Consider the following 129,297-nt stretch of genomic DNA (forward strand, 5'->3'; position numbering starts at 1 on the left):
AGAAGGAGCAGGAGGTACAGTTGGTTAAAGCTGGAGAGGTACAGAGAACAACAACTGAAGGTGAGAAGATTGCAGCAAGCCTAGAGCATGGAGTGCTCATATGGTTCCAGAGAAGAGAACCTGAAGGATGCCAAAAGACTAAGCTCAGGAGACCGCTTGGTGAGGTATCGTGTACTAGAGGAAGACTGTTACTATAGAGGTTTGATTGCAGCTCACAGAAGACCATAAAGGCAGTTCCACTGAAGAATGCAGTGGGTAGAATTGCGAAGAGTAAGGAGAAGCATATGACCAAGAGGTCATAAATTTTTGTGCCTCGGGAGTCTGATGCAGGAGCATCCAGCACCCCTAGACAAAGGGAGGAATCCAAAGCAAGCAAACATGGACGAGGGGAGAAAAACAGAGAAAATTTTATTTTAAAGCAGATAAAACAAATTTAAAGGATGAATTGGATAAGTCTCTCGGAGACTTGTTACTATTGTTATCCGCCATGTGTTGTATGCATGCGTGTAATGAGAGCTTTAAGGGCTTTTTGTTAGAGGGTTGATCGCATCCTTCACAGTGATCCAATCCAACACTTCTATTATATATATTTGATTGAACCTGTGTGTTCAAGGGGGATAGAGAGCATAGAATAGGAAACTGTGTAAGCGAGAGCGTTTACAATGTAGCCAGAGGAGAACCCGTTCTAAGGCTACGATGCCTTAGTTTTGTAATCTTATGCTTATAATAAATAGATGTGTTTTGTGAATTCCACACATCTGTATAGTTACCTTTTTTCGTGTTGTGGTGCGTGTTATGTGTTGAATGATTTAAAGCCCTTTGACTGCATGTTGATCGACCATCGACCATTGTAGGGTTGATGGCGATCCAGAAATATCAATGAATTTTATGCATGCTTGATAGATCTGGCAGAAACCTGCATTTAATGAAAAAAGCCTTCAAATGACGGAAGAATAGTTACAAGAGGTAGTGGTGAGAATACTCAAGAACCGTTGGATCTCTTAAGATCAACGGTCCTGATCCATATTGCATCAGTGGAACCCATCATAACTATATCGAAAGGCCTTTGTAATAGAGCGATGGTGAAAAGCGAATTAAATCTCAACCGTTAGATCTGAAGTCCATATCGATGGCTTACATTTGGTCGATGGTCGCATATCAAAAGAGTAGAGGGATCAGAACAATGTATACATCGACGGCCGATGCTGATATTGCCGATGAGGAATATCGGCAATCTGAGTTGGCAGCAGTCGGCGATCGGGTCGTCAGAAGGATGTCAGCATTGGAGTGTTGTTGTAGAGCAATAACCATGCAGACCCATTGATTATATAGACACGCCTATATATATTTTGATATCCAGTTATGGATCTGAAGCGGAGTTTTATGGATTTCCCGTGTATTATGTAATATTTGTTATGAGGGTCTTGATAGTGAAAAGGCCCAACTATTGAGTGGTTTAAGGGCTGAAGGCCTAAACCCCATATGTATGCCTCCATTGGTGGAAAGACACGATAGTGAGTAAAAGGCTCCGATAGTGTTGTAAGTCCATGGTTTAAAGGCTAAGGCCTAAAGAAAATAAAGAAATGCTTCCAATAAGGCTTAATGGGCCATAACCCACAGGCCTCAAGGTTTATTTTAAGGGAATTGGGCTTTCGGTTAACCCCCAAAATCTCAACCCCATCAACTTGTCACCTGTCACTGAGGAGACATGGGAACAAGTCAATGGAATTTACATTATACTCCTAAGCCCAACGCAAATTCCCACAAGCCTCGCTAGACATATAAACCATGTTTTGAACCTGTTGGGCCCCTATATTAGTTGGAAAATGCCTTCTAGTGCTGGATATACATCCACCATTTTCCATGTCCCGATGGGCCAACTACATAGATAAATGTGCAATATGCCAAGTAAATAGCACACTCCATGAGAAGATAAATGCTCAAAATACTAAAATATAAAGTGGTTCATCTCCCCAAAGCAAATCCAAGGAGATGAGGGTGAATTAGGGTTTTTACCATGCCAAAATTCCATTCGATTGTGTATATGTGTCCAAGAATAGTAAGAAATGTCTCCACGAGTGTGCCCTCCTAGAATATATAAAAATAGCAAGAAGAGACCCTTTGCAAGTTCACCCTACACGAATAATATCCCCAAAATAGGAAGAATACTAAGTACAAGAGCATGTTAAGTCACATGTGTGGCCCTCCTCATGTGCCACAAGTCTTCCAATAGAATCCTCCATAACCACCCCAAATTAAATAATAATAATAATAATATTCTAACTTTAAGGTCACATCCAAACCAAAAACCAAATCAGTGTATGAGACCCCCTTATTCATGGTATAAGGGACTCCCTTGTGCATAGTGATTTGATTGCAAATATCTATGAAATTGTAGTCTCAGGGTGGAGGCTAGAGTGGTTGAGAGAACAATTTTCTCTCTCATCCACCTGGGTTCAATTCCAAGGGACATGTTTGATCTATTGTGATAATGCTCAAAGAGTAGGTTCCTCCACCCACATGATGTCTCAATTGTTGCTAAGTAATAGGATATTGGCATATGGATTACACATTGTTGGATATACTCTTGGTGATATAGTGACAAGTGGAAGATTTGATCTTGGTCCTCGCCCATATTACTCCAACGTGTTATTGAATCACCATAGTTAAATTATAAAAATTAAAATATATGAAGGTGTACCTACTCTAGCAACTACAAATTACAACCAGGAGCATATTTTAAGACTCATGCCCAAATGTTATCTGGGCCCAATGAGTTATTTGGTTAACAAGTAAATATGGGTTCAAACATATGTGACCCTTGTCAAAGTTTACAATATGGTAACTAATAGAATCATCTATATCTCCATATCTAACACAAGAGAAAAAGGTATCTATGTCTCTAAGACTCTAGATTAAAGAGTGTTGAAGTAGACATTTAGATATGTATATTCTATATTTTATCATTTGGTTTCAGGATTTGTGTGAAGAGAAAAGGAGATTTCGGGCTTTTATATTTATTAAGAAAATTTGAAATTACAAAGGAAATTGACAATTAAGTCTGGAATGCTATTATGGATGTAAAAACACAAAGAAGTCATCCATGAAGAGGAGAGACTACAGATCTCTCTAAGGAGAAAGTATTCAAAGTATTGACTTAGGAATAAAATTACCTCAATAGGCATCAATTTAGGGAATTCCAAGGAAACACAAGGGAGAACTAGGTCAAAATAATGCGTGAAAATGAACGATTAAGAGTTTGTGATAGGAAATGTTAGTGAGTTCCAGATGTGCTAAGGAGGAAGTGACAATGTAAGCTAGGTAGTGATAGAGGCCAGGGAAACATGCCAAGATGTGTCACATGCTAAGGTGTGTTAATGCGTGGCAAGGAGTGTTATCAAGTGCAAGACAAAAACAAGGGATCACTAGTTTAAAATGCATGGAAATGAATGAATAAGAGTATGTGACAAGGAGTATCAGTGAGTTCTAGGTGTGATAAGGAGGGAGTGACAAGGTGTGCTAGGTAGTGACAAGGAATGCCAGAGTTTTAGGGAAACATGCTAAGATGTGCCAAGTACCAGGGAAACATGCCAAGATGTGCCAAGTACTAGGGTGTGCCAATGCATGCTAGGGAGTGTTAGGGAGTATCACGGAAATGCAAGGGAGAACTAGTTCAAAATGCATGGAAATGAATGGATAAGAGTGTGTGATAGGGACTATCAGTGAGTTTCAAGTGTGCTAAGGAGGGAGTGACAAGGTTATATGTCAGATAGTGGCAAGGCATGCTAGAGTTCCACAACATGTCAGGGAGCAGTAGGGTGTGCTATGGAGTGCTAAAGCATGCCAAGGAATGCAATGGATGCTAACACGTGCCACATAGTGCCAAGGGATTGTTAGACATGCTAATTGTTATGGTATGTCAAGATGTAAACTATGTTGCTTGGTTGTTTTATGGCCACGGTTGGATGTGAGCCTTGACTTGGTAACTTATTAAGTGGGATGAGTTGAGATTGGACATAAGTATCCTAAGATGAGTTATAGTAAGTTCTTAGGTGAACAAGGCATAGTCTAGTTGTAGTAACTGTAACTTGTTCAAGTTGTTGTAGTTGAGGCAAGACTTGGTTGGGTTCGAAAGTCACAAAAAAGTAAGGATATTTTTTAGGGCATGATAGATAATGAGTGTCAGGGTGTGCAAAGAAATGAAAAGGCATGTTGACGCATTCCAGACAGTTCCAATGCATGTTGAGGAGTGTTAGGGAGTGTGAGGACATAATAAGGGATAACTAGGTCAAAATGCGTGGAAATGAATGAATAAGAGTGTGTGGCAATGAGTGTCAGTGAATTCTACGTGTCACAACAACAGAGTATGTTAGGAGAAGTTTAGAATAGGACTTGCAGGAGGAAATACTATGGTTGCGATAAGGGGTTGGACAAAGAAATTTCAAACAAAGGGAGACTTTGGGTTGGGCACAACATTGTTTTTCCAATGACATGGTTAGGTTCCCAATCCACAACAAAAGTAAGGCTATCTATGAGGGCATCACAACAATGGAGTGGCAAGTTGGGCCATGGAATGCTAGGAAGTACTAACACATGCTAGGTAGTTCCAAGGAATTTTAGGCATGCCAAGATGTGCTAGGTTCTAGGGTGTGGAGCCAACACATGTTAGGGAGTGGTAGGGCTAAGTGTCAGGGAAACACAATGGAGCACTAGTTTCAAATGCATGGAAATGAATGAATATGAGTGTGCGATAGGGAGTGTCAATGAGTTCCAAGTGTGCTAAGGAGGGAGTGACAAGGTATGCTAGGAAGTGGCAAGGTATGCTAGGCAGTTCCAAGGCATGCTAGAGTGCTAGGGAAGTATGTCAAGATGTGCCAATGCGTGTTAAGGAGTGTTAGTGAGTGCTAGGGAAACACAAGGGAGAACTAGGTCAAAATGCATGGGAAATGAATGAATAAGAGTGTGTGTGAGGGAGTGTCAATGAGTTCCAAGTGTGCTAAGGATGGCGTGACATGGTATGCTAAGCAATGCTAAGGCATGGTAGAGTGCTAGGGTAGCATGCATCTAGGATGTGCCAGGTGCAAGGGTGTACCAATGCGTGCTAGGAAGTGTTAGGGAGTGCATTAACTTGGTAACTTTTTAAGTGGGATGAGTTGAGATTGGACATGAGTAACGTAAGATGAGTTACGGGTAGTTCTTAGTTAAACAAGGCATATATTGAATTTTCATGACACGTGAGAATATGGGTTTGGTCTTAGAATATTTGATGCAAACACTCTCAAGTGCCACAACAAATATACTTTGCACAAATAAATCTTCGCACATTAGCTAATCAACTAGCGCACATGAAAATTATTAACTTTTTCAAACCCTTCTTTGTTATATTAAAAACTTTAAGAGAAAAGGCCAGAGATCCCCTACGAGGAACAATTTCCCTTTACAATCACATTGATACGATGAATACAATTAGGGCTTGGTGTTACTTCTTTGACAACCAATCTACCTTGAACAAGACAACACTTGACCTACTTGTTGATGCTGGCCACACACAAACCTTTTAGTCCACGTGTCCCAAACACATCTAGCAAGTCGTATTGCCTCCCATTCTGTAACTCCTCAATCTACCTCTATCAATAAACATAACTCCTTTAGGTTATTGAACTCATCTTAACACAAGTTTCCCTTTAACTACCTCCTTTTTCCTTCAAGGTCTGCAAGACTTAGGGTATTCGATTAGTTGCTCACAACTCTACTTGTGAACAACTCTTTGGTCTTCTAACTTTTTCAATACTACTTCTCCCAGATGACAAGTCTAGCACTATCGTGGCTTCCCTTGTTCTCACTAAATCAATCCTCTACAATAGTGTGAACTAGGGATAGTTGGCTAGCCCACTTGACCACTACTTTAGTCCTTCAAATTTTGCATGTCCTTATGCCCAATACACCTACCCTTCTACCAGTCTTGTTGTCCTTCACAAGTATAGGACTTAGGGATCTTCTTTGATAGTCACCTAACAACCATCCAATTGTACTTGGACTACCATCAATTTTACCAACCACATTCAATTCTTTTGTTGATCCAAGGGCCACAACATTGCCCTCATCCACAGATGAGGTGATCCTTTAATTATAGTATCTCGTGTATATGGACAAGCTAGCATATTAATAACGGGAAGTTCATTATGATTAGTTTCAACTCGACGCGAATGTAAACCCACTTTGAGTGCACCAAGGGGAATCTGAAGGGTAGCATTTGGTGCTCTTGTGCATATGTGGTTAAACAAAAAGGCTCCCTTTCATTTCCATGAAGTGTTCTTGGTACAAATCCATGTTAGAGTTGAGGCCATAGAAAGATGAAGTCTAAGTACATTGAATGTATTGTCTATAAATAACCTCCCTAAAAACCTGACACAAACATACAATGATGTCATTTACATTGGAGGTGTAAATCACTAGAATTGTCTTACAACTTTAATCACTTCCCCACAAAAATGTGTCATGCTGCCTTGTGATGATGCGTCAACCCAGAATAACCTCACAATGTAAAACTAATTTAAACATGATGTAACTTTAATAGTTCCCCACATTCACCCCCTGGCTCACCACTCACGGCTAATTTAAGGCTATTTGAAGCATTGATGTGGATAACATCATTTTATTTTATCTTATATATATTATTCTACATTGACACAATTGAGTTTAGAGGTTAAGTACTTGAGAATTAGGGGATTTAGGTGTTAGTGGTTAAGGGGTTAGTAGTTAAGGTGTTTAGGTGGTGAAGGGTTAGGGTTAAGGGTCACGGGTTAAGAAGATAAGGAGTTATGTATTAGGAGTTGTTTTATGAATTATAGGTTAGGGGTTACTGTCTTAAGATTTAATGAGTCAAGAGGTTTATGGGTTATGATTTGTGAGTGTAGGGGTTAAGGGATTATTGATTTGGGGTTAAGGGGATAGGGAATTTAGTTGTTATGGGTTAAGGTCTTATGGTTTGTGATAATTGGACTCTTAATCCCCTTATCGCCATTATTCGGGGTTCCCCTATCAATTTCTCTTTCTACCTTCCCTCTAGGTCCCCTAGACCCTATGAAATTAAGTCCTAAGCCTCCTTATCATTCTCTAATGCTACGATTATAGATATTAGTAAACCATGATTTAACCTCCAATTTCTACCATCCATGCTACCCTTGTGCCCCCTTGGCCTGTTCAATACACGATAACATACCCCCACAACCTTTTTGCTCATGCCATTCTGCTTTTCCTAATGTTATAAACCCCCAAATTTGGTCCCAATGCCCATACAACTACACCCTTGGGCCCCCTTGGCTTTGGGATTAAACACATTAGGGGTTATGGGTTGTGATAAGGGAGCCCCTAATCCCATTATCACAACTAGAAATAGGATAATGAACACCATAAATATCTATTAGAGGTGTTGCGATGAAAGCAATAACGAATAAAAAGTTGTCATCAATAGGACAGGGATCATCAAGATGTTAAACCATCCAATGTAAAGATGGTTTTCAATCCTAGTGATCTAGTCACATAAAATACCACATAAATTTGTGCTTTGGGACACCCCTAGGATTCAATAATTAATCCAAATTGAAGAGGATTCGTTGTTAAGGTGACAATGGCAACAACCTTGCGTTGACAGAAAGTGACACTTTGTGAGCCTTGCACAAGTAGGGTGTTGGTTTCATCATCAACAAGAGGCATTATTGACAAGTGGCAAACATATCACATTTAGGGCACTTGATCACAAATCTTTATGCATGTTTTTCTACAGAGGGTACCTTTCACATTTCCCAAGGCACAAATTACATGTTTGGATGAATTTTAGATAACTTTTCACATGCCACTAGCTTCATGCATGAAGAGGAGCTCCGATCCTTTAAGAATATTTTGGAGGATTTCATGTCATATTCAAGGGTCACTTGTATGAAAGAAGAACACCATAGCCAAGAATAAGGAAATTGACATTTGTGTAAGATGTTAGTGAGCGTTAGGGAGTGCCATGGAAACACAAGGGGGAACTAGCTCAAAATGCATGGAAATGAATGAATAAGAGTGTGTGATATGGAGTGTCAGTGATTTTCATGTGTGTTAAGGAGGGATTGACAAGGTTATATGCTAGGCAATTCCAAGGAATACTAGATTTCCAAGGCATGTCAGAGAGTGCTGGGGAGTGCCAAATCATGCCAAGGAATGTAGGGGATTCTAACACGTTCCACATAGTGCCAATGGATTATTAGATGTGCCACGTGCTATGGCATGTCAAGATGTAACCTATGTTTCTCAGTTGTTTTGTGGCCACAGTTGGACATGAGCCTTGACATGGTAACTTGTAACTTGTTAAGTTGGATAAGTTGAAATTATACATGAGTAGCCTAAGATGAGTTATAGTTAGTTCTTAGGTGCACAAGGCATAGTCTAGTTGTAGTAACTGTAACTTGGTCAATTTGTTGTAGTCGAGGCAAGACTTGGTTTGGTTCACAAGTCCCAAAAAAAGTAAGGGTAGTTGTGAGGGAATTATAGCTAAGGAGTGTCAGGTCATGCCAAGGAATGAAAAGGCATGCTAACACATGTTGAGCATTGCCAATGCATGTTAAGGAATGTTTAGGGAGTGTTAGGGCATCACAAGGGAGAACTAGGTCAAAATACATGGAAATAAACAAATAAGTGTGTGTGTCAAGGAGTGTCAATGAATTCCAGGTGTCTCAAGGACAAAGTCTGTTAGAAGAAGGTTAGAAGAGGAATTGTAGGAGGCAAGCTTATGGTTACAATTATAAGGGGTTGGTCAAAGAATTTCCAGACAAAGGGAGACTTTGGGTTGGGCACAACACTGTTTTTCCAATGACTTGGTTGGGTTCCCAAGTCGCAAAATAGTAAAGCTATATATGAGGGCATGATAATTAGGGAGTACAAAGCTGTGCCAGGGAGTGCCAAGAAATACTAACACATGCTAGACAATTCCAAGGCATGTTAGGCATGTTAAGACAAGGAAATTTCTAAGGCATGCCAAGATGTGCTAGGTGCCAGGGTGTGGCACGAATGCATGGTAGGGAGTGTTAAGGCCAAGTGTTAAGGAAACACAAGGGAACACTAGTTTCAAATGCATGGAAATGAAGTGTCAGCAAGTTCTAGGTGTGCTAAGGAGGGAGTGACAACGTATGTTATGTAGTGTCAAGGTATGATAGAGTGCTAGGGAAGCATACTAAGATGTGCCAAGTGCTAAGGTGTGACAATGCGTGCTAAGGAGTGATAGGGAGTGCTAGGGAAACATAAGGGAACACTAAGTCAAAATGCATGGAAATGAATGAATAAAAGTGTGTGATAGGGAGTGTTAGTGAGTTCCAAGTGTGCTAAGGAGAGAGTGACATGGTATGCTAGTCTTAGTTAAGTCATGTTACATTTATAGGGCGAAATGTAGCCAAGATGTGCCAGGTTCTAGGGTGTGTCAACATGTGCTAGGAAGTGTTAGGGAGTAACAGGGAAACACAAGGGAGCACTAGGTCAAATTAATGCATAAAAATGAACAAATAAGAGTTTGTGACAGGAAGTCACAGTGATATACAAGTGTGCCGAGGGAGTAAAAAGGTATGGTAGGCAATGATAAAGAATGTTAGAGGCCAATGCAACATGCCAAGATATGTTAGGTTCTAGGGTGTGCCAATGCTTTCCAGGTAGTGTTATGGAGTGCGAAGGAAACAAATGGTATCGCTAGTTTCAAATACGTTGAAACGAATGCATAAGAGTGTGTGAAAGGGAGTGTTAGTGAGTTCTAGGTGTGGTAAGGAGGGAGTGACAAGATATATTAGGTAGTTCCAAGGAATGATAGAGTGCCAGGCAAACATGCCAAGATGTGCCAGGTGCTAGGGTGTGCCAATGCGTGTTAACGAATGTTAGGGAGTGCCACAGAAACACAAGGGAGAACTAGTTCAAAATGCATGGAAATGAAGAGATAAGAGTGTGTGATAGGGAGTGTCAACGAGTTCCAGTTGTTCTAAAGAGGCAGTGACAAGGTTATATGTTAGGCAGTTCCAAGGCATGCTAGAGTGCTAGGGTGTGCTAAGGAGTGCAAAGCATGCCAAGAAATGCAGGGGATGCTAACACACACCACATAGGGCAAAGGGATTGTTAGACATGTCAGGTGTTATGACATGTCAAGATGTAAATTGTGTTGCTTATTTTTTTTATGGCCATGGTTGGACATGAGCCTTGACTTGGTAAATTGTTAAGTGGGATGAGTTGAGATTGGACATGAGTAGCCTAAGATGTGTTATAGGAAGTTCTTAGGTGAAAAAGGCATAGTCTAGTTGTAGTAACTATAACTTGGTTAAATTGTTGTAGTCAAGGCAGGACTTAGTTGGGTTCCCAAGTCTAAAAAAAGTAAGGGTAGTTGTGAGGGCATGGTAATTAAGGAGTTCCAGGGCATGCCAAGGAATGAAAAGTTGTGCTAACACATGGTAGACAATGTCAATGGATGTTGAGTAGTGTTAGGGAGTGTCAGGAGAACACAGGGGAGAACTAGGTCAAAATGCTTGGAAATGAACGAATAAGAGCATGTGCCAAGGACTGTTAGTGAATTCCAGGTGTCCCAAGGATGAAGTGTTTTAGGAGAAGTTCAAAATAGAACTTACATGAAGCAAGCCTATGGTTGTGATAAGGTGCAGACAAATAATTTTTAGAGAAAGGGAAACTTTGGGTTGGGCACAATATTCTTTTTCTAATGAATTGGTTTGGTTCTCAAGTCACAAAAAAAGTAAGGCTATCTATGAGGGCATGACAATTAGGGAGTGCCAAGGTGTTCTATGGAATGTAAGGTTCCCAAGTCATGGAAAAATGTAATGCTAGTTGTGAGGGAATGACTTCCAAGCTATGTTAGGGAATGCTAGGGCATGCTAACATGTGCCAGATAGTACAAAGTCATGTCAAACAAGCTAAGATGTGCCAAGAGTTAAGGCATGCCAAGATGTGCAAGGGTGTGACAATGCATGCCAAGGATTGTCAAGGAAAAAAAAGGGAGGAACAAGTTAAACTACAAGGAAATGAAGACATAATAGGGTTAATAAGTCATCGATTTATCTTTTCCATGAGGGGAATTCTAGGCACACCAACAGCAGGTGACAATAGGTGCCAAGTGCCAAGTGTTAGTGCATTCAAAGTGCCAAATATTCCTCTATTGCTTCTCATCTACTTTGCAATAATTGATCTCAAATAAATTTAATATTAAACCATGCCAAATCATACCAAGTCATCTCAACGCTTGCCAAACATGGTAAGACTTGCAAAGTGCCAACAAGTGCCAAGTGCCAATGTGTGTTAGGGAGTGTGATGCATACTATGAAGTGGCACAATGTGTCAAAGAGTGCTAAGGTGTGCTAGAGAGTGCCAATGCATGTTGAGGAGTGTTAGGGAGTACTAGGACAATACAAGGGAGCACTAGGTCAAAATGCATGGAAGTGAATGAATATGAGGGTGTGTTAAGGAGTGTTAATGAGTGTTAGATGTCATGCCAAGGAGGGAGTCACAAGGTATGCTAATGATCTGAAAATGGGGCACTTAGGCTTCTTTTCTAACTTACAAGGACCTCTTCCACTTCCAAAGCTTAAATGTACCCAAGTCTTATTGATTAACCAATGCGAAATTGATAATATGCTTGAAAATATAGGTGTATTCTTATGTTTGTTTTAAACTATTTATGTGCTTTTAAAATTATGTTTTTTGTACTGATATGTAAATACATATGACAATAGACAAATGCAACAATAAGAAAACACATAAAACATCAATTTAATATGGAGTTCACCCAAAACTCTTGGGCTACGTCTCCTTGAGCTCTAGTCAACTCAACTAGGCTCTCTAGGATTGTGGCAAGTCCTTTTTACAAGGTCTTGGCTCAACTCCACTATTTTACACAAAAACAATGGGCTCAAAACACCATCTCTCCCTAGCTCTAAAGCTCTCGCCTTTCTGGCTCTATGCTCTCGCTCTCGGCCTCTTCATGCCTTTTTGATTCGCTTGACCTCCAAGTGATCCTCGACAACCTTCTAGTGACCTTTTGCTGCTCTACTTTCAACTTTCTCTAGCTTCTTCCCCTTTTGCTCTCAATCATGCTCTTTGGCTCTTTTGAGGAATCTTCCCAGCTTTTTCTCTTCCCTCGCCATTTCTCTATGGTTCATTGTCCCTTTGTGGCCCTGTCGCTTCACAATTCATCATTGCCTGTAAAAATGCCTACTGCAGCATGGCATGATGATCAGGAGTAGTTATAGAAGGAATTGGGGCCGTTTCATAAGCAAAAACCTGAAAATGGAGAAAATCCCATTACACAGGGAAGGCCTGTAAAATACATTATTGAGCGTGATTTCCGGATGTGAAATCCCATTCAATCACCCCTAAATCCCTATCAAGTCTGCCATTAGGTGTTATATTGCATCACATTAATGTGTTGGGCGAGATCCGTAATACATGGGAAAACCTTCAAAAACCCGACAAAATCTGTCGTATTGGACTTCAAAATATTATCGCAATCGCCCTAAAATAGCATCTGGTTCGCCTTGGGTTTCTTTCACAATCCCCACCATCGATCTGCTGGATCTCCGATCAATGGTCGATATCCAATTTCGGGCGGCTTAGGAGTAGGGAGTTTACTCGCCTGAAAACGAAGTTTTCCTCTCTCCTCTGCCAGCCATGTGTCGACCAGTGTGTGGGCTCGGGCGGAGCCAACCCAATACCGATTTCCACCTAAGGCCTGCCCGAAATCCCGCCTTATCGGAACTCAAATTTTATATATCGCACCTTTAATTCCCCTTCAGGTCTGGCTGTATCACTTTGGGGCTTTTTCCTTTGTATTTCAGTTTTTATGCAGAAGCGCTCTTATACAGGGAAAGTCCCTTTTTGTGGAACTCAAATATTATGATGTTGGGTTTATAAAACCCATCGGGTCCGGTGATCGCATGTGCATGTACTATCACCCCTTTTATCATCGCGATACAACGTTGTGATGTGATATATCAAAATCTCTCATAGAATAGCCCCGGGGGTCCGTCCCTTGTCTTATGCCATCGCCGATGCCAATCTGCCGATCAACGATTGCAATGTCGCATCGGCCTGGGTCCTTCCCTCACGTTATATGCACCAGCCTACCTCCGACCAGATATGTCGGGGGTTGGCAATCAGGGGTGGCTTCCCCTCTCCGCTTAAGTCCATTTTTGGCCCTCTCCAATGTGATTTCCCTTTATAAGGGTTTTTCGCCCATTTTAGGGGATTTTGCCTCTTTTTCTAAAGAACAAAGGGCATGTTCTTTCTGCGATAACTTCTGCATCCTGAGTCCATTTTTTCCCATTCAAGTTGCATTAGATTCAAAAGGAAAAGATATATGTAATGGGGCTATTTCCAGGAACTTCCTTGGACATTCATTTTCCTCTGTGAGGAACACTTAGACTCAGGAGTCTATCCAAAATCCATTTCTGATCACGCTTTCCCACTAAAAGAACTTTTGGTCTCCAAAATACTGATACATTGATCTGAATAGTAAATGAGAGTAACAACACCCTCTTCTTTCATCCTCCACACACTTGTCTTTGCATAGTGCCTCTGAACCAAGTCTCTAACTCACTTTCCTTCCTGAATGTGCTGGTCCTCCTAGGAAGAACTGTCTTCCTCCTTGCCTTCCTATAGAACACCTGCTGAAATGGTCACAGAAGGTAGTTTGAACTTCTCTGCCTTGATCATTGATCCAAGGTGGCTCAAATGTGAAGTACACCTGCTCCACAAGACTTTCATTTGTACCTGTTTGACAAGCTGTCAACAACTGTTAACAGCAACAGAAATACAGACGATAACTGGATGGCCTAACCTCCTACTTCAACAAAAGAAATAGATTTTCACATCTTGTGAACACCTCCATGTCTTACATCTGCATACAAATGATGGAGTAGACAACAAGCCCACAAAACATGCCTCTAAAACAAATGACCCTTCAAATCAAGCATGTAGAAAAAAAGACCATTAGAACTCTTTTTCAAAAGATGAAACACTTCATCATTATCTCCATCTTAGAGACCAAATCAACCTGTCCCAAGTCAATATTGTGTTACATGCATGTTTAAGAACAAAGAAATCAAACATTCAAGTCAATTACATATAAATTTTTAAATACAAGGAAAACATCAACATTCCTGTGTCCATGCTCATGCATGCATTTCATCCTTCAACTTTCACTTAAGTATATTGTACTTTCGAAGCTGAAATGAAATATAATGTTGCAGCAATAAAGTGAGTCTCCTACTCAACTTTTCCATTCACCTTCTTGGTAAGAACCTGCAACTTGCATCTCATTAACAAAGAAATGCAAATAGATGCATCAATATACATGCAACCTTAATTGGATAAGAACTCTAGCGATTTCTCACCAATCCAGTTCAAAGTTTTTTCCTTTGTCTGCACATCAGCATCAACATGTGAATCATTCTGAAGCACATCATCCATGGAAACTTGATTTCCATTTCTGCCATCTTCTCTTTCCACTTTCTTCAGCTTTTGTGGAAGCATTGTTGGATTCAGAGTCCAACACCTTTCAGCAAGATGCCCTTGCTTATGGCAGTAATTGCAACACATGTGCATCCTCTTGACAACATGATTTTCCTTTTCCAATGGACCTTTGGATTTTTGCTTCTTTTCCTTCAAAAGTATCCTGTATGTGGCCATTCTCTTCCAACATCTAGAAACATGATGGTTATCCAAACCACAAAAGGAACATGCAATTCTTTTCCCGTATCTATGTGGAAATTTATCATGCTTTGCAAAATCAAAAGGAAGATGATTAGAACCAGATTTATACCTGCCTCTTTCACCTATATTGCCTTCATGAGGAGGTGAAGCAAATGAAGAAGTGACTCCCTTTGGAACACCATCAATCTCTTCAAGGTTGTTGGAGTTTCCACAACTCTCTGGCTCAAGTGTGTGCTTTTGAACACCTGCATCCTGCAAGTGATGTTTCAAGTCATTGCATTCCTCCTGAATAGAATCTTCACACTTCTAAGGTAGAGGACATGAAATGAAATTCCTTCTTGGGACTATTTCAATGGCCTTCATGGTAGCTTTGGAACTCTCTCCATAAGACTGTCCATAGCCAAGACCCAAATACTTAGGCCTTTCCTCAACCATTATTGGTTCAACAATACCTTGTGCATGCTTGTCCAAGCCTTTTCCTTCATAGCCCATCTTGGACATTAGCTTGGAACCTATGCCTCTAGTATGTTTTTCAAAAGAACCAATATAAGCATTCTTAGAGGAATTTGAAGAAAAACTGGAATGGTTTACCTCCTCTTCAAGCTGATACTTGACCAAGGCTTCTTTGGAAAAAAAGAGATGTGACTCCAATTCATGCATCCTTTTCAGGTTCATATTTGCAATATGAAGTTGCCTCTCCATTTCCTACAGTATGTTGGAAAGCAACTGCTTCTCTTCCTTCCTGGAATTCAACTGATATCTAAGTATGTTGCTCTTCCTTCCATCCTCATACATTTCTCTCATCTTGTCCAACATGATGAACAAGTCTTGCTTCAAGTCTCCATCATAGAGTCTTGTGATGAAGGAGGAATTTGAGGATTCACTTGTAGAAGTTGTCATTATACCAATGAACAAAAGAACTTCAAACAAGATTAATAAAGGGCTTTATTAAGAAACCTTTTGCAACAAACCTCTTGTGCTTCGAGGATTGCTTTGAGGTCCTTTGGAATAGAAGAATGCCTTTAGCCCTTCTTCCTTCTTGTCCTTCCTGGACTGAGCTATCAACAACTTTCCCTTCACCTCTGCAAACTCAAACAATAGTCAGTCTGCAAACAAGCATACAATCAACCTCTGACTATTTAAACACCTTTTAGACAAGAAATCTTTGCTCTGTCAATCAATCATTCTGATATAACCTTCTTTGAAGGTGGTTTTAATCAATCTCAGGCTCTGATACCACTTGATCTGAAAATGGGGCGCTTAGGCTTCTTGTCTAACTTACAAGGACCTCTCCCACTTCCAAAGCTTAAATGTTCCCAAGTCTTATTGATTAATCAATCCGGAATTGATAATATGCTTGAAAATATAGGTGTATGCTTATGTTTGTTTTAAACTGTTTATGTGCTTTTAAAATTCTATTGTTTGTGCTGATATGTAAATACATATGACAGTAGAAAAATGCAGCAATAAGAAAACACATAAAACATCAATTTAATATGGAGTTCACCCAAAACTCTTGGGCTACGTCTCCTTGAGCTCTAGTCAACTCAAATAGGCTCTCTAGGATTGTGGCAAGTCCTTTTTACAAGCTCTTGGCTCAACTCCACTTTTTTACACACAAACAATGGGCTCAGAACACCATCTCTCCCTGGCTCTGAAGATCTCGGCCTCTGTGTGCCTCTGTGATTCACTTAATCTCCAAGAGATCCTCAGCAACCTTCCAGTGACCTTTTGCAGCTCTGCTTTCAACTTTCTCTGGCTACTTCTGCTAGCTTCTTCCTCTTGTGCTCTCAATCGTGCTATTTGGCTCTTTTGAGGCATCTTCCCAGCTTTTTGGCTTCCCTGACCATTTCTCTGCGATTCATTGTCCCCCTGTGGCCCTGTCGCTTCACAATGCATCATTGCCTATAAAAACGCCTACTGCAGCATGGCATGATGATCAGGAGCGGTTACAGAAGGAATTGGGGCCGTTTCATAGGCAAAAACCCGAAAATGGAGAAAATCCCATTACACAGGGAAGGCACGCAAAATACACTATCGGGCGTGATTTTCGGACGTTAAATCCCATTCAATCGCCCCTAAATCCCTATCAGGTCCGCCATTGGGCGTTATATCGCATTGCATTAATGTGTTGGGCGAGATCCCTAATACATGGGAAAACCTTCAAAAACCCGACAAAATGCATCCTATCGGACTTCAAAATATTATCGCAATCGCCCTAAAATCGCATCGGGTCTGCCTTTGGTTGCTTTCACAATCCCCACCGTCGATCTGATGGATCTCCGATCAACAATAGATATCCAATTTCGGGCGGTTGAGGAGTAGGGAGGTTACTCACCCGAAAAGGTGCTTTTCCTCTCTCCTCTACCAGCCAGATGTCGACCAGTGTGTGGGCTCAGGCAGAGCCAGCCCAATACCGCTTTCCACCTAAGGCCCGCCCGAAATCCCGCCTTATCAGAACTCAAGTTTTATATATCGCACCTTTAATTCCCCTTCGGGTCTGGCAGTATCGCTTTGGGGCTTTATCCTTTGTATTTCGGTTTTTACGCCGAAACGCTCTTATACACGAGAAAGTCCCTTTTTCAAGAACTCAAATATTATGATGTCGGGTTTATAAAAGTCATCGGGCCTGATGATCGCATGTGCATGTACTATCACCCCTTTTACCACCATGATATGACGTTGCGATGCGATATATCGCAATTGCTCATTGCATAGGCCGGGGGGTCCATCCCTTGTCTTATGCCATCGCCGATGCCAATCCGCCGATTGGTGATCGCAATGTTGCATCAGCTCGGGTCCTTCCCTCATGTTATATGCATCAGCCTGCCTCCGACCCAATATGTCGGGGATTGGCAATCGGGGGTGGCTTCCCCTCTTCGCTTAAGTCTGCTTTTGGCCCTCCCTGATGTGATTTCCCTTTATAAGGGTTTTTTGCCCATTTTAGGGTATTTTGCCTCTTTTTCTAAAGAACAAAGGGCATCTTCTTTCTGCGATAACTTCTGCATCCTGAGTCCATTTTTTCCCATTCAAGTTGCAGTAGATTCAAAAGGAAAAGATATCTGTAATGCCGCTATTTCCAGAAACTTCCTTGGACTTTCATTTTCCTCTGTGAGGAACACTTAGACTCAGGAGTCTATCCAAAATCCATTTTGGATCACAGATAAGGCATGCCAGGGAATATCAGGGCATGTCAAGAAGTGCTAGAGTGTGCTAGTTAGTTATGGGGTGTGATAACATGTGCCAAATAGTGCCAAGGCATGCCAAGTGATAAGACATGCTAGGATGTGCAAGGTGCCAGAGTATACGAATATGCGTCAAGGAGTTTCAAGGCAACAAAAGGAATAACCAAGATAAAATGCAAGGAAATGAACACATTAGAGGGTTAATAGTTCGAGACTTTATCTTTTTCAAAAGGGGAATGTTAGGCACACTAATAGTATGTTCCAATACATGCCAAGTGCCAATGTGTGCCAAGTGCTAATGTATGTCAATTCAATATTATCCCAAGGTGTTGCAGGGCATGCTAGGGACTACAGGGCATGCCAACACATGCTAGGGGAGTGTTATTCTATGCTAGGGAATGCCAACATGTGCTTGGGTGTCCTACTCATGGCAATATGTTCTAGGTACAAATATGTTCCATGTACAAAGATGTTCCAAGAAATGAGAGGTACCAAGGAATGTTAATGTGTTCCAAAGCATGTTAAGGTGTGCCATGAGTGTTGAGGAGTGCTAGGTCTCTCTCATTAATAGAATTGACAGAGCTTGATTATGGATTAAATAATATATTTCCTACACACACTACTGGAACTTTATCTAAAGGGAATTTGCAAGTTAATAAACCAAATAGAGATGAATCATGTGTTGACTAATAGGAAAACTATATTCTTATGACTTGAGGGATACACACTAATTACTTCTTAAAAAATTGACTGACTCTAACCACTATGGCCTTGGACACATAATGAAAAGGACTCTAGAACAATGGTCTTGAATTGTTATCTTTTGACAAAAAATATAGTAACAAGTACATAGCGTCATCAAAAACTCATTGGAATGATCAATGATGACGAACATTTTTTGACCATCACCAAAAGTAACAAAAAAGAGCACTGGTGAGGGTCAATAAAATATCGTCACTAGAAGTGTTACCAAATAGAAAATTAGTGATGGGCCTTTAATGACCCTCACCAAAAGTGTCACCAAAGAGAGAATTAGTGACGGCCCTTTAACGACCCTCACCAAAAGTGTCATTGAAAATGGCTTTGGTGACAAACCTTAAGGGACCATCACTATATACACTTACAACAACGCTTTTTAAGGACCATCACCATATGAAACATTGGTGATGGACCTTAAAGGTCCGTCACAAGCACGACCTCACCAATGACCTTTTTTCTTGTAGTGCAATCAACCTCAGTCGGAATCATGGAGGTCATGACAAGGCAGAGAGAGACCTTTTGGAATTACTGCTTTCGGATTTTCTTTTGAAAACCCCATGCCATTAAGCTCGGTGGAAACATGTGAGTTAAAGAAAACTACACCTTTTCAATTTGATCGACGGAGAGAATATCCTTGTCAACCATTGTTTACCTTTCAATGCCACTTTTCCACTTTCTTTATCCATGGATCTGGAATGCACAAATTGTGCAACTGTACAACATATGATCTTACCCTTTGCTACGAAATATTCTACTATACAAAAGAATTTGGTGAATAATGCCTATCCTCATGGTCATGGTTATCCCTAGTTTGTATAGTGTTTATCCTTCATTAAACGTAAACACATAACACTATGTTTATCTTCTCCTTACGATGGACACATACATTTATGGTTAAGAGCATGTTAAGACTAACATTAATACCACATCTTGGGCTCCTGTTGCTCTTGCCATAGAGGCATGTGGGTGGAACATCGTATGGAAACATATACCAGGATTGTGGAGAGGAGCCAAAAAAAAGGAAGTATGGAGCACAACCGCGCTGAGTTCCTTCTCTCGACGTCCAGTGGTGGTAGCAGGCGAGGGTCATATGCATGGATTATGACATCCCTCGCTTCACTGCAGTACTCTATGATCGAGCGTAGTTACAGTTGTTTGTTGATAAAAGGGCCAATATCCTATACGATGAAATTTTGAGCAGGAAGTGTTAGCATGCTATTATTTAAATAATGTGCCGACTAACAGAGCGACGAAGTTGAGTAGTTAAATTCTACGATGGTGATATGAATTGCATACAATAGTGGTTTGACTCTTGTTTAATTGGTGTTAATGTTGTGGTTAACTGCATTCTGTTGGTCAATGTTGTTATTAGGAATTGTGCGCCTTATGATCAGTCTTTTACCTAGAATCTATAGTTGGAGTAGCATTATAAAATGGACGACAAAAATTAGAGCTAAACATGTCTTATTTCAGATGTTTGAGTCTGACTTATAGATACCCTCTTTGGTTTAATTTTTTTGTAGAATCTTACAACCAAAAGATTGCAAATGTTACCTGTTGATTTCAGGAACATCTTGATTTTGCTCAAAGGTGCGGAGTATGCTCGCCTAGTGTTGACATTTTTTTAGTTGTTCAAAGATGTGTTCTTTGTCTTGCGATGGGAAATTTGATGGCAGCTGGGATTGCAGGCTGGCTTCATGATGAAGCACCTCCATGCAAGCCTTCACTTAATAATTGAAGGGAAATATTGTTGATGGCGTCACTACCAAACAACTGAATTAGTGCATTTAGCATCACAGTATTAATTTCCTTTCTTATTGCTGCACACAAAATTTTGAGAGATACGACTGTGCAATGATTTTTTTTGTATAAGCCACCTTTGCTCACAATTTGAGAAGTTTATTATTTATACGCACTTCATAGTAATCTTTTTACTTCATCTTGAATTTCTCAAGTCTATGTATTGTATTCACGCACCATTATGGATAGCTATAATAGCACTATGCGAGAAGAAACCTTATAAGGTTAGATTTGAACAAATAATTTTGCAATATTATTATATAACATAGATTTGTGCGGTATTGTGATGGAGTAGAGAGTAATTCAAAGAAGTGAAAATAATTACCATGTTGATTATGTTCAATAGGTAGAAGTGGTCAACCATAAAGTGGTTAAAGTTTTGTTGTGCCTACTTATTAAGTGCTGGGAATTATGTGTAGATTAATTTTTTATTTCTTTTCTTGTTGTGGAAATTTTTTCCAAACTTAGGTTCTTGTCAAATGCTCTTGTGATGGCACAAAGTCTATATACCATGATTTAAAATTGGTTTAAGATAGTTACACATGATATACCTAGCTTTAGATGCTCATATTCGAGCTTGATGAATGAACACATTTGAAATAATTGTAAGTTATGATTATGGAGAGTCTGGATGATGAAATTTAGTGGTGTCGTCATCATGGGTTATGAATATGAAAGCAAGTGTTGAAAGAAGTAATGGTGGATAAGGAAAGTTTGAATCCTATGGGTAACTGAATGCGGATAGGTCTCCTATTACATACTCTTGTCATATTACTTTTCTCATATTAAAATTAAAGTATGGGTTGCAATATTTCTATGCGTAGTATAATCAAAGATGTAGCTTAGTAGAATGAAGTTATACTTATAAGAGATCTTAAAGGAAGAAGCGTTGAACTCTTATGAGGTAACGGGAAAACAAAAATAGATAAAATAATAAGTTATCTTTCCATAGATCATGGTGAACACGAAAAAATATAGATGGAATCTATATACATGTCAGGAAATAAGTTCATGACATTCTATCAACATATCCAAATTGATGGGTAATTAATTGATTTCCATCACAGAACAGATCCAGAAGGTTTTCTTTAATTGTATCTATTCATGAAGTTCCCATGAAATATCATCAAGTTCATGAAATACAAGTCCCTGTGTCGTATGAGACTGTGGATTCTATTTTAAATTTTCTTTCAATTTAATATTTTATTTTAGTTGGTGCATCTACATGTAATGTTGCAGTTCATTTTTTGATGTGGTTTTGGCCACTGGTTGAACCATTAACTCACCCTTATGGGGAAAACGCTTCAAATATATGTCACTGAAAGGAACTAAACCTTACTAGATCATTACTCAGATATTCAATAGCAACATGCATATTTAATTGTACATGCATAGTTTGTAACCTACATGTTTCTTTGAGTAAAAAATATCTCAATAATTATAACTAAGAGATATAAGAGGCATCTAAACTGAACTAACGTCATAGTTGTGAAGTGTATGCACACATGTAATACAACTCACTGTATACATGTTGAAGAAGAAATTACACATTAATAGTTTTAAGACCTTCATAAGTAGGTCAATTGGAGTGGCACACAAAAGTACATATGGTGTAAATACATAATAGGAATGTAAAAGAAGCTCCTAGTGCTTCTTGATTAATAGCAGTAACACAATATTAAATACAATCTCAAGAGAAAATTCCCAAATTCACTAAAATTTCAATGTGTAAATATTTGCAACTCAATTATAAAACCTCAAACTTCAAAACCTTTGATGTGCATATCCATCCAGATAAAGATGAGGTTTTGTCAATATCTAAAAAATAGGAACCTTTTAAATCTCCAACAAACATAAGATGCTTTCAGTTGAATGATTATAGATATTACAAATGTAATTCTTGTGCGAAGTGATAAGATAAAAATGAACTGTGTTTCTACTATGTATAAACAAAGTATACATGCTTTATGAAATGAAAAACAAATCAGATATGGTTGTGATAGATGCACTTGAATTAGAAATAGAGCAATTAAAAGTAGCATAATTACTAACAAGAAGTATATACTAGATTTAGAGCATTACTGGTCTCAATTAATTATCAAAATTTCGGTAAACCTAAAGGTTTTTCATTAATACAATTTATGGTGACCTAATAATCTTATGCCTGTAGTAAATAATACATGCATCAAGTAAGGTGTTGCATATAAAAGGTTCTAGGTGATGAAGAGACAGGATAACAAAAAACATGCAACAACTCGTTGTTAAATCAATAAGATGCTTCAACCATTTTAATCGAAAAGTGGTACTCGTAATCAAGATTGTTGTGTACAAAGATAATTGGTTTCGATAAAATGATATGTTGCAATCTATTCAAATAAATTGATAATCGTACAATCTGAAATGGATATTTTGTACCACTATTTCCTCTTAAGCAATATGGGAGAAGTCTACCTATTAGATTGCGTTGATAATGTTTTCTGGTTTTGAATATGACAACATTACAATTATTGCTTAAACACTTTATTTTAAGGAATTTAACAATTGATGAATTATATTATACTAGGGCATCATCTAGTGTTAAAGTGGGGTATCAACATGTTATTGACCTAGGTTCACACCCTGGTACACATAGTGCCTAAAACATTAGTGGGAGTCGAGTTGAGAACCTTGTAACCTTAATTTATAATCATATATGGGAGGTGTATGTACTTGCATACTCATTGCTCAATTGGTTTTGGGCATACACTCAATTTATTCATGCCCAACAAGGTGTTGGAAGAAGTGTAAAAAGAGCAACACGAAATGATATGACATGACTAGTCTATGTGTGGAGTAGTTTTGAGTACCAAACAATGATTAATCTGAATAAATTTCCATTCATGAATGCTGATTAATTATCGTTGCAACATCTTCAATGTCATAAATTTAAGTATTATTACGTAGTAAAAATGTTTTACTGGACAAAAGATATATGAATTTCAGGAAATTAACAGAGAATAAAACCTTTGTTCTTCATTCCATCCAACACGTTCTTCGAATATAATTCTACACACTTTTACCTAGGTCTCTTTGAGTAAGTGTCTTTTTTTAAATATGTGGCAAAAAAATGGTTACAATGATATTTTGTTTAGATCCACAATAGTAGGATATATTCAACATAATAGGGAGAAAAATCGTGATGAAATAATACAATTCCAACACACATCAGGTAGTTCTGAAATTTCGGATAGTTGGAAGCTACATTTTTCCAATAGGATATTTATTAAAACATACCTCACCATCTATTCAACAAAAATAGATTTTCTATCAATTACATGGAAAATAATAAAAAAAATCATGATGCTTAGAATCAATTTTATTTCTACAAGAAAAGCACTACTACAAACATCAAACTTGTGTAGGCATGGTTAATAATAACTACGTAGAGTTACTTAGCCTCAAGCTTTCGGTCTTGTTTCCTAATTAAGAGGGATGAAGGTAGTTATAAATTTTCGAGGACTATTTGACTATTATAAATTAGTTCAATGAGATCATCAAATGTGACAATGTAACACCCATTTAATGTATGTAACACTTTGCTGACCAAAGCCATGAACTGATAAGTCTAAGGTATAACAATGAAAGTAAATACTTTATTATTAAATATATAATAAAGATAATTTAATCACTTGGAAAATGAGACAACAAGATATGAGATTCTTGCCAAATGAAATCCCATTGGTGAATGCGAATTGATAACTCTTTCATTATAAGACTTCTAGATCCAATTCTAGATAAGCTTAATGGATTGGGAGATAAACATCCATCAAGTTACTTAGCTGGAGAAGGATTATAAGTTTAAGAAAAACATAAAAGCCCTGTGGGTGAAAAATACAAATTTTTTTGAGGAAAATCCTCGCTGGAGAGAAAGGCGAGCTCTTTTGGGGAAATCCTAGGAAAATGGATAAAAATATCCATAATAGAAGGACACTGCTAAAGGAAACCATATCATGAAAGAGGTCATTAAATATCCATTGATGAGATCAATAAGAGGCAGTTGATTCATGGAAAGAACTCTTGGCTTGGGGGTGAACTGGAGGAAGTCAGTTCTAGGTTGGGTGGCGGTGCTTGACTTTCCAAGTGACATTCTTTTTGCTAGTCTAGTGTGATTCAATTTCATGAGATGTTTTGTATGTTGGCTCTTTAATCTTTATGTTGTCGAATATTTAATATTATGAAATATAATTGAATAATTATTCATGTGACAACTACTGAAAGTAAATTTAATCGAAGTTAAATTTAGAAATGGGAGCATAGTATGTGATTGTTAGGTTGGGTCAACGAAGTATGTGACAAATGGTATTAGAGTTCTATGTTCAAACATTGCGGCCTATGGACCAATCCATCTCCATAAGATATGACTGAGTTGTAGGTCCTAAACTAGGTCCTAAACAAATAAGAGGTTACTAAAGGGGCTGATTATAAAATTGCTATAAGAAAAATGTTCCAATGAATTCTAAAGTACTTCCTAAGGCCTTAGAAGCCATAAAGGTTGAAGCAAAATCTTAAAATGATTTATTTTGGAAGGACATTGAAATCGAAGGTAATTTTGAACTGAAGTTGCTTTAAAATGTGTGACTTGCTTTATATCTTTAAGGTTTGCAATGGTATAGCCTATGTGCTCAGGTTATATAAGCCCCATGTTATCTTTACTATGCAATTTGCATCATGATTTGAATTTCATCCACTGAGGGTCATTTTTGTTATGATACATATTATTCACTATGTTTTGTATTGCATAAAACATATGTCATTAATGCCATTGAATATGATAGTAGGACTATGATCATGATGTATAGCAATACTGGCTATTTTTGACAACGTAAGAATGGGAGTGACAACTTACCCATAGAATATGAAGTTGTGATTTGTATGGAATGCATTAATGCTTGCTTTTGGCATCAAAGGAATGAAATCAAAATGCCTAATTTTATCATGTTGAATGCCCATGTTGATTATTTCCTATGGGATATAATGTATGCGTAGTAAATGTGAAGTGTTGATTTGGAACGTAGTAAATGAATCTATTTATTTGGACCTAAAAGTCCACATTGGTTCATGTAGTGTAGCCACTATATATATGGAGTTAAAATACATATCTTAGTAACCATTGTAGCATTTGATGGAGTGAGTTTTATAAAAAGTAAATGATTATTGTGTGCATGGATCACTAAAGAATAGTGAGGGTCGAAGTGTTATGAGAATTATATTTTGGGTTAAGATTGAAGGTTAATTGATATTTTTTTTTAAAAGATCAACATAAATCATACATGTAATGGTAATGGATGATACTTGAATGCGGGTGCATAGAATAAAATATGAGGACAAATTTAACGACTTCTTTAGTCAGTGAAAGTTAATTTGAATCTTATATTTATCGGCTCATATCAATAAATGTAATGAACATTCAACTTTCGCCTGGTAGGTACCTTACCGAGCAAGGTTCAACTTATTTTCCATGAATGGTTGACCTTCTCTGTGACTTGAATATTATATTATGTTTTGAGTCGTTGACTATTTTCATATATACGGATGAGGGCTTGAAACATATCTCCACTTCTCACATTTTGAATGTTATAGTGGCATGTTGTCCACTCATTGTAGCTCGCGCTCTCCATGAAAAGTATTTTTTTCTATTCATTCTCATGGCTCGTAATACAATATGTTGTTTTCATTCTCCATGTGGCAACACTGTGCTCAAAGAAATTTCGATGTGGCTTGTCACACACACAACCACACTCAAACAAACAAATTTTATAATAACTCGTGCATGATGTATAAGTTGAAACCGATGCCTTCACAGTGTTCATTGACCATATACACAACGTACATTAAAAATGTGTATGTGTCAAGAATAAAAATAAATATGGCTAAACAACTAATTTACAATAACAATGTTATCTAAATTATGTAGGCCGAAAATTTAAGGAATATATTATATATAGATCTATATAAAATGTTAAGAGAGGAATCCCTAAGGTATTAAGCTGGTTGAAAATTATGTCTCTTGACTACAGGCACTATCTTCTCTAATACCCAAGCTTATATGGGTTGTGTCTAAAAACAAAGAAGTAATCCTAATTTCTCTAGTTTATCAAGACCTTACTATTCAAGTGACTGATCCCCGCCCTTTCCTGGGGATGACATCCAAGAACAGCCTCATTGATACCGCAAGAGAATTGATGCATTATAGTCTTGTATTACACCCTAATTTTTTCTAATGAAATTTTTGGTATTAATACAACTTGCCACAAGAGTGTGTAGGAATTGACCTGTTCCTTTGCAGTGCTTGAAATGGAAGCGGTGTCAACCAACCCCAACCCGAATCATGGAGGTCGCAACAAGCTAAAGAGAGATACATCCACGACACTGATTAATTAATAGATATTGATGCCTTTTGCAGTTACTGCTTCTATATTTATTTTTTCAAAACCTCGCACCATGAAGCTCAGTGGAAATGTGTGATTTAAAGCAAACAACACCTTTTCAATTTGATGGTCAGAAAAAATCTCCTTGTCAACCATTTTTTCCCTTTCAATACCAATTTTCCACATGCTTTATTAACGGGTTTGGAGATGTACGAATTGCGCAATTGTACAAGATATGAGCTTATCCTTTGCTACGCAACATTCTACTCTGAAAAGGAATTCAGTGGATAATGGCTATCCTCATTGTCATGGTTATCCTTATTTTGGATAGTGTTTGTCCTTCATCACCCATAGACAAATCACACTAAATTTATCTTCTCCTTGTGATCGAAACATACGTGTAAGGTTAAGAGTAGATCAAGACTAATATTAACACCACATCTTGGCCTCCTGTAGCTGTCACCATAGAGGCATGTGGGTGGAACATCATATGGAAACATCTACCAAGATTGCGGAGAGGAGCATAAAAAAAGATGGAGTTATGGAGGACAACCTTGATGACTTCCTTATCCTGACGCCCAGTGGTGGTAGCAAGCGACAGTCATATGCATGGATTACAACATCCCTCGCTTCACTGTAGTAATTTGGGATCGACCATGATTACAATTGTGTGTTGACAGAAGGGCCAATATCTTCTACAATGAAATTATGGGCTTCATCCCCAAGGAATATTTTATCGTTTTTCATCAAAGGATTAAGGGAATTCATGGTAAATTAATTGCTAACAAATAGTAGCTATCAGGCAGCGCTAGCGTGGCATTATTTAAAGAATGAGATGCCTAGAAGAGTGACAAATTTGAGTGGTTAAATGGTGCGATGGTGGTTTGAATTTACGACAATAGTGGTTTGACTGTCATCTAATTGGTGGCAATGTTATGGTTAATTGTGTTCTGTTTGTCAATGTTTTTATTAGTAATTGCGTACCTTATGATGGGTCTTTTAGCTTGAATCTATAGTTGGCGTAGCCTTAGAAAATGGAGGACAAAAATTTGAATCTAAACATGACTTATTTGAGATATTTGAGCATGACTTATGTATACCCTCTTTGGTTTAAAATTTTTGTAGAATTTTATCACTAGAATATTGGAAATGTTACCCGTTGATTGCAGGGACATGTTGATTTGGTTAAAAGTTGAAGAGTATGCTTGCCAAGTGTTGACATTTTTCTAGTTGTTCAAAGATGTTTTCATTGTCTCGCAATTAGAAATTTGATGGCAGTTGGGATTACAAGTCGGATTTGTGTTGAAGCACGTCCATGCAAACCTTCACTTAATGAGTGGAGGGAAATATTTTGGATGGCATCACTACCAAACAATTGACTCAGTGCTTTTAGCATCAGGGTAATAATTTCCACTTATGCTCATAATTTAAGAAGTTTATTCTTTATACACACTTCATAGTAATATTTTTACTTTATCTTGAATTTCTCAAGTCTATGTACTGTATTCATACACCATGATGGATAGCTATAATAGCACTATGGGAGAAGAAACCCTGTAAGGTTAGATTTGAACAAATAATTTTGCAATATTCTTATATAACATAGAACTGCACAGTATTGTGATGGAGTAGAGAGTAATGCAAAGAAGTTAAAACAATTACCATGTTGATTACATTCAATAGCTAGAAGTGGTCATCCATAAAGTGGTTATAGTTTTGTTGTGCCTACCTATTAAGTGTTGGTAATTATGTGCAAATTAATTTTTTATTTCATTTTATGTTGTGGAAATTTTTTCCAAACCTAAGTTCTTGTCAAATGCTCTTGAGATGGCTCAAATTCACTATACCATGATTTAAAATTGGTTTAAGAAACTTACACATGATATACCTAGCTTTAGATGCTCCTAGTCGAGCTTGATGAACAAACACATATGAAATAATTGTAAGTTATGATTGTTGAGAGTCTTGGTGTTGAAATTTAGTGGTGTCGTCATCATTGCTTATGAATATGAAAGCAAGTATTGAAAGAAGTATTGGGCGATAAGGAAAGTTTGAATCTCATGGTAACTGCATGCCGATAGGTCTCCTATTACATACTATCATTATATTACTTTTCTCATAGTAAAATTAAATTATGGGTTGCAAGATTTCTATGCATAATATAATCAAATACATAGCTTAATAGACGAAGTTATACTTATAAGAGATCTTTAGGGAAGAGGCGCTGAACCCTTATGAGGTAACAAGCAAACAAAAATAGATAACATAATAAGGGAGCTTTCCATAGATCATGGCGAACATGAAAAATGATAGATGGAATCTATATACATCTCAGGAAAGAAATTCATGAGATTCTATCGACATAGCTGAAATTGATGGGTAATTGATTGATTTCCATCCTAGAACAGATTCTTAAGGTTTTCTTTAATAGTATATATTCATCAAGTTCCCATGAAATATCGTTAAGTTCATGAAATACAAGTCCATGTGTGTGGTATGAGATTATGGCTTTTTTTTTTTTTTTTAATTGTCTTTCAATTTAATATTTTTTTAATTGGTGCATCTACTTCTAATGATGTAGTTCATTTTTTGATGTTATTTTGGCCACTAGTTGAACCGTTAACTCACCCTTATGGTGAGAACACTTCATATATACGCTACTGAAAGGAACTAAACCTTACCAGGTCATTACTGAGATATTCAGTAGCAACATGCATATTTAATTAGACATGCATATTTTGGAACCTACATGTTTCTTTGAGTAAATCAATATCTCAATAATTATAACTAATAGATGTAAGAGGCTTTTAAATTAAACTAAGGTCAGAGTTGTGAAGTGTATGCACATATGTAATACAACTCATTGTATACATGTTGAAGAAGACATTACACATTAATAATTTTATGACATTGATAAGTAGTTCAATGGGAGTGGAACCCAAAACTACATCTGCTATAAATACATAATAGGAATGTAAAATAAACTCCTAGTGTTTCTTGATTAATAGCAATAATACAATATTAAATACAAGCTCAAGAGCACATTCCCAAGTTCACTCAAATTTCAATGTGTAAATTTTTGTAACTCAAGTATGTAACCTCAAAATTCGCGACCTTGATGTGCATATCCATCGAGATAAATATGGGTGTTTGTCAATATCTCACAAATAGGAACCTTTTAAATATGTAGCAAAAAGAAGATGCTTCAAATAGAATTATTGTAGATCTTAGAAATGTACTTATTGTGGGAAGTTGAATACTTGACATAACATTATTCAGTTAGGCTCTGGGTGAAAAAGTTGAATAGGTCCATGAGTTCCTCATTCTCCAATTGACAAATGAAGGATGATTTGATTAGACTTGACTAAAGATAGTGTGAAAAAATAAAGGAAATTTTGTCATTGAGTTGATGTTATGATAATAATTCTAACATGGGTTAAAAACAAATGGAACATGTATAGGTCGTGCATAGGATGCTATGGACATTAAGTATCGTGTAGACATTGTAATGGTATTACCGTGTACACGTGGTACATATTGTACTAATATGGATGCATGTATTGCATGACGTTGGATGATGTGTATAGTTGTATGTGTGTGTTGTATACATAATTGAGGAGAAGGAATTGGGTGATTTCCTAGTGTGGCATGCATTCCATAGTGTGTACAAAAGAAAGAAAAAGGTGGAAGCTAAGGATTGATTAATGGATAAGTACCCGTATTCTGTTTCAATTTAGTATGCATGGTATTTATGATTTTGGCCTATGATGATTACATGTGATCTATGACTGATTGTTACATATGATTTATTGTTTTCATGGTTATGTTTTGAGATATGATGATGTCATATTAGTATACATGTTGATTGGTCAAATGTGCTAGTTTGACTTCTTGCGACTAATATAAGGAGACTGCAAGAAGAAAGTGTTCAGAAATAACACAAATGCATTGGAAGAACATGCATTTATTTCTATTAAAATACAATGAAAATTTGGAATCATAGTTAAATTGTGGGCAACATTAACCCATATTCACTAAAATTGTAGTGTGGTTATATCAAGTTATGACATTAATTGTGGTAAACAAAATAGAGTTTTTTTTAATGGCATCTAAAGCCTCTCACATAATTGATTGAAAAAATGTTACAGGTAGCAATTGAAGCAGAATTGTGGTAGATCTCCTTTGTAACCTATATATTAGAAGATCTGCTTCAGATGGCAAGGCCACAGAAACCTGAAAATTCAGAAGCAATGGGAGAGTATGTAGCACCCTACATTTTATGCAACAGTTTGTTGACCAGAGCTAAGAAAATTTAGGTCTCATGTATAACAATTAAAGTAAATACTTTATTATTAAATAAATAATAAAAATAATTTAATCACATTGAAAATGAGACACCAAGAGATGAGATTGTTGCCAAATGAAATCTCATTGTTGAATGGGAATGGATAACTCTTTCATGATAATGCTTCTAGATCCAATTCTAGATAAGTTTAATGGATTGGGACATAAACACCCATTAAGTTACTTAGCTCGAGAAAGATGTTAAGCTTAAGAAAAACATAAAACTCTTGTGGGAAAGAAAGGAAATCTTTTATGAGGAAAATCCTCACGGGAGAGAAAGGCAAACTTTTCTAGGAAAAGCCTAGGAAAATAGATAAAAATATCCATAAAATTGGGACGTAGCTAAAGGAAACCATATCATGAAAGAGGGAATTAAATATCCATTGATGAGATCAACAAGAGGCAGTTGATCCATGGCAAGAACTCTCAGCTCGGGGGTGAAATGGAGGAATTTAGTTCTAGGTTAGGTGGTGGAGCTCGATTTTCCCAGTGAGATTCGTTGCGCTACTCTGATCTTATTCATTTTCATGATATGTTATGTATGTTGTCTCCTTACTCTTTATGTTGTAGAATCTTTAATATTATGGGTATAATTGCATGTGTTATATATATATATATATATTTTTCTCTTGGAAAAAGTCATAATTTCTACTAATATATAAGAAATTACATTTTGTAGATGCTAGAGCATATGCATATGGAGGCAAGTTACCTATCAAGTTCAAAAAAGAACAAAAATAAAGTTCAGAATATGTAATCTCCACACAGGGAGTCATGATAACAAATCATCTGTTTCCTATGCCTGTTCTCTGTGTAGAGAAACTGTAATAAAATTTGATTCTGTCTCTTCTCAGAGAAAGAATGTAAATATCAAAATTGGTACCACATGTCCTATATAGTTGATCAAGTGCAGTATATATAAATAGCATAATATTTACAAGAGTTATGCCAAAAATAAAGGGCTTATAGCCCATTGTCTCGGAGCTCCATAAAAGGTTTGTGATAATGCTAGTCGAAAATCCCATCAATCTCTTCCTGTATCAACCAGTCATCGCTCTGTCTAAGCACTGCCTCTTTGGAAAGGAAATCTGCCCCCGAGTTTCGCTCCCTGAAAATGTGATGACAGGTAAATGAGTCAAAAGTAGAAATCAATCTGTGAGCCTCTTCCAATATATGCCTCAATGAATATGCATTGTAGTGAGATGCTCTATTTAACCAATTGAAAACAATTTTGGAATCCCCAAAGAGTTGTAGGTGTCTGCAATGCTTTTCTAATGCAAAATGAATGAGGTGTTTTGCAGTGCATAATTCAGCATAATTGTTAGTTCCCCTCCCTAATCTCATTTGTATTTTGATACAATGAGTTTCATGTAGCTATAGTATGGCTCCTCCACCACAACTCGCCTCCTGAGCGGAACCATCAAAGTTTGCCCACGGTATAGACTTGTCAATGATTTCAGGCTTGATAATTCAGGGAGGGGTATTGGATACCTCCTCAGATTGGAGATCAAAGTCTGCAATAGTTCTGATCATGATAGCAGGCTAGTGAGGTATCTTGAAGTTAAAAATATATTGATTTCTTGCAATCCACAGTGACCAGCATATAAGAAGAGGCATATTTTTGGCTTTGCCATTGTGGTTTTCACACCAAATACTCTAGGCTTCCTTGAGGTTCCTGCCTTGCTAGTTTTTTAAGCATGGATAGTGAGCTATGATGGAGTTCCATCGTTCTTTGATGATGGGGCAGTTTAGGAAGAGATGTTCTGTACCTCCTCATCATTACGGCAGAGTTGACACCAGAAAGGACCATGGAAATATCTTTTCATCAAATTGAGACCTGTAGGAATCTTGTCAAACAATATATTCCACATAAGTAGTCGGGCTCATGGTGCTTCTTTGAGCTTCTAGAGTGTTTTCCATGTAGGGTTGATATCTGGGGGGTTGTAAGGTTCCATCAACCTTAGATATCCATCCTTGGGAGAGTAGGTGCCGTGCTTTGCAAACACCCAGACAATCTCATCTGGCCCTTCAGTTAACCAAATATGAGCTTGGGTATGGGCTTCCGTGTAGTCAAACCAATCTTGATGCCATTGTATAGGAATGTCCAATTCCTGTGCAGTTTTCCAGGCCTGCTAAAATATGGTAGAGTTGTTAGTGTCTCCAATATGTCTGATATGAGTGATCCCCCTATTATGTAAGTACTGTAACAACTCTACTGGCAATCTGTCCGCATTGCCACAGCTAATCCATGGGTCCGTGCCTATACGGACTGCATTGCCTTCCTTGATCCTCCATGTTATACCTTCCCGGATGAGAGAAATAGTGTTGATGACTGCCTTCCAGATGTTGGATATGCTGTTGTTTACCCTGTGTTGTTGTCTGAACCAGTCCATCAAATCCACAGGCCAGATGTATTTTGCATGTAGCAATAAGTTGCTAGCTGAGCTTTGTCGCCAGAGCTTTGGAGAATAAATCCAGTCTTTTAATTCCCCAGCGCCCCATTTCTTGGGCTTGGCAATCATGTCCCATTTAACCCATGCAAATAATCTGCCCGATTGGTTACCTTTCCATAGAAATCTGCAGTATAAGTTTTGAAGTTTGTTCAATATACCTCTTGGGATCCAGGTAAGAGTCATCCAAAATACAGGTGTAGCTTCTATCACAGCCTTTATGATAATTAGTCTTCCCACACGAGAGAGATATTTGTGATACCAAACATGTAGGCACTTCTCCACTTTAGCAATGAGCTAGGTCCAGTCAGCGATCTTATATCCATATGGTTTGAGCATGAAACCCAGATATTTCAGTCCATCCTCCAGCTTCTATAATGTAAAGGGGAAGTGCTGTGTAGTAAACATATATTAGGTGATTGTTAGGTTGGGTCAAGGAGCTATATCACAGAGAGACACACAATGATACCTATTATTGAAGATATCTTACAACGAAAACATGGTTCTCTTCATATTTCTTATTGTCACATCTAGAATGAAAGGAACACTATTATAGACACTCTCTCTAAAGTGGTGCTCAGCAAAATCTAGGCCCTTAGAAGATCATGGAGCATTTATATAATACTTTATATGAGTGGTATCATAGGCCTTTCATATAAGTCATGCAACAAGAGATCATACATGAATGAAGATAACATATTCAAATTTGTTTATGTTTTTTTCTCCAAGATATAATTGTTGGATGATTGGTAGCTTATGGTATTTTGTGCTATGTATTTAGGCTTAGGATATGTATTGATTGACTTGATAGGACATGATGGGGATTTTAAAAGGCTTGATATTTTTCTCCTTTTCGTGGATGGTTGTACTGCAAAACAACCCATTTTTTAATGCACAATTGTGCATATCCAAAATGTAATCTTCACAATTCTTTAATAAAAACTGATATTTTTCTTGAAAAAAATCTTATAGTTTTTATCCATTTATCTCATTAACTTACATATAAAATATCTATACATATTTTCAAGGTATAAAATATACAACAAAACTTTTCATAATATACCCCATTAGGTACCATTAAAATAATATATTATGTTTTCCATACACATTAAAACAAGTGCAATATGCATGATTGCTACTTGGTTCCTACATCTTATGCAAAAATTAGTTTATAGAAATAATCCCCTTACGAATAATTATAGGGTAGTATTATATAGAATTGAAATAAAGTAATTATTTAAGAAAATCAAAACTTATTTATGAAAATTTTATGATAAAAATAATAGCAAATACAAGTGGTTATGATGTTTTGATTATACCTATGTCTGCCAACTATTAATAGAAAGAAAATAAGTTACTAAATATATAATTAATTCAAATCTTTAAATCCAACATTAAAATAGAATTTATATAGATTGAGATTTTTTTTTTTTTGTAAGCTTAGGTAGATCATCATTTTCTATTTATATATAAACGAATAGAAACCACATACAGTTAATAGGTGGCCTCAACTTGCCCAGTGGGAAACCAAGTATGTTGGCCATTGATGCATATTGTAAGCCATCCAAAAACGATAAGTTATCTATCTTTCTACCCAAGCAATGTATACATAACTATTTAAGAGCCAGTCTATAGTCTTAGATACCATAAGCATGCATGTAAAAGAAAGCTAGCCACTAAAAAACAAAAAAAACTGAGCTATACTTGTGCTCAACTATTCTCTGAGGTCTCCCGGTTTTGACTCACCTATCGCTGGATCTTCACCTGAATCTCCAGATGCTGGTGTCATTTCGATAATGCATGGTATGTGTCGTTGGATACGATCGAGTCTAATGTCCTGTTTACAGAGCTGGAACTAGATATTTTGTAGGTCCTTTTTGTAGTTTGGCATGTCTCTAATGATCAGAGCCATCCCCATGGACACCTGTTCCATTGCTTGTCCTACTAGTCTTTTCATGATCCAACACAGATGCAAGGTCAGCTTGAATTGGGATAGTCTCCCTCTGGTGTTCCCAGGATCTGGAATGTGTTCTTTCCATTCCTCCATTTCATCCTTGGAGTCCTCTTCCATAATTCGGTCCTCCATCTCTTCTATAGTTTTGCAGATCCCTGCATCTATTCCTTCCTTATATGCTTTCATTGCCTCCTTGACAATCTCGTCTATGGATCTTCTCCCTTTCCTCTATTCCGAGGTTCCCGGGCCCTTTGAATGAAGACCAGATTTTCCTTGTCCTCTGCGGCCTCTTCCTCTAGCTGGACGCGCCATGTCGCTGTTGTCTACTACCTGTTCATAGTGATCACAGTTCAATGTCAGGATAATAAAACCATTACCAGTCCAAATTCCATTTGCCTCGTGGAGTTTCTGTTCTCTGTCACTGACTCCCCTCTGCCCGCACTTCGTTGCTCCTAGGCATTCAGATGAAACAAGGGTGGGCTTCACCTTCTACCTGCTCAACACATCCTACCCCTCGGTCAGACCTGTTGAGTCTTGAAAATGTCATTCATTTCCATTACACTTTCACTATTATGTCCATTATATCACCTCCATTTCACCTCCATTTCACTACTATGTCACCACATTCATCCCACTTTCATTATCATTGGGCCACCTTTATGTTTTTCCAATCTTTATTATTTCTAAGCCTTTTAAGTGAATTTGTGGTTAAACATTAGAAAATAATGTGCATATGCTTATACCTAACAAATGGGTTGAGATTGTTGACATGTGTAGGTTGAAAGGAGGCTTCTAGAAGACCCTTATGTGGCACCCCAAGGCCAAATTCGTATTTGAGTGGAAAGAATCATGGGATCATGAGGATATGTGTCACATCTCCTAATTGTATTGTAACTCTAAAAAGACATGTGTCCTATCAGTTCCTATTTTGATTAGGACTCTAGAGGTAGAGGGAGAGATTCATGGATTCTCATTAATGAGATGGCTCTCATCTTTTTGTATAAATAGGAGATCTCTCTCCTTCATTTGTTGGTCTTTTAGTCCCTAGTTCTTAAGTTTGTAGTTCTTCCTTGATGGCTTTTGAAAGCTTTGGAGAACTTTGTTGTACTTTGTACTTTTGAAGAATTTGAATAAAGCTTTGATGTTCTCAACATGGAAGGAGATATGAAGTAGATGTCATGGAGCATATTAGGATGTAAGGTAGAGTAGATTTCATTTTGTAAATATTGCTTTGATTTGATTTGATTGCTTTCAAGTTTGATAGATTAGATTTTTCATTCATGCAATTTTAATTCATGCAAGTGTGTTCAATTTTGCTTTGATTTCATAGGTGGCAGAGGGCCCCTGCCTTGTATAGTTGTCATTTAATTTTACATTTAATTTTGTTGTGCTTATGTATATTAGCTGTACATAAATTGCTTTCAAGTTGATTGTAGATTAGTGATGCACATAGCCTTTTAATGACTAATGACATGATAGAATCATCTTGTCCTTTTGCTGAAGCAGCAAGGATACTGGGTCTCATAGTCACTAGCTCATTGTTTGGTTATTGCATTTTATTTTAATTGAACTAATGACATGATAGAATCATCTTGTCCTTTTGCTGAAGCAGCAAGGATACTGGGTCTCATAGTCATTAGCTCATTGTTTGGTTATTGCATTTTATTTTGATTGAACTAGTTGTATATTTACACTTTTGTTTAAATACTAACTCCATCAATAACATGTTTTAAGTTATTTTGAAGTGCTAAGTTTTGGAAGTTACCATTAGGGACATAGGCCTTGTCTTGAAATATTTATCCATACTTGTCCTTTAAAAGTATTCTTAAGACCTTAGAATAGGATTTCCATTTGCATTAAACACTTTAGAAAACCAACAAGAACAAAACCCCAAAAACAACATAAACTATAAAACAACGAAGTAAGAGAAAGGTTAACTAAGCACATATAGTGCACCACACTTCATCAGTTTACGATACCCGGATTGATAATTTATGTAGAGAAATTTAAGACCTTAAATTGACTAGACATTTTGGCGCCGTTGCCGGGGAAGTGTAATTAGGAGACCTTATTTCTTACATCTAAAAAAAAAATTAATAACTCTTGAGTATGCTCTCCTCCTGCACTTTGTGTGATCTAGAGGATCAGAAAAAGGATTGTTAAGTAAAAAAGAAAAAAAATAATAATTCTTGAGTATGCTCTCCTCCTGCACTTTGTGTGATCTGGAGGATCAGAAAAATAATTGTTAAGAAAAAAATAGGAGACAAAATAAACTTCATCACTTCAATTGATTCAAAAAAAAAGAAAAAAAGAAGAGAAAAAATAAACTTCATTTCATTTCCATTTTCACTCCATGCCATCCATTTCATCAATAAAAGATTTTTTCCCCCCATGATCATTTCCATTAAGATTGCCTAACTATCTCTATTTAGCTAAGTGGTTGCTGTGCCAAGTTTCCGCAGCTGAAATCAGTTTCCGCAGCTGTAATCAGTTTCCGCAGCCACCACTCTGTTTTTCAAATTTACAGTCAAGATGTTAGTGCAATAAAATGAAAATGAAGGTATGACTAAGCATATGCTATAAAGACATGTACATGGAGCATCTACAGACATCAATAGGGAGAAATTGAGTAAGGGCTAATAGACAAACAAAGACAAGGGGCCTCGGCATTTCTCTTTAGAGGCTGAAATTTATTATTGTTAAGGTGGATTGAGCTCCTTGTTTGAGGACGGAATCATGCATTTTTGGAGATAACGCTCCAAGTGTGTCACTTCCTCTAAAGCTAAGTTCCATGCCCTGTCTCTCTTCAGTGTGCACCTCAAAGTGCCCTTTCTAATCCATAATCAAATCTGTAGGTGAGGTACATCAACATCCAAAGTAATCCATCAAAAAAAAAAAAAAAACATCTCTTCGAGGGAGGGGTAGCTTGTTAGATGGGAGACTATTGTTTCTATTTCCACTAGCCCTGTAATCCTATCAATTAAGCCAATCAATCCTGTTTGTCCTTCCTGCCCATGCCATGCCATTTATCAATACGCAACAAGATGTGTGTACTGTTCTGTGCATTCATTTTTTTTGGATTGTCAGCATGATTAATTTGTGGACTGTTCACTCCCGCTTCAATAATGGGGTAAAGAAAACTGAAAGGGTCATGGTCCGAATGCATATCTAGAAAAAGCTCACTTGCTATGGCGAACTGAATGGGGCCTGCTCACTGACTACGAACTGAATACGGACTTATTCGTGCTTAATGCGGATTGAAGTAAGTAAAGGGTAGTAAGGGTTTGTTCAGAGGTTGCTGCATGGCATGTAAGGTTCCAAGAGGTTCAACAAATAAAACCACCAGAAGGCCGAATGCAACAAGTCGTAATAATTCAGAACAGTAAAAAATGTTAACTCAGAAAAACGCAAAACCTGAAAAACGTCAAATTTAAAACGTTCGATTTGACCAAACAGAGACGAATTTAGAAAAACTAAAACATGGGTTTTTTTGCCAGGTGGGTCAATTAGATAACCCAGAAACCGTTTGAAGGAATTTGTGGCGGTCTGGGAGAAATCTTCGGTTCTTTGGAGCCTCTTTTTTGCCGCCGCGTGAAGAAAAACGGAATTTGAGTTAATTAACTGACAGTTTGATGTATTCCGCGTGCCTGAAGAAGGAGAATTCCAATTTGGTTATGTGCTGGCACCTACTCCACCTCTACCACGTCTTCCACCCTTTGCCACCACGTCCTCTGCCCATATGCCACCCGTTGCAATTCATTAAAACCCGTTAAACAACAGTTTCAATCCAAGACGGCTCTCCATTACATGAACTGGTTGGATATGGCTCTTCACAGCCGATTGATAGACGTGGCATGAACCTTTCTAGCATTCAACCTTGTTTAACTCATATTTGACTGCACTTTTACACTCCACCTGTAATCATGATAAGTGGCCAGTTTCATTACGGCTCCTCTCCACCGCATAATTTCTGCAACCATTTTATAAACGTGTCTACACCTCCTCCGCAGCAGTTTAGTTTAAAGTTCTGTTGGGTTCATTCCATATCTCCATTGTTCTATTGAAGCACGGTTGCATCTCCACTTTGTCCATATTAGTCTCCTTCCCATTTCGTGAATCCACCACGGCTGCCTGTCTTCTGTTTTCCGCTGACAGTCTCTGAATCTTGTTCACCCCCGCTACCTATTGTCCAGTTTACATTTTCAGTCACTATTGTCTTTTTCGTAAACCCCGTAACCCAGCTGTCTTACCTCTGTTAAACCCTCACAGGCAGACAAATTTTAAACAGAGTAAAGGATGGGTCGGTTGTTAAGGGCAGAACCGGAAGGGCCTAAGTCTATGAAAGGGCCAAATAGTTATGATCATGGTTATAGGCTGTTCATCAACTATAAATTCATCAATAAAACTGTTTTGCTCCATTCACAGTGTTCCTACATACAGACAATGAATTTTTTTTTTCAAAATTGATGATCGACTGTTTTAGCCACTTTCCGCAGCTAGCCCAACTTTCCGCAGCTAGCCCAACTTTCCGCAGCTGTTTTGTTAAACTCTAGGTTGCAGGTGTCATCAAGCAAAACAAGTCACATGGGTAGCTGGGGGAATGTTGGTACATGGATGGTGTCCTATTCATTTGGTCAAATTTGATGAAAAAGACCCCGGTCAAAAGGAAGTCAAATTGTGTGTTATCACTAAGTCGCCACACTGAGTCGCCACACTGAGTCACTGCATGTCAAGAAAAAAATAATAATTTTGAATCAATGAAATGAATAAGTTATTTGCTCACTTTTCTGAAGGTATTGATTAATTTTGGATTGATGATGAAAGATGAATGGCTAACTTTGTATTCAAGATTTTTAGCTACAGAACTGTGCACATTCCGCAGCTAAAGTCCAATTCCGCAGCTGTTCTCCAATTCCGCAGCCAGAAAAACCTCATTGTTCAAATCAGCCTAACTTTTTCATACAAAATCAGATTTTGATGATTTAAGTACCATTGGAAAGATCTCAACAAGATCTACACAATGAGAAATCCATCATTTGAGTTTGAAATGGAAAATAATGAAATAAATTGCTGAAAAGAAGCAACATCAACTTGAGGCACTAATTCCAAATCAGGTATAAATTCTTTTGATACTAATTCCAAATCAGGTATAAATTCTTTTGATTTTCCTTTGAGAACTTGTTTTATTAATACAAATTCTTAGTTTTGTGTGTAAATATCATAACTAGAGAGATTGGCCATCTCTCTCCTTTGATAATCTTACATTCCATTGCAGAAGAAGTATTAGTTTTTTGCAGGTTCCAGGAGGAAGGACAAATGACTACAAGAGAATGGTGTCTCTTAAGAGACCAATTTGTTTCATAAGAGGATGATCAACAACAAAAGGAAATATGCTGATGCAAAATCAGATCCAAACACTTGAAAAACTTTCAGATACTATTGTCTCCATCACATTCATCCATCACATCCATACTTCATAATAAACCATTCACCTCATTCCACTCCATACTTTCTATTTACATTCACATACACTTTCCATCTCTTTTTGTCCATTCATAACCCACAAATAAAAGCAAGAGGCTCATTCGTATGCTTATTGCCCATTGCCATTTCTACTCTCCATTGCCATCTTCCATTTTCATCTTCCATTTCTTGTCATTTTCATTCCGCAAATAAGCCCTGCTTCAATGCAAATTATTGAGTCCATAGTCCTTTGAGTCTAAGTTCTTTGTAAAAACACCTTGAGGCTTGCATGCTTTAATGGCAAGTCCTCATGCTGACAACCAGTGGGAATACATTAATGTCCCTTGTTCGTCAGATCTTCTAGGTGACTCGACTTCAGCAAATTCATTCGTACCTAGCAAGATGTGTTTGGGCATCTTGACTCTCATTGTCATCAATGGTGAGAGTTCTCGTGTTGACTAGTGGCATCCATTAATGGCCACTAAGCCAACAATTTCCTACTATGTTCGACATCAGAACATCTTTTCACATAGTAATGAATTGTGCCAATGAGTTTTGAAGACGTGAAGACTATTATTTTCAGCATTTTGGAGCAGATTCAGTAAGTTTTAGTAGAAGCAATAAAAAATCATCTTATCTCTCTATCCATGACTCCTCTTGTTCAGCCACTTGAAGAAGAATATGATCAGAATTTTTCAGCCACCACACATACAACTCATCCATTCCAAAGGGTAAGTGAAGGTACAACATTTTCTAACTTTTGACCATAGAATTCCATAAAAAGCTAGAATGATAATTGTTGGAAAAACATTTCTCTTCCTCATTTCATAAAATTGCCAATACCATCAGTTGGGGGGGGGAGAATACATTCATATTCATATTTTGCCATGTCCATATCATATTCAGGAGCTCACATACTTCCAACATATATTAATTATTGCATTGCTATTATGAGCATACAATGGCTTTTGAAAAAGTGCTTAAAGGATAAATTGGATACAAACAAAATCATGGTTGTCACACAAGAACCAACCATCATGCAATCCAATAAAGATATACTTTGCAACAATAATCAAAATATCATTATGCAAAGTTCAAAGATCAAAATAGAAGGCAACAATAAAAAAAAAATGGTTGTAACACAAGAACCAACCATGTTGCAATTTAAGTGAAACACTTTGCAGAAATATGAAGTTATCAAATGATATCATGCAAAGTAAAGCCAAAGCTCAAGGATCAAAAAAGTTAATGTAATATATATTGCATGGGGACATGCAATAGCTTCAGTTGGGGGGTATGTTGAGTCTTGAAAATGTCATTCATTTCCATTACACTTTCACTATTATGTCCATTATATCACCTCCATTTCACCTCCATTTCACTACTATGTCACCACATTCATCCCACTTTCATTATCATTGGGCCACCTTTATGTTTTTCCAATCTTTATTATTTCTAAGCCTTTTAAGTGAATTTATGGTTAAACATTAGAAAATAATGTGCATATGTTTATACCTAACAAATGGGTTGAGATTGTTGACATGTGTAGGTTGAAAGGAGGCTTCTAGAAAACCCTTATGTGGCACCCCAAGGCCAAATTCGAATTTGAGTGGAAAGAATCATGGGATCATGAGGATATGTGTCACATCTCCTAATTGTATTGTAACTCTAAAAAGACATGTGTCTTATCAGTTCCTATTTTGATTAGGACTCTAGAGGTAGAGGGAGAGATTCATGGATTCTCATTAATGAGATGGCTCTCATCTTTTTGTATAAATAGGAGATCTCTCTCCTTCATTTGTTGGTCTTTTAGTCCCTAGTTCTTAAGTTTGTAGTTCTTCCTTGATGGCTTTTGAAAGCTTTGGAGAACTTTGTTGTACTTTGTACTTTTGAAGAATTTGAATAAAGCTTTGATGTTCTCAACATGGAAGGAGATGTGAAGTAGATGTCATGGAGCATATTAGGATGTAAGGTAGAGTAGATTTCATTTTGTAAATATTGCTTTGATTTGATTTGATTGCTTTCAAGTTTGATATATTAGATTTTTCATTCATGCAATTTTAATTCATGCAAGTGTGTTCAATTTTGCTTTGATTTCATAGGTGGCAGAGGGCCCTTGCCTTGTATAGTTGTCATTTAATTTTGCATTTAATTTTGTTGTGCTTATGTATATTAGCTGTACATAAATTGCTTTCAAGTTGATTGTAGATTAGTGATGCACATAGCCTTTTAATGACTAATGACATGATAGAATCATCTTGTCCTTTTGCTGAAGCAGCAAGGATACTGGGTCTCATAGTCACTAGCTCATTGTTTGGTTATTGCATTTTATTTTAATTGAACTAATGACATGATAGAATCATCTTGTCCTTTTGCTGAAGCAGCAAGGATACTGGGTCTCATAGTCATTAGCTCATTGTTTGGTTATTGCATTTTATTTTGATTGAACTAGTTGTATATTTACACTTTTGTTTAAATACTAACTACATCAATAACATGTTTTAAGTTCTTTTGAAGTGCTAAGTTTTGGAAGTTACCATTAGGGACATAGGCCTTGTCTTGAAATATTTATCCATACTTGTCCTTTAAAAGTATTCTTAAGACCTTAGAATAGGATTTCCATTTGCATTAAACACTTTAGAAAACCAACAAGAACAAAACCCCAAAAACAACATAAACTATAAAACAACAAAGTAAGAGAAAGGTTAACTAAGCACATATAGTGCACCACACTTCATCAGTTTACGATACCCGGATTGATAATTTATGTAGAGCAATTTAAGACATTAAATTGACTAGACAAGACCCAACATGGTCTCGGTCACTCCTCCACTGTCCCTTCCTCCCACATTGAGGTCCCTCAGGCTAACCCATTCCCTGTTCGACCCCGGTAAAGCTTGCAAAGGGAGCTTCGCGTTGAGACTCTCCTCCCTCCCCCTGCCTTGCATGCCATCACCACTCCCTACCCTCGCAGCGCTACCGCCTCTGCATGCCACCCATTCCTTACTTAGCTTCCTGCCTAGTTGCCCCTCCCAGGCTTGCTCTTCTTTGCTACCATATCTCCCCCTATCTACCCATTAATTTGGCCTAAAGAACTTTGCCGAACTCTCAATCCTCCATTCCACCCAGATAAAATCCTTTCTAGCCTTGCTAGCCTTTTCCCTGAGTAAAATGCGCCACTCCCTATTAGCTTCTATGCCCTCAAGCTTGACCAGAAGCAACGTAGAGCTAAAGGGCCCCTCTTCCTCACTGTTTCTGCTCAACATAATCTCTCCCCGTGGTATTTCCTTCCCGACAGGGCACAATTCTCTTCCCCCACCCGGTATGCTGGACTTTCCTTTACTAATTACAAAAAGAAAATAGTTAACATACCTGTGGTTGTTATGCCTGCTTGTTGAATGCGAGTATGGCCGGTCCTCCGCTCTCGTTCTCCCGCTGCCTTGCAATCTATCCATCCTCCCTTCTCTACGCTCCCTCTCATACTTTGCCTTACCTACCTACCGTCCCATCCACCTTACATAGCCGTCCTTACCACCTCTTCTCTTACTTGCGTACCAAATGCCACTTCTCCCTTCTGACGTCTTTGCAGACATGCGAGATGCCACCACGCCCCACAATATAAGCGTGTGGGCAGTGGTAGGCAGTCCTCTCACCTCCTAGCCCCCGACATCCATTATTCCATTGATTACCCACTTCGTCACCTCGATTGGGGGATATAGATTGAGATTATTAATATCAAAAATAATTTTAATATAATTGATAATTTAAATATTTAATATAAATTATTTTATTTTACTAAAAGAAAAATAATAAACCCACTTTAAACATAAAAAAAAAGAAAAGAAAATGCAGTTTAAGTTTACAATTCTCCAATAAAAATAGTATTTATATTTTGATAGATTCATAATTAAATAGTTTAGTTATTCTAGACATATATTTGATAAATTTAATGTATATAATTATTTTTAAGCTAGATGATTTCTAATAATTAAATTATAAAAATCGAAGTTTTAAAAAATAATAATAAGAAGTTATATTTGGAAAATTAATATTGTGATGTAATTATTAAAAAAAAAAAAATCCGTATATACTTAGCTCATGTTTTTTTCAATATTAAAGTGTAGAAAAAATAATAATTTTACTTTTACAATATTAATAAAATATTAGTATTTTAATGACATTAATAGTAGTTATATTTTTGCTTTTCATGCTTTTTATGGATTGATGATTATTGATAGTTATATCATTCCACCAATTTGTTTATTTATTTTCAATCATAAATTAAGAAATAATGAATTAAAATATGAATCACTGCTAAATTGTGAAGTGTGAGAAACACAGTCTTTTGAATTATAAAATGGTCACATATGGGAAATACATAGTTTTTTTCAACATTTTGAAATGGGTGTGAGAAACGCATAATTTTTTGAATTATAAAATGGTGATGATATATATATATATATATATATATGGGTGTGAGAAACACAGTTTTTTGAATTATAAAATGGTCCAGCATGAGAAATAAATACATACATACATACATACATACATACATACATACATATATATATATATATATATATATATATATATATATATATATATATATATATGGGTGTGAGAAACACATAGTTTTTTGAATTATAAAATGGTCCAACATGAGAAATACATAAATATTTTAAATATTTTAAAATGGGTATGAGAAACTCATAGTGTTTTGAAATGGGTCCGGTAAGGATATGGATGAGATTAAATGAGAGAAAGTAAGGGTAATTTTGAAAACCCGATGCGTGTGAAGGAATTGAATGAATCCAAAATAAATAAAGAAATCACCATCATTCATCTTTGACATTACGGATGTTATCTTACCAACACAAAACAACATAAGGCTATAAAAGGGGGACGTCCTCCCCGGATTGATAAGTATCGCAATAATAACATTCGACATCTGAAGGAATTGTTATTATTATTATTATTTCATTTGAGGTAGCCATGAGGATCAGGTCATTTAGCTTTGGTTTACCTCTCATATTACTACTCGCAGTGGTGGGCGCGCAGGATGAAGACTACATGACGAGTATCTCTCATAGCTGTAACGCCGCGACATTCACAGCCAACAGCCCTCTAGAACGAAAGGAACACTATTATAGACACTCCCTCTAAAGTGGTGCTCAGTAGAATCTAGGCCCTTAGAAGATCATGGAGCATTTATATGATACTTTATATGAGTGATATCATAGGTCTTTCATATAAGTCATGCAACTAGAGATCATACATGAATGAAGATAACATATTCAAATTTGTTTATGTTTTTTTCTCTGAGATATAATTGTTGGATGATTGGTAGCTTATGGTATTTTGTGCTATGTATTTAGGCTTAGGATATGTATTGATCGACTTGATAGGAAATGATGGGGCTTTTAAAAGGCTTGATAGTTTTCTTCTTTTCATGGATGGTTGTACTGCAAAACAACCCATTTTTTAATGCACAATTGTGCATATCCAAAATGTAATTTTCACAATTCTTTAATAAAAACTGATATTTTTCTTGAAAAATAATCTTATAGTTTTTCTCCATTTATCTCATTAACTTACATATAAAATATCTATACATATTTTCAAGATATAAAATATACAACAAAATTTTTCATAATATACCCCTTTAGGTATCATTAAAATAATATATTATGTTTTCTATACACAAAAAACAAGTGCAATATGCATGATTGCTACTTGGTTCCTACGTCTTATGCAAAAATTAGTTTATAGAAATAATCCCCGTAAGAATAATTAAAGGGTAGTACAATATAGAATTGAAATAAAGTAATTATTTAAGAAAATCAAAACTTATTTATGAAAATTTTATGATAAAAATAATTGCAAATACAAGTGGTTATGATGTTTTGATTATACCTATGTCTGCCAACTATTAATAGAAAGAAAATAAGTTACTAAATATATAATTAATTCAAATCTTTAAATCCAACATTAAAATAGAATTTATATAGATTGAGATTATTAATATCAAAAATAATTTTAATATAATTGATAATTTAAATATTTAATATAAATTATTTTATTTCACTAAAAGAAAAATAATAAATCCACTTGAAACATAAAAAAAAATGTAGTTTAAGTTTACAATTCTCCAATAAAAATAGTATTTATATTTTGATAGATTCATAATTAAATAATTTAGTTATTCTAGACATATATTTGATAAATTTAATGTATGTAATTATTTTTAAGCTACATGATTTCTAATAATTAAATTATAAAAATCAAAGTTTAAAAAAATAATAATAAGAAGTTATATTTGGAAAATTAATATTATGATGTAATTATTTAAAAAAAAATTAAAAAATCCATGTTTTTTTCAATATTAAAGTGTATAAAAAATAATATTTTTACTTTTACAATATTAATAAAATATTAGTATTTTAAAGATATTAATAGTAGTTATTTTTTTTCTTTTCATGCTTATTATAGATTGATGATTATTGATAGTTATATCATTCCACGAATTTGTTTATTTATTTTCAATCATAAATTACGAAATAATGAATTAAAATATGAATCACTGCTAAATTGTGAAGTGTGAGAAACACATAGTCTTTTGAATTATAAAATGGTCACATATGGGAAATACATAATTTTTTTCAATATTTTGAAATGGGTGTGAGAAATGCATAGTTTTATGAATTATAAAATGGTTATGATAGTGTCGTGCTCCTGTAGTGGTATATACTCGGCATTCTGTGTTTATAAACCAATTCTAAACCATATACTCAGCATTCTGAACTCGGCATTCTGTGTTTATATATCGGTCCCTTCGGTGATCTTGGGTGCGCGTGGTATATATATCTTCTGAACTCGACGGTCTAAAACCAATTCTAAACCATATACTCGGCATTCTGTGTTTATATATCGGTCTCATCGGTGATCTTGGGTGCGCATGGTATATATATCTTCTGAACTCGGCGGTCTGAAACAAATTCTAAACCATATACTCGCTCCGGTTCTGAGTCTATATATTCGCTCTGGTTCCTAGCATTCTGAGGCTCACATTCTAAAGCTCGCAGTACCACTTTGAGGCTCGCATTCTAAAGCTCGCATTCCGAGGCTCACATTACTAAGCTAGTATTAGGAGAAGATTGCATTTTGAGGCTCATATTACTATTTTAAAACTCGCATTTTGAGGCTCAAAAAACTGTGTTGCGAATCAGTGGATTGATCATTCATTTCAGAACCAGCAAAGTAAGGCACATTGTAGCGGCCATTGTTTTTCGAGAAAATTGCTCCAGGCCTTAGACCAAACGAATAAGAGGAAATACCACGACACTTCAAACCCCCTTCAGAGAATAGTGCAACAAACGATGCACTCTAGGGTTTCAATTTCAGCTCTAGGGTTTCCACTCTTGCAAAATTATCCTTTTCTTGTCCAAAAAATTGCAATGACCATTGTTTTCAAGAATATTGCTCCCAATCCAATCAGGTCTGCGAGTTGCGGTGGGCATGTGCGATCTGCAGTCAGGTTTGCTGATATCAGGTGCACACATTTCTTATCTTTTTCTAATACCTATTTTCTCATATATTTTCAAATATGAATATTTCACCACAACTACCAAAGATTACCAAAGGCAGACCTAACACAATTACTCTACAAGGCCTTTATGAGTATATAGAGTCTTTAGAGAAACATAGAGAAGAAAGAGAAGTCAAGCTACAAACAGAGTTAGAAGCGAATAAGCATCACAACCAACTGGAGGATGCAAGCCGTTCGTACGGGGCTAGGGTAATACCCTAGGGTTTTTACAGTTACTGCAGACAGACGTCTCTGTTCCGGCGCCGCGCTCTGTCTACCTTGCCGTTTCCGTTCACACCCATCGCTTTCAGTTATAGACCTCTGGCTGAAAATGGGGGACAATATGGAGGTTGAGGTGGTGGATTATTCCGAGGAGCCTTTTCCAGATCGCGTTATCTTTGGAAACCCTAGCTTCGCCCGCTCACAGCCGCTTGACTCCGCTATTTCGCTATCTTTCCCGGAACCGCCATTGTCCTCACCTGTCGTCTCCTTTCCTCGGCATAGCTCGGATCCCCTACCCTCCAGGTCACATTCTATGGATTCTCCGGGCTTTGAAGTACCTCCTTTGTCACCGGGTACCCTCCACATCTTATCCTCGCACACTCCCCCCTCGCCCTCCTTTGACCCGCATCCATCTATCTTCACTATTCCCTCTGTTGATATTCCGGTGACCACAGCTACCCCACAACCCCCCTGCTCGGGTGCTCGTCCATCTGGCTGTTTTGAGACCCCTGCGGTTAAGGTTAGGCCGGCAAAACAAAACCCTCCGGAAGGCATTCCAAACCCCCTGGTGGACCACCCATCGGCTCCTCGCACCAGCAAAAAGAAGACTAAGTGCGTCAAGGCGACCTCAAAAGATATCACCATCAGATTTGGCGAGACCTCGGCTATTGGTGAATTTGCTATTATGGCTCGCATGGTGCTGGTTGGACATGTACGTGGTCGGGCGTATTCAGCCAACAGGCTGTCTCAGTGGGCTAAGGAGATTTGGGGTGGTATACTGATGGAATTACCTGAGGTTCATGTTTTGCCCAGGGGTTGGTTCTCCCTGCACTTTTCAAAGGAAAACTACACGAACCTGGTACTAGCCAGGTACTGGCACATTGAGATGGCCCCGGTCCTTCTTAAATGGTGGAGCCCATTATTCAATCCTGAACATGAACAAATTGGGGCAGGTCCGCTCTGGGTGCGCCTGCCAGGGCTACCACTACAGTTCTGGAATGAGGAGGTCTTTATTAGGATTGGCAATGCTCTGGGCACATATTTAGATCATGATCGTACCTTTGTGGAATCCAAAAACAGAACTCTTGCTCGCATTTTGGTCCACTTGGATACCCGTGAGGGCTTGGAGGAAAAGATTACTCTGCATTGGGGGAAGTACATCAGAGTTCAGATATTAGACTACGAAGGGGTGCCATTTCGCTACAGATGATGTCACAAGGTCGGACATCTCTTCAAAGAATGCCCTCTCAATCGGAGAACAGAGGAATCACCAAAAATCACGCCTGCACCATCCAGGGTAAATTCTCCAGTCGGTTCGCGCCCCTCGCCCTTGGGTCCGGCACCAGCAGTCACCCCTCCAACATCAAAGACAGTAGACAGTGGCTCCAGACAGTCTTCGCCTCCGATGACCAGGGCCCGCTCTGCCGCGGAGGCCACGATTGCTTCGGGTATCTCTCTGAACCCTCCTCTTTCATCTTTTGATTTTACCTCACATATGGCAGCCTCACCGATTCAGACTTCTATAGCTCATTGTATCATGTCTACTCCTCCACTCATTGTCACTACCGCCCCCGCTTTTTCCGCTCCCTCCACATCTGCTGCATCATCGTCATCCTCAGGGCTGTCACCCCCTCACCAATATTTACTTCGTTCCAGGTCACACACCAAGGAACCCCCGGTCGGTCAGACTGGTCTAGGTCTTATGATGCCTGGCATCATCCCCCTATCATCCAGGGGTAGAAAGTCTAATCTCTCCAAGGCAATCAGGAGGGCTGGGGCGGAGGTCGCTTCCGGTCGCCAATCCACTATTGATGGGGTTCTTAGAGCAGGACATACCCCGAGAGGTGTCCCTCCATGAAGTGCTTGTCTTTTAATTGCAGGGGTTTGGCTAGTGCCTCAAAGAAACTAGCCTTGAGGAGACTATTTGAGACCAAACCGATTGACATTATCCTACTTCAAGAAACTTTGGGTATGGCTGATCAAATCTCCCACTCTCTCCAATCCTTGATCCCGAGCTGGTCATTTGTTGCCCTAGATGCTGTTGGGAGGTCTGGGGGTCTGGCTATAGGATACAACCCCCGTACAATCAGGGTTGATGCATCTTGGGGGGGATCAGGATTCTTAGGTCTGGATATATTCTCTGCTGACCTAGGTATGATCCTCAGAATTGTGAATGTGTATGGACCCTGTCATCAAAGGGAACATTTCTGGCAGCGTCTTCTAAACCTATCCCTTCTGGAATCTGAGCATACTATTGTAGGAGGGGATCTAAATTTTTCTCTGGGGTTCAGAGAATCATGGGGATTGCAGCCCAAATTGATGCTATCACTGACCATATGACTAATCTACTGGAGCAGACCGATTTTATTGATGTCCCCATGCAAAAACCGCTACCCACCTGGAGGAACAGAAGGGTGGGTGATGCTGCATTAGCTCGCAGACTTGACAGATTCTTAATGAAAGGACCTCTCCTCCAACAGCTGCATCACTACAAACAATGGGTGGGTTCGGGGGGTGTATCAGACCACTCTCCCATTTATCTGGAAATTCAGGGGCCTTTCAAAAAGCCGAAAGCCCCATTCAAATTCAACCATGTCTGGCTGAGTGACCCTTCGTACATCAAGTTGGTTTCCAACTTCTAGAATGCAAACCCTATTAACCGAGCTGAGTCCTTCGCAAAAGGGTTTTGAAACAATCTCTCTGAGATCAAACATCTCTCGATTAAATGGGCCAGGGAGAAACATGCCCGGGAAACCTCACAGTTAACTAATATTGAAGCTGAGTTGAGCACCTTACTTGATGATCGAAGTTTGGGATTCATTTCTGTAGAGAAGAAGATCTGACTGTTTGAGCTTGAAAATCAGAAGGCCAACATCCTAAAGGAGCGCGAGGAATCCCAGAGGCTGAGGAGTAGAGCTATATGGTTAAAAGCTGGGGACAATAATACGAGGTTCTTTCAAAATTATGCCAAGGGCCGAAAGGTATCTAACACCATTTGGAATCTTCCTATGCCGGAGGGAGGCCGTGCAGATACCTTCAATAAGCTAGCCCACCTTGGTACTTCACACTTTAGGAACCTCTACAAATGTCCCCGCGAAGCAAACCTTCCTGACATCATTAATGTGGCAGGACACTTTCCAAGGTTTGTCAATGAGGATGAAGCAGAAGATCTCTTTGCACCAGTCAGCTCTGGTGAACTTGAAGGCACGTTAAAATGGTTCAAAAAAGATAAGAGCCCTGGCCTAGATGGCTGGACCATTGAATTCTACCTGGCATTTTATGAGCTACTGGGGTAGGACCTATTGAAAGTAGTGGAGGAAAGAAGAATTTCAGGCTCCCTATACCATGCCATCAACTCGACCTTCATCGCTCTCATACCTAAGTCTGATGCCCCATCCTCCTTTGATGATTACAGGCCTATTTCCTTATGCAACTGCCTATATAAGATTATTTCAAAGATAATTGCAAATCGACTCAGGCTGATCCTCTCCAGGCATATTGCCCCTCAACAATTCGCCTTCCTTGAGTCCAGAAAAATCCACGAAGCCATAGGTTTTTCTCAGGAAGCCCTCACTCCATCTGGACCAAGCACCTAAAAAGCATCATCCTCAAGATTGACTTATCCAAAGCTTTTGACCAGGTTAGCTGGCTTTATATTAAGATGCTACTGATACATTTGGGCTTCCCTCACAATTACATCTCTTGGATCATGGCCTGCATCACCACCCCCTCCTTCAGTGTCCTCATTAATGGCTCGACCTCACACTTCTTCCACTCTGAAAGGGGGCTACGGCAGGGCTGCCCATTATCCCCACTACTCTTTCTTATTGTCATGGAGGGGCTGAGTCGTTTGATTGCATCTGCCAAAAGGGATGGAGATATCTGTGGACTCAAGATCTCTGAGGACTGTTACCTCACTCACCTCCTATTTGTAGATGATGTGCTTATTTTACTTGATGGCAGCATCCGGGATTCCAGATCATTTTCCAAGATTCTCCTTCTCTTCTCATCCACTACTGGAATGCTTGCCAACCAATCCAAATCCACCATAACCTTTACTTGCACCTCTGTTCATGAATCCCAATTTTCTCACCAGGTCTTCCCCTACAGTATCCACCCCTTGGATAGAAGTCTCAAATATCTAGGTTATTGGCTTAAGCCCACTTGCCACAAGATTGCAGATTGGGTCTGGCTGGTTACAAAATTGGAGAAGAGACTATCCATTTGGAGTCATAGATATTTATCCAGGATGGGCAGACTGGTGCTTATCAAATCGGTCCTAGAAGCTACTCCGGTTTACTGGATGGCTCTTGCATGGATTCCCAGGAATATTCTATCTCGATTGAAACAATTATGTAACAGATACCTATGGAATGAGAATCAGGACAAAAGATTATTTGCATGGATCAATTGGCAAAAAATCGAATTACCAAAGAAATGGGGAGGTTGGGGACTGAAAGATCTCCCCCATTTTGCCCAAGCCCTAGCTGCCAAAATGGGTTGGACTTTGTTGACAGGTCAGAATCTATGGACTCACATCACATAACATAAATACATCTGGCCACAAAACTTGCTGGACTGGGCTCGTCTTCCCACTTGGCCGTTGATGGGTAGTTAATATGTATGGAAGGCATTGATCCACTCCCTCCCACTTATAAGAGACAACCTGGCATGGAGAATTAATGATGGATCCCTGGGTAGGATCGGGCTGGATCCATGGATCGGCTGTGGAGGAAGACATACCCTATCCAGAGACCTCATTGAATATTTACACGCACATGGGATCATGTTTTTCTCACACATTGCTGACCAACAAAATTCGAATATATTTCTCAAGCTTGGAAATCGACACAGCATATCGACCTTCCTCCTCGATGGCACTAAGAATGGAACGATTATGTACAAGCACTCCTGGAATCCCACATCAGGTTAAAAGAGGGGCCTGACGAATTAGTTTGGAGCCTGGCAAACAATGGTATTTACTCCCCAAAGGCTGGATTTAGCGCACTAATACAACACAAAAAACCAGATCAGATTATGAATTGGTGGAGTCACATCTGGAAGCTCACTGCACCCCCGCGCACTAGACTTTTCTTCTGGTGCATACTTAAAGACATAGTGCCCACGGGGGAGCATCTAACACACAGAGCTATTTTTGGACCTACTTGGTGCATACTGTGTAAGTGCGAATCGGAATCCACGAAACACATCTTCCTACTCTGCGCGGCAACACAAACTCTCTGGCGGAACATATCCACATCTATCGGTTTCACGGGGTTGTGGTCTGGCAATGATATTCATATCGCATGGGAGGACTGGTCTGGAAGAAACAATGGGAAAAAACTACAGTGTCTTCCCTTGCTTGTCAGCTGGTCTGTCTGGCAGGCACGAAACCGGTACATATTTGATAACAAATCTGTGAGCTGGCCACACATTGAAGCTGGAATTATCTCTGCATACCATGAACTGCCGGATCCTACTCCTCCTAGAGAGCGTCGCACTCACCCACCTCCCAGCATTGACAAAGCTACCCCCTGGGCCTTCTTTGATGGGGCCGCAAATCAACAGGGCTGTGGAGGTGGCTTCATTATTTTCATCAATGAACACCATTTTTACAAAGTAAAGATGGGATTAGGAGCGGGCACCAAAAATTTTGCAGAACTCATTACCCTCCGTCACCTATTGCATTTCTCCTTGAGACATCAGTGCTTCAATTTGAACATATTTGGGGACTCAAAGATTATCATTAACTGGTTCAATAGCATATCTGTTTGCCACATACACACACTCAGCATTATACTAAATGAGGTGAATATATTCAAGGCAGAATTTAACAATATCTCTTGTAATGATATATACAGGGAACATAACGGCAGCGCTGACCAACTATCCAAGGAGGCCGCGTCATTACCTAGAGGTGAATGGATGATACAAGAGCAGATGGGGGCTAATGAATTTCGTTATTACCATCGGCAGTATATGGATCAGCATTATCAGGGGGACCCTAGCCCCTGACATACAAATATTATTGTAAAGAATCATAAAAATGAAAATTTTTGAAACTTTTTTGATAGTATACATATGAGATATCATACTGAAAGGGGTCCTGCGAGGCCTATGTACAGGCGAAAACAGATATATAACAGTATATAAACAGCTTATGTTTGTATCTTAAGCAGATAACCCTGCGTGGTGTATCCAAACAACTCAGAGTCTCTCATAGAATCAGATTACAACATATGCAAAAGCATCTACAATATGTAATTTTCTCTATCTAATGAAAATTATGGATTTTTCCAGTGGAAAAAAAGAGTGAGAAGCCATGCTGGAAAATAAATTTGCATCTCTTGAAGACACGATCCAAAAACAAATAGAAAATAAATTGAACTATTGGAGAATAAAATCAAGGCAATAGAGACTAGGTTGCAGGTTATGGAAAAACAAAACCAAGATACTAACCAAACATCCCAGCAAGGAGATGCTGATACTTTAGAGAGTCTTAAAATGAAGGACATGATTAAAGAACTAGAAGAAAAAGTTAATAGCCACCTCACCCTAAATAATGTGGTAGATAAACTAGATATCAAACCAATTAAAGATGAAATGAAAAAAATTAATAGAATTAGACCATGAGTGTAACAAAAGGGCCTTGAACCTTATAATCTTTGGTTTAAAAGAGGAGGTAGATGAGGACACTTTAGCCATAGCCCAGAAAGAACTACATAATAGATTACAAATTGAAACAATGCGTCTCACAGAAGCAACAAGGTTGGGAAAATTAACCGAGAATAAAGGAATACTGATCCGAATAAAGGTGAGCTCTATTGATCATAAGTACGACATAATTAGTAAAACCTCAATTCTAAAAGGAACGGGAATATTTATAAATGAAGATCTCATTCCAGAAGATCAAGAAGAATTAAGAAAGGAGGTTCAAAAGGTAAAAGAAGCTAGAAAGGAAGGAAAATGAGAAATAATCAGAAATAGAAAATCCTTTATTCGAGATAGAAACAAAAAAGATAGTAATAAATAGCAATTCAACATGCTCCAGATTCTTTCTTGCAACTGTCGGGGTTTTCCATGGAACAAAGGCCCCAAGCTAAGTTGGATCTCAAATGATGTTGATATTATTTTGCTTGATGAAACTTGGGAACACGAAGAATCTAAGGTCCCTAACATAGATGGCTTTACGCTATGGTCTACCTGGAACAAGCGATCCTCCCGTAGAGGCATTGGGGGAATAACTTGGTACATTAAGAAGAACATCTCCCCCCATGCTAGGATTTATAAAAACGACCCTTGCAACCAATATATTTGGATAGAGATCAATGACATTAATAATAAAAAGACCTACATAGCAATTTGTTGTTTGCCCCCCATCAATTCTAACTTCTATAAGAAGAAGAATCTAGATAAAAATAGTCCTTACAATGGTTTAGAGAATGATATTTCTAGCCTAAGGAATGAAGGTAATATCCTTTTAATAGGTGACTTTAACGCTCGAACTTCAAGCAACCAAGCTATTATTCTAAGCAATCATTCCAACCCTAAACCTCTTTGGTTAGATGAAGACCCTACTCTGGCTAGTAGGTACAAAAGGAGCTCTAAAGACCTCGGGGAGAATTTGTTTGGGTCGGAGCTAGTCAAGCTCTGTAGTGCTCAAGATCTCATAATTTGCAACGGTCTAAATAGGCGGTCCAATTCTAGCTAGATGACCTGCATCCATGGGCTTGGTAGCAGTGTGGTAGACTATGTTATTTCTGATCTCCCTTTATACAATGAAATAATAAATTTTGACATCTTAAACGACCATGAGCCTGACTCTGATCATAGGCCTTTACTTATAACTCTCAATTTTTTCATGCATAGAGATCCCATAGAAAATAATCCTTATAGCCAAAAGAACTTAATATTTGATAGAAATAAAAACGATCTCTTTCTAAATGAATTAAAAACTAATTTGCTTCCTTTATCTAGTATAGACAACATAGAAGACCTCTATCATAATTTTACTACAACCCTCTCATATTCTATTAACAAGTTCTCAATTGAAGTTTCAAATAATAAAAGAAATAGCAAACCAACCCATGGGATGACAAAGATTGTAAAAGTGCGAGGAGAGCAATTAAGGAAGTTGTTGATGAATCTCTTAAAATGGGAAAGATAAAAATATACAAAGCCCTAACTAAAAGGAAAAAGAGGCAGTACATTCGTAAAAGACAAGAGAATCTCTTACAACTCTCTAAAGTAGCTCCTAAGAAATTTTGGAGGCAGATTCTGACTAGGAAAACTAAAGATAATAATAAAATTTCTCTACACGATTGGAATTCCTATCTTAAAAATCTTTATGAATCTCCAAATGTCATGGATAACTTTGGAACCCTGCTCACAACAAAAGAAGTTTTCTCTTTAGAATACATTGAGTTTGGGGTTAAACGCTTGGCTAATGGGAAAGCTAAGGACATTGAAGGTTACTAGGCAGAAATCTTAAAAATTGGAGGTCCTGTCCTCATACCCCACATCCACAAGCTTTTCAATCAAGTAGTCAAGCAAGGGTTCCCTAAACCATGGACTGAGAGCCTCATTATCCCTATTTTTAAAAGTGGGGATACAAATAACCCCTCTAATTATCGGACAATTATGATCAGCCCTCTCTTAGCCAAGTTATATGGTAGTATTTTGGAAAATAAGTTGAGCATATGGCTTGAAAGTGAAGATAAGCGAGCTAAAGGCCAAGCGGGTTTCAAAAGGCATCACTCAACAACAGACCACCTTGTTACGCTTAGGATCATTATGGAGGAATTTCGTAATGATAAATCCAATCTCTTTTTTTGCTTTGTGGACTTTAGAAAGGCTTTCGATATGGTTCCTAGAAACAACCTTTGGAATAGATTAAGAGAGCTAAAGGTTCCTTTCGAGTTGAGAGCTGCCGCTATAAGGTTATACGAGAATGTAATTGCCAAGCTAAAGAGCAATGAGGGGTGGTCGAAATATATTAAGTGTAATATCGGAGTTAAACAAGGTTGCCCCTCTCCCCAACCCTATTTGGCATTTACATCGACAAGCTCAAAGGTTATTTAGAGGAAGCAGGATGTGCTGGCACGATCTTAGCTGGGATAGTCGTCATCCTTCTTCTCTATGCTGACGATATTGTTCTTTTGACAAGGTTCCCATTTGATCTTGATAAGCAACATAGGCTTCTTAATGATTTTTGCTCTACCATGGGTATGACTGTTAACACTAACAAAACAAAAGTTATGATTATCAAATCCAAGAAGGACACTTACGCTAATTTTATGTATGAAAATAATAACTTGGAGGAAGTGTATTCTTACAAGTACCTAGGAATTGATATTCATCACAAGCTCAACTGGAACTATAGCGTTGAAAAAAGGATTAATGGGGGGTGGAAAGCTTATTTTGGTCTTGAAAATAATTGTAAAATGACAAACCTCGTAATGCAGGATAAAAAGAAGTTCCTCTTTGAAACTTTAGTCACTCCTGTTATCTTATATGAATGTGAGGTTTGGGGCTGCAACGTCTCTAGAGAATCCTAGAGAAAAATTGAGCAAATCCAGAAGCGTTTTATAATGTATAACTTGAAAATTAAAAGCAATACACCCTATCCTATTCTCCTTATAGAAGTAGGTCTTTCCCCTATCGAGAGCCTAACTATGATTAGGCTTCTGTTGTACAAGCACAAAGTCAATAACATAGGATTTCATAGACTTCCTAAGCTAGCTTTAAATTCCAGCCAAAACCACCTAAGGCTCAAACGGGTGTGGTATAAAGACACGAGGGCCTGGTTAAACTATTGGGAGATCAACGAGAATGATTCATTGCAAAACATTAATAACATTAAAAATATTGTTACTTCTAAGTTGAAAGAAAAAATGTGGTGTGAGAAAGATTTAGCAGCTAAAAGAAAATAAAGTTATTATAAGAAGGTCATCAAGCCCACCCTAGAAGATCAAAAGTATCTCTCTATTTTAACTAGCTCAAAGAAGAAAAATAATATAGTGAAGATTAGAATGAACTCTCACGAGCTCGATAGTGAAACAGGTCATTGGGCAATTCCTAAAACACCATGGATGGAAAGGATCTGCCATCTTTGTGAGAATAGGAACATCGAGGATGAAAACTAGTTCCTCTTAGAGTTCCCCGTGTACAACCACATTAGATCTCAGTTTCATAATCTTTGTCGCAATACTGACCTTCCTAGCCTTTTATGATGTCAAAATTATAGGGAGCTCGGGAGGCTTCTCTCCAAGCTTTTTGAATCTTAAATCAAACTAAATAATTTGTTTCTTTCAATGGACGTTAACCACCACCACCACCACCATCATCATCATATATATATATATATATATATATATATATATATATATATATATATATATATATATATATATATATATATATGGGTGTGAGAAACACAGTTTTTTGAATTATAAAATGGTCGGGTCTGAAAAATACATAAATTTTTTAAATATTTTGAAATGGGTATGAGAAACTCATAAGTACTAAATATATAATTAATTCTAATTTTTAAATCCAACATTAAAATAGAATTTATATAGATTGAGATTATTAACATCGAAAATAATTTTAATATAATTGATAATTTAAATATTTAATATAAATTATTTTATTTTACTAAAAGAAAAATAATAAATCTACTTTAAACATAAAAATAAAAAAATAAAAAAATGTAGTTTAAGTTTACAATTCTCCAATAAAAATAGTATTTATATTTTGATAGATTCATAATTAAATAATTTAGTTATTCTAGACATATATTTTATAAATTTAATGTATGTAATTATTTTTAAGCTAGATGATTTCTAATAATTAAATTATAAAAATCAAAGTTTTAAAAAATAATAATAAGAAGTTATAAATGGAAAATTAATATTATGATGTAATTATTTACAAAATAAAAATAAAAAATTCCGTATATACTTAGCTCATGTTTTTTTCAATATTAAAGTGTAGAAAACATGATATTTTTACTTTTACAATATTAATAAAATATTAGTATTTTAATGATATTAATAGTAGTTATATTTTTGCTTTTCATGCTTATTATGCATTGATGACTATTGATAGTTATATCAATAGTAGTTATGTTTTTGCTTTTCATGCTTATTATGGATTGATGCTTATTGATAGTTATATCATTCCACGAATTTGTTTATTTATTTTCAATCATAAATTACGAAATAATGAATTAAAATACGAATCACTGCTAAATTGTGAAGTGTGAGTAACACATAGTCTTTTGAATTATAAAATGGTCACATATGGGAAATACATAATTTTTTTCAATATTTTGAAGTGGGTGTGACAAATGCATAGTTTTTTGAATTATAAAATGGTTATGATAGTGTCGTGCTCCTATAGTGGTATATACTCGGCATTCTGTGTTTATAAACCAATTCTAAACCATATACTCAACATTCTAAACTCGGCATTCTGTGTTTATATATCGGTCCCTTTGGTGATCTTGGGTGCGCGTGGTATATATATCTTCTAAACTCGATGATCTAAAACCAATTCTAAACCATATACTCAGCATTCTGTGTTTATATATTGGTCTCATCGGTGATCTTGGGTGCGTGTGGTATATATATCTTCTGAACTCGGTGGTCTGAAACAAATTCTAAACCATATACTTGCTCCGGTTCTGAGTCTATATATTCGCTCTGGTTCCTAGCATTCTGAGGCTCGCATTCTAAAGCTCGCATTCCGAGGCTCACATTACTAAGCTAGTATTAGGAGAAGATTGCATTTTGAGGCTCACAAAACTGTGTTGCGAATCAGTGGATTGATCATTCATTTCAGAACCAGCGAAGTAAGGCACATTGCAGCGGCCATTGTTTTTCGAGAAATTGCTCCATGCCTTAGACCAAACGAATAAGAGGAAATACCATGACACTTCGAACCCCCTTCAGAGAATAGTGCAACAATCGATGCACTCCACGGTTTCAATTTCAGCTCTAGGGTTTCCACTCTTGCAAAATTATCCTTTCTTGTCCAAAAAATTGCAACGACCATTGTTTTCGAGAATATTGCTCCCGATCCAATTAGGTCTGCGGGCTGTGGTGGGCACATGCGATCTGCAGTCAGGTTTGCTGATATCAGGTGCACACATTCCTTATCTTTTTCTAATACATATTTGCTCATATATTTTCAAGTATGAATATTTCACCACAACTACCAAAGATTACCAAAGGCAGACCTAGCACAATTACTCTACAAGGCCTTTATGAGTATATAGAGTCTTTAGAGAAACATAGAGAAGAAAGAGAAGTCAAGCTACAAACAGAGTTAGAAGCCATGCTGGAAAATAAATTTGCATCTCTTGAAGACACGATCCAAAAACAAATAGAAAATAAAATAGAACTATTGGAGAATAAAATGGAGGCAATAGAGACTAGGTTGCAGGTTATGGAAAAACAAAACCAAGATACTAACCAAACATCCCAGCAAGGAGATGCTGATACTTTAGAGAGTCTTAAAATGAAGGACATGATTAAAGAACTAGAAGAAAAAGTTAATAGCCGCCTCACCCTAAATAATGTGGTAGATAAACTAGATATCAAACCAATTAAAGATGAAATGAAAAAAATTAATAGAATTAGACCATGAGTGTAACAAAATGGCCTTGAACCTTATAATCTTTGGTTTAAAAGAGGAGGTAGATGAGGACACTTTAGCCATAGCCCAGAAAGAACTACATAATAGATTACAAATTGAAACAATGCGTCTCACAGAAGCAACAAGGTTGGGAAAATTAACCGAGAATAAAGGAAGATTGATCCGAATAAAGGTGAGCTCTACTGATCATAAGTACGACATAATTAGTAAAACCTCAATTCTAAAAGGAACGGGAATATTTATAAATGAAGATCTCATTCCAGAAGATCAAGCAGAATTAAGAAAGGAGGTTCAAAAGGTAAAAGATGCTAGAAAGGAAGGAAAATGAGAAATAATCAGAAATAGAAAATCCTTTATTTGAGATAGAAACAAAAAAGATAGTAATAAATAGCAATTCAACATGCTCCAGATTCTTTCTTGCAACTGTCGGGGTTTTCCATGGAACAAAGGACCCAAGCTAAGTTGGATCTCAAATGATGTTGATATTATTTTGCTTGATGAAACTTGGGAACACGAAGAATCTAAGGTCCCTAATATAGATGGCTTTACGCTATGGTCTACTTGGAATAAGAGATCCTCCCGTAGAGGCATTGGGGGAATAACTTGGTACATTAAGAAGAACATCTCCCCCCATGCTAGGATTTATAAAAATGACCCTTGCAACCAATATATTTGGATAGAGATCAGTGACATTAATAATAAAAATACCTACATAGCAATATGTTATTTTCCCCCCATCAATTCTAACTTCTATAAGAAGAAGAATCTAGATAAAAATAGTCCTTACAATGGTTTAGAGAATGATATTTCTAGCCTAAGGAATGAAGGTAATATCCTTTTAATAGGTGACTTTAACGCTCAAACTTCAAGCAACCAAGTTATTATTCTAAGCAATCATTCCAACCCTAATCCTCTTTGGTTAGATGAAGACCCTACTCTGGCTAGTAGGTACAAAAGGAGCTCTGAAGACCTCAGGGAGAATTTGTTTGGGTCGGAGCTAGTCAAGCTCTGTAGTGCTCAAGATCTCATAATTTGCAACGGTCTAAATAGGTGGCCCAATTCTAGCTAGATGACCTGCATCCATGGGCTTGGTAGCAGTGTGGTAGGCTATGTTATTTCCGATCTCCCTTTATACAATGAAATAATAAATTTTGACATCTTAAATGACCACGAGCCTGACTCTGATCATAGGCCTTTACTTATAACTCTCAATTTTTTCATGCATAGAGATCCCATAGAAAATAATCCTTATAGCCAAAATAACTCAATATTTGATAGAAATAGAAACGATCTCTTTCTAAATGAATTAAAAACTAATTTGCTTCCTTTATCTAGTATAGACAACATAGAAGACCTCTATCATAATTTTACTACAACCCTCTCATATTCTATTAACAAGTTCTCAATTGAAGTTTCAAATAATAAAAGAAATAGCAAACCAACCCATGGGATGACAAAGATTGTAAAAGTGCGAGGAGAGCAATTAAGGAAGTTGTTGATGAATCTCTTAAAATGGGAAAGATAAAAATATACAAAGCCCTAACTAAAAGGAAAAAGAGGCAGTACATTCGTAAAAGACAAGAGAATCTCTTACACCTCTCTAAGGTAGCTCCTAAGAAATTTTGGAGGCAGATTCTGACTAGGAAAACTAAAGATAATAATAAAATTTCTCTACACGATTGGAATTCCTATCTTAAAAATCTTTATGAATCTCCAAATGTCATGGATAACTTTGAAACCCTGCTCACAACGAAAGAAGTTTTCTCTTTAGAAGACATTGAGTTTGGGGTTAAACGCCTGGCTAATGGGAAAGCTAAGGACATTGAAGGTTACTAGGCAGAAATCTTAAAAATTGGAGGTCCTGTCCTCATCCCCCACATCCACAAGCTTTTCAATCAAGCAGTCAAGCAAGGGTTCCCTAAACCATGGACTGAGAGCCTCATTATCCCTATTTTTAAAAGTGGGGATACAAATAACCCCTCTAATTATCGGACAATTATGATCAACCCTCTCTTAGCCAAGTTATATGGTAGTATTTTGGAAAAGAAGTTGAGCATATGGCTTGAAAGTGAAGATAAGCGAGCTAAAGGCCAAGCGGGTTTCAAAAGGCATCACTCAACAACAGACCACCTTGTTATGCTTAGGATCATTGTGGAGGAATTTCGTAATGATAAATCCAATCTCTTTTGTTGCTTTGTGGACTTTAGAAAGGCTTTCGATATGGTTCCTAGAAACAACCTTTGGAATAGATTAAAAGAGCTAAAGGTTCTTTTCGAGTTGAGAGCTGCCGCTATAAGGTTATATGAGAATGTAATTGCCAAGCTAAAGAGCAATGAGGGGTGGTCGAAAGATATTAAGTGTAATATCGGAGTTAAACAAGGTTGCCCCCTCTCCCCTACCCTATTTGGCATTTACATCGACAAGATCGAAGGTTATTTAGAGGAAGCAGGATGTGCTGGCACGATCTCAGCTGGGATAGTTGTCATCCTTCTTCTCTATGCTGACGATATTGTTCTTCTGACAAGGTTCCCATTTGATCTTGATAAGCAACATAGGCTTCTTAAGGATTTTTGCTCTAACATGGGTATGACTGTTAACACTAACAAAACAAAAGTTATGATTATCAAATCCAAGAAGGACACTTACGCTAATTTTATGTATGACAATAATAACTTGGAGGAAGTGTATTCTTACAAGTACCTAGGAATTGATATTCATCACAAGCTCAACTGGAACTATAGCATTGAGAAAAGGATTAATGGGGGGTGGAAAGCTTATTTTGGTCTTGAAAATAATTGTAAAACGACAAACCTTGTAATGCAGGATAAAAAGAAGTTCCTCTTTGAAACTTTAGTCACTCCTATTATCTTATATGGATGTGAGGTTTGGGGCTGCAACGTCTCTAGAGAATCCTGGAGAAAGATTGAGCAAATCCAGAAGCGTTTTATAACGTATAACTTGAAAATTAAAAGCAATACACCCTATCCTATTCTCCTTATAGAAGTAGGTCTTTCCCCTATCGAGAGCCTAACTATCATTAGGCTTCTGTTGTACAAGCACAAAGTCAATAACATAGGAGATCATAGACTTCCTAAGCTAGCTTTAAATTCTAGCCAAAACCACCTAAGGCTCAAATGGGTGTGGTATAAAGACACGAGGGCCTGGTTAAACTATTGGGAGATCAACGAGAATGATGCATTGCAAAACATTAATAACATTAAAAATATTGTTACTTCTAAGTTGAAAGAAAAAATGTGGTGTGAGAAAGATTTAGCAGCTAAAAGAAAATAAAGTTATTATAAGAAGGTCATCAAGCCCACCCTAGAAGATCAAAAGTATCTCTCTATTTTAACTAGCTCAAAGAAGAAAAATAATATAGCGAAGATTAGAACGAACTCTCATGAGCTCCATAGTGAAACGGGTCATTGGGCAATTCCTAAAACACCATGGATGGAAAGGATCTGCCATCTTTGTGAGAATAGGAACATCGAGGATGAAAACCAGTTCCTCTTAGAGTGCCCCGCGTACAACCACATTAGATCTCAGTTTCATAATCTTTGTCGCAATACAGACCTTCCTAGCCTTTTATGATGTCAAAATTATAGGGAGCTCGGGAGGCTTCTCTCCAAGCTTTTTGAATCTTAAATCAAACTAAATAATTTGTTTCTTTCAGTGGACGTTAACCATCATCATCATCATCATCAGAATAGGAACATCGAGGATGAAAACCATCCTCATAGAGTGCATCGTCAACCACATTAGATCTCATTTCATAATCTTTGTCGCAATACAGACCTTCCTAGCCTTTTATGATGTCAAAATTATAGGGAGCTCATTCTCTCCAAGCTTTTTGAATCTTAAATCAAACTAAATAATTTGTTTCTTTCAGTGGACGTTAACCATCATCATCATCATCATCATCATATATATATATATAAGGGTGTGAGAAACACAGTTTTTTGAATTATAAAATGGTCGGGTCTGAAAATACATAAATTTTTTAAATATTTTGAAATGGGTATGAGAAACTCATAAGTTACTAAATATATAATTAATTCTAATTTTTAAATCCAACATTAAAATAGAATTTATATAGATTGAGATTATGGATTGTAGATTTCTGTGGTGTGGTTTTTTGGAATTTGAATTCAGATATTCCACAGTTTTCATTTTTGCTTCGTCGACGTTTCGAGTCTAGACCAAGACTCATCATCAGGACTTGATTTACAAAGAAGAGAGACAGTAGTGATAAATATGGTTATGGTTGTGTGAGATGTCAATCCTGTGAGCCGACTAACCTATGGTTTAAATGAACAAAATTATTATTATTATTATTATTATTATTATTATTATTTTATAATTTTTTTTACTATATTCTTATAATTTTTCTGATTTATTATAAATTTCTTTTATAATTAATTGTAATTTATAATTAATTGTGATTTATAATTAATTATTTGTAATTTTTAATTTATTGTAATTTTTAATAAATTGTAATTTATGATTAATTGCATTTGTCTAATATATTATAAAGTTCTTTATAATTAAAGTTCTTTATAATTAATTGTAATTTTTAATTAATTAATTAATTGCTTGAATATATTATTTATATTTGTTTTAGTGTTATTTATAATTGATTATTTATAATTTCTAATTTATTGTAATTTATAATTAATTGTAATTTTATAAAGTTATTTTATAATTAAAGATCTTTATAATTAATTGTAATTTACAAGTAATTGTAATTGTAATTTTATTTATTTATTTCTTTATTTATTGGATATATTATAAAGTATTATTAATTGTTTGAATACATTATTCATATTGGTTTTAAGTATAAGTGAATTGTTTATGTAATAAATTTATAATTAATTGTGATTTATAATTAATTATTTGTAATTTTTAATTTATTGTAATTTTTAATAAATTGTAATTTATGATTAATTGCATTTTTCTAATATATTATAAAATTCTTTTATAATTAAAGTTCTTTATAATTAATTGTAATTTTTAATTAATTAATTAATTGCTTGGATATATTGTTTATATTTGTTTAGTGTTATTTATAATGATTATTTTTTTTTAATTTATTGTAATTTATAATTAATTGTAATTTATAAAGTTATTTTATAATTAAAAATCTTTATAATTAATTGTAATTTACAAGTAATTGTAATTGTAATTTTATTTTATTTTATTTATTTATTTATTGGATATATTATAAAGTATTATTAATTGCTTAAATACATTATTTATATTGGTTTTAAGTATAAGTTAATTGTTTATGCAATAAATTTATAATTAATTATTTGTAATTTGTAATTTATTGTAATTTTTACAAATTGTAATTTATGATTAATTGCATTTTTCTAATATATTATAAAGTTCTTTTATAATTAAAGTTCTTTGTAATTAATTGCAATTTTTAATTAATTAATTAATTGCTTGAATATATTGTTTATATTTGATTTAGTGTTATTTATAATTGATTATTTTTAATTTTAATTTATTGTAATTTTTTAATTAATTGTAATTTTATAAAGTTATTTTATAATTAAAGATCTTTATAATTAATTGTAATTTACAAGTAATTGTAATTTTATTTTATTTTATTTATTGGATACATTATAAAGTATTATTAATTGCTTGAATACATTATTTATATTGGTTTTAAGTATAAGTGAATTGTTTATGCAATAAATTTATTTTATTTAATTCTTCCAAGTTTTTAGTTACTTAGGACGTTAGTGTATTATTAATGTTGAGATTCTTAGGCTTATATGATTGTTAATGCAATAAAAGTTTTATATGGTTAGGGGAGGAGTCGATTAGATCTAAAGCAAAGAAGGTAAGAAGAAAGGAGGGGTCATTTCAATCCATGGGGGTGAGGAGTGAGGTCCAATTCTTACTAATTTCTAGGCCTCCATCCCTGTTGAGGTTATGTGGGTGTTTTATGATCTCAAGAGCTTCTCGGACTTTACGCTTGAAATGGTGTTTTTCATTTGCAATGACTTTTGTGTTTTCAAGGCATATATGGTGGTTTGTTTTACCTACATGTTCTGCCAAGGCTGAGGAATGGGTTCTTTCCCTTCGGATATCTGCACTATGCTCTTTAAGCCTGATACTCACTGACCTTCCTGTTTCCCCAATATATTTTTCTCCACAGGAACAGCTGATGATATAAACACCTTTTTGCTGGAATTGTTCTGGGTTGTCTTTGACTGATTTCATTCTTTGTCTAATAGTTGTCAAGGGTTTGAATGAGGTTTTGATATTCTTTTTTAAGAGAATTTTGGCTAGTTTGTCAGTTACACCATGAATATATGGAAGGTAGGCGTTAATGGCTGGGGAATTGCTGGTTTTGTTTTTATTGTTTCCAGATTTGGCTTTTTGAATGGCTTTGAAGATATCTTTGTTATTGTATCCTAGCTTAGAGAATGTTCCTTTTAAGTAGTTGATTTCTTCTTCAGTGTGGCTCTCATCTGAAATTCTACAAGCCCTAGTGAAGAGGGTTTGAAGAACACCCAATTTTTGAGCTGGGTGGTGGTGGGAATTTGCATGGAGATAGTTATCAGTGTGCGCCTTTTTCCTAAACACTTTGTGACAGATTTCAGCTAATCTAGCAGTTTGTGGGTCTGCCACCTCTTTCACTACTTGAACTGCTTCATCCAAGGGAATTTTAGTGAATAGCTGGACTACATCAAAACTGACGATTTTATCATCCGGATCTATCTTAGCATTTCTAATGAATTCAATGAATTGGTTGGAGTCTTTGATGTAAGAACTGGTCTTACCAACCAGCGGAGCTAATTTTCTTGCGACATACTTTGCTAATTCGTATGTGGGTGATCCTATAGTATTGACTATAGGTCTCAGGGGGACATCAGCTTTATGAATTTTGGGGGCTCCATAAATGCGAGGGGTAATTTCACTATCAGGTGTAAGGTGTTTTTTCAATTTTTCGTCTAGATTCGTTTCTTTGATGGCTTTTTTGACTAGTCTTGTGATTTTAGAGATGGGGTTCTTCTCTAGTTTTTTGTAGCTACCACTGTTGTATAAGTGGTCCTTCATTTTGTTTATGTAATCTTCATGATTCATTACAACAGTGGTAGCTACAAAAAAACTTTATTAACATTGAGATTATTAACATCGAAAATAATTTTAATATAATTGATAATTTAAATATTTAATATAAATTATTTTATTTTACTAAAAGAAAAAAGATAAATCTACTTTAAACATAAAAATAAAAAAAAATAAAAAATGTAGTTTAAGTTTACAATTCTCCAATAAAAATAGTATTTATATTTTGATAGATTCATAATTAAATAATTTAGTTATTCTAGACACATATTTTATAAATTTAATGTATGTAATTATTTTTAAGCTAGATGATTTCTAATAATTAAATTATAAAAATCAAAGTTTTAAAAAATAATAATAAAAAGTTATATTTGGAAAATTAATATTATGATGTAATTATTTACAAAATAAAAATAAAAAATTCCGTATATACTTAGCTCATGTTTTTTTCAATATTAAAGTGTAGAAAACATGATATTTTTACTTTTACAATATTAATAAAATATTAGTATTTTAATGATATTAATAGTAGTTATATTTTTGCTTTTCATGCTTATTATGCATTGATGACTATTGATAGTTATATCAATAGTAGTTATGTTTTTGCTTTTCATGCTTATTATGGATTGATGATTATTGATAGTTACATCATTCCACCAATTCGTTCATTTATTTTCAATCATAAATTAAGAATTAATGAATTAAAATATGAATCACTGCTAAATGGTGAAGTGTGAGAAACACATAGTCTTTTGAATTATAAAATGGTCACATATGGGAAATACATATTTTTTTTCAATATTTTGAAATGGGTGTGAGAAACGCATAGTTTTTTGAATTATAAAATAGTCCAGCATGAGAAATACATAAATATTTTAAATATTTTAAAATGGTATGAAAAACTCATAGTGTTTTGAAATGGATCCAGTGAAGATATGGATAAGATTAAATGAGAAAAAGTAAAAGAATGGAATGAATCATTCATCTTTGACATTAGGGATGTTATCTGACCAACACAACACAACATGAGGCTATAAAAGGGGGACGTCCTCCAGGGATTGATAAGTATCGCATCGCAATAATAACATTCGGCATCTGAAATTATTGTTATTATTTCACTCATTTGAGGTGAGGTGAGGTGAGGTAGCCATGAGGATGAGCTCAGTTAGCTTTGGTTTACCTCTCATATTACTACTCGCAGTGGTGGGCGGGCAAGACTACTGGGACTGCACGACGAGTGACACGACGGGTGTCTCTCTTAGCTGTAACAGCGCGTCATACCAACCCAACAGTCCTCTACAGTCTTCTCTGACAGCCATAATCACGGGTCTGGAACAAAACACGAATTCGTATGGTCATCATGACGCGTGGGACGAGACTGTAACGTACTATAACTACATTACAAATACCAACGAATTTCCCGCTGCCTACGGGGAAGGAGTCTGCGGTTGGAATATTGATACGCCCTCGTGCACGGCCTGCCTTACCACCCTCGCCAACTGCATCTCGAGCGCTTGCGGCCCTACCGTCGGTGCTTGGGCTCAACAGAATCTCCACTACTGTTTCATCCATTATGAGACGTACAAGTTTTACTGATTATATGTCTCATAGCGATGTACCTCCACCGTATCTATCTATTTCTTCAATGTTGCAAAATGTGTGGTGTTTCAACGTAAATGTTGTAGAATGTTTAATCTTTACCGTTAATGTTCCTGATGTCCTGTTCTTACAATGTAATACAGTGAATGTTTTTCGTTCCTGATGTCTTGTTCTTACAATGTAATACATTAATACTATAGTTAACAAAGCTTATATTTATGGTATTTTTTCTAAATTTTATTATTTCAGAACAACATTTATTTAGTTTTAGATTATTCATTTATTATTTGCAAAGGCTTGATGATTTCCAATAAGAGATCCTTTTATTTAAATGGGTTTGGGTTAAATAGTTTGCCATTCTTACTGTCTTTTTATTAAAGTTTAATAGATATTTAGATTCTTTCCAAACTAGATTTCATGGATATAAATGTAATTTTAATTTCATTATTTATCAGTGTTGGATTATTTATGAGTGTTGGATATTAAATTGTAATTTTGAGAAATTTATGTCAAAATTTCTTATAAAATTGACTAGGAAAAATTACACCTAAAAGAAATAAAAGAACATCAAAATTCAAGGTACATCAAAAACATACACAACTCAAGTATACATATGAGAAAATGTCAAAATTTATTATAAAAATGGCTATGAAAAATTACACCTAAAAGAAATAAAAGAATGCAAAAATTCAAGGTAAATTAAGTTTTTGCAATATTTTCAAGCCCCTCCCAAAGCAAGCAACCATTACTAACGTAATCTTGTTGGGACTTTCTTTCCCCAGCTTAATGAATGATGAAAATAATCAATCTCTCATTGGTTCAATGTCCAAGGCATACTTACATAAAGTTCTTCAAAACTTTTAAAGGGATTAACTTGACTTTTGGTTGAAGCCAAAGGGAGGGGTGAATTAAAGAGTGCCACAATTTCCAGTGAATTAGGTGAATTAAAGAGTGCCACAATTTCCAGTGAATTAGCCATCACACGTATTTTCTTTGTGGATGACATTGTTTTATCCTAGTGAAGCTCCAGGTTTGATTTTTCACTCGCCAATAAGGCTACATGTAGGCTCATAAATATTCACAAGTCAACTTTATCAGGAGTGGGATTGTCTATGCAAAAGCTCATAAAGTCTCATAATCCATTTCCTTTTCACACAAATATTTTTTATGATGAGATAAAATATATAGGATTTCATCCGTGTTAGTTTTTGTAGCATCATCAGTGTTCTAGTCTCGAAAATTTCTGGAGAGGCTAAAACACACGAGTTTTTCATATCTCGTAAATTATTTATGGAAATTCCACCTAGAAATGTCTCAATTATGTTATTAGCCTATTTTTAAACATTTTCAAATTTTAATCTTAGGAAAATTTGTTAATTAATCAATTTTAATTGAGAAAGGTGTTAATCCTGTACAAAGTCACACGGATCAATCCAGAAATAACCTCAACCATCAATTATGTTTTAATATTTTCCATTAAGAGTCCCAAGAAGAAATTATAATAGGAGCCCGATGGGTAGATGGAGAATATACACTTGAGATTGATTTCCTTTGGAAATTCAATTTCGAGCCAGAGAAGGGAAGAAAATGTAGAGATGGGTATGGATAATGATTCGAAGGAAGCTTTTTATGGGGATTTTATTCCAAAAATAACCGTGTCAAGTTTGTGTGTTTATGTACCATTATTTTCTCATTTTCTAGTTTATCTTCAACATAATTCAATTTTGTGAAACTTGTAGTTCTGAATTATTCGTTGTTTTTGTGGGAAAATAAACTACTAATTAATTTACAGTTAGAATAATAATTTCCATTTGCTGTTGAGAATATATTAAAGGTTTGGAGCTTTAGATGGTTGTTTAGTGTGGGTGGACTAATGCTTATCCAATTCGCTCTAGAAGTTATGCCAGCCTTCTAGATGTCTTTGTGCTTGATTCCAAAATGGATTTTTAAATCTATTTGTAAGATTCGCTGCAGATTTCTATGGACAAGTTAGAAATATGGTAGGGTTTTTATTTTTTTCAAATGGGATAAAATAAATTTTCCAAAGATGTTGAAAGGTTGAGATCTAGAAAGGTCTTATTCTTTGTTTAAGTTGTTGGCAGCTAAGGTTTGATGGAGACTGTTATACACAAATAACCTATGGATAGAAGTGGTATTCATAAAGTATATTCACTCTATCTCTATTGAACATTGGATTAGGAACCCGAAAAATAAAAGGATACATTTTTTTGTCGTTTCGAAGGCAGTATTAGCTTCATTCAAAGTGGTCGAAGAAGGACTATCCTAGAAGTTAGAAAATGGTGAAGAAGTAAGAATGGGTATCGACAAATGTGTAGGGTGTGGGGAAAATTATTTTTTTCCAAAGAATTTTGTTGAATTCCTAAATGAAAATAGGAGGTCTACTCTGAACCAGGTGGTAGATCCTACTAGAATATCTATTTGGGTTGATGGATCGCATCATCCTAATTAGCTAAAAATCCCTTTTGATTTTTCAATTCAGTGGATAATTACACTACTGCCCTAAATATATTGGATGTTCACCTCAAGGAGAGGGAACAAACATTATGTTGGGTGCACTCCTCTCTTGGGGAATATTCTCCATAAATGTTTTGTTTGAATATCATTGTTGACAGGGGGATTTAGCTTGGTGATGTAAAATACTATGGAACCTAAGTTGTTTAGAAAATGAAAGGATCCTCCAATGGTGCATATAGGAAAATAAGATCCCATAGATGACAACTTATAGAAGGGAAGCATGATCATGCCTAGTTGGTCTGCCCTATGTATAAATGTCAAGATTATGTGGACCATCTCTTCCTTGTGTCTCCTTTTGCCCTGGATGTGTGGAACATTGTTCGAATTTTTTTTGCCTTAGACTCCATGTGGTGGGGTATCTCATGCAAACAAGTTGGAACAAGAAGACCCAAAAAATGTCGTAAATCTCTTGCATATCGTCAATTGGTGCATACATATTGAAAGGAACAATGGCATCATCCAAGCAAAGATTAAAGACTCCTAAATGGCTTCCAACACAAGTTCTAACCACATATGACTTAATTTCAAAAGTTGTTCATGTGCACTAGCCATGCAACATTACTGTTGAAGAAGATGTGCATTCGTATCCCTAGGCATACTTTTATAAGGCATCCCTTGCTAGGGTGAGTGTGTGGGATAGGATATGATGTATTTGTAGGTTTTAATCCCGTACAGAAATTACCTGCATATGAATTCTAAAACACAGAAAATAAACAATGCGAGAGCATAACACATAAAACACATATACACCGAGATTTCCCTTGGATCCCAAAATCAGGACTACCAGCTTGATTTTTCATTATGTTCCTTTCAATGTTACAATACATATTTATACATGTCGAAGCATCCAATACCATGGACCGAAAACCATCGCGTCCAAAACCATGGACCGAAAAACCATCGAGTCCAAAACCATGTGCGAAAGACATGCACAAAACCATAGGTAGGTCTGCCCAACCTAATATAGGGTCCAACACCAAAAATTTTCGAGGCCCTCAAACCCCCTGTGACTCCCCCCACTACACAATCGACGCAACGAAGGGGGGTTCTGTGACGAGCCCCAAAAATGGGTAACTTATTGGGCTCATTTTGCCTATTGTTCTCCATTTATCCACCATTCTTCATAGTTTATGTATGATTTTGAAGTATGCTTATGTTAATTGAATGAATGAGAATAGTCACTTGACCATGAAGGCTAATACGTGTGATGAGCCCCAAAAATGGACAATTATTTGGGCTCATTCAACCTCCTAATTTGACTTAATCCACCATTCTCATTAGTTTATTGCATGTTTTTGATTATATTTATGTTAATAGAGTGAATTTTGTTAGTCATTATGCCAACAAGTCTAATGGGTGCTTTGTGTAGCCTTTTTGGTCAACTTGAAGACAAAATTGAAGGTCTTAATGAGCACTTGGCAGCCAAATTCGTGGGAGAACAAGCTAGAGGATTTGTAGGAAGGTGTCCCCTTCATTTATGGGCCCTTACCTCGAATTCTCCACCATCAGCTCGGAGTTCAAGGGCCACCGAATCAATCAGCACAAGGGCAGCCAAGCAAGTCAAGTAGGACTGCTGTTAACTCCAAGTTTTGGGCAGCCGAGTCCCTAAAGTTTAGGAGGACTGTTGGGTCCTCAATTTGTATAAATAAGAAGGCTTAGGGCCTCATTTTGGTTAGCCAGTTAGCCAGTGTAGCCAGTGGATGTTAGCTAGTTAGCCAGTAGATAGTTAGCTAGTGGTTAGTCATTTTGTAGCCAATAGTTAGCTAGTTTATAGTTCGATTTGGATGCAATAGATTAGCTTTGCTTTCAACTCATTTGCAAGTTCTTCTTGTGGACAGTTTTGATGTAACTTTTCATTTCTTGATCAATAAAGATGAATCCAGCTTTGCACCATCTCAAAATCTCTCTTGGGAGGCTGTAGCTCTTGGGGTTGGGCCCATCTCAAGCGCCCAGTACCTCCTTCGTTTATCTTTATGTGTTTGCTGCGTTCATAAAATAAAATCTGCTATTTAGATTTAGATCTTGCTTCGTTATTTAGATTTCTTTTGATGGTTAAAGTAGTTGTTTATGTTTAGAATATATTGGTAGGATAATAATAGGAAAAAGCTCCAAAAAAGGGTCAGCAAACGCTTTTGGTTTCACCTCTTCCTTATTGGATCAGGGGCTGGAGTTGAAGTAACCATGCTGTCCCAAACAAAAACACTTTCTTTGCTTCACCATGTAATCATTAGTGTTTGAATCTCGTTCGTAGAACTTGATATCAGTTTGGATGCATGCTTAGGTTTATGATCACTTAGTTTCATAGTTGTTTCACATGGTTTCACTGCAAATAAACTTCTGTTCATTTCCTTTTGCTGTTAGGTTAGATTAGAGTGAAGTAACTAGGTCATAGGTTTTATAACTAGATCTTTGTTTTCTTGCATGTCTTTGTTTGGTCAGTTTGAAAAACCACTTGCAGAGTACCTGTTACCCTTCCTTACCTGCACATACCCCATCCAACCTACCTGTTTCATCCTTCACTCAGAACCCTTACCTTACATTTACCTCATTCGCTTGCCATGATTCTCATCTTCTTGTGCAACATCGTTTCATCCCTTCTTGGAACAAGTCTAGCCATCTACACCTTCTCCTCAACTCCATCCTCCAAGTCTTGAACTCCCCTACACCCCTATTTCACCTCCATACTCATTCCTCCACCTTTTTCCCTCCATCGATGCTCCAAAATTCCATTACTAAACATCCTGTAGAAGAATTACAGAACATCCTGTAGAAATCCTAAACATCCTGTAGAACCCCTGCAGACTTCCCGTAGAAGCTCATAAACACGGTTTCGTGGCAGCCAAACTTTGTGAGACTCTCTGGAAGGGTGTTAGGGACCCCTTAGACCCTCTCTGAACCTTCCCAATCTTTCCCAAGCATTTCTCCTCCTTGATCCACCTCTGCACAGTAAAAAATAGTTAGAAGCACATGCATGATAATTCCAACAACTTAATCAAAAATACAAAAAGATGTTTTCTTCAGATAGAGGTAGTCTAGACACATGTATTTTACCTTCATAGAAGTAATGGCATCTCTTTCAGTAGCTTTCATGCTCTCCTTTGCATCAGTAGGACTAGCTGGTAGAATTAGGGTTTGCTAGGGTTTGTGTTTCTTTTTGGCTTTCAGTTTCTTTTTGCAATTAGATTAGCTTCCTTCAAGTTAGCTTTCATCCATCAATTAAAAAGCTTCTTCTAAGAGCTCATAGAAGTTGGCTTAAGCTCCTAGCGGACTTGTGCCAGCTGACCAAGTGACAGCTGCGGCAAGAGCTAGTACTTATGCATACAGCACCGTCGCTTCCAAGTTTGTTACGAACTACCGGGTTGATAAAATTAAAGAAGGGAGTTCCAGGAGTTGTAGCATTATTGCTACAATACTGGGGCTCACCATCTTTTTGGCGCCGTTGCCGGGGAAGCGTCAGGGTATTGGTGATTGCTGCTATTCTTTCATTTTCCACTACAATCTTCTGCTAAGTAGTTTATTTCATTTCCATTATGCAATTTCGTTTATGCAAAAGTAGATTAGCATTTCCTGCTTTCATAGATTAGCATTTCAATTCCGCAATTTCATTTCTGCAAGCGTAGATTAGCATTTCAATTCCGCAAGCGTAGACTAGCATTTCGTTCCTGCAATTTCATTTGAGCAAAATAGATTAGTCCTTTCCTGCTTTCATTTCAATTCCGCATTTTCATTTTAGCAAGATAGTTAGTTACAGTTCAATCTATTTCAGTTTTGCAAATAGAAGTAGAAAAAAAGAAAAAAATCAACCAAAAAGATTTCATTTCATGCCTTGTAGGAGTAGAGATAAGTTAGAAAAAATGATTGCACAACACCCCCACTACTTCACACAGCCAACATTCTCTCTTCTTCGATGGCTGTGATTGAAGAACCCTGGGTGGACATCAAGGCATATTTAAAGAACCTCTAGGGGAGAAGAAGAAGAAAACATTCCTCTAAGCGAATGGCTACAAGCAGAAATGTTGGGAGCAACATCTTGTCCAAAGATGAATTTGAAAATCAGATCAAAGATTTCAAGAGTGATATGAGGCAGTTTCTTGCCATGCAACTGGATACCTTGCGGATCCAACAGAAGCAAGAGGAAGCCAAGAGGGCTTTGGTCATTTTTTGTCCTAGGTGCACTAGAAAGCATCCTAGGGACGAATGTCCATTGTACTCCATAGAAGTGTGTTTTGTCTGTGAAGAATACCATCCTACAGATCAGTGCCCTTCCTTACCCAGATTCAAAGCTGCATATCAGAGAGCCAAAGGAGCCACTGAATCACTCTGTTACATGAACCAAAGTTGGCCTCATGGACCTAGATCTTACCAGCAGGAACTGCAAGGGACACCTGAGACCTATTATGACCCCTACCAAGCCACTTTCATGCCTTCTTGGGGTCCCCCTGCTCATCCTTCTTGGTTCACACCTCCTCCTTGTTCCTTCACAGATCCATATTATGCCCAACCAGTTGCTCATTCGTTTCATTCTTATGCTCAGCCACAGCCTCAGTGGAATGCACCTTATCAAGAGTGGAGGCCCCAGTACAACTCTCATCCCGCTCATTTTCCTCCACCACCTGCTCATCCACAACCATCACCTCCTCCTCCACCAAGGCAACCCCAAATGCCTACCCAACCGCAATGCCATCCATCTCCATCTCAATTTCACACCTCCACTCAACTACCCGTACCATTTCCAAAGCCATACCATGGAGTAGCTCAACCCAATTGCAAAGCTAAGGCACAACATGTGCAAATGACTCCTTTTGAGCTCAATGATGTTCACCAAAGCTCAGGAAGAGTGTTGCAAAACAGAGATTATATTGACAACATTGAAGGACCAAAGGAAAAAGAAGATTCCAAAGAGGAGATCAAAGAACCATGGGCTGCACTTGATGAAGAGAAGAGATCAGAATCAAAGATCGAGAGAGTTTCCTCATGGTTACCATCAAATCCTCCATGTACTCAAGAGAAAGATCAACAAAAAGAGGAAGATGAGAAGATCATGATAGAAGGTGACATGAAGAATGATCCAGATCAGCAAAAGAACCAAGGATATCAAATCTATATTGAGACATGGTTCCGGACAGTCACTAAGTTGCAGCAGTACTCTCTTCCTCAGCTATGTTTGATCCCTTCAAAGCCAGATCATTTGGTCTCTGAGATCTGGATACCTGTCAAAGCATGCATTTTGAGCCTTCACATCATTTTGTCTCTAATCTCGATGTGCACATGGCTCCATTGGAAGTATTCTTATACTTGAGAACGATTTTGTTTTTCAAGTAGGGTAGGGTAGAAAAAAGAGAAAAAAGAAAAAAGAGAAAAAAAGAAAAAGAAAAAAATGATAATAAGAAGAAAATAAAAATCTAAGGTGAAAACCTCCTCAGAGGTGCCTTAGATTGGCTCATTGATTGAAAACCTCCATGAGGCAGTCAATGGGTTGGAAAAAAAAGAGAAAAGAGAATAAGATCCCTGGGTGAAAACCTTCCTTGGAGGCGCCCAGGGCAGGCAATTAGGGTGAAAACCTCCATGAGGCGCCCTAGTTGTTTTTCAAAAAAAAAGAGAAAAAGAAAAGAAAAATAAAACTAATCTCCATTGGCTAATTGCAGGTTGCAAGAAGGACGTTTCATGACAGGAGGAGCACTCAAATCGAGGTCAAAGGAATTTTCTTGTGCCTTCTACAGGAAGCTCTGTATTTCTACAGGAAACATCCTGTAGAACCTTTGGACGAACCAAATTCAAGTTTAAAATGGAATCTGATGGTGGGAATCTGTTGATTAGGCCTATAAGCACTTGTGTGTCCATCCCTTGCCTTTCTCCATCATTTTTTCCACCTCATTGTGCTTCTCATTGTGCTTCTACAGGAACTTCCTGTAGAAATTGTGGGAAACTAGACATGGATTTCAAAAAGTGGTTTGGCGAACATGGTAGCTTCCTCAAGGGTTCAGAAGTCCTCATGCAATCTTCCAACTCCTCCTCCATCATCTCCATACCTGCATCACAGCCCAAGCTCAGTTTTTCCTTCCATGCAAACATTTGCAAAAAGCCTTGAGGCAAAAATCCATAGAACAAAATTTGTTTTTGCCATAACTTGAAAACCATGCATCCATTTGACAAACCATTTTATGGGGAATTGTACAAGGGTGATGGAAACATGCTTGAGTAGTTTCAGCCAATTCCGGTGCACGGTTTCCAAGAAATTAGCCTCCATCACCATCAGCCATTTTTGCGTTTTCTCCATAACCGTGCATCCGTTTCAAAACCTGTTTCATGGGGATATGCATGTGAGTGATGGTAACCTACCCAAGCAGTTTCAGCCGATTCCGATGCACGGTTTCCGAGAAATCGAGCTCTGAAATCTTCAGCCATTTTCCATTTTTATCGAAATCCGTGCATCCATTGATCACGATTTTGCTATGGGAGATGCATAATGATGATAGGAACATGCTCACCGAGTTTCAGATCAATCCGATTTACCGTTTGAGAGCAATGGCGAAAACAAGTTCTGGTTTTGTGACCATGCAGCAGCAGCAACTTGAAGGTGCAGATCTGAACGTGGAAACAATTGCATGCAGCTCAGATCCGGCCAGAGGACACCTGCACAAGGAAAAGCAATAAAAAATCATCAGCCAAGCCCTCATGCAATCAAAGGATCCAAGCATGCAGCAGCAGAATCAGAGCATGCAGCAGTAAAAAAAAAGCTTCACAAGCAGTCGTTTGACTTCAGGTACGTGACTAAACCTTGTTCATCTATTGCATGAATCTAGTCTAAGCATTGCATGAACGAATGGAATGGTGAAATTAAGCCATGAATGTAGCAAGGCACCCAGTTCTCTAGCACTCACGAGCAAGTCACGCAGCATGCATGGGTCAGTCATGCACGTGAAAATAAAAAAAAAACGGACAGTGTGGGCAGCCTAACTCCAGTGCAACTGATGGATGAGATTACAGGCAGAGAACACACAGTTAACCACTGCAGTTCATGATAACACTGCAGTTGCATGGGCCAGCACCCGTCTGTGCCACCTCACTCCAAAAATCATGCAGAAATCTGAGCGCTCAGCTGAAACTCATAGACTGCTGTTAACTTGCACTTGCATCATGTCCAACTCGAAGTATACATCCTCTGCTTCCACAATCGGCTTGACCTATCGTCCTCCGCTGAGTTTCCTACTTGTTCTCGAATTTCACTCGTGCATCGGGCTCACTCAAAGGCAGAATCACATTCTACAGGAAACGGGTGGGGTCTTCTACAGGAAAGTGCAGCAGAGTCTTCCAGAGCAGAGAAGCCTAAGGTTCTTCATCCAGTTTGGAGCTTGAAGAAAGCTCTGAGATCCGACACCATTGTGGAATAAATCCAGTAGCAATAACAGGCCATGGAGTCAGAAACGAAAACTCCATAGTTCACTGGTGGTTAGGAGATTAAAACTTTTCTTGTCTCATATGGACTACTGCCCAAGGTTTGGGAAGAGTCTCTTCATGCAAGCAATTCAGAGGGCTTTACTGTGAATGAACATGAAGATTTCGTATGTGTCGCTTTCGCTTCAAAGAGTAGAAGATTTCATTGTCAACCAGAGTAAACGTGGAGAGGACAATATAAAAACTGTTCAAAAGGTCTCCTCTGAATGCCTCAAGGGTGATGATGGTGAACCAGCCTTCATTCATCCAAGAGCTCTTATGTTGTTTCTCCATATAATCAAGAAAACAGATTTCCAAGAAAAGTTGCAGATTTACACGGACTTCAAACAAAAGAAACTCAAGCCCATCACATTTGTGGGTCACTCCGTAGGAGGGGCAGTTGCAACCTTGGCCACATTATGGGTTCTGGGAAAAGGCTAAGGCAAAGCTCTCCCTTTTGTATCACGTTTGGTTGCCCTCTGGTCGGACATGAAAGGCTTGTTGAAGCAGTTGGCCGTAAGAACTGGGGAGGAAACCTTTGTCACGTGGTTTCCAAGCATGATATTGTTCCTCGGATGCTCCTTGCACTGATTGAGTCCATTGCTAACTCCTTGACTACCATTTTTCCTTATTCGCAGGGCACAAATGTGCCTGATTCTTTAATTCAAGATGCTTGTAGGACTCTTCTGAAACAGATCTTTGTTTCTCCAAGCAGCCCATACAGACCTTTTGGCACTTACATGCTTTGCTCAGGCAATGGTGTAGCTTGTATTCAAAACGCTCAGACGGTTTTGGAAATGCTTGGTTTGACTATGCGAAGCCAACAAACTTCTTTTGATGAGATTGTACAAGCCTGTCTTTCAGAGCACACAAGGTATGATTCTGTTTTGGAGGAGGTTTTGCAAAACTCCATAAGAGGGATACGATTAATAGAGAATTCCAATTCAGAATCCCCTTACGAGATGGGTATTTTATTGCAGCTTGAAGCTATTGACGTTGGAGCTCAGAATGATCATGCACAGCTGGCCCTACGAAAAGCTGGAGAAACTGAAAAAGGGTATAACACAAATGTCGACAAGCTAGCTATTGAATTAAGCGTAAAACAAAGTAGCATGGCAGAGCTTGAATGGTATAAAGAGAGATGGAAGAAGGTTCAGTTGCATGGCGAACATATCATAGTCCAAGGCCTCAAGTACCAGCCTCTACACCACCACCAATTTGTTTCTCAGCATATCCATCAGGCCTATCAGCATATTGATGAGCCTCGTCATTGAGTTTTTGGGAGAAAATCATGGCAATTTTGGCTAATTAAGAGCAGAAACTTGAATGAGACAAGGAGGAGAGATTATAGGAGATAGATCCTCCTCATTAAATCCTCACTCATTCAAATATTACTTAATCAAATCACACTAGCTCAGAGTTGCAAGCAGCAGGCAGTGAGGAAGAAGAGCAGAAAGGAGGAGAAGATGAAGGCTGCCACAGCCCAGCTGGCAAGATACAGTGGTGCTGTCTGTTTCTACAGGAAGACAGAGGACTGTTTCTACAGGAAGCCAGCGAACTGTTTCTACAGGAAGTTTGAAAAGAGGGAAGCCAAAGGAGAAATCGGCCGAGATTTTAGCCAAGGAGGCCACCAGGACCATCAAAGATGAGGAGAGAGATTGGTTGCTCAGAGGATGAGCAACACTTTCAGTAGGGGGGTGGTGATGAGCCCCAAAAATGGACAATTATTTGGGCTCATTCAACCTCCTAATTTGACTTAATCCACCATTCTCATTAGTTTATTGCATGTTTTTGATTATATTTATGTTAATAGAGTCAATTTGGTTAGTCATTATGCCAACAAGTCTAATGGGTGCTTTGTGTAGCCTTTTTGGTCAACTTGGAGACAAAATTGAAGGTCTTAATGAGCACTTGGCAGCCAAATTCGTGGGAGAACAAGCTAGAGGATTTGTAGGAAGGTGTCCCCTTCATTTATGGGCCCTTACCTCAAATTCTCCACCATCAGCTCGGAGTTCAAGGGCCACCGAATCAATCAGCACAAGGGCAGCCAAGCAAGTCAAGTAGGACTGTTGTTAACTCCAAGTTTTGGGCAGCCGAGTCCCTAAAGTTTAGGAGGACTGTTGGGTCCTCAATTTGTATAAATAAGAAGGCTTAGGGCCTCATTTTGGTTAGCCAGTTAGCCAGTGTAGCCAGTGGATGTTAGCTAGTTAGCCAGTAGATAGTTAGCTAGTGGTTAGTCATTTTGTAGCCAATAGTTAGCTAGTTTATAGTTCGATTTGGATGCAATAGATTAGCTTTGCTTTCAGCTCATTTGCAAGTTCTTCTTGTGGACAATTTTGATGTAACTTTTCATTTCTTGATCAATAAAGATGAATCCAGCTTTGCACCAGCTCAAAATCTCTCTTGGGAGGCTGTAGCTCTTGGGGTTGGGCCCATCTCAAGCACCCAGTACCTCCTTCGTTTATCTTTATGTGTTTGCTGCGTTCTTAAAATAAAATCTGCTATTTAGATTTAGATCTTGCTTCGTTATTTAGATTTCTTTTGATGGTTAAAGTAGCTGTTTATGTTTAGAATATATTGGTAGGATAATAACAGGAAAAAGCTCCAAAAAAGGGTCAGCAAACGCTTTTGGTTTCACCTCTTCCTTATTGGATCAGGGGTTGGAGTTGAAGTAACCATGCTGTCCCAAACAAAAACACTTTCTTTGCTTCACCATGCAATCATTAGTGTTTGAATCTCGTTCGTAGAACTTGATATCAGTTTGGATGCATGCTTAGGTTTATGATCACTTAGTTTCATAGTTGTTTCACATGGTTTCACTGCAAATAAACTTCTGTTCATTTCCTTTTGCTGTTAGGTCAGATTAGAGTGAAGTAACTAGGTCATAGGTTTTATAACTAGATCTTTGTTTTCTTGCATGTCTTTGTTTGGTCAGTTTGAAAAACCACTTGCAGAGTACCTGTTACCCTTCCTTACCTGCACATACCCCATCCAACCTACCTGTTTCATCCTTCACTCAGAACCCTTACCTTACATTTACCTCATTCGCTTGCCATGATTCTCATCTTCTTGTGCAACATCGTTTCATCCCTTCTTGGAACAAGTCTAGCCATCTACACCTTCTCCTCAACTCCATCCTCCAAGTCTTGAACTCCCCTACACCCCTATTTCACCTCCATACTCATTCCTCCACCTTTTTCCCTCCATCGATGCTCCAAAATTCCATTACTAAACATCCTGTAGAAGAATTACAGAACATCCTGTAGAAATCCTAAACATCCTGTAGAACCCCTGCAGACTTCCTGTAGAAGCTCATAAACACGGTTTCGTGGCAGCCAAACTTTGTGAGACTCTCTGGAAGGGTGTTAGGGACCCCTTAGACCCTCTCTGAACCTTCCCAATCTTTCCCAAGCATTTCTCCTCCTTGATCCACCTCTGCACAGTAAAAAATAGTTAGAAGCACATGCATGATAATTCCAACAACTTAATCAAAAATACAAAAAGATGTTTTCTTCAGATAGAGGTAGTCTAGACACATGTATTTTACCTTCATAGAAGTAATGGCGTCTCTTTCAGTAGTTTTCATGCTCTCCTTTGCATCAGTAGGACTAGCTGGTAGAATTAGGGTTTGCTAGGGTTTGTGTTTCTTTTTGGCTTTCAGTTTCTTTTTGCAATTAGATTAGCTTCCTTCGAGTTAGCTTTCATCCATCAATTAAAAAGCTTCTTCTAAGAGCTCATAGAAGTTGGCTTAAGCTCCTAGCGGACTTGTGCCAGCTGACCAAGTGACAGCTGCGGCAAGAGCTAGTACTTGTGCATACAGCACCGTCGCTTCCAAGTTTGTTACGAACTACCGAGTTGATAAAATTAAAGAAGGGAGTTCCAGGAGTTGTAGCATTATTGGTACAATACTGGGGCTCACCAACGTGTTTGCTGCAGATTTTTGGACAACTTTTGGACCAAGGTCAAGCATTTATGGACCATTTGACAGCCAAATACGAGGGGACAAGGCTGAGGATTCGTAGCAAGGGTGTCTCCTGCACTAAATGACCCCTTCCTTGAGTTCTCCACCGTCAGCTCGGAGTTCAGCAGCCCACCAAAGTCGATTTCCAAAGGCAGCCGAGCAGCTTTTATGGAGTGGTTGAGTACTGCATTTTTGAGCAGCCAAGTCCCTTGAATTAAGGAGGACTGCTGGAGGTCCTCATAGTGCATAAGTAGGAAGGCTTCTAGCCTTCGTAGGTTACTTGCTGAACATTTGTATTTCTCACTATATTGCTGCTTTATTTCTGAGCCCATTTTGGAGCTTCTGCTGTAACACATTTTGGACATGGTTGTTTTTGAGTAATGGAAACCAGTTTTATGTTGCATCAGTTCTGAGCTTCTTTCAGGAGCCTGTAGCTCTTGGAGTTGGGCCCAACCCAAGTGCTAGGACCTCCTCCATGTATTGTTATATGTTTTTCTTTACTGTCTTCATAAAATAGTTTCTGTTAGTAGATTAAAATCTTGCTTGGTTATCTAGGTTAGTTTTGATGATTGAAAAAGCTTTCATGTTTCAGAGTGATGTGATAGGTTGATAGCAGAAAAGATCTTCGAAAAAAGGCCATCAAGCAACCTTGGATCTCACCTCTCCCTCCTCGGGACCATGAGATAAGACCACGGTGTCCTTGCTGCCACAAAAACACTGTTCTTAATTCTTCATGCAATTGCTAGTGTTAGTTTCTCAGTTGCAAAAGTTGATACCAGATGTGATTGCATGCTTAGGTTCATTCTTGCTTGGTTTTCATGAGTTGTTTCACATGATTTTCCACCAAGGGATTTCTGTTCATCTTGATTGCTAGTTCCTAGGTCAAATTAGGTTAGAATAGCTAGATACTTGGTTTGCATGATCTTTGTTTGGTCAGTTTCAAGAAGTAGTGTGCAGAACACCTGAGAAACCTCCCTGCTTACCCTTCCTCCATCAGTGCAACCTGTTCCATCCTCTAACTCAGATTCTTGCTGTTCGTTTGCCACACTTTCTCACTTTGACCTAATTTCCATATTTTTGTGCAACATTGCTCTACCCCTCCTTGAACAAATCCAACCATCCTCATCACTTCTTAGCTTCACCTGCCAGGTTCTAAACCTCTTCACACCCTCATCCAACCTCCATTTCCACTTCTCCACCTTTCTTCTGTAGAAATTTTGAATAATATGACACATATTCAACAGATATTATCCTGATCATACAATTTAAGCGGAACATGTATAATACATAATCTCCTCTACGTTGATCATCAAATTACAGAAGCAGAAACATCCACAGGCACACATAGAAGCATCAATCAAACTCATAAACACAGTATGTATCCCGGGGAAAGCATCTCGCTAAAAACCCCACACTATCTGTATATTATATTGATTGAATCATGTAACAATACAAAGCATAATACTTCTCACAAGTATCTCCACCTGTTACACACAATACAGCTCAGATTTGATCTCCAAATCTCTCCCGCTGCTTGCCTGCCTCCACTGCTCAAACCTGCTCGAGAACTGATGAGAATAGCTTCCCAAACTCGATTTTACACTGCAAAATAGTCACCCACACTATGTTGGACGTGAGCAACAGCTATAATATCATGAAGATACGTGAGCAAACTCATTGGCATACTCAATCCTTTGATTGTGCAAATCATCATGCACAGCTATAGTCACAACTGATAGCAATCTGATCCTCTAACACCTGTCCCTGCTGAACTGAACATGCACTGACATGCAACTGAGTTAACTGATGTATTCTATAGTTGCATTATGAGTTAATAACTTGTGAATTAATTAATAACTAATTCACCCAACTCATCTTTAGTCTATTGATCAGTTAGACTAAATACAACCAGTTTAACAAAGCTAAACTGAACACAACTCCATCAACTGTACCTCCAGTCCACTAAACTCAACTCACTTGAGTTCTAACTGAAGTCATGCATGCAACAACTCAACTGACTCATAAGAAAAACGAATTTCCTTCTGACAGCTGCATGTGCCACTTCCGTAGCTCAAACTGAAGTGCTCCAAGAGAATAAGATTAAGTTTATAGTCCAAATATTATTGTGAGATAATAATATTTGACTTTTCTATTTTTGACTTTGATCACTCACACTGTGATCACTCACACTGTAATCACTCACACTGTGATCACTCACACTGTGATCACTCACACTGTAATCACTCACACTGTGATCACTCACACTTTCATCAAAAATAGAAGTCCATCTATTTTTCCCAACTTGATCAATCATCCATAGACATGATCCATATGTCTAAAAATAGACATAGTCTAAAAATAGACTTGCGCCAAAAATAGCCTGCGGGCCCACTTAGTGAAGGCGACTCTTTTCACTAAGCTCCATCATCTTGTTGCACTCTCAACAAGCATTTCTTGTTGCACACTTTTCAACACTCCCTCTCAACAAGAAAGGCTTCCTCTCAAACCCGATCCTGTAACTCTGGAATGTTCTCCATGCAACACATTTGGCCGGTCCACTTGCTCTGTCATCAAAGTCTCTGACTGCTATTGCCTCTATCAACTGAAACTCTGCATCTCTGTGCTCTTCAGTATCTGACTGCTCTAGCCTCTGTCACTTTGATCTCTGACTGCATCCGTGCTGCTGCTGGTTCTATCTCCCAGCATTGCATCCACACTGCACCTCCCAACTGACCTCCCTGTTGGGATAGAAACATCCTCTGATGCTGAAGCTCTACCTGCTGCTGACAAGTGCTCCCTCTCTGACATCTGCGCTACTGCAACATCTCCATGCATCTCGCACCATTGCACACCTCTCTGTGCCACCTAGCACTGTGCAAAACACTTGTGCCTCTCGCATTGCTACAGCCTGCTAGCTATGCGCTGTCCTGGGATTCCCTGCACTGTCGCTCTCTCTGCCGCTCCATCCGCATCTGTCTCTACCCAATCAGTCAGTTCCTGCTACTACGCATCGGGGCTCCCGTAGCAAGGTCTCATCCAAGAGGTTGGGTACCTCAAGGATCTTGCCCCTCCTCCTTGGGACAATCAATCCACATCACCCCACCTCCTACCTGGAGGTATGGATGCATGCGATCCCTCAGCCCACCTGGCTTGAAGTTTCCCCCTACTGGAGGTCTCTGGATGAGTAGATGTCTCTACTCGATCTCCTCTCAGCTTCCCCTGTTGTGGCTCCTCCACAATCTCCTGAAGCTGCTGCACAAATCGTGGCTCCTCCACAATCGTCTGAGACTTCTTCTGGCTCTGCATGTTGAGAGGTAATATACGCTCCCTCTCAACCACCAAGTCTCCATCAGTTGCCTTGCTGCTCAAGGCTTTGCATGCATCTTGAACCTCAAGAGCATACAGGTTCTTGACCCGTGAACCAATCTGCTTCACCTGTCTAGTGATGATGTGTCTAAGGAAAACCTTTCCCTTAGTAAAGACCACATCATATCCTCTGTCTTCCAACATCGCGATCGACACCAAGTTTCTCTTCAGTCCTGGTACATACTTGACATCGGTCAAGGTAAGGCGAGCTCCATGCTCCCTCTGAAAAATAACCGTGCCTACACCTGAGACACTATACTTCTCATCATTACCCATCCCTATGAGTATCTGGAGATCTTTCTCCTCCAAAGTACTGAACAAACTTTTGTCACCGGTCATGTGGAAAGAAGCTCCACTGTCAAGAAACCAACCACTTCCCATCATGGATGAAACCATGCATGCGAAGAGTGTGAAGTCCAACTCAAACTGTGAAGCAAGTGAGGCTGCCTCACCTTCAGATCCTTCCCCGGATCCCTTCTTGGACTTCTTCTTTGGGCAATTAGTAGCATAATGACCCAACTCATGACAACGAAAGCATCTCACCTTCGCCTTGTCAACCTTCTTCCCATCATTGGAAGAACTGGATTCGGAAAGAGAAACCTTCCCCTTCCCCTTCCTCGCCTTACTCGCTAAGGCACAGTTCTCCTCATCCTGCATGGATGAAGAACCGTCTCTGGTGCTCCGTCTAATCTCCTCCTGCATCAAATCCGACCATGGTCGTTCCCAATTTGGCAGTTTCTCCCTTCCATTCACCGAGTCCTGGTAGCTATGCCAACTCTTAGGAAGGTCAAGGAGTCCTAGACTCACCATCCTCATCATCAACAGTAACCCCCACACTTCCCAGCTCATCTCGACACTGAGTGAACCTCGTGAGATACTGGGGCATACTATCTCCATTCTCGAACTGAATGTTTCTGAGTTTTATCTCTTGCTTTGGAATTAAATTCGAATTCCACCAGCACAAAACTCAACTGCTTCCGATCTAGAATTCGTGAGAACAAAGTATTTCTTGTACAGAGATCGACTGTATGGGCATTCACCGGATATCTCACCTTCCAAAAGAAGGATGAATCCAGAGGCTACCTGGCCCAATCACAGACTCTGCCTAAAGAAATAAAATGTAAACACTTTCTGAATAATAGATCTGATGATCAATCCTCGCTTGATATCCTGTAAAAATCTCTTCTACAAATCAAGCTGCTCCGATACCATGTAGAAACTTTTTCTACAATTATCTAGCTCTGATACCATGTAGAAATTTTGAATAATATGACACATATTCAACAGAGATTATCCTGATCATACAATTTAAGCGGAACATGTATAATACATAATCTCCTCTACGTTGATCATCAAATTACAGAAGCAGAAACATCCACAGGCACACATAGAAGCATCAATCAAACTCATAAACACAGTATGTATCCCGGGGAAAGCATCTCGCTAAAAACCCCACACTATCTGTATATTATATTGATTGAATCATGTAACAATACAAAGCATAATACTTCTCACAAGTATCTCCACCTGTTACACACAATACAGCTCAGATTTGATCTCCAAATCTCTCCCGCTGCTTGCCTGCCTCCACTGCTCAAACCTGCTCGAGAACTGATGAGAATAGCTTCCCAAACTCGATTTTACACTGCAAAATAGTCACCCACACTATGTTGGATGTGAGCAACAGCTATAATATCATGAAGATACGTGAGCAAACTCATTGGCATACTCAATCCTTTGATTGTGCAAATCATCATGCACAGCTATAGTCACAACTGATAGCAATCTGATCCTCTAACACCTGTCCCTGCTGAACTGAACATGCACTGACATGCAACTGAGTTAACTGATGTATTCTATAGTTGCATTATGAGTTAATAACTTGTGAATTAATTAATAACTAATTCACCCAACTCATCTTTAGTCTATTGATCAGTTAGACTAAATACAACCAGTTTAACAAAGCTAAACTGAACACAACTCCATCAACTGTACCTCCAGTCCACTAAACTCAACTCACTTGAGTTCTAACTGAAGTCATGCATGCAACAACTCAACTGACTCATAAGAAAAACGAATTTCCTTCTGACAACTGCATGTGCCACTTCCGTAGCTCAAACTGAAGTGCTCCAAGAGAATAAGATTAAGTTTATAGTCCAAATATTATTGTGAGATAATAATATTTGACTTTTCTATTTTTGACTTTGATCACTCACACTGTGATCACTCACACTGTAATCACTCACACTGTGATCACTCACACTGTAATCACTCACACTGTGATCACTCACACTTTCATCAAAAATAGAAGTCCATCTATTTTTCCCAACTTGATCAATCATCCATAGACATGATCCATATGTCTAAAAATAGACATAGTCTAAAAATAGACTTGCGCCAAAAATAGCCTGCGGGCCCACTTAGTGAAGGCGACTCTTTTCACTAAGCTCCATCATCTTGTTGCACTCTCAACAAGCATTTCTTGTTGCACACTTTTCAACAATCCACCATCAACCCTCCAAAATCTCCTTTCAGAACATCCTGTAGAACCCATGCAGACTTCCTGTAGAAGATCATGAGAGCGGTTTTTAGAGATCTGATCACTGTGAAACTCTCTGGAAGGGTGTTAGGGACCCCTTAGGCCCTCTTCTCACCTTCCCAACCTCCTGCAAGCGCCCTCACCATTTCCTTCCATCAATCAACCTCTGCACAGTCAAAACAGTTAAGCACATGCATAATAATTCTACAAGATTACTCAAAAATACAAAAAGACATTCCTTTTCAGATTTCACTGCAAGAGTAGCTTAGTCACATGCATTCTACATTTCTAGAAGTCAATGGCATCCATTTCCGCTGCTTTCATCTTTTTCCTTGCACCGGTAGGGTTAGTCTGTAGAACTAGGGTTTGCTAGGGTTTGCATTCCTTTTTCACTTTCAGCTTCTTTCTGCAAGTAGACTAGCTTCCTTTGAGTTAGCTTTCATCCATCACCATTAAAAGCTTCTTCTCAGAGCTCATAGAAGTTGGCTTAAGCTCCTAGCGGACTTGTGCCAGCTGATCCAATGATAGCTGCAGCAAGAGCTAGTACTTGTGCATATAGCACCGTCGCTTCCAAGTTTTTTACGAACTACCAGGTTGATAAAAGTAAAGAAGGGAGTCCCAGGAGTTGCAGCATTATTGCTGCAATACTGGAGCCCACCATCTTTTTGGCGCCGTTGCCGGGGAAGCATCAGAGTATTTGTGATTGCTGCTTTTCTTCTACTTTCTACTTCAATCTTCTGCTAAGTAGTTATTTTAGCAAGAGTAGAATAGTTGTTTCATTTCCTTCCTGCAATTTCATTTTCGCAAAAGTAGGTTAGACATTTCCTGCTTTCTTTTCATTTCAGCAAGCGTAGATTAGATATTTCCTGCCTTCATAGATTAGCATTTCAATTCTGCAATTTTAATTCTACAAGCATAGATTAGCATTTCAATTCCGCAATTTCAATTCTGCAAGCGTAGCCTAGCATTTCATTCCTGCAATTTCATTTCAACAAAATAGATTAGTCCTTTCCTTCTTTCATTTCAATTCCATATTTTCATTTCAGCAAGATATATTTTAGTTAGTTGCAGTTCAATCGCTTTCAGTTTTGCAGGTACAAGCAGAAAAAATGCCAAAACTCCACCAAAAATATTCCATTTCATGCTTCGTAGGAACAGAGACAATACAGGGAAATTCTTACCCAACACCCCCACCACATCGCTGAGTCACCCTTCTCTCTTCTTCAGTGGAAGTGATCCAGAAGAACCTATAGGTGAACCTCCAGAGATATACGAAGATCCTATAACAGAAGAAGAGCAAGAAAACATTCCTCTTGAGACCATGGCTGAAAACAGAAACGGTAGAGAAGATGAGGAGAGAATAGAAGGTGCCTTTCCCATCCGAGAGACCAACGGGGACATGAAAATGAAAAACATAAGTCCCTCAGCCTTACCTCATTTCCATGGATTGACCACTGAAGACCCTGATACCTTCCTGTTTGAGTTTGTTGTCCTTTGTCGAACTTATGACTATGCAGAAGACGAGAAAAAGTTGAAACTCTTTCCCTCTACCCTCAAGGATGCAGCACTACGCTGGTTCATGGGGTTACCTGGAAATAGTATCACAACTTGGGCTCAGATGTAGCAAGCCTTTAACAACAAATACCGGGACTACTGTAGGTCAAAGGAAACGAAGGGAGAGATCTTTCGGATGACCATGGGAAGTGATGAGTCTTTAGAAGACTATGAAGAAAGGTTCCAACTTAGTTATAAAAGGGCCAGGTGCACACTGGACCCCGAATCTCTGAAGCTGGTCTTGCTTCGAGGAGTCCCTGAAGACCTTCTAGATACCCTCCATCTGCTAGCTGGAGGAGACATCTACCAACTACCTTATGAGGACATAAAGACTGTGTTTAGAAACCACTCTAGGGCAGCCCGGAAAAGAGGTAGGGGGAATCCACTTTCAGCTAGTGCCACCTTCTCCAAGCATGAGTTTGCAAATCAGATGGAAGACCTCAAAAGTGAGATGAGATAGACCATTGCCATGCAACTGGATACCTTCCGAATCCAACAGAAGAAAGAGGAAGCTGAGAAGGCTTTGGCCATCTTTTGTCCCAGGTGTACAAGGAAGCATCCTAAGAATGAGTGTCCATTGCACTCAGTGGAGGTATGTTTCATTTGTGAGGAAGACCACCCCACAAACCAGTGCCCAACCTTACCCGGACTTAAAGCCATGTACCAAGGGGCTGAAGGGGCCACTGAGCCACTCTACTTCCTTAACCAAAGGAGGCCGCATGGATCCAGACCTTACCAACAGGGGATGCAAGGAACATCCCAAACTTATTACCACCCCAACCAATCCACTCACATGCCTTCTTTGGGCCCCCCTGCTCATCCTTCCTGGTCTGCACCTCCTCCTTGGTCTTATCCATCTTAATACCATACTCAACCTGCTGCTCATTCGTTTCACTCTCATGTTCAGCCACAACCTTAGTGGAATGCACCTCAACCGGGGTGGAGGCCCCAATACAACTCTCCTCCTGCCATTTTGCCTCCACCTCCTGCTCAACCACAACCATTACCTCCTGCTCCTCCAAGACAACCCTAGATGCCTACTCCACCGAACCCAAACCCCAACAATAGACAGGCCCAACAGGTATACATTGGAGAGACAACATGCCCTACCTATGCTGTGGAGATTCAGGAAATCAACCTATGATCTGGAAAGGTCCTTCCAGATCACCACCCTCCTCCCCTGGAGGATGAGGAAGGGAAACAGGAAAGTGAACCCAAAGCCATTCCACCCTTTCCTGAGAGACTAATAGTAGCCACGCAACCAAACCCAGAGGAGACTGAACTTCTGGGAGAACTTAAACAGTTGTGTGTGAAAATCCCACTTCTCCAGGCCATAAAAGATGTACCAATCTACAAAAAATTGATCAAGGAGAAGTTTTTCAGGCACCCAGGCAGGCGCAAGAGAGATGCCCTGACTATCAATGTCATAGGACAACTGTCCGATCTGATGTTGGGGCAAATAATCTATCCAAAATATTTGGATCTTGGGAGTCCTGTAGTAGATGTCCACATCAATGGCACCATAATCCCCCACACCCTAATCGATCTAGGGGCTACCATCAATGTGATGACCAGGGACACTATGCTCAAACTCAACCTCCAGAGTTCCTTAAGAAAGACCTCGATAGTACTGCAGTTTGCAGACCGCTCCACCATGACTCCCGAAGGGATTGTGGAGGATGTCCTGGTCTCTGTTGATTCTTGGGAGTACCCTGCGGAATTTTTGGTCCTTCAGCCAAAGGCAAAACTCACTGGATACCCCCTCATTTTGGGAAGGCCTTGGTTAGCTACTGCGGATGCTTACATCAGTTGTCGACCTGGGAGCATGACCATCAAGAATGGGCCTATGTTCAAACAGCTAGTCCTATACCCTCCTGCCTAACCTTTGCTAGAACATGACTTACCTCTCTGGTTGGAGGAGGAAGATGAGGATGAAGTCTACTCTGCACCAGTGTACACAATGGAAGCCACCCAGGGAGGTCCTCAAACCGAGGACGACCTAATTGAGAAGTTGATTCAAAATCCACCTCCTGGTGTGCTTCCATTAGAGAAGTTGGTGGAAAGTACCCAATCCTGCGCTTTAGTGGACCTCTGTGTGGCTGATCCGACCTCTCCCAGAGTTACGAATGTGGAATTTGGCCCTGAAAGAACGTTGAAAATCAGCTCATCCTTATCTCCCTCTCAGGAGAAGGAACTATGTAGCTTATTGAACCGCCATTTGGAGGCTTTCGCTTGGAGCTATAAGGAAATGAAAGGAGTCCATCCGTCAGTCTGTACCCATCACATTTACATTAAAGAGGATTGTAAACTAGTTCGGCAACCTCAGAGGAGAATGAATCCAGCCCCTAAGGACATCGTTAAAGAAGAATTGCAAAAGTTGTTGGATGCAGGATTCATCTACCCCATCTCAGACAACGAATGGGTTTCTCCTCTGGTGCTTGTGCCCAAGAAAAATGGGAAGTGGAGAATCTGTGTAGATTATCGAGAACTTAACAAAGCCACCAAGGACCATTTCCCTTTTCCTTTCATAGATCAAGTGCTAGATGGGCTGGCAGGGAAGAAGTTCTTTTCTTTCCTAGATGGGTTCAGCGAGTATAATCAGATCCAAATAAGCCCGAAAGACCAAGATTAGACCACCTTCACTTGTCCATGGGGAACCTTTGCCTACCGGGTCCTTCCCTTTGGGCTATGCAACGCTCCCACCACTTTCCAGAGAGCAGTACTGAGCATATTTGCTGAGCTGGTTCATGATTCGATAGAAATCTACATGGATGATTTTACTCCTTATGGGTCCAGCTTCCAAGAAGCATTGACTAACCTGGGAAAAGTTTTAACCAAGTGTATTGAGATGAACCTGTCCCTCAGTCTTGAAAAATGTGAATTCCTAATGACTGAAGGGACCATGCTAGGCCATACAATCTCTCAGCAAGGATTACAGGTGGATCCTAACAAAATTGCTATTATCCAAAAGGTTCCACCTCCTTAGAAGGTAAGAGATGTTCGAAGTTTTCTAGGCTTAGAAGGATACTATAGAAGATTCATCAAAGACTTTAGTAAGCTAGCCTCGCCATTGTTTGGTCTTTTGGGGAAAGATGTTGAATTTAAATGGACTGACAACTGCCAAGAGGCTCTGGATGAGTTAAAAGATAAACTGGTAACTGCCCCAATCCTGAGAGGTCCAAACTAGGCCCTACCTTTCCACATCCACACGAATGCCTCGAACAAAGCCATAGGGGCAGCCTTAGGAAAAATTGAAGAGAAGCTACCATATGCCATATACTTTGTCAGCAAAAACCTGTCCAAGGCAGAATTAAACTATACTGTAACCGAGAAAGAGCTCCTAGCTGTAGTCCATTCCCTAAATAAGTTCAGACACTACATCACTAGTTATCAAACATTTGTACACACTGATCATGCTGCGATAAGGTATTTGATGAATAAACCTAATGTGAATGCTCGTATCATTAGATGGTTACTTTTATTGCAGCAATTTGACTTAACCATTGTTGACAAGCCAGGAAAGGAAAATGTCGTTGCTGATTTTCTGTCTAGATTAGATTTGTCTGCAGATGAAGAAGGGACAGTGGATGACCAGATGCCAGTTGAACACCTGTTTGCTATTTCAGTACTCTCTCCATGGTTTTCTGATATAGCGAACTACTTGGTCTCAACACAGTTCCCTCCACACCTATCCTCGAAAGAAAAGAGCAGAATTGTGAGGAAAAGCACCCCATTTACGTGGATTGGGGGCAACTTATTCAAACTCGGTCCAAATCAGATCCTGAGGCATTGTGTTAGGGAGGGGGAAGTTTTTGACATTCTCCTAACCTGTCACGATGGACCCTGTGGAGGCCACTTCGCAGCAAAAAGGACTGCCTTCAAAATTCTACAGGCAAGCTACTATTGGCCCACTCTTCATCAAGATGTCAGAAGATACATCAGCCAATGTGACCGATGTCAAAGGATGGGGAAATCGACTCCGAGGGATGAAATGACCCTCCAACCTCAAGTGAATTTCGAGCCATTTGAGAAGTGGGGCATGGATTTTGTGGGTCCTATCAACCCTCCTTCAAAGCAAAAGTCTTACATCATTGTGTGCACAAACTACCTGAGAAAGTGGGCAGAAACAAAGGCAATCAAGGCAGCGACAGAAGAAAAAGTGGCTGAGTTTTTAAGGGAAAATATCTTCTACAAATTTGGCTACCCAAGAGAATTAGTCACAGATCAAGGAAGTCAGTTCACCTCTAACCTGATTGAAGACCTGCTCGCTCATCACAAGATCAAGCACAAAACTTCCACCCCTTATCATCCGCAAGCAAATGGGCAGGTGGAAGTCACTAATAGGGCTCTAAAAGAAATTTTGACTAAGGTGGTAAGCAGCAGTAGAAAGGATTGGCTAGACCGCTTGGTTGAGGCCACCTGGGCCTACAACACCACTTGGAAAACCACAACAGTTTTCACACCTTATGAGCTGGTCTACGGGAAGAAGGCTCTAATGTCCATAGAGTTCGAGTACAACACATTAAGGTTGGCAACTCAGCTAGACCTGGATCTCAACCATGCGCAACAGGAAAGGTTACTACAGCTGAACGGATTAGATGAACAGAGAATGCAGGCCCTCCTCCATTCAGAAGTAGTTCAGCTCCAGAGAAAGATATGGCATGACCGACACCTTAACAAAAATCAATTTCATCCAAGAGATTGGGCGTTGTTATATGACTCAAGATACAAGGATTTCAAGGGGAAGTTGAGGACAAGGTGGCTAGGACCATATGCAATGGAGAAATGCAACGACAATGGTTCAGTCCTTATCAGGACCATTGATGAAGAATCCATCCCCATGCTCGTCAACGGGCACTGATTGAAAATCTATAGGAAGCCCCTTTCCAAGCAGGAGTTCATTAAAACTCTGGATAAGTCAGTGCTGGTAGTGGAGCAGGGCCTTGTCTCTACTCCACCCACACCTTGATCATCAAAAAAAAAAAAGAGAAAAAAAACAAAAAAGAATAAAAATATCCTTGGGTGAAAACCTCTTAGAGGCGCTCGGGGCAGACAGTGAGGGTGAAAACCTCCTGGAGGCGCCCCAGCTGTCTCACCAAAAAAAAAAAAAAAAAATGGAAACAGGCCTAATTTCTGTTGAATAATGGTAGGTTGCAGGGAAGACATTGCAGGTTTGGGGGGTGCACAAAACAAAGACAGAGGTCAACACCAGAGTACAAACATCCCTCACACACACCTCCTCCATGACCACTCCCCTTTCCTAGGATTTGATCGCATTCAGGCTAAGATTTCACCTTCTACAGGAAGTTCTATATCTTCTACAGGAAGATCCTGTAGAACCTCCAGACATGAAAAAATTGATCGTGGGAGGGAATCCGAAGGTTGGAATCTGCTTATTAAGCCTGCAACCACCCCTGTTTACGTCCATCGCCATACATCACCCTGTTTCATCTCTTCACACCTCCATTGCACCCATTCCGTTATTTATGCCTGCACAGTCAAAAACAAAATATAATAAAAAACCCCTGTTTTCCTCATACTGCCAGCAAGAACTCTGAGTGACAAATCTAGCAGTGGTGTTTCGCTCTCCCTACCTGTCAAATCCCCATCTGGACTCCTCATCAGCCGAATCCATCGTCAGCAGTATAGCCCTGCTCGTTTAGCTTGCATCCCAGGAGGAGAAGCAGCTACAGGACATCCTACAGGAATCCTATAGCAACTGATCCCTCTGGAAGACACACTCTGGAGACGAGTACAACCGAAAAGTAGCAAAGGAGACATGCAAAGAGCTCATCTTGAATGCGGAAACATCATCAGCAGCCGAACCCAAGCAACACCTGAGCATGCAACGACAACAACCAATGGAATGAATTCTGAAACACGTGCATGCAGCGTCAACGACTGAAGGATTGGGTTCCAAAACCCGTGCAGGAAGCAGCAGCAAATGAAGAAATGGTTCAGAGACCTGAAATCTGCATAACGCGGCCGTGACCACATAGGTAAGTGTCTAAACTCATTTGTCAATTACATAAACTATATTTTAAAAAGTTGCATGCCTATGGAAGTGGTTGGATAGAATGGGATCGATGGCTAGTCGATTAGCCACCCTCGGCCAGTTAACATAGCCTCGTGGGATCTGAACAAGCTCAGTTACATTCAAATTTCTGACGAGACGCGCAGCCAACACGTGTGGAGTGTCCACTCAGGGAGAAATCATCGGGACTGGCAGTGGTGGCGGCGGTTAACGGCAGAGGGGAGGTGATGGCGGCCAGAGACACGCAGAGAAATTATGGCTGTGACATTGGATCAACGGTTCGGTCCGGCCACCTCACCCCCTCGCCACGAATTACGCCGCAGTTAAAAGATGCTCGGCTGAAACTCACACCACCCTCTGTTCATTTGCACTTGCAACGTCCTCGACTGAAGTACGCGTCCTCCGCTCCAGAAACTGTTAACCAGTCGCCCACCACCGGTTTTTCTACCTGTTTCCAAGAATCTCCCGCATATCGGGCTCACGCAGAGGCACAGAGATATTCTACAGGAACCGGGGAGTCTTCTACAGGAAGGGTTCTACAGGAAACCCTGCACAGCCTTCCGGAGCAAGGAAACCTGGGATTTTTCTTCATCGAATTTGGAGCTCCAAGGGAGGTAGGCTCGAAAACTCTTTATGCATGGTGTGATTTGAAAAGGTGGTGAATTGAATGATATCAGAGTGGGGAACTAGAGAAAAATCTGCCTGGGGATTGGAAGAAAACATTTGCCTGTGTGTTGCACTGGGTTTCTCAGTTGTTTTTGCATCCAAATTCTCCTCCACGTTCCAATTATTTTTTTTAAATTCTCCTGTAGAAAGATATGCAACTGTGGAGGTCAGCCTGTGTATGAAATTTTGAATTTGAATATCTGTATATGTGTTGGGAAGGAAAAATTGAGCTCTGTACTCTGTCTGTAGAAACGAAACTCTCCCTTTCATAAACAGGCAGTCGTGTTCTAGGCAATAGCAGTTTTGAAAACCAGGGAATAGCTGTTAATTAATATTGATACCTGAGAAATCCCTTCTTGAGTTAAGAGGGAAAACCATAAGCAGCATTCCTTTTTCTGATCAAAGAAAAAAGAAAAACACTCTCACCATGCCAGGGGGATTCATAAGGAAAGAACCCTCGGACACCAGCAAACTGCACGAGCATCCTGAGGTGGTGGATCTTTTCACCCGGGCCAATTGGATGACATTTTTTGACAAAATTCGGGGTCATGACGAGGAGATAATAGAGGAATTTTTGATGTCCCTGAGACCTCAATCAAAGACATAGGCCACAATAAGTTTTAGGGGTTTTACCCTAGAACTTACCCCTGAGCTCATCAGTCGTGTTACTGGTCTGCCATTAGGGCTCCCTTGGAGCAAAGAAGAGAGGTCTTTGGGCCAGGTTGCCAAGAAAACATTCTTCCTACTAGAGGAACATCCTGTAGAAGACAAAAACGGGGTTAGAAGAACTAGCTTGCCTCCTCTCTAGAGTGAGGTCAGTTTTCAAATTATGAAGTACATTACATGTGAGGGGAGGTTTAGCATTGTCTATGGATACCATTTCAGGTTGCTGTGTGAACTAAGGCATGGGATTGATTCACCTCCAGCCCAGAAGCTGAGCATTCCCTATTTTCTTCTTCAGTCACTAATTGAATGTGGTACAAAATTGAATGAAGGGACCCCAGATCAGCTGGCCCATCATGGGCTCATTAAGCTATTAGTGGAAGATGCCCTGCATACCTACACTGTCCCCATATCTTGGGAAATCTTCCGAAACATGTCCCGGGATGACAATATTGGAATCCTGGCCGAAGACATCACCTCATCCAGCAGTGAGGAGGGAGAACACGCTGAAGAAGGTAAGAAAACCAATGATGAAGGAACACAGGACATTCAAGCACAACAAGGACATAAAGAAAAAGGGGGAGAGGGTCAAATTGCTGAGCCTAAAAAAGAGAAAGGAACAACAACACAAACCCCAAGGGAAAAAGACTGCAGAGGAGACAAGAGAAGGCAGAAACATCCCAAGTGAAGGCTGCCACAGCCAAAGCAGTCACACCAAAACAAAAGGGAAAGACAGATCCTGAAATGGCCGCAATACAGGCAGAAACAGTTGACACATGGACTTCTACAGGAAGCATGGAAAAAGAACAGAAAAGGGGGAAATCACCTGAAATATTGGCAAGAGAGGCAACAACTGTGCTTGCTGCCTTAAAAACACCTCCAAAACAAAAAGGGAAGCGAAAGAGGCAAACCTCCATGTACTTTAAAGCAAGAAGGAGCACACGGATCAAAGTAGGCAGACCCCAGCTGCAGTCAAAGGAGCCAATTATCCTTGACGACACAACACCTAAACCAAAAGAAGGGTCTCCCTCAAAGATATCTGTCACCTATGAATGAGGAAGCCCAAAAACTTCCACCTGGAGAGAGAGAATGAAGATAATGGACTCAAAGACGACTCTACAAGAAGCTGAGAAATCTCTACAGGAAACTCGGGCTAAGCTAAAAGCGACCAAGAAATTGGAGGAAAAGGCGGCCAAACAATCACATGAGGAAGAAAAGATAGAGGAAATATTGGAACCAAGTCCTCAGCCCATCTTGGACTCATACTATAACCTGTTAGAAGCCAGGAAAATAATTCCCCAGAAATTTGCAGTGCCACTCTTCTTTGCACTGGAAGAAGAAAGAATTAGGACTCACACTTGGATGAGGATTGCCAAGTCCAAGGGTGTGGCAGACATAGGCCACCTAGAAGAATAACTTAGGGAGTCAAGGAGAGAATTGGCCATGGTGAAGCATGTGGAAAGCAGTCAGAGGGCCAAACTACAAGAAGAGAACGAGCTGGTGAAACAACAACTACGGCTACAGGGAATTCATAAGGACGAAAGGCCCTCCATTCTAGGAGAACAACAGCAATAGGAAAAGCCTTCAGCAGACAAAGAAACCTCTGATGAACAACAGAAAGTGGATGGGCTGCAGGCCGAGGTTGAGGTGCTAACAAAACAGCTACAGGAGAAGGAGTCATAGACAGCTGAGGAAATACAGTCTCTAAAGCAACAGGTACAAGAAAAGGAAGCCCAACTGGCTTGCATGGCCAGCTGGGCAGTAGAGGCCTTGCAGTGTAGGCAACTTGCCAAGTCATATGCCCTATATCTTAAAGATCAATGGTTGTAGTTCCAGATTAACACCTTAGCCCAAAGGGGCACCATTCCATTTCAAAGCTACCATCAATTCATGACCTTGTGTGACAGTAGCTCAGCAGAGGATAAGGCTAAGTTATCCGAATTCTATTTACACAACTTGGCCCTTCCAAACATGACTCTTTGGGACCCCAATGCTACATTGGGAGATGTGCAACTTATGGCCATGGCCTCCTGGTTAAATCATGAGGAAAAGAGGGCAGCAGAGATTCAGGATATTATGAACAGGGAGCTGAGTGAACCACTCATGATCATGGCAGAACCAAAGGATACATCAACTTTAATACATGCCCATCAGCACCTGGCCAACAACCCTCAGGTTTTACCAGATTACATTGAACGACAAGCTCAAGCTATTGCCCACTTTGAGGACATGGAAAGACTGTTGGGGGATAACTGCATTCATGCTTGCACAAGGAGGTGGAACACACTGCCCCACAGTTTGAAAATAAGAGAATACCACTCCCCAACCAGGATGAGGGAAGCCTTGGCAAGGGTACCCCTCTATAAACAGTCAATGCAAAATCTGCAGGCCAATTGGATCGGCCTAAATTTCAGTCCTCCCTTGCTTTTAGGATTGTTGGAAGGAGTCAGGGAAGAAGAGGAAAACAGGCAGTGGGAGGAAGTAGAAAGAAAAGCAGGATTTCATGACCGAGAAGAAGACATCACCTCGGAGGCCTGGGACGTGAGGGAGTCAGTCAAAGCTATCAAGGATGATGAGCTAGATTAGTTGCTCAGAGGATGAGCAACCCATTTAGTAGGGGGGTGATGATGCGCCCCAAAAATGGGTAACTTATTGGGCTCATTTTGCCTATTGTTCTCCATTTATCCACCATTCTTCATAGTTTATGTATGATTTTGAAGTATGTTTATGCTAATTGAATGAATGAGAATAGTCACTTGACCATGAAGGCTAATACGTGTTTGCTGTAGATTTGTGGACAACTTTTGGACCAAGGTCAAGCATTTATGGACCATTTGATAGCCAAATACGAGGGGACAAGGCTGAGGATTCATAGGAAGGGTGTCTCCTGCACTAAATGACCCCTTCCTCGAGTTCTCCACCATCAGCTCGGAGTTCAGCAACCCACCAAAGTTGATTTCCAAAGGCAGCTGAGCAGCTTTTATGGAGTGGTTGAGTACTGCAGTTTTGAGCAGCCAAGTCCCTTGAATTAAGGAGGACTGCTGGAGGTCCTCGTAGTGCATAAGTAGGAAGGCTTCTAGCCTTCGTAGGTTACTTGTTGAACATTTGTATTTCGCACTATAGTGCTGCTTTATTTCTGAGCCCATTTTGGAGCTTCTGCTGTAACACATTTTGGACATGGTTGTTTTTTAGTAATGGAAACCAATTTAATGTTGCATCAGTTCTAAGCTTCTTTCAGGAGCCTGTAGCTCTTGGGGTTGGGCCCAACCCAAGTGCCAGGACCTCCTCCATGTACTGTTATATGTTTTTCTTTACTGTCTTCATAAAATAGTTTCTGTTAGTAGATTAAAATCTTGCTTGGTTATCTAGGTCAGTTTTGATGATTGAAAAAGCTTTCATGTTTCAGAGTGATGTGATAGGTTGATAGCAAAAAATATCTTCGAAAAAAGGCCATCAAGCAACCTTGGATCTCACCTCTCCCTCCTCGGGACCATGAGCTGAGACCACGGTGTCCTTGCTGCCACAAAAACATTGTTCTTGCTTCTTCATGCAATTGCTAGTGTTAGTTTCTCAGTTGCAAAAGTTGATACCAGATGTGATTGCATGCTTAGGTTCATTCTTGCTTGGTTTTCATAAGTTGTTTCACATGATTTTCTACCAAGGGATTTCTGTTCATCTTGATTGCTAGTTCCTAGGTCAAATTAGGTTAGAATAGCTAGATACTTGGTTTGCATGATCTTTGTTTGGTCAGTTTCAAGAAGTAGTGTGCAGAACACTTGAGAAACCTCCCTGCTTACCCTTCCTCCATCAACGCAACCTGTTCCATCCTCTAACTCAAATTCTTGCTGTTCGTTTGCCACACTTTCTCACTTTGACCTAATTTCCATATTTTTGTGCAACATTGCTCTACCCCTCCTTGAACAAATCCAACCATCCTCATCACTTCTCAGCTTCACTTGCCAGGTTCTAAACCTCTTCACACCCTCATCCAACCTCCATTTCCACTTCTCCACCTTTCTTCCACCATCAACCCTCCAAAATCTCCTTTCGGAACATCCTGTAGAACCCCTGCAAACTTCCTGTAGAAGATCACGAGAGTGGTTTTTCGAGATTCGATCACTGTGAAACTCTCTGGAAGGGTGTTAGGGACCCCTTAGGCCCTCTTCTCACCTTCCCAACCTCCTGCAAGCGCCCTCACCATTTCCTTCCATCAATCAACCTCTGCACAGTCAAAACAATTAAGCACATGCATAATAATTCTACAAGATTACTTAAAAATACAAAAAGACATTCCTTTTCAGATTTCACTGCAAGAGTAGCTTAGTCACATGCATTCTACATTTCTAGAAGTCAATGGCATCCATTTCCACTGCTTTCATCTTTTTCCTTGCACCGGTAGGGTTAGTCTGTAGAACTAGGGTTTGCTAGGGTTTGCATTCCTTTTTCACTTTTAGCTTCTTTCTGCAAGTAGACTAGCTTCCTTTGAGTTAGCTTTCATCCATCATCATTAAAAGCTTCTTATCAAAGCTCATAGAAGTTGGCTTAAGCTCCCAGCGGACTTGTGCCAGCTGATCCAGTGAGAGCTGCGACAAGAGCTAGTACTTGTGCATATAGCACCATCGCTTCCAAGTTTGTTACGAACTACTGGGTTGATAAAAGTAAAGAAGGGAGTCCCAGGAGTTGCAGCATTATTGCTGCAATACTGGAGCCCACCACTTTGTCCCCCTTCTAACCCCCCAGTTAACTATGTGGGCTAGTCGTGGAAAGAATATAACAGAACCCAACAGTATTAACAAAAGGAGATTAAGAACCACTTAGAAAAACTCTAGTGTAAAAAGAAAAGATGATTTACTCTAATTTCCAAGCTAAAAAGAATCCTACCATCTACAATTGAACAACTAATATGATGCAATTACAAATATAACTATTTAATTTCTTGTGGATGCGAAACATAATTTAAATAAAAATGTTACGTCAAATAACTCTTTTTAATTACTATTCAAAAATATATGAAATAGCACCCCTCAAAACCCCTGTGACTCCCCCCGCTGCGCAATCGGCGCAACGAAGGGGGGCTCTGCCCCCCTTTTGACCCCCCAGTTAACTATGTCGGCTAGTCGTGGAAAGAATATAACACAACCCAACATTCTCCCACTTGTTGTTTTCCTTCCACAGGGGGCCACAAGAGAGCTTAGTCATTTATGCAGCCCTGCAACGCCCATTGTTTCTCTACACCAAGAGAACTTCTCAGTGCTCACGGATTTTGTTAATGCATCTGCAGTATTCTTCAAAGTGTCCACTTTTACCAGCAACACCTTTTAGTCTTCTATCATATCCCTCACAAAGTGATATTGAACATCAATGTGCTTTGTCTTTGAATGATATGCAAGGTTTTTTCCCAAGAAAATTGCACTTTTGCTGTCACAGTCTATCCTTATAGCTCCCTATACCAACCACATACTTGAACACAATATCTGCAACCATACTGCTTCCTTGCTTGCATGAGTGGCTGCCATGTATTCTACCTCTGTAATTGATAGTGCCACTACAAATTATTTCTTACTCATCCAACTGACTGCACCTCCAAATAGGTTAAACACATACCCACTTGTAGATCTTCTCTGATCCATATCTCCAGCCCAGTTTGCATCAACAAAGCCACGAATATCCAATGCTCTGTCCAATCCTAGTCTTCCTTCGTAGCACAAGCCAGAATCACTAGTGCCACACAAATACCTGAAAACCCGATTCACTGTTGTCCAGTGCTCCTTCCCTGGTTTTGACATAAACTTGCTCAATACTCCCACTGTATGTGCAATGTCTAGTCTAGTACAGACCATTGTATACATCAGGTTACTGACTACACTTGCATATGGAACACGAGACATGTCCTCTTCCTAATCTTGTGTCTTTGGACACTATTCAACAGATAACTTTACATCTACAGGAATAGGAACCTTCACCGGTTTACTATCCTGCATATTAAACCTCTGCAATATTATCTCGACATACTTCCTATGGTTTAACCAAAGCTTCCTCTTTGTCCGATCTCTTTTAATTTCCATGCCCAAAATATAGTTTTCAACACCAAGATCTTTCATGTCGAATTTGGAGGACAAATGGGTCTTCAAATCCTAGATAATTTCTTTGTCATTTCCAACTAGCAGCATATCATCCACATACAAGAACAGATAAATAACACGGTCACCAATTAATTTAAAACACACACATTGATCTTCTTTGCTTCTGGTGAAGCAAAGTCCCCGTATAAATGTATCAAATTTCTGATACCACATCCTTGGTGACTGTTTTAACCGATGCAAAGGCTTCTTTCACTTTCATACCAGTTCTTTCTTACCCTTCACCGCAAAGCCTTCAGGTTGCTTCATGTAGATCTCCTCTTCCAGATCCCCATGAAGAAACGTTCTGTTCATATCCATCTGTTCTACCTCAAAATGAAAAGTTGCAGCAACAGATAAAAGTAATCTAATAGAAGTTACCTTGGCAACAAGAGAAAAAATATCATCAAAATCAATTCGTGGCACCTGGGAATAACCTTTTGCTACCAACCAATCTTTGTATTTCTCCACCTTTCCTTTTGCATTTGTCTTCTTCTTGAACATCCATTTGTTGCCAATGGGTTTCCTTCCACCCAGTAACTCCACCAGATCCCAAGCCTCATTTCTGTGCAAATATGCCATTTCATCAACCATGGCCTCTTTCCAGAGTTTTCCATCCTTCGAATCTACTTTTTCATTCATAGTTCTAGGATTGTCATCAGTAATAGATAAAGTAAAAATTGAACAGAAAGCAGATAGACTATACCTTTCTGGCTGCCTTCTTTCTCGAACTGATCTTCTCACACCCGGAGTTTGTGGCTCTTCATCTTTTGATTCCTCCTCTGCTGTAGAGTCTGATTCTTCCTCCTTTATCTCAAACTCTATCTTCTCAAGTTCCTTAGGTTGGAATTAATGTTTAATAACATCATTCACCTCTCTGAACACCACATCTTAGCTGTACACAACCTTCCTTATTACTAGGTTCCAAAGATTATAACCCTTTAAACCATCCTTATACCCAATAAATGTGCACTTTTCATATTTACTATCCAACTTGGTTTATTTCTCCTTTGGAGCATGTACATATGCATCACATCCAAATACCCTCATATGTGAAAGAGAGTGTTTCTTACTAGTCCATACCTCTTGTGGATTCTTATCCTCCAACGCTGATGAAGGTGATCTATTGACAAGGTAACATGTTGTCTCCACCACCTCTGGCGAGAATTCTTGTCCTAACCCAACACCACTGAGCATTCTTCTTGCCCTTTCCATCAACATCTTGTTCATTCTTTCTGCAACTCCATTTTTCTCAGTTGTGTATGGAGTAGTCTTCTACCGTGCTATACCACACTTCTTACAAAATTCTTCAAATTCCTTACTATGAAACTCCCCACCGTTATCTGTCCTCACCACCTTTACCTTCTTCTTCAGATTTATTCTTAAGGAAATATATCCATGTATTCCTTGAGAAGTCATCTATAAAGGATACATAGTACATAGACTTACCCAGTGATGGAACCTTCACAGGTCGAAACACATCACTGTGCACAAGCTCTAATATATATTTCGCCCTCTTACCACCAGAGGGGAAACTCACCCTATTCTGTTTCCCATATAATGAATTTTCACACAAATCAAAATCCAAAGAGATATTACTCATACCTTCTACCATACCTTTACCATGAAGTATTCGAAGGCCCTTCTCTCTAATATGTCAAAGCCTTTGATGCCACAACATGGTCTTCTCTCCAGAGACCACTAGATTTTCTGCTCCACTTTCAAGAACCACAAAACTTTTGCACCCATCAACAATAGTGCTATCTTACAGCTTGTCCAGAGTTCCAATTCGAACTCCCCGCATCAATACCAGTGCCCCCCAAACCATATTGTAGGTATCCTTCCCAAACACTATTTTTACACCTGCATCATCCAGCTTGCTTACAGAAATCAGATTTCTAGCCAATGCAGGAATATGCAGATACCCGGAAGTGTTCTAACCCTTCCACCTTGCAACTTCAACTTTACTTTTCTACGACCAAAGATTCTATCTTTCCTATCATCCCCCAAGAAGACATCACCACCATCATATTTCTCATACTCATAGAACCACTCTCTATGGGGAGTGAAGTGAAAGGATGCACCTGAGTTAATCAACCATGCCTCGTGAGATACATGTGTACTTGAAGAAGCCAAGGACACATCCCAACCTTCATCTGAGGTGGTTTTTGTCTCTATAGAAGGAGCATCATCAGATCCATTTCCTTTATTAGGAGCTTTAGATTTACAGTCCCCTTTGTAGTGCCCTTCCTTTCCGCATTTCCAGCACACCACATTTACATGTTTTCCTGGAGATTTAGATCTCCCTCTAGATTTAGACCTCCCACTCAATGACTTATTTTTGTTTCTGTTCTGGGACCGTCCTCATACAAACAAAGCATCACCATTCTGGCTCTCCATATTTTTCTGTCTTATTGCCTCCGTCAGCAAGGATGAGACTATTTCAACAAACTGCAAGGCAATTGCATTGCTACCTATTGCAATAACCAGACTATCCCACGAATCTGGTAGAGAACACAACAAATTGATGCACTTATCTTCATATGAAATTATAATATCAACAGACAATAACTGACTTACCATAGTATTAAACGCATTCATATGCTCTGTCACCAAGACTTGATCTTTCATCCTCAGGTTGTACAACTTTTTCCGTAGGAACAGTTTATTTAACAGAGAATTAGATTGGTACAAAGTCCCTAACTTGTCCCACAAAACCTTTGTTGTAGCTTCCCCTGATACATTCAGCAATACTGAATCATAGACACACAATCGTATTGTGCTCTTTGTCTTCCGATCCAACTTCTTCCTTTCTTCATTAGAAACTCCCTTTGGTTTAGTACCTGGATCTATCGCGATCCCCTGATCTTTATCCACCAACAGATCCTCCATCTTGAGTTTCCACAACTCAAAACATTGACCATTAAATTTCTCGATCTCTATCTTTCCACTGCTCGCCACCTTATTTCACCACTAGAATTGATGCCGCAAATCTCCCACTGAATAGGGTCTATCACAGGCCCGAGAAAAACCCCTTAGCAGCAAAGGCGTCCCCTCGAAGCCAAAACAACTTCGATACCAAATGTAGGTTTTAACCCCATACAGAAATTACCTGCATACGAATTCTAAAACACAGAAAATAAACAATGCGAGAGCATAACACATAAAACACATATACACAGAGATTTTCCCGTGGATCCCAAAACTGGGACTACCAATTTGATTTTTCATTATCTTCCTTTCAATGTTACAATACATATTTATACATGCCAAAGCATCCAATACCATGGACCGAAAACCATCGCGTCCAAAACCATGGACTGAAAAACCATCGAGTCCAAAACCATGTGTGAAAAACATGCACAAAACCATAGGTAGGTCAACCCAACTTAATATAGGGTCCAAAACCAAAAATTTTCGGGGCCCTCAAACCCCCTGTGACTCCCCTCACTATGCAATCGACACAACGAAGGGGGGCTTCGTCCCCCTTCTAACCCCCCAATTAATTATGTGGGCTAGTCATGGAAAGAATATAACACAACCCAACAGTATTAACAAAAGGAAATTAAGAACCACTTAGAAAAACTCCAGTGTAAAAAGAAAAGATGATTTACTCTAATTTCCAAGCTAAAAAGAATCGTACCATCTACAATTGAACAACTAATATGATGCAATTACAAATATAACTATTTAATTTCTTGTGGATGCGGAACATTATTTAAATAAAAATGTTACATCAAATAACTCTTTTTAATTACTATTCAAAAATATATGAAATAGCTAAAACCTTAAAAAAATCGAACAAGACTTGACTTTTCAACTCTAATTCTAGCCATACGATATATCCAATTGATAATTGATATAAGATTAAAATGATTTTTTTTTTCAATTTTCCCAGGTAAATCACAACAATTTCTTACATCCTAGAAATGATCCAAATCAAATCACGAATGTTCCTTTACACATATTTCCAAACGAAGGTATTTTAATTAAAACTTAACATTAAAATTTAAATGAACATCTTGCATCTTAGCACAGAGAATTAAGAAACATGAGTGGTTTCAATGTAATTGAATCTAATTTCAAGAAATCATGACCTGAAAACAATGTGCTACTTCATTGTCCCTTTTCCTATGCATTCTCATAAGCTCGCAAGAGAATGTCTATAAATTGCATTTGGAATGAAACTTTTGACTTACTAGAGAATGTTTATAAATCACAATTTGGAATGCAACTAGTGATTCACTCCAGTAATCTAGAAATTAAGTCAAATAAATTTCCTTCATGACCGCTAACTATTTATCACCTCAATTTCACACATAAGTGTTAGTACACAGTAAAATTAGTTGCATGGATAGAAGATATATCAGTTTCAAGACACTGAAAGAGAATAAAATGTTTGTTCTTCATTCCATCGAACTCATTCCTAGAATACAATTCTACACACTATTCCTTAATTTGCTCTCCAGAGGTTTCTTCTTTCTTAATATGTAGCCCCAAAATGGTTACAACCAGATTTTGTTTGTATCCAAAACAGTAGGATCTAGTTGAAAAAATAGGGAGAAAAATCCTAATGAACTAATACAATTCCAACACACAATAGGTATCTTTCTATTTCTGGATAATAACAAGCTACATTTGGGCAATAAGACATTTATTGGAACACACCTCACCATCCACTCAAGAAACATAGATTTCTAGAAGTTACATGGAAAGTAAATATTTTGCATGATGCTCCCACATCATACACCAAAACATCAAATTGTTCATGGACTCTTGTCCATGAGGTCCCATTCGACTGCCTTTTTGTAACAATGCAGCAGATACCGAAGGTTTCTTCTTTGGGTGGTTCCCCCATTTAAGTAATTCTTTCATCCATTTCTTCCATCATAGTTTCATTAGATGTAGTTGAGATTTCCAACTTTTATCTTGAGATGGCACATGATTTTCCTGAATTTGTTTCTCCTAGATTACGAAAAATGTTCTTTTTACTATCTAGGTAATTGAAAATCAAAAAATTGCATAGATTAATTGGAACCATCCATGTTGGGTCCGTTGTCCTGTGTTCGATTTTTCCTCAAGATACCCTACTACTTTACCATTTGCATCATTGTTCCAAAACTTCTTACGCTACTATCCTTCAGAATTATTAACTACTACTGATTCATTTGAATCTCATGTTTCATATCCATTTTTTTCTATTCAAAAGCACTATTTGTTTTGCAATTTTTTTTGGAAACCATTCATTAAGCATTTTATCTTCAAAATTAAATAAGTTCTAGTTTGTTCAAGGCAAATTAGTCACCTTCAAATCTTTTGCTACAATATTTTTTGTCATATTCCCTATTTTCTACATCCCTAGTTGGCATTTTTTTCTCACTCATCAAAAGTATGGTTGGATCCAATATCTCTCCGATCCCTTCATTTTTTATTGGTAGTAGCACATGATTTTTTCCATCTTTTTCAAAAGTGTAGGTCTTTCCAGGGTCTTTCTAGAAAGACATGACAAGTATCCATCTACAAAATATCACAAAGAACTTGTTCTTAATATTTTCCAATTTGGAACTCCACTTGGAATTTCTCACTTACAAATATTTGTTGTCCCTTCTGCAACCATGAAACCTTATACAATGTAGCATGTGGCATCCTATCCATCTATAATTTCTCTTCCATTTTTGAGGAAAACCAGATTGTAAGAACTACCATTATCAACAATCAACCTGCAACATTTAGCTTTTTCTTTAGAAATTGTCCTGAATAAGCTTCTTATTTTCACTATTTCACCAACATAATTGTCTCTTCCTGGTATCTTTCGCTTCATCATTAAATCTTATCCTTCTTCTAGAATATTGACACATTATTCTTCCCCCTTTGGAGTTTCAACTTCAGGTCGTATTACTTTTGCGTGTCTTCTCCTTACAGCATTATCTGGACAGTCCCATGAAAAATCACCCAATTCACCACAAGTATAACATCTCACTTTTTGATCTCTCCCTCTTCCTCATCCTCTTAAAGAAGACCTTCTCCCTTTGGAATCACTGATTCTTTCTGGTTTGAGTTGTTGGTCTGAGCTGCTAGCTTCTCTCTTCTTTTGTTATTATTTTCCTCCAGAACACCTTACTCCCCTTCTTTGAATATGCTTCCTCATCAACATTTCTTCATTTTTCAATGCAACCTCATAAGCTTCTTCAACAGATCTCTATTACATTAGAGTGTATTCAACCTAAATTTCAAATCTCAAATCATTGATATAGATGGAAAATCTCTCACGTGTGTGTTGGCATTATGACACAGGTTTGGAACTATGGCACAGGTGTTGTCCTTAATGGCAACTCACTCAAAGGGCAGATGAGGTATATGCAGGGTCCTCTTAACAAAATCGCGTATACACGTGGGTGTGCCAATCAAAAGGCACGTATACGGATGCACGCACTTTCATGCAAAGAAAAGCACATACATGTGGGAAAACTTATGGTTGGTCCACGGTATTTAGTTTGACATATTTGAACCTATGGTTTTGATCCTTGGTATTGCATCCAAAGTGTTGAACCCAGGTATTGAGTCCCTAGTATTGGATCTCTATGGTTTTAAACCATGGTTTGAGTAAGGCCTAAGTCTATAAAAAGGGAAGGAGATCATTTGGCAATGTATCAACTGAAGGATTGAATATCTTATGAAGAGAAAGATCTAGAATACTGTCATTGGGTTATGGTGCATAACTAGATCTGAATCAAGGAGGAACCTGAGCGCAAGGAGAAGGATAAGTTCTATTGATGGGTCAAGATCTTAAGGTGGTTTGAAGAGAAGTATCTTTGTGTAATTTTTGATCTGTTATATTTGGCGCATGACGTGATCTATAAATATGATAATCTGGGTATAACTAATGTCTGAATAAGTAAAAAGGATAAATTATCTTTTATAGATCTATACGCAGGTTCAGCGCAGCAGAGGCGCGTATACACGTTGGTTCACTAACTTAAAACAGCGTATACGCAGGATGGCCTTGATATAGAAGCGTATGCACGCAGGTTCCACATATTGAAGTAGCGTATATCTCATGAAATATGTTTTAGCTACTTCTGTTTATTGCTGTAGTGTTCTGGGTTCAGAATTGGTGTTTGGTTACTGGTACCGTTTTCTGGTTACAATGTTCTGAGAAGTTATTGGTTGATTCAGTATTTGTTTGTACAAAGGAGTTTGGTTAATGCAGATATACTTGATGTTTGATTGATATTCATGGATCCAGTCTGAAAATTTATGAAACGTGGTCCCTGGAAGAAAAGAGAAGGTTGTAGCCTTCTGTAGGTCAGCACCTACGTACTAGTACCTCAACTAGTACAAGAGAAAAGGGGGTTGTAGCTCCCTTCTAGGAGAAGCTGGAGAACGAGAGAAGGTTGTAGCCTTCTGTAGGTAGCAGCCTGCGTACTGGTATAAGACTGCACCAGTACATAAACATTTTTAAAAGAAGTTTCTAATTAAAAGAAGATAGAGACGAATTGCAGCAGGTGGTTTTCACCCACATTGGGTTTCCACCTTATATCTTGTGTTCTTGTGTGTGACTGTTTGCTATATTTCTCTGTTCCTGGTTACTATTTATATGGCTCTGACACACAGATTAATGATCAACATCTGAAGAATAAATTAAATTATAAGTTTGAAAGTTATACGCGGGTTTCATTAACTGGAGTTGCGTGTATATGTTGTTTTCACTAACTGAAGTAGCGTATACAAATATTTGTATGAATTGAAAAATAATTTTGATAATACTGATTCACCCCCCCTCTCAGTATTATTTCCAACAATTGGTATCAGAGCAGGTCCTTCAGAAGAATCTTGATCGCTTGAAGGAAGATCCATCATCATGAGAAACTACGAAAAAGAAGCATCAATCAGGCCACCAATTTTTGATGGGAGAAACTTCGTCTATTGGAAGGTGAGAATCACTGCCTATCTTCAATCTCTTGGTACAGAAGTTTGGGATATTTTGGAAACAAGATACACATTTCCATCAGCAACTCCTACAGATACAACTGGTAAGAAGCAGTATGAAAAAAATGCAAAGGCTGTCAATACTCTATTAGGGAGTCTATCTCAATCAAAATTTGTCAAGGGTATGCAGCTCAAAACCGCTAAAGAAATATGGGAGAAGATCGTTCTGAGCTATGAAGGAGATGATCAGGTGAAACGAGAAAAACTACAAACTCTCAGAATTCAATATGAAAATCTTAGAATGCACAATGATGAAAGCGTGGCTAACTATTTCCTACGTATAGATGAGATTGTTAATTGTATGAAAAACTTGGGTGAAGAAATAAAAGAAGTTGTTTTGGTTGAAAAGGTTCTAAGATCTTTGTCTCCTAAGTTTGATTCAAAAGTTTCTGCCATAGAAGAAAAGCAGAATCTATAGAGCATTACCATGTCACAGTGTTACCGGGAAATCTAGTGTCTATTTAGAGCTGCTAGTCCCACTAAGACGGGTAGCTAGATTAGAAACAAACAGATTAAAGTCACTTGTTTTTTCCTTTACGAGAGAGAGATGAGAAAGAAGCAGAGAGTACTAACCTCAGTCTTCCGCTTGGCTCCTTGCTTGTTTCCTTTCCCCTTTAACAGAATCTTGCCACTGCTTCCTTACTTGTCCAGCTTCAAAGAGCACCTGTAGATTCACAGCAACATAATACCATCAAAGCATAAATATCTTTCACTGTAAACAATATAGGATCAGATATATATTAACCATACAAATGCATATAACAAACACAGTATTCAGAGATACACAAGAATATGGAGGAAAACTCAAATAGCTTTATTAGTAAAAGTCATAGAAGAGAGGATTACAACCACTCGGTTTGGCCCAGCGCCATCCTCCTAGCTTGAAAGCCCTCTTCACCTCACACAAAGCAAGATCACCCAACAATGTCTTCAAAGCGAAACCAGCAACACCTCTTTGCAAATTACCAAATTCCAACCTCTGGATCTCTTGGATGAGGGAGCCATTTATAGATATTTGCAAGGGGGTGAGTCAACTTCTGGGATTTTGATTAGTGTCATCTCTCTGATAGTTCTTGGTTCCACTTGGAGATTTTAGATCTCTTACTCATCCCTGGGCGAACTCAGAGAGGCAAGTGTCAAATGAGCAGCTTCTAGAAGATTCTCTGGGTTTCCACCTAGCAAACTGCTTGTGCCATTTGTCTTCTCTCACTCATCGTACCTTATAGAAGGGCTTTCCAGTATGCATCGCACTTTTTGCATGTGGCAGGCGATATGCATCGCACCTTTAGCACTGGGCAGTCTGTATGGTCCTGCTTTGACCAGTTCTGAGTAGTTTTTCATGGAAAACTTCTGGGAGATGATGTAATTAGCTGACCTTGCTCCTTTAGGGTATGAAACAACACTTTTAGGGACTTAGAAGCCCTTGGTTTATGGACATATGTGATTGGGGTTGCAGTGCCCAAATATGTCTATAACACACAGCTGCACAGAATCCTAACTGCTTACGAAATGAGAAAAGGAGGACCATCATACAGGAGATAAGCTACATTCAAAGCCTCAGGAAAAGGAGATTATAATGAGTCAAGACATATGTCAGAAGAAGAGGAAGAATCAAACTTTGTCAAGAACCTTCAACGGGGAACTGGAAGATTCAGAGGTAAGCTGCCTTTCAAATGCTTTGCTTGTTGAAGAGTCGGTCACTATGCTGCCAAGTGTCCTCATAAAGATAAACTTGACAAAGGTAAGGAACCAGTTAGATGGAACAGAAAAAAGAATGTAAGTAAGAAGAGCTATTATACACATGAAGACAGTGATGGATATTCAAATAGTGATGAAGATGAACAATGTAATGATTATAGACTTTTGATGGCTTTTGAAGATGATGATTTATTAGATGCTATAAATGAAGAAGATCTCTATGAAGAAATTTCTAAACTCAAAATTTGTTTAGAAGAAAAGAATATGATTATAGATACTCTGACATTCCAAATTGCTGAAAGAGAAAAACACAATGATAAGTTAGAATGTGAAGTTGTGGGACTTAGAAAAGATATTGAGAAATCAAAAGCTCTTAATCTTAGATTTGCTAAAGGATCTGAAACTTTAGATGAGATTATCAAAATGCAGCATTCTCCTCTAATCAAGACAGGTCTTGGATATACTGAAGAAGCATCTCAAGCACAGAAGCAAGCACAAAAGCCATCCACCTCCAAAAATTATCTTGATGCAGCAAGGCGAAGTGAACAGGTTGACAATCGACAACAAAAGTATAATGCAGATCACCAGGTAAATCAGGGACAATTTACTTCAAGAATGAACAAAGATTATCAAGTAAATCGGGGGCAATCTACTTCAAGGATGAACAGAAGCTAAAACCAACCACAGGTAAATCATTCTCAATTTGCCTCAAGAATGGATGTCAATAGAAACAACAATCATTTGGTCGCTAGGTTTGATAATCGCAGGAATTTCTTCAATGGCCAATGTTTCTCTTGTCATAACTTTGGTCATAAAGCTGCTCAATGTGTTGCCTACAAGACCATCATGACTAGAGAAGCTCAAAAACAAAGGAGTATGACTGGGATCATGAAAAGAACCTACAATAACTTTTCTGCTCTTGAGAATGAAATAGAATTTTCTATTTGTAACAACTTCGGTCATGAAGATTCTGAATGCAGGAGTAGGTTTCAGCAAACAACTCAGAAGGAGCAAGTTTCATTGAGTCCCAAAACATGGAAAAAGAAAGAATCACAATTAGAAAGATGTGGGATAGCCTTATATGCGGAAGGACAAGAAATCAGTGGTACATCGACAACGGATGCTCGAAACATATGAAAGGTGATAAAGAAAAACTTCAGTCATATAGTGCCTTAGAAAAGGAAAGGAAGGTCTCATTTGGAAATGACACCCCTGCACTCATAAAAGGTAAAGGTTTTGTTCTTTTGAAAGAAAAGGTCAAAGCTGGAAATGTTATGTATGTTGATGGCTTAAAGCATAATCTATTGAGTGTCAGTCAAATATGTGATCAGGGAAATGAAGTAATATTTCGATCAAATGGATGCATTGTTCGTGAGCTTGATATAGGAGAAATAGTGATCAAAGGCATAAGAACTCCAAATAATTTATACATACTCAAGGGAGGACAAAAACAATGCTATCTAAGCAAGAATGATGAACACTGGTTATGGCACAGAAGATTGGGGCATCTGAGCTTCTCTCAGATAAGGAAAGGATGTAAATATCAGGCTGTTCGTGATCTCCCTGACATCAGAATTCCAGACAATACAATATGCAAATCATGTCAGTTTGGTAAGTAAACCAGAACTAATTTCCCTGAGAAGGAAGGATCAGCTAGCAGGCCACTTGAACTTGTCCATATTGATGTATGTGGTCCATCTAGGAAAAGGTCACCTCACGGAGAAGAATACTTTATATTGTTCATTGGCGACTTTTCCAGGATGTGTTGGTTAGGACTTATGAAGCATAAAGACGAAGCCTTTGAAAAGTTCAAAGCATTTCCTTGGTTGAAAATGAATCAGATCGCAAAATCAAATGCCTTAGGTCTGATAGAGGTGGGGAATTTACCTCGGATGAATTTTTCGATTTTTGTGAAGAACATGGAATAAGAAGGGAATTCTCTACTGCAAGGAATCCTCAGCAAAATGGAGTAGTTGAAAGGATGAACAGAACGGTTCAACAAATGGCTCGTGCTATGCTTGATGAATCTGGAACTCCTGCAACCTTCTAGGGTGAAGCCACATTTGCTGCAGTTACTATCCTCAACAAGACAAACGTCTGGGTAAACAGCACTCAGACTCCTCATGAACTTTGGTATGGTAAGACTCCCACGGTAAAATACTTCAAAATTTTTGGAAGCAAATGCTACATCAAAAAGACTGATGAAAATTTTGGCAAGTTTGAACCTAGAGCAGATGAAGGCATTCTCCTTGGTTACTCTCCTCACAGCAAAGCATATAAGTGTTACAATAAAAGACTTGGAAAAATTGTTGAAAGTATTGATGTAGTGGTTGATGAAGAAGGGAACACTCCTAGGCAAGTAAAATCTGAAGATTTCAAAGATGATGAAGACTATCCTTCAACATCAAATCAGATTCATGATGAAGAAGAAACACATGAGGCACCAGAAGAATATATAAGAATAGAAGAAAAGACTCCATCCAGGTACGTTCAGAAGAATCACCTAGAAACCCAAATTTTGGGGCAAAAGGAGGCAGATGTACAAACAAGAAGAACCATTTCAGAAGATTCAAGTTATCTAGCATTACTGTCCACCACTGAACCACAAAATGTAAGAGAGGCATGCAAAGATGAATGCTGGGTAAAGGCCATGGAAGAAGAACTTGAGCAGAATGAAAAAAATAACACTTGGGAGTTGGTTCCTAGACCAAAAGATAAGAATGTCATAGGAACAAAATGGATATTCAAAAATAAGCTGAATGAAAATGGAGATGTGATTAGAAACAAGGCCAGACTTGTTTGTAAAGGGTATGCTCAACAAGAAGGTATGGACTTTGAAGAAACGTTTGCACCAGTTTCTAGACTTGAGGCCATAAGAATGTTCCTTGCTCTTTCTAGCTTTCAGAAGTTCAAAGTATTTCAAATGGACGTGAAGTCTGCCTTCCTGAATGGAGACTTGGATGAAGAAGTATATATTGAACAACCGGATGGGTTTATTCTTGGAAATGATCCAAAACTTGTATGCAGACTCAAAAAGGCTCTCTATGGCCTTAAACAGGCTCCAAGGGCTTGGTATTATTGGTTGGATAAGTACCTCCATCAACAAGGTTTTATAAAAGGATCAACAGATAGTAATCTATATATAAAAATTGACAATGATAAGTTGCTAATACTTGTTGTGTATGTTGATGATATCATCTTTGGTAGCAATGAAGAAGACATGAGTCAAAATTTTGCCTTGGTAATGCAGAAAGAGTTTGAAATGTCCATTCTTGGTGAGCTCACATATTTTCTTTGTCCAACAAAACAAAGCTGGTATTTTTCTATCACAAACCAAGTATCTCAAGCAGATATTGAAGAAATATGGGATGGAGGATTCAAAAACAGTGTGCACCCCTATGGTAACAGGATGCAGCCTCAGCACAAATGATGAATCAACAGCAGTACATCAACCAACCTATAGATCCATGATTGGTAGTCTGCTCTATCTAACAGGTACCCGACCAGACATTATGCATGCAGTGGGAATAGTTGGAAGGTTTCAAGAAAATCCAAAGGAAACTCATCTTCAGGTAGTGAAGAGAATTTTCAAGTATCTTCAATGAACTCAAAACTATGGCTTATGGTATCCTAGAGGTAAAAATCTCACACTTCATGCATATACAGATGCAGATTGGGCAGGAAGCGTGGATGACAGAAAAAGCACTAGTGGTGGTGCATTCTTCATGGGTCCTAGATTAGTATCTTGGTTCAGCAAGAAACAGAGTTCAATTGCATTATCTATAGCTGAAGTAGAATATGTAGCTGCTACATCTTGTTGCACACAACTCCTTTAGATGATGCAAACATTGCAAGACATGCAAATCACTTGTACTCCACCTATCTCCATTTTTTGTGATAATACAAGTGCAATCAGTATTTCAAAGAATCCTGTCATGCATTCAAAGACTAAGCACATACCTATCAAGTATCATTTTCTCTGGGAACAAGTGCTTGAACAAAAGGTTAAATTGGAGTATGTTCCCTCTAAGGAACAAGTTGCTGACATACTCACCAAACCACTGCCCAGGGAGACATTTGAATACCTCAGACAGAAGCTGGGGGTAGTTGATGCATCATCTTGCTGCTGAATCTTGTTTGTTTCAGAGAAAAGTGGTTGTACACGAGTTTCATGAGGAGGATCTGCATACATATGCTGGTTTATGAAGATACAGTCGTGTATATGATGGTTTAAAGAAAAACATTGGGCCAGATTCAGGTTGAAAAGAGTCTGATATAGGTCTGGTAGAGACCATCTGGCACAGGTTCAGGGGGAGCATATACTCTTATAATAATGCATTGTTGGCATTATCTTAGAAGATCTTGGTTTACATTCACAGTTTTTTTAATTTCAGGTGGAACAGGTGCATGCGGAAGAGCATGGTTGCTGGTCTGAATGATGATTGAGATTGATGATTGACAGATGCTAGTCTTGCTGTAGATATTTCGTCTCTATGTCATGTATTTCTTTTCTTATCAAGGTCATGTAATGGCCTATCTTGGTTTCCCCACTATGCCTGGGATGGATGAAGTAATGTTCTTGTTTTATCAAGTGTAAATTCTTGGTGTATCCCCACTTGGTTGCATAGATGAGTCAATCCCAACTTGGTTGGGAGATGGATGTATGTATGAGTCTTTGATGGTAGGAAAGTCATTTACAATGTATAAAGTTATGTATCTTCTTGCAAACCTTACCTACAGTTAGGGGGAGCTTGGACAGCACAGCAGAGCAGACAATTCAGCATGTATTCAGGGGGAGCATAACCCTTTGCCCTTGATGTCAAAGGGGGGGAACGATTTTGAGTGACTTGGGGTTGCCATCAATTCCAAAGGGGGAGATTGTTGGCATTATGACACAGGTTTGGCACTATGGCACAGGTGTTGTCCTTAATGGCAACTCACTCAAAGGGTAGATGAGGTATACGCAGGTTCCTCTTAACAAAATCGTGTATACACGCGGGTGTACCAATCAAAAGGCGCGTATATGTATGCACGCACTTTCATGCAAAGAAAAGCGTGTACATGTGGGAAAACTTATGGTTGGTCCATGGTATTTAGTCTGACATATTTGAACCTATGGTTTTGATCCTTGGTATTGCATCCAAAGTGTTGAACCCAGGTATTGAGTCCCTAGTATTGGATCTCTATGGTTTTGGACCATGGTTTGAGTAAGGCCTAAGTCTATAAAAAGGGAAGGAGATCATTTGGAAATGTATCAACTGAAGGATTGAATATCTTATGAAGAGCAAGATCTAGAATACTGTCATTGGATTATGGTGCATAACTAGTTCTGAATGAAGGAGGAACTTAAGGAGAAGGATAAGTTCTATTGTTGGGTCAAGATCTTAAGGCGGTTTAAAGAGAAGTATCTTTGTGTAATTTTTGATCTGTTATATTTGGCGCATGACGTGATCTATAAATATGATAATCTGGGTATAACTAATGTCTGAATAAGTAAAAAGGATAAATTATATTTTATAGATCTGTACGCAGGTTCAGCGCAGCAGAGGCGCATATACACGTTGGTTCACTAACTTAAAAACAACGTATATGCAGTATGGCCTTGATACATAAGTGTATGCACGCAGGTTCCACATATTGAAGTAACGTATATCTCATGAAATATGTTTTAGCTACTTTTGTTTATTGCTGCAGTGTTCTGGGTTCAGAATTGGTATTTGGTTACTGGTTCCATTTTCTAGTTACAGTGTTCTGAGAAGTTATTGGTTGATTTAGTATTTGTTTGTACAAAGGAGTTTGGTTAATGCAAATATACTTGATGTTTGATTGATATTAATGGATCCAGTCTGAAAATTTATGAAACGTGGTCCCTAGAAGAAAAGAGAAGGTTGTAGCCTTCTGTAGGTTAGCACCTACGTACTAGTACCTCAACTAGTACAAGAGCAAAGGGGGTTGTAGCTCCCTTCCAGGAGAAGCTGGAGAACGAGAGAAGGTTGTAGCCTTCTGCAGGTAGCAGCCTGTGTACTGGTATAAGACTGCACCAGTACAGAAACATTGTAAAAAGAAGTTTCTAATTAAAATAAGATAGAGACGAATTACAGCAGGTGGTTTTCACACACATTGGGTTTCCACCTTATATCTTGTGTTCTTGTGTGTGACTGTCTGCTATATTTCTCTGTTCCTGGTTACTGTTTATATGGTTCTGACACACAGATTAATGATCAATATCTGAAGAATAAATTAAATTATAAGTTTGAAAGTTATACGCGGGTTTCATTAACTGGAGTTGCGTGTATACGTTGTTTTCACTAACTGAAGTAGCATATACAAATCTTTGTATTAATTGAAAAATAATTTTGATAATACTGACTCACCCCCCCCTCTCATTATTATTTCCAACAGTGTGCCCTCTATGTATCGTGGTCTAATGTTCACTTTATAAAATTCATATTTATAATATTATTCATCTTCATAAACAAAATTAATTGATAACATTCAGGAAGGAATGTATGATCCAATTGATCAGTCATCCTACTCCCTCTCTTGAGCTCTACTTTGTTCTTCAAGGCCCTTTCTTCCTGCACCCTGTCCAACCATAAAGCCGCATGTCCTCTCATCTTTGCGATAATAAAGTTAACTTGGTTCTACTTTGGTATATCTGCATACTCAAAATTCTTGTTCAAAGAATTTATCCTATCCACCAATTCTTATGGATCCAAACTTCCACTATATGTAACTACTTCTTCCTTTGACCCGAAGCCTCGACCAAAATATACTTTAAAATCTTACCTTTGGGGTTCTACAACTATCTCATCTTCCTCCTTGCAAGTTCTTCATCACTTGTATCACATGTATGATCAAAATTCCCGGCGGCCTCTATGGCTTATTGCCTTCACTATAGAGTTCTCACATATTCCCTCAACTCTGTATTTACCATTATTCAACCTCTTCCTTGATCTCTACCTCTTCCAACTCTAAATGCCATCCTTTGACAAATAGATCGGTGATAGGGACAACCTACATTACTTAGATTCCTCTTTTAATTACCTTACTACTCTAATACCGAATGATGCAATAGCCAAAGGAGATTAAGATGCACCAAGAAAACTCTAGTTATCAAAAGGAATGATTAACTCGCGTTTTCAATCCAAAAAGAATCTTACCATCTACAATTGAACCACCAATCTGATGAAATTACAAATATAAAAATTTGATTTTTTGAGGATGAAAAACATTATTTAAATTAAAATGTTGCATCACACAACTCTTTCTAAATAGCTCCCCAAACCTATAAGAAAATAAGTTCAACCTTAAACAAAAAGCCAAACAGGAGTTGGTTATTCACCTCTTACATCGGCCATACGATGTATCTAATCGATGATTGATATTAGACGAAAAACCAAGCAAAGTTTCAGTTTTGTTAGGTAAATTATAGCCATTAATTACATCCATCCAACAATCAAAACTAAATCTGGAACGCTCCTCTATAATAGTATTTCCAAATATAGAGCTTTAAAAAAAAAAGATTTGCATCAAATTTTAAATGAGTAACTTGCAACATAACACAAATAATTCAACGCCATGATTAGTTTCAATGTAATTGAAGCAAACCATAATAAATCATGATGTGGAAACAATGTTTTACGTCACTTTCCTTTTTCTTATGCATTCTCATAAGCTCATTGGATAATTCTGGTAAATCAACTTCATAATGTAGCTTGTGGCTCACTCCAACAATCTAGGAATTAGGTCAAATAAATTTCCATTCATGAAAGCTCAATAATTACTGCTCCACATCTTCAATTCCACAAATTTAAGTATTATTACACAGTAAAAATGTTTTTCTAGAAAAATATATATGAATTTCAAGAAACTGAGATAGAATAAAACCATTGTTCTTCATTCCATCCAAAACATTCTTTGGATACAATTCTACACACTTTTCCCTCATTCTTTTTGCATAAGTGTCTTATTTTTTAATATGTTTCCAAAAAATGTTTACAACAAGATTTTGTTTATATCTACAAAAATAAGATCTAGTCAACATAATAGGGAGAAAAATCCTCATGAACTAATACAATTCCAACGCACAACAGGTAGTTCCCAACTTTGGGATAATTGTAAGCTACATTTTCCCAACAAGCTATTTATTGAAACACACCTCACTTTCTATTCAGAAAAGTTATATTTTCTATAAATTACATGGAAAATAAAAATTATGGATGATGCTTAGGATCCATTTTATTTCTAAAGGAAAAACACTACTACAAGCATCAAAGTGGTCTAGGTAGGGGTAATAATAACTATGTAGAGTTACTTAGCCTTAATCTTTCGATCTTGTTCGCTAATGAAGAGGGATGAAGGTAGTTATAATTTTTCGAGGATTATTTTATTATTATAAATTGGTTCACTGAGATCATCAAATGTCACAGTGTAACTCCCCTCTGTTGTATGTAACACTCTGTTGACCAAAGCTAGGAAATACTAGGTTTGAGGTATAAAAATGAAATAAAATACTTTATTATTAATTAAATAATGAAGATAATTTAATCACTTGGAAATGAGACACCAAGAGATGAGATTATTGCCAAATGAAATCCCATTGGTGAATGGGAATGGATGACTCTTTCATGATAAGACTTCTAGATCCAATTCTAGATAAGCTTAATGGAGTGGGAGATAAACATCCATTAAGTTACTTATCTGGAGAAGGATTCTAAGTTTAAGAAGAACATAAAAGCCTTGCGGGTGAGAAAGACAAGTTTTTATGAGGAAAATCCTCTCCAAAGAGAAAGGAAAACTTTTCTCAAAAAATCCTAGAAAATGGATAAAAAGATCCATAAAAGCGGGACGTCATTAAAGGATACCATATCATGAAAGAGGGAATTAAATATCCATTAATGAGATCAACAAGAGGCAATTGATCCATGGAAATAACTCTCGGCTTGTGGGTGAACTAGAGGAAGTCAGTTCTAGGTTTGGTGGCAGTGCTCAATTTTTGAAGTGACATTCTTTCCTCTACTCTTGTCCGATTCGATTTCATGAGATGTTCTGTATGTTGTCTCCTTAATCTTTATGTTCTCGAATCTTTAAGCTTATGGGTATAATTACATGTGTTATCTTTGTTTATGATATAATTGAATAATTTTGCACGTGACAACTACTAAAACTAAATTTAATCGAAGATCAATTTAGTAATGGTGGCATAGTAGGTGATTTCTAGGTTGGGTGAAGGAGGTATGTGACAAATGGTAATTGATCTCTAATTTAAAACATTGTGGCCTATGGGCCAATCCACCTCTGTAAGATATGCATGAGTTGTAGGTCCTAAACTGTGTCCTAAACAAATAAGAGGTTACTGAAGGGGATGGTTATAAAATTTGTATAAGAAAAATATTCCAATGAACTATGAAGTAGTGCCTAAGGCCCTAGAAGCCATTAAGGTTGCAAAAAAATATTAAAATGATTTATTTGTGAAGGAATTTGAAATCAAAGGTAATTTTGAACCGAGGTTGCTTTAAAATCTGTGACTTTCTTTATATCTTTAAGGATTGCAATGTTATAGAATGTTTGCTCAGGTTATCTATGCCCCAAGTTATCTTTGCTATGCATTATGAATCATGATTTGAATTGCAACCACTCAAGATAATTTTAGTTATGATACATATTATTCACTATGTTTCATATTGCATAAAACATATGTCATTAATGCCTTCGACTATGACAATAGGACTATGATCATGTTGTATGGAAATACTATCTATTTTTGACAACGTAGACATGGGGGTGACAACTTACCTATTGAATATGAAGTTGTGATTTGTATGGAATGCATTAGTGCTTGTTTTGGTCATCAAAGGAATGAAATCAAAATGCCTAATTTTATCATGTTGAATTCCCACATTGATTCTTTCCTCTGGGATATAATGTATGCATAGTAAATGTGAAGTGTTGATTTGGAATGTAGTAGATAAATCTATTAATTTGGACCTAAACACCCACATTGGTTGATGTAGTGTATCCACTATATATATGGAGTTAAACTACATATCTTAGTGACCATTGTAGCATTTGATGGAGTGAGTTTTAGAACAAGTAAAGAATTACTGTGTGTATGGATCACTAAAGAATACTGAGGGTCGAAGTGTTATGAGAATTATGTGCAGGGTTAAGATTGAAGGTCAATTAATATCTTGTTTTTCAAAGATAAACACAAATGATGTATGTATATGTAATGGTCGATACTTAAATGAGGGTGCATAGAATAAAAGATGATGAGGAAAAATTTAAGACTCCTTTTAGTCAGTGAAAGTTAATTTGAAGCTTATATTTATCTGCTCGTATCCATAAATGTAATGAACATTAAACATTCCCTTGGTAGGTACCTTACCCAACAAGACTGAACTTATTTTCCATGATTGCTTGACCTTCTATGTGGCTTGAATATTATATTATGTTTTGAGTTGTTGACTATTTTCGTATATATGGTTGACAGCTCACAACATGTCTCCACGTCTCACATTTTCAATGTTACAGTTTCATATTGTCCAATCCTTTTAGCTCCTGATCTCCATGAACAATAGTTTGTTCAATTCATTCCCATGGCTCGTAATACAATTTGTGGTTTTCATTCTCCATGTGGCAACGTTGTGCTCAAGGAAATTTTGATGCGGGTTTTCACATGCACAACCACACTCAAACAAACAAATTCTAGAATAACTCATGCATGATGCATCAGTTGAAATCAATTCCTTTGGAGTGTCCATTGACCATATACACAACGTACATTAAAAATGCGTATAAGTCAAGAATCAAAATAAATATGGCCAAAAAATGGATTTACAATAATTTTTTTTATGTAAATTACGTAGGCTAAATATTTAAGGAATATACTAAATATAGATCTATATGAAATGTTAAGAGAGGAATCCCTAAAGTATTAACCTGGTTGAAAATTATGTCTCTTTAATGTAGGCACTGGCCACTCTAAGAACGAAGTGTATATGGGTTGTGTATGAAAACAAAGGAGTAACTCTTAAGGCTTTGATTTATCCAGGCCTTACTATTGAAGTGACTTATTGTTATAGCTCCAGATCTCACCCTTGATATTTGTGATGCTGAATTTATGGCCTAGGGCAACCCCTCCTTCCAAAATTGGTCCAAAGACTTAAAAAACAGTGTTTTATTCCCTATACGCGACATTTCCCTAAGCTAAACGCGTGTGTACGCGGGTCAGTGTATACCCAACCCGCGTATATGTCTTAAAACACTTAAAAAAATTAAATCTCCTTAATTTCGGGCAGAGATCATGGGTTTTACCTGCTGATTACCTATTAGTGCCCGTGGCCCAACTGTTCCCAATGAATTCGCGACTAAAAAACTACTTTGGGAGAAGTATAAAAAGACTTCAATGGGAAGGCCTAAAGGAGGAGAGAGGAGAGAGAATTACTCTGCTGAGATTATCCCTAATGAAGTCTGAAGATCCCTATGCTTCCAACACTTCCCCCACTATAGGAAACCCTTGTTTCCTTGAGTTATGATGTCATTTCACTAGTTGAGATATCCTTGTGTGAGTCATGGAAGGAGCCTTTTGAAGACTTGGGATTGGATGGACCTGGAGGAAAGTTCCGCTTGGAGCCAGCAAGAGGAAGATTCAGGTGATATTATTCCTTTCTTTGTTTTAGTTATCTGAAATAAAGGAACATTTGTCATGTTCCCGAAATCAATCTTCTTTATGCATATGATGTTATTGTTATGGTTTACATATGAATAATTGTTTCAATGTATAATTAACCATCTTTCAATAAGTTATGAAGTTGATTTCTATATGATACTTTGTCCATATATTGCTATGCTTCTTTGAATTGGTTGTTTTGCAGTTCAAGGATCGAGAGGAACTCTAAGAGGGTTTGGACCCTGGCTAGATCTACCTGAACGAAGGAACCCCAGGTGCACCTCTCTTCACGTGGTTTTCTTATTCAAGTATCATGGCTATGTGGAATGCTTGTTTTTTACTGTAGATAACCCCCGCTCTGCTAGGGTGTTGACCCAAAACCCTAGGGGATTTAATCCCTCAACACTTATCCCTACCTTTTTATGGGGATTACATCCGAGAACAACCTCGCTGATACCGCAAGAGAATTGATGCATTATAGCCCTCTATTACACCCTTATTTTTCTAATGAAACCTTTGAGTACTAATATTTTGAATTGTAAAAAGAATGTGTATGAATTGACCTATCCCTCTGTGGTGCTTAAAATTGGGCACTGTCAATCAACCTCGACCCAAATCATGGAGCTCATGACAAACCAGAGAGAAACCTCCACGACACTCATTAATTAATAGATACTTCCGCATTTTTAGTTACTGCTTCTGATTTTTTTTTCAAAACCCCGTGTCATTAAGCTCAATGGGAACATTTGATTTAAATAAATGACACCTTTTCAATTTGATCGTTATAGAAAATCTCCTTGTCAACCGATGTTTCCCTATCAATACCGCTTTTCCGCTTGCTTTATCCATAGATCCGAAGATGTACGAATTGTGCAACTATAAAAAATATGAGCTTACTCTTTGTTGTGGAATCTTCTACTCCAAAATGTCATTCAGTGGATAATGGATATCCTCATGGTCATGGTTATCCTTAATTTGGATAGTGTTTATCCTTCATTACACGTAGAAAAAACACACTAACTTTATCTTCTACTTGCGATGGACACAAACATGTAAGGTTAAGAGCAGATCAAGGCTAACATTAATACCACATCTTAGGCTCCTGCAGCTCTTGCCATAGAGGCATGCAGGTGTAAAATCACATGGAAACATCTATCAGGATTTTGCAGTGGTTGTAGCAGGCGATGGTCATATGCGCGGATTGCGATGTCCCTTGCTTTACTGTAATACTCTGTGATCGAGCATGGTTAAGGTAGTGTGTTGACAAAAGGGCCAATCTCCTCTACAATGAAATTCAGAGCTTCAACCTCAAGGAATATTTTTTTCCTGTTTGTTATCGGGAAATCTAGTGTCCATTCAGAGCTGCTAGTCCCACTAAGACGGGTAGCTATCTTAGAAACAAACAAACTAATGTTACTTTCGTTTTCCTTTATGAGAAGTAGATAGGAGAGAAGCAGAGTACCAACCTCAGTCTTTCGCTTGGCTCCTTACTTGTTTCCTCTCCCCTATAACAGATCTTTGCCGCTCCTTCCTTGCTTACCCCACTTCAAAGAGCACCTGTAAAGTCAAAGCAGCATAATACCTTCAAAGTACAGAGATCTACGATCATAAACAATATAGGACCTGATATATATTGACCACACAAATCCATATATCATCAAACATACAAGAATGTGGAGGAAAACTTAAATAGCTTTATTGATAGAAAGAGTAGAAGAGAGGATTACAACCCATTGATCTGACCCAGCGTCATCCTCCCAGCATGAAAGCCCTTCTTCACCTCATGAAAAGCTTAGATCACCCAACACTATGATATTCCACCAAGAAACCAACAACACTTCCTTACAAAATACAAGGTTTTAGCCTCTGGATCTCTGGGATGAGGGATCCATATATAGATGTTTGCAGGGGGGTGAGTGAGCTTCTGGGATTTTGATTAGTGTCCTCTCTCTAATAGTTCTTAGTGTTACACTAAAATTTGTCACCATGACTATTTGCAGTCAGTATGGCTCCATCAACTGTCATACTGTCCTCCTTGGCAAGTCTTATACCTCTGCTCCTCATGTCAAACTCCAAGAAAGAGAGAAAGTCCTTAAAAAGTCAATTAACTCTGGTTACGCAGTTTCTCTTAACCTTACCTGCGTGTACGCACCTCAAGTTCACAATACCTGCGTACTTGTACGCTATGTCTGTAAAGGGGTGGGTGCGTACTCCTGTAAAGGTCAAAAGGCGTGAGTTTTACTTCAAAAAAGTTACTTGTGGTCAAATCTAGAGCATTCTAGAAGATGGTTTGACGTGTATTGAGCGCCTCCAGATGGTTCATGCATCCCTATGAAAGAGGAACTTATCCCATCAAGAGGGGAGCTATCCCATTGAAAGAGGGGCTTATCCCATTGATGGTGGACCTGATTAACTTCCTCCAAAGCATTATAAATACAGGCATTGGGCCAGAGGGAGGGGAGGTTGAAAGCTGAACATTCCCAAGGGTAGATGCTGCTGAAATTAGGACTCCCTTATAGAGCTTGAGAGGAGAGATTCCCATCCTTTCTTAGCTTCATTTGGAAGTGGGTGAGCTGATCAAAGTAAAGGAGAACTATTGCTGGACCCTGGGAGGGACCTGCACAACACCAAGGCACTGGTTGTAATGGTTTCTTTTGTTTCCAATTAATACAATTAAGTTCATTTTTCTCAACAAGTTGTTATATATAATTTGTTTCATATACTCCTTGGTCTTTATGATGAATATGTTTTATTAAATGAGTTATTCAGGTGCTATGTAATCGTTTGCTTGTTAGTGAATGCAGGTTTCAAAGAGAAGGAG

The 129,297-nt window shown here is 38.3% G+C and overlaps 1 protein-coding gene across 1 annotated transcript; it reads left to right on the forward strand.

Moving 5' to 3' along the window:
- The first annotated feature begins 80,632 nt into the window (after positions 1–80,632).
- Positions 80,633–120,557, forward strand: LOC149265466 (protein EDS1B-like). Its single transcript, XM_089404021.1, has 2 exons — positions 80,633–81,342; positions 120,497–120,557. The coding sequence occupies exons 1-2, from the start codon at positions 80,633–80,635 to the stop codon at positions 120,555–120,557; spliced, it is 771 nt and encodes a 256-aa protein (XP_089260147.1).
- Positions 120,558–129,297: the final 8,740 nt, after the last annotated feature.

The sequence above is a fragment of the Pinus tabuliformis genome, chromosome 6 (assembly GCF_031772625.1).
Source record: "Pinus tabuliformis cultivar Carrire ecotype Pingquan chromosome 6, CPIR1, whole genome shotgun sequence".
Classification (NCBI taxonomy): Eukaryota; Viridiplantae; Streptophyta; class Pinopsida; order Pinales; family Pinaceae; genus Pinus; species Pinus tabuliformis.

Coding starts and splice junctions, on each gene's coding strand:
- LOC149265466 (XM_089404021.1), top strand. CDS start 80,633: ATGGGTTCTGGGAAAAGGCTAAGGCAAAGCTCTCCCTTTTGTATCACG. Junction 81,343..120,496: donor AGCATGGCAGAGCTTGAATG/GTATAAAGAGAG, acceptor TTATTGCTGCAG/TGTTCTGGGTTCAGAATTGG.